At 33.8% G+C, this 132,301-nt stretch overlaps 13 protein-coding genes, 2 long non-coding RNA genes, 1 other non-coding gene and 1 pseudogene across 32 annotated transcripts; 7 read left to right on the top strand and 10 right to left on the bottom strand.

Moving 5' to 3' along the window:
* Nucleotides 1-11,756: 11,756 nt before the first annotated feature.
* On the top strand, nt 11,757-15,646 carry LOC102617033 (uncharacterized). The gene is made up of 3 exons (XM_052437064.1): nt 11,757-12,927; nt 13,540-14,087; nt 14,912-15,646. Exons 1-3 carry the CDS (start codon nt 11,856-11,858, stop codon nt 15,464-15,466), a joined length of 2,175 nt encoding a protein of 724 aa, XP_052293024.1. The 5' UTR covers nt 11,757-11,855; the 3' UTR covers nt 15,467-15,646.
* Nucleotides 15,647-15,652: 6 nt separating this feature from the next.
* LOC102610469 (uncharacterized) lies at nt 15,653-17,893 on the bottom strand. Its single transcript, XR_008053122.1, has 2 exons — nt 17,601-17,893; nt 15,653-16,265 (listed from the first exon to the last, which is right to left on the bottom strand). It is a non-coding gene; the product is annotated as an uncharacterized LOC102610469 (long non-coding RNA).
* Nucleotides 17,894-22,204: 4,311 nt separating this feature from the next.
* Nucleotides 22,205-27,677, top strand: LOC102617331 (CRM-domain containing factor CFM3A, chloroplastic/mitochondrial-like). Its single transcript, XM_006489455.4, has 9 exons — nt 22,205-23,351; nt 23,830-24,376; nt 24,455-24,585; nt 25,053-25,403; nt 25,804-25,960; nt 26,046-26,338; nt 26,796-26,855; nt 26,980-27,069; nt 27,165-27,677. Exons 1-9 carry the CDS (start codon nt 22,398-22,400, stop codon nt 27,390-27,392), a joined length of 2,811 nt encoding a protein of 936 aa, XP_006489518.2. The 5' UTR covers nt 22,205-22,397; the 3' UTR covers nt 27,393-27,677.
* A 1,120-nt stretch (nt 27,678-28,797) lies between these two features.
* Nucleotides 28,798-30,029, top strand: LOC102617626 (transcription factor bHLH92). The gene is made up of 3 exons (XM_006489456.4): nt 28,798-29,187; nt 29,392-29,670; nt 29,760-30,029. The coding sequence occupies exons 1-3, from the start codon at nt 28,852-28,854 to the stop codon at nt 29,847-29,849; spliced, it is 705 nt and encodes a 234-aa protein (XP_006489519.2). The 5' UTR covers nt 28,798-28,851; the 3' UTR covers nt 29,850-30,029.
* A 2,212-nt stretch (nt 30,030-32,241) lies between these two features.
* LOC102617909 (40S ribosomal protein S15-4) lies at nt 32,242-34,529 on the bottom strand. The gene is made up of 4 exons (XM_006489457.3): nt 34,362-34,529; nt 34,112-34,269; nt 33,957-34,014; nt 32,242-32,718 (listed from the first exon to the last, which is right to left on the bottom strand). The coding sequence occupies exons 1-4, from the start codon at nt 34,362-34,364 to the stop codon at nt 32,470-32,472; spliced, it is 468 nt and encodes a 155-aa protein (XP_006489520.1). The 5' UTR covers nt 34,365-34,529; the 3' UTR covers nt 32,242-32,469.
* Nucleotides 34,530-38,197: 3,668 nt separating this feature from the next.
* Nucleotides 38,198-39,263, top strand: LOC102618662 (histone H1-like). Its single transcript, XM_006489460.4, has 2 exons — nt 38,198-38,526; nt 38,616-39,263. The coding sequence occupies exons 1-2, from the start codon at nt 38,428-38,430 to the stop codon at nt 39,114-39,116; spliced, it is 600 nt and encodes a 199-aa protein (XP_006489523.2). The 5' UTR covers nt 38,198-38,427; the 3' UTR covers nt 39,117-39,263.
* Nucleotides 39,264-39,306: 43 nt separating this feature from the next.
* LOC102618188 (calmodulin calcium-dependent NAD kinase) lies at nt 39,307-44,160 on the bottom strand. Of its 2 annotated transcripts, XM_006489458.4 has the most exons (9): nt 43,916-44,160; nt 43,636-43,827; nt 43,265-43,488; nt 43,081-43,142; nt 41,096-41,311; nt 40,350-40,479; nt 39,934-40,271; nt 39,706-39,850; nt 39,307-39,608 (listed from the first exon to the last, which is right to left on the bottom strand). In XM_006489458.4, exons 1-9 carry the CDS (start codon nt 43,923-43,925, stop codon nt 39,375-39,377), a joined length of 1,551 nt encoding a protein of 516 aa, XP_006489521.2. In that variant the 5' UTR covers nt 43,926-44,160; the 3' UTR covers nt 39,307-39,374. The 2 variants fall into 2 exon arrangements, with proteins under 2 accessions (XP_006489521.2, XP_006489522.2); XM_006489459.4 differs by lacking the exon at nt 43,916-44,160 and having other exon boundaries at nt 43,640-43,788.
* LOC127902118 (uncharacterized) lies at nt 42,620-44,209 on the top strand. The gene is made up of 2 exons (XR_008054635.1): nt 42,620-43,172; nt 43,253-44,209. It is a non-coding gene; the product is annotated as an uncharacterized LOC127902118 (long non-coding RNA).
* A 2,555-nt stretch (nt 44,210-46,764) lies between these two features.
* Nucleotides 46,765-53,576, bottom strand: LOC102619163 (uncharacterized). 12 transcript variants are annotated; one of them, XM_052435912.1, is made up of 8 exons: nt 53,322-53,573; nt 53,148-53,225; nt 51,393-51,883; nt 51,102-51,269; nt 48,445-50,746; nt 47,706-47,821; nt 47,457-47,572; nt 46,765-47,118 (listed from the first exon to the last, which is right to left on the bottom strand). In XM_052435912.1, the coding sequence occupies exons 3-8, from the start codon at nt 51,862-51,864 to the stop codon at nt 47,011-47,013; spliced, it is 3,282 nt and encodes a 1,093-aa protein (XP_052291872.1). In that variant the 5' UTR covers nt 51,865-51,883; nt 53,148-53,225; nt 53,322-53,573; the 3' UTR covers nt 46,765-47,010. The 12 variants fall into 12 exon arrangements, with proteins under 12 accessions (XP_052291872.1, XP_052291889.1, XP_006489526.2 ...); XM_052435929.1 differs by having other exon boundaries at nt 51,393-51,602; nt 51,756-51,885; nt 53,149-53,572; XM_006489463.4 differs by having other exon boundaries at nt 51,960-53,573.
* Nucleotides 53,577-55,456: 1,880 nt separating this feature from the next.
* On the bottom strand, nt 55,457-59,104 carry LOC102620401 (uncharacterized). Its single transcript, XM_006489467.3, has 6 exons — nt 58,517-59,104; nt 57,795-57,960; nt 57,153-57,329; nt 56,962-57,045; nt 56,466-56,547; nt 55,457-56,357 (listed from the first exon to the last, which is right to left on the bottom strand). Exons 1-6 carry the CDS (start codon nt 58,876-58,878, stop codon nt 55,924-55,926), a joined length of 1,305 nt encoding a protein of 434 aa, XP_006489530.2. The 5' UTR covers nt 58,879-59,104; the 3' UTR covers nt 55,457-55,923.
* A 3,205-nt stretch (nt 59,105-62,309) lies between these two features.
* On the bottom strand, nt 62,310-62,441 carry MIR166G (microRNA MIR166g). The gene is given in 1 exon segment (NR_161496.1): nt 62,310-62,441. It is a non-coding gene; the product is annotated as a microRNA MIR166g (primary transcript).
* Nucleotides 62,442-63,994: 1,553 nt separating this feature from the next.
* Nucleotides 63,995-68,330, bottom strand: LOC102620677 (protein WVD2-like 3). 2 transcript variants are annotated; one of them, XM_025102854.2, is made up of 7 exons: nt 68,198-68,330; nt 65,670-66,258; nt 65,410-65,492; nt 65,190-65,283; nt 65,026-65,097; nt 64,741-64,851; nt 63,995-64,523 (listed from the first exon to the last, which is right to left on the bottom strand). In XM_025102854.2, the coding sequence occupies exons 2-7, from the start codon at nt 66,252-66,254 to the stop codon at nt 64,224-64,226; spliced, it is 1,245 nt and encodes a 414-aa protein (XP_024958622.2). In that variant the 5' UTR covers nt 66,255-66,258; nt 68,198-68,330; the 3' UTR covers nt 63,995-64,223. The 2 variants fall into 2 exon arrangements, with proteins under 2 accessions (XP_024958622.2, XP_006489531.2); XM_006489468.4 differs by having other exon boundaries at nt 65,718-66,258.
* Nucleotides 68,331-71,904: 3,574 nt separating this feature from the next.
* LOC112495621 (uncharacterized protein At2g34160-like) lies at nt 71,905-74,733 on the top strand. Its single transcript, XM_025092265.2, has 5 exons — nt 71,905-72,415; nt 73,327-73,375; nt 73,907-73,969; nt 74,055-74,119; nt 74,230-74,733. Exons 1-5 carry the CDS (start codon nt 72,140-72,142, stop codon nt 74,323-74,325), a joined length of 549 nt encoding a protein of 182 aa, XP_024948033.2. The 5' UTR covers nt 71,905-72,139; the 3' UTR covers nt 74,326-74,733.
* A 19,848-nt stretch (nt 74,734-94,581) lies between these two features.
* Nucleotides 94,582-97,511, bottom strand: LOC107178425 (uncharacterized). 3 transcript variants are annotated; one of them, XM_052433013.1, is made up of 4 exons: nt 96,298-97,511; nt 95,484-96,007; nt 95,104-95,341; nt 94,582-94,851 (listed from the first exon to the last, which is right to left on the bottom strand). In XM_052433013.1, the coding sequence occupies exons 1-4, from the start codon at nt 97,052-97,054 to the stop codon at nt 94,637-94,639; spliced, it is 1,734 nt and encodes a 577-aa protein (XP_052288973.1). In that variant the 5' UTR covers nt 97,055-97,511; the 3' UTR covers nt 94,582-94,636. The 3 variants fall into 3 exon arrangements, with proteins under 3 accessions (XP_052288973.1, XP_052288918.1, XP_052288954.1); XM_052432994.1 differs by having other exon boundaries at nt 94,619-94,851; nt 94,934-95,341; XM_052432958.1 differs by having other exon boundaries at nt 94,582-95,341; nt 96,298-97,510.
* A 13,370-nt stretch (nt 97,512-110,881) lies between these two features.
* Nucleotides 110,882-113,916, bottom strand: LOC102621437 (F-box/LRR-repeat protein At3g26922-like). Of its 2 annotated transcripts, none has more exons than XM_052443267.1 (4): nt 113,608-113,916; nt 112,108-113,311; nt 111,789-111,983; nt 110,882-111,333 (listed from the first exon to the last, which is right to left on the bottom strand). In XM_052443267.1, exons 1-4 carry the CDS (start codon nt 113,634-113,636, stop codon nt 111,097-111,099), a joined length of 1,665 nt encoding a protein of 554 aa, XP_052299227.1. In that variant the 5' UTR covers nt 113,637-113,916; the 3' UTR covers nt 110,882-111,096. The 2 variants fall into 2 exon arrangements, with proteins under 2 accessions (XP_052299227.1, XP_052299228.1); XM_052443268.1 differs by having other exon boundaries at nt 113,629-113,913.
* Nucleotides 113,917-121,510: 7,594 nt separating this feature from the next.
* On the bottom strand, nt 121,511-124,178 carry LOC127898945 (DNA repair protein XRCC4-like; annotated as a pseudogene).
* A 1,850-nt stretch (nt 124,179-126,028) lies between these two features.
* Nucleotides 126,029-131,480, top strand: LOC102621156 (ureidoglycolate hydrolase). Its single transcript, XM_052443234.1, is given in 12 exon segments — nt 126,029-126,238; nt 126,355-126,440; nt 127,066-127,164; nt 127,714-127,842; nt 128,426-128,512; nt 128,784-128,986; nt 129,069-129,171; nt 129,302-129,393; nt 129,540-129,602; nt 129,835-130,072; nt 130,605-130,648; nt 131,068-131,480. Coding segments are annotated over 12 exon segments (1,341 nt in total). The 5' UTR covers nt 126,029-126,139; the 3' UTR covers nt 131,166-131,480.
* The last annotated feature ends 821 nt before the right edge of the window (nt 131,481-132,301 follow it).

Genomic DNA, 132,301 nt, shown 5'->3' with positions numbered 1-132,301 from the left:
TGTAGTATTTTTTATAATGGAGTAAACTAAGGGTATACAAATGATAATTTCCCTAAAATTTATTTATTTAAAATCAATTCTTACAACGTTCTAAAATGTCAAATTATTAAATAAAATTCTATTCTACTATTGCTAATCTATGAAATTTTAATTCAATTATATTATTTTCGCTTATTGCTTCTTTACTCAAATTACATCTTTTTTACCACTCTTTTTTTAGATTAAACTAATTTTCCTATTTTCTATTTTTTAAAGTTTTTCGACACAGTTTTATTTCAAAATGGATAAAATAAGCACACAAATAATAATAATAATAATAATAATAATAATAGTAGATGAACAAAAGAATAAATTAAAAAGAAATAAGAACAATTAAATAACACAACTAATTAAGAGAAAAATAAAAAGATAAAATCTGAAATTTGTGATGAAATCATAAACTAACTTTATCTTTAATTGTTTGAGAATTTAAGCAATGAGTAGTATTAGGGGTGTTCAGAATCCAATCCGATCCATTAAATCCATATGGTCCGCAGAAATCCGATCTCTGGATTGGTGGATTAGATTAGATTTGAAAATTTGAAAATCCACAGTCATTATATTGGATATGGATTTACTTCTGTGAATTCGCAAAAATCTACGAATCCGCAAAAAAATAAAAAATATTTATTTAATAAAAAATTAAACTTTTAAATATGGAATTATACTTACTAATAAATAAATAAGTTAAAATATACATTAACACCATATTATGTCTTATCCGATAGTAATATAAAATAAAAATAATTAAATAAAAAAACATAGTTTCCTAAGTAATTAATTTTCATGTATTGATCTAAACAAATGAGTTTTTTTTTCTTTTTGGTGTGTTATATTTTGAAACTTTGAATGTATTTTCTAACTTTATTTAAACAATTAATTAATTTAAATATTATTTAATTTTAAATTTAATCGGTATTAAAATTATTTTTATATTAATTTTTTTACTTAAAGTTTGAAACATTCAATCAAAATCTCTTTTCTCTCCCTTTTCTTTTTAGCGGGTTTAAAAATCAGTATTATCGCAATGTGGGCACATTCAGTTCTTGGATCAACTAATGAGATACAACCTAAATAGAAAATAGGCAACGCTCTTAGTTATTACGTACAGAAGGTAACAAAATTCTCCTCTGCCACTCCCTCCTGCCTTCGACAGTGGCTTCTCAACGATCTTTTGTTATAGGCGTTGGCACAAATAAAGGACGTTGATAATTTAGGGAAAAAATTAAATAAATAAATAAAAAGGACGGTTGATTAATGCCGTCGGTAATAAAATAGTGTTGGATGGGTAGACTTGCGCGCTGACGCAAAATACGGGAAAAGACAAGAGACTAAAGAAGAAAGAACAAGCGAACCTGTAATTCTTGATATCTATGATGGAGGTGTTGTGATTTTTCTGGTACCGTGGCTGTTGTAAAAGAAAAAATATATAATTATAAAATAAAAATTAATAGTATGTAATAAATATAATTTTTAAATAATAATTTTAAAAAAATTAAAAATATATAATAAATTTTTATTATATAAGTATAAAATTAATTTAATTTAATTTTTAAATTATAATAATTAATATTTATTAAATATTTTAATATTTTAATATTATAATTTTTATGTTACAATTATTCGACCTCAATTTCGAACAGCACTTTAATCGAATTAGTTGGCATCGAGATTCTTCTCCAACTAGAGAGGAACGTCATAAAAAATAATTGTGAGAATATCAATGGGGTTCAATTGTTCAAACAAGTCCACGCACTTTTTCTCATTTGTTTGTCTTTTTTATACGTGACAATTTCGTATTTAGTTTGTCAACATTTATATATACACTTATCATAGAGTTTATATTTATATTAATGCATGTGTTACTATTCATTAATAAAAATATGCTTAAAAATGATAAACACCAAGGTTAATATCTTTGACGAATTCATAAATTATTTAATAAGTATCATAATTTATTATTATATTATTATATTTTTAAAAAAATTCATTTTACTACATTTCACTTAATACTGTTGGTCCTTTACTGTTACTAATTGTAAGGTGACGGCTAATGAAGCCAATCCTAACAGAAAGTCGTTCAACGTCGATGTCATACCAACATTGAAGGGATAAAAATGAGTTCACATATAAAACCAAGATCAAATCCTGTAAGCTATTATCGTTAATTATTGAATAAATCAAACATGCTAATCCAATTTGGTGGTGTACACTTGCGAACATAGAGAAGGTTGAAAATATTAAGATGTGGTCCAATTTTAAATTATAACTCCGAATTTCAAACGTTGATAATATTCACAACAGGAAAAATTTTTTAAATATATTGGAGGTAATACAATCAACTAATATATATATGACATGTGTATTTAGATTTAATATAACCACACTTGAATGATAATATTTAAAAATAAATGCACACATGTTATAATATGATTTATTTATTATAGATTGATATAATATCTCTAATGTATTTTAAAATTTCTCAACGACAGGAGATTTTGCTGAATTTTGAAATATTAAGAGGTTTTCGCTATATTTTAATAAATAAGAAGGAGATTTTACTCATTTCCTTTAAATTAATTTTGTAAACTAAGGTCCATTATATCCATATTACTTTTGCAACAAGCCCGCTTACCACATCGCCCTTAGTTGATAGCTATTTACTGTTTAGAGCATTTGCCTGATGGTTAATAATCTTTTTCCTTTATAGATAGAATGACTTTAAATTTTATTAGAAACCTCATATATTTTATTAATATATTTATGTAAGTGTGAAGTGCACTTGTATCGGGTGCTCCGATAGTAATCTAAATGAGAGTAAACTCTAATTTAAATTATGGAAAAAATTTTGTATTATTTAATTATCAAATGTTTAGGGCTAGGAGAAGGTGTTCTTTTTTTTTTTAATACAAGAATTCTCAATAAATAAGTAAATAACATCTCAAAAATAACAAGTTAAGTGTTGTGAAAAATCTTCCATCCTTAAAAAAAAAAATTACGAGAATGAATTGCAAATTTAGCTAAAACATATACAGATTTATTATAATTAGTTTAGGAGAAAATCTTACAAGTAGATCCTACTTTAGAATTTATAAATTCTAATATTTAAAAAATAAATGTTATGCTAAACGACATCATAATTTAAGTCGTTGGTCCCACCTTCAGCTGAGGTGATAGGGCGGCCGATAGAATTTTCTCCCATAAGTAACGACATAATATCTTAGATTCGAAATCTTTAAAGACAAAATTAGAAAGTGGTGTAATTATAATGTTTGGCACAAATGTGGCAAAGTATAATGGGATAAGTCCAAAATTGGAAAGTGGTTATCTCGTGAACAACGCTTGATCTGTTATTATGTATTGTCGTGGAAAATGAGAAGTGTCTAGTTGTAAAGCGAAGTCCGACGGTGAACGTCTGAAGGAAAGGACCATTGTTGATTGACGATATCGGTAATAAAATAATCCTGGATGGCTAGACTTGGGCGTTGACGCCGATTACAATGAAAAGAGAGAAAAGATTGAAAACGAAGGTAAAATATCTTTAAATAAGTTTAATCTCTATCTCAATCTCAATGATAACAAGTTTAAGTGATGTTAAAAATCTCCCGTTATCACAAAACAATTACGAAGATGAAGTACAAACTTAGATAAAGTATCTATAATATTATTATAAATGGCTTAAGAGAAGATCTTAAACCTTAAAAGAGCATTATAATTATTAAATAAAACAAATAAACAAACCAAAAAAATAAAATGGAGACGGAGAATCTTTGAATACATGATTAATTAAGTAAGCGCTGTGTGTGGTAGTCCACCACAACTACACCGATATGATGAGATCGGCAAAACAACGGCATAAAATGAGTTGTCAATCCTTTCATTGACCAAGATGGCGGTAGGCTGGTCCATAGAATTGTTTTTGAATTGTCTATTAGATTAGAATTCTTTAACAGTGATATAATTACATTACTCAATAATGGGATCAAAAGTAACGGAGTTATTTCATTGTCAAATGGAGATAAACAAAGAATCTCTGTATATGTTATTTAAACAATTATTAGAGACATACAACGCACCATGTGATCCGCAATTATTGAACATCATCATTTCCTATTTAAATGATGAATTTTAAGTGGTACCATACAAAATTTATATTTCAACTTTATAAAAATATCACCACTTAATTTGTTTTTATGTAGAGCTAACAAAATGAATAATCGGATCGTATTCGTATCGTGTTAAATTTAGATCGACTCAAATACGTTTAATTAAAAATCGTGTTAAAATATTAAAATCCAAATTCAATATGAAAAATAAACAGATTATCTAATAACTCACTTAATAGTTATATGTTTAATAAAATTTATATTAAATATTTACTTTCATATATACACACACACACACCAAAAATATTATACATTTTCAATTTTGAAGTTTTAATTATATATATGTAAATAATATTATATATCATTATTATTAAATATGCAAATCTACCAATATTTTTCACATTTACACTATTAAAGTTTTAAATTAATATAAAATTTTATAAATGAAACATTATGTATATATCTATCCTTTCAAAAAAAAAGAATAAAAAAAGAGAATTACGTTCAATATTTTAGTTTTAATGGAAAAAACTTAGAAATTAATTTAAAATAAAAATATATAATTATATTATTAGTTGGATAAATGCGTTAAGAACTTTAATCTTAATCCGACAAAGAAAAAAGCATGTTGACTTAGACTTAATTCATTTGATAACCGTGTCAAATTTAATAATTTATATACATTTATTCATGTCAAATAATCGAGTCCTGTATCAAATTTTGCCAGCCTTACTTTAATATAATTGTAAAAATACTCTAGGTCAAACTTATCAGCTAGCTGAGTAATACACCGTACAATAAAATGAACTGACAAATAAAATTCTTTAAGAATAGACTCAAAAGAGAGAGTTATAGGGGGATCGGACATCAAAACAAATTTGTGAACCTATTGTGCCAGTTTGGATCTTTTTATTTAGCTGGAAAAGAAAAAGGAAATTAATAATGGAACAAAAGTATGATAAAATCATGACAGAAATGTTTTTTTAATGAATTTTTTAATTTTTCTTTCGTAATTTAACATTTTTCTTTTTAAAAATTTCTCAAAATTAATTAAATTATAAAAGTTTTTATCATTATTTCGTCATACTTTTATTCATCTAGAATTGCTGAAGGTAAAAAATGATTGACGCTATCGATAATAATATAAAATAATATTGAATGCCTAGACTTGGCCGTTGACGTCTTGGCGCCGAAGACGAAAAAAGAAGAAAATCATTGGTAAGGATACAACAAGCGAAAAGTCACAGAAAAATAATAATTACAGTTTTATACGAGACATTATTGACTAGCGGGGTTCAAATAAACCTTTCCCCACTCATTTTTTAAATAAAATTTTATAATATGTAATAAATATAAATTTTAAATAATAATTTTTAAAAAATATAATTAATTTAATTTTATACTACAACAATTAATTTTTATTAATTATTTTAATATTATAATTTTTAAGTTACAATTTACAACTGTTGGACCTTAATTCTAAATATAGTCGTACTCGAATTAGTTGGCATCCATACTCTTCACCAACCATAGAGAAAAGTAAAAAAAAATAATTGCGAGAATATCATGGGATCCAATTTCCAAACAATACTACTAGTCCACGCACTTTTTCTTGCTTTCACATTTGCTTGTCTTTATGGACGTGAGCATTTCGTATTTTCGCGTTTATTTTGTCATCACTTTTTTTATATGTATACTTATCATACAGTTTATATCCATATTAATACGCGTGTCACTGTACATTAATTAAAATATGCTTTAAAAAATAATAAACAATAAGGTTATTGTCGTTTGACTAATTCATAAATTATTTAATAAGTATGTTAATTTATTAATTTATTATTATATTAAAAAGAAATTTCCATTTTACTACATTTTGTTTGATGTCCTTTATTGTTACTAATTGAAGGGGTAAAGATGAGATCACATACAAGACCAATACCAAATTCTATAAGCTACTCTATCGTTAATTATTGAATAAATCAAATGTGTTAATCCAATTTAGAGGTGTACACGTGACAGCATAGAGGAGGTTGAAGATATTGAGATGTGGGCCCATTTTAAATTATAACTATGAATTCCAAACATTAATAATACTCACGATGGAGACAAATTTTAGAATACATAAAAGATAATATAATTAATTAATAATGTATGATTTATGTGTTTAGATTTGATATAACCTTACTTGAATGATGATTTTTTAAAATAAATACATATATATTATAATATAATTGACTTATTAGTTATTATATGACTGATATGGTACTTTTGATGTACTTTAAAAATTAAAGGTTTTGTTGAATTTTGAAATATTAGGCAGTTTTCGCTGTATTTACCAAATAAAAAAGTGGTTTTATTCATTTCCCTTAGATTAATTTTGTAACTAAGGTCCATTAGATTCACATTTCTTTTCCAACAAGCCACTTACCACATTGCCCTTATCTAATAGCTATTTACTAGTTAGACCATTTGCCTGATGGTTAATAATCTTCTTTCTTCATGGATTTAATTACTTTGAACTTTATTAGAAACCTCATATATTTTGTTAAGAGTAATGATATAGCTACAAACTCTTGTATAAATCTATTTTGTACAAACTGATGTGGCATGATAAAATTGGTTGAATTAAATATCTCTTCGCCCATATGATTTATTTTTATTATTTTGTATTTTCATTCAACCAATGAATTAATGCCGCATCAGTTTGTACAAATTTATTTTGTACAAGAGTTTGTGGCTGTATCATCATTCATTTTGTTAATACATTTTTGTAAGTGTCAAGTGCAACTGTATTGGGTGCTCCGATAGTAATTTAAATGAGAGTGACTGTAATATAGATTTAAAAAAAAAGAACGTTTGTATTATTTAATTATCAAATGGTTAGGCTTATGAGAAGGTCTTTTTTTTAATAAAAGAATTCTCAATAAATAAATAAATAACATCTAAAAAATAACAAGTTAAGAGTTGTGAACAATCTTCCATCCTTATAAAAGAGCTATGAGAATAAATTGCAAATTCACCCTTAGCTAAAACACATGCAGCTTTATTACAATTAGCTTAGGAGACAATCTTATAAGTAGATAGTATTTTAAAATTTATAAATTTTAATATTAAAAAATAAAAGAAATTGTTATGTTATATAATTATGTAACTTACATAATTATGTAACAGCCGATGAATGAAAATCTATCAATTATAAAAATATAAAATAATATTATTTCATGGATAAAAAATCAACTATTACTATATAATCATATATGTTATATGATTACGCAATAGAACAAAAGCAAAAAATAAATGCTATAGCAAACTTAATAATTTAAGCCGTCGGTCCTACCTTCTGCTGAGGTGACAGGGCAGCCGACAGAATTTTTTGCCACAAGTAACCACCCTCTTAGATTAGAAATCTTTGAAGATAAAATTAGAAATTGACGTAACGTGGCAAAGTATAGTGGGATAAGTCCATTGAAGTCAAGTTATCTCGTGAAAAACGTGTGATCTATTATTGTGTATTATAATATAGTTATTTGATAAAATTATAGAAATATAAAATAATAAAATAATATTATTTTTAAAGTAATATAATTACGTGACATAATAAAAGTCAAAAATAAATCCTATAGCAAACATAATAATTTAAGCCGTCGCTCCCACCTTCCGTTGAGGTGACAGGACAGCCAACAGAATTTTTTCCCACAAGTAGCCATTCTCTTAGATTAGAAATCTTTGAAGATAAAATTAGAAAGTGATGTAATGTGGCAAAGTATAGTGGGATAAGTCCATTGAAGTCAAGTTATCTCGTGAAAAACGTATGATCTATTATTGTGTCTTGTAATATACATGATTACATAGTAGTTGGATTAAAATTTAACAGTTGTAGAAAAATATAAAATAATAAAATCATATTATTTCTATAATTCTTAGATAAAAATTCAATTATTACTACATAATTATATATGTTACATTATTATGGAACATAACAAAAGCCAAAAATAAATGTTATAGCAAACATAATAATTTGGAAAATGCTAAGTATCAAGAAGGACGAGAGAATGAAGCATGTGGTGGGAGGAGAGAGAGAAAAAAAAAAACTGACAACAGAGAGAGAAGAGACAATTCTCTCGTCCTTCTCTTAGTGTTCTTGATATTTAGCGGTACTCTAATAATTTAAACCGTCGGTCCCATCTTCCGTTGAGGGGACAGGGCAGCCAATAGAATCTTTTCCCACAAGTAACCACCCTCTTAGATTAGAAATCTTTGAAGATAAAATTAGAAAGTGATGTAACGTGGCAAAGTATAGTGGGATAAGTCCATTGAAGTCAAGTTATCTCGTGAAAAACGTATGATCTATTATTGTGGTGGAAAAAGAGTACTATGTAGTTGGAAAGCGAAGTCCGATGGTGAAAGTCTGAAGAAAAGGGCCATTGTTGATTGACGTTATCAGTAATGAAAATATCTCGGATGGCTAGACTTGGGCATTGACGCCGAATACAACAAAGAGAGAGGAAAGATTGAAAACGAAAGTGAAAGCAAACCTGTGTGTTTTGATATCTTTAACTTACTTTTAATTTCCATCTCAATGATAACAAGTTGAGTGATGTCAAAAATCTTCCATCGTAACAAAACAACTACGAAAATGAAATACAAATTTTCGATAAAGCATCTATAATATTATAGATAACTGGCTTAAAAGAAATCTTAAACCTTAAAGAGTGTAATAATTATCAAATAAAATAAAGAGACCCCCAAAAAAAAAAAAACAAAATAGAGAATGCATGATTAATTAAATATGAGAAAGCCATGTGTATGGTAGTCCACCACAAATATATTGATATGATGAGATCGACAGAATAACGTTAACTGCACAGCATAAGTCATCGATCCTACCAACGGCTGAGGTGGGAGGTTGTTCCATTGAATTGTTTTTCGGAATGAATTATCTGTTGGATTAAAATTCTTTAAAGATAGAATAATAAGTGATATAATTAGATTATTCGGCAATAGAATCAAAAGTTAACGTACGTAATTATTTAATAATCAAATGGAGATAAACAAAGAATCTCCGTGTATATTATTTAATCAATAATTATAGGCGTACATTGCACCATGCAATACGTAGTTGTTGATCGTCATCATTTCCTATTTAAATGATAAATTTTAATTGGTACCAAATGGTCTGGGCCAAGCTTATCATTTAGCTGAGTGGTCTACCGTAAAACTCATTTAAAGACCCTCTGTAAAGACAGACTCAAAAAGAGGGAGCTTGCATAGCCAATAGGAATCTTCCACGGGTGTTGGCGATGATGCAACCGAGGCGAGGGAACTGTTGATGCAAGGTTAAAATGCCGAGGCTGTTAGTTGCAGCTTCTGCAACTTAGCCGTGTCTTATGTGGTAGAAAATGTGGCCATGCACACGGATAAAATTGTGAGGTCTATGGATTGTCGTAGAGCAGTCTATATAAATGCAAGGACGAGAGTAGCATTGTTGTTGTAAAGCGAAGCCCTGCCAATGAAAGAAAATGTATTCAAAAAGCTCCACCTGCTATGTAAAATCTCAGTTAGCTACTTTTTCGTCACTGCCCTCCGGTTTTAGCTAAATTGGGTGAAAATAATTTGTTTTGCATTTCGTTTTTCCCTTTACATACTTTATTCATCCCACCGTAACGATTTGAACTAGAGCGTATTTTTGACTCTGCATAAAAAATTAATTTCGTAAAAAAAAAATTTGAAGAGGAGAAGTCATGAAAGCCAAATTTGATTAAAAAATTATGAAGAGCTTTTTGAATACTTAACCAACGATCATAACTTATACGAGGCTATCCTATTTCAATTGTTACGAATGTTGTTGTATCTTAATTAAAGGTTCGGACATGTATGAAATAATTATAAATAAAGCCGCAATAATATGTTATTTTTCAATAAAAGCAGGATAAAATTTTTATAAATTCACATGACGTTGATTTAATTTTTTTTTAATAGGAGTTATTCATTAACGGTAAAACTGATATTTTAAAATTCAACTATGGTTTAGCTACCGTAACGAGAAAAATATAACAAACGATAATTTAAAAAAGTTCAGTAATAAAAGTTATTTTTTAATCATTGATATAATAATTTATTATTTTGTAATGCTTGAGGTACTAAAAGAGAATAATAACTTTTGTTAATCAAATTAAAAATCACTCTGATGTTTTCATATATGCAAATGTCTATTGAACCCGCAGACCCCACAGAGCATGTTTAGGCACAAAGCTACGCGTGGAAAACGAAGTCCCAGCCTCCCAGGTCATATTTGGTGAAAAATAAGCTAAACCAAAATTAATTAACTGAATGAATATTAATTAATTAACATTGTTCTCCTCTCTAGTAATCTCACTGAATGGTTCCGCAGTGCTCGAGCAGTTTAATAAAAGGTTCACAAAGAAATAAATTGATTGAGTATTATAAATAAAACCGAGGCAAACAGTCTCTATACATATTATTTAATCGTTAATTGAATGGTCAAGATACTTACTATTTAATTGCTTAAAAAAAAAAGCCACTTTGATGCTTTTCCTGCTAAACAAGATGTATAAATCTTTACTAGATTATGGCACAATGAAATAAGTAATTGCACATCATTAAAATTTTTATCATTCAATGGGAGAATGATATATACTTCACTTACGATAAAAATCTTGCGTGTTGTAACTTAAGAAGAACTGATTTAAGAACGAGAAAGATTAAGAGGGGATGATTGATCACTTTCCTTTTTTGGGGAACAATGAAATTCTCAGAACTCATAGCATGCTCCCCTGTTAATTTACAGGGATCATAGTTCAATTGGTTAACCGAATGAAAATGGTAGTGGCCTTTGTGCATGGATATGCAATAATACATTATGGCCAAAATTAGTTTGTTATCTCCGAGTATTATGCAATACCAATAACAAGAGCATAGCTAAAAACGAAGCCAAGGGTGCTAAACAAAGTCCTTTGCAAGTCATATTTAGTTATAAAAAAAAAAGACGGTGCACACAAAATTAATTAACTGAATGAATAAACGTTAATGTCCTATTTAGTAACCTCAATAACAGGCTGGATCGAATGAATAAATGAGAGATTCATAAATAGAGGTAAAGATTCTCAATACATATTATTCAATGGTTGGAGAGTAACCCAAAGTATTGCTTTACTCACTTTAAATAATTCTCAAAAAATTATCTTCCGATGAGAATGTTAAAAGTGCACTTAACACCACAAATTTTTGATAATATTTCAGAACCATTTCAAATTTTTATTTCATATCAATTAGTTTCTTTTCCCTTAATTACGTAACCAATGTTGAAAAATATAAAATAAAATATTATTTTATTCTTGAATTTATTTAAAGAAATAAAATAAAATATTATTTTATCTTCAATTATTTAATAGTGGCTAATGGAGTTAATAAAAACCTGTCTAGTTGATATAAAACAAAAAAATAAGGGGTTTTAAGAAAAATAAATGAAGCTGGATTTAATTGACTAATTTTGCAAAATCTTTCATTATGTAAGATTTTAAAACATAATATGAACTTTTTATAATAATTTTCTTAAAATGGGGTGGGTTTATAAAATTTATTGGGCAGAAATATCAAGCGGCAAACTGCAGTATTTAACGATCCAGGATTAATAATTTGGCATGCATCCTACACAAAACTCAAATATCATTGCATTCACAAGTTGACATGGATCGTAAATTGTATGAGGCTGCAGCTAAGGGTGACATTGAACCCTTCAGGGAAATAGCAAGAGATGAACTAGAAAGCATAGTAACTGATGTCATGAAAAATACAGTCTTGCATGTGAACATAATGCGATCCCATCTGACCCTGCAGACTGAAGAAGGAGAAATTAGTAGTGAATCAACCGAGTTCGTGGAACAGATACTTGATTTGTGTCCATCGTTACTATTTCAAGCTAATGCCAAAGGTGATTCTCCACTCCACCTTGCGGCCAAAAAGGGGCATACTGCTATTGTGGAATTTCTGATTGTATTCGCGAATAGACAGCCTATAGACCTAGAACGCGGTGTCGAAAGCGCAGCGAGGCAGATACTAAAGATGACAAATGAGGAGCAGAACACACCGTTGCACGAGGCAGTGCGACTTCGTAGCGTCGATGTTGTGAAAATTTTAATCAAAGCAGACCCTCATGTTTCGTATTCTGCTAATCGCAACAGTGAAACTCTACTTTATATGGCTGTGGCGAATGGATCTGCCGAGATAGTAGCTGAAATTTTACAAAACTGCCCCCAAAGCGCAGCGAGGCAGATGCTAGAGAAGACAAATGAGGAGCAGAACACACCGTTGCACGAGGCAGTGCGACTTCGTAGAGTCGATGTTGTGAAAATTTTAATCAAAGCAGACCCTCATGTTCCGTATTCTGCTAATCGCAACAGTGAAACTCCACTTTATATGGCTGTGGCGAATGGATCTGCCGAGATAGTAGCTGAAATTTTACAAAACTGCCCCGAAAGCGCAGCGAGGCAGATGCTAGAGAAGACAAATGAGGAGCAGAACACACCGTTGCACGAGGCAGTGCGACTTCGTAGCGTCTATGTTGCGAAAATTTTAATCGAAGCAGACCCTCATGTTCCGTATTCTGCTAATCGCAACAGCGAAACTCCACTTTATATGGCTGCGGCGAATGGATCTGTCAAGATAGTAGCTAAAATTTTACAAAAATGCCCATCACCTGCTCATGAAGGTCCCGATGGGAAGACTGCCTTGCATGCTGCAGTCTACACATATCCCACAGGTACGCTTAAACGACTATTTTTTTTAATTTTTTTTTTTGTCTTAATCACGAGATATCTTAGAGAGGGTTCTAATTGTAAGAGGCACCTTTAAATCCGTACCACAACTTAGATTAGAAATTTCTGCTCTAACTGAGAAGCACAGGTTCTCCCAACAAAGGCGACTTCCCTGCTACTCGAACTGGGAAGCAAACTCAGTCAAATCACTTAAGGAGACTCTATTATCAATGGAGCCAACACTTTGTTGATTGGCTTAAACGACTATATATATATATATATATATGCACACACATGCACATACACAGTTATACTCAAAGTGTGGATATCCGCTCGAAATTTGGTGGACATAAAAATAAAATGAGATAGAATTCGATATTCAGTTGGATTTGTGATGATCAGCGAATCAACGGTGAAATTTGTTTAATATGTGTCCAAGTTGGGTTCCAAGAAATTGTCAGCTAAATTTGTCTGTCCGTATGATGATCTGTATTTGTTGAGTTGTCATCCACCAAAATTAAAAAAAAAAAAAATCATTATTTTCACCTTCAAGAAAATTAAAGCTTTTGCTTTATAAATTTAATTTGTTTAGTTCGTTATTTATTATCTTCTTTCAGAAGTGATAAAGCGATTACTTTTACATGAGGAAAAGAGGAGTTTGACAGCAGTACAAGACAAATACGGTTGGACTCCACTCCATCATGCTGCATATAGTGGTCGCGAATTGACCTCAAAACTGTTATTAGAACGTGATACATCAGCTGCATTCATCGGTGACAAAGATCGAAATATGACAGCTCTTCATTTAGCAGCCGCCAGAGGGCATATAGGGATAGTAAATGAAATTATTTCCTCTTGTCCATATCGTCTTCTAGTAAAGGTCGATGACAGACGCTGGAATTTTCTTCACTTTGCTATGGTCAGTTTAGATATCTTCCAATTGAGCCGTCTCCTAATAAAACGTCCGATCGTCAGAAGCAGCTGTTTGTTAAGTAAGGACGTAGATGGAAACACTCCTCTCCACGTGGTTGCTGCTGTCTGTCGACTTTCACCCCGTGTGGCTGTCCTTCCGTTCCTTCTCAAAGTTGTAGGCGGTAATGATGCCGTCAACAATCATGGTATTAGTGTTCAAGATGTAAAAGGTCGTGGATTTCCTGAGCTCGAGGTAAATTCTTTTTTACTGTTTACTCATTGCTACCTTTTTTTTTTAATTTATTGCTACCTGCTCCTCACGGCTACTAATTGTTTATGCGGGCGCAGCTATTCCAAGTAATGTTAATCAATTCATACTTCGTTTTTATTTTTCTTAAATGGGAACAACTTTTTCATCGCATTGCACTGCAATATCGAACATTTGTGAGTAAAAATTAACAATGTTGTTATGAGTTTAACCCAAAAAAAAAAAGTTTAAAAAGAGCATGTTATATGTGGTCCTATATCACTAATTCCTAGAGTCACACGCATAAGCACGTCATAACATTAATATAGAGGAAAATGCTATTTGTACAAATATTTTATACATATATTTCTTGTGTTTTGTGCTTCTCACGAACTGCATATGGCATATCGGATCATACAGTTTTTTTTTTTTTGGTGGGTCACTTAACTCATTTTATATTTACAAAGTCTAAATTAGTTTAATGTGAAGAATGGGTTTCATCGGTCTTGAATGTGCTACACACGATATAATATTATCATAAATTATTATGTGTGCTAAATGATTACTTACATTATCATCTTAATTGTTTTATAGTGAATGGGGTGAGGTATTCGTGTGTATGCCACGTTATTTGTATCAAATGTTAGTGAAGCATACCACACCCCCTCTCCCTCTCTCTATATATACATACTGTATTGTATATAACTAAATCTTATAAAAAAAGGTATCTTTTGTCCTGGCCTTGAAATTGGTCCTCTTTTTTAAAAAATTGTTTCATAAATTTTCTTAGATCAATATTTAATTTACCTAATATGATCAACATATCGCAGCAAGAAATCCAAGAGTTGTCCAAAAATGTTGGCCGTGGACAATATCCAAATGGTATTCTCCGGGTGCAAACAGAAAAAGAGCCAATCGATGAAGAAGCATTAAAAGAAATGCAATCGCTACATACGGTAGTGGCTGCACTTATTGCAACAGTTACCTTCGCTGCAGGGTTCACATTACCGGGTGGTTACTGGGGTAAAGAAGGCCCAATTCCCGGCACTCCAATCCTCATAAAAAATGCAGGTTTCCGAGCATTTGTTGTATCTGATGTCATAGCCATGGTCCTCTCCGTTTCAGCTATCTTTATTTATTTCCTTACTCCAGCTAAGACCCTTCGGCAAACCAAGTTTCTTTCAGAAATGCCCCATAATTTCATCATGGTTTCCTTGTTAGCAATGGTGGTTGCATTTATTGCAGGCACATACGCAGTGTTGGCACCTTCTGCTGGGCTTTCCGTTGCTACTTGTGTCCTTGGCTCGAGCTTCTTTCTCTTTGCCTTTGCCAACACGTTCATGCTAGTTCGTGGACTCCACCAAAGAATGTTCGGCAATAACTAAAAGTATTTGTATATGTACCCCTTTTTCATGATTTAATTAGAAAAAAATATCTCTATGTTGGAGAAATTAGCATGATTCTGTGTAGTTGTCCTGGAATGTTGAGCTATTACTTACTTGTGTCCTTGGCTCGAGCTATTTTATACATATGTTGGAAAAATAAATCTCTATACATTACTTCAACTGGGATTGTACTCGATTGTGCTGAGCTATTATCATCAAAAGAGGATTACGTACAAATACAAGGTCAACGGGAAATTGAAAGTAGCATATTAGCATTCCAACATTTCTAACTAACAAATTCTACCTACAACAGGGTCATGTATAGGTGCTTTTCAAGTGCTGAAGAAAACATAGAGGTTAGTGCACAGCAGCTTCACGAAGAAAATCACCCTTTAAACTGACTAACGCATGAAATTCCCTTTCAACCTCTACCCACAACATCTTTCTCAATCTTCAAGTTCTTGTCACCCAGGAAGACCGGATTCTCAGCTAGCACATAACGGTAAATAGGCATTTTCGTGCAAGTAAGACATATCGATTGACACACAGTTGAAAAGAACCCCATGCTTCAGCATCTTGTGTACAATCCCCTGAAAAATCTTGCCAATGAAAACAACAGGAAAGAGCATCTCCCCTGCGTTCTCTCTAACTTTTCCCTCCCCTGTGCTCTCCAGAGTTGTGACAGCAAGATAGCATCCAAGATCTTTGGTGGACTTTCTGCCAGCAAAGTCATCCAACAAACAGATAACAATAGTGACCAGATTTTCAGCAGGGTCTACAACATTCCAGGGCAACTTCACTTTGACAAACATTGGGTTCCACATGTAATCATAAACCAAATACCAATGAGTGAGATAAATAATAATCTATTCCAAGTTTCGATTCCTAAAGTTTTCACAGACTCTGTCTTTCCATGTCTGATGAAATCATCAATATTTGTTGACACTTGACAGGATTTGGCAGATTTGTTCGAAAGAAAACCACAAAATATATAATTGAAAATGAGAAATTTGTTTTCTTTAAGCAACAGAGCACATAGGGAAACAAGTTGGCAGTGGCGGTGAGTAGCAGGCAGCGAAAACCAATAGCATAACATTTAGATAGTGGAACTCAAATGCGCAATCATAATTCAGAGTGCTGCCATCATTAAGCGACAATTTGTAGAATGCAGTCCACAAGCCAAGGTTGCACTTATTTGAATTGCAACTAAATAGCTTGAAAAAGATGAAGAAAACAAACTAATTGATGCAAATATGCACATCAAATAAAGAACATATGACTCTATTAAAATGGAATGTTCTATAAAAGAAAGTTCTAAAGCAAGAAAACAACCTTCTCCAGGTGAGCCTCTCTTGTTGCATGAAAAGATCTTAGATAGTTTCTAAATATGCGTCAAGTGGGAACTGTAAAAAGTTCCAGGCTGGGATACCAAACACAACCCTTCACACCACCAGGCTAAATTGTTTAAAGCATAAATTTTTCCAAATCTACGAAAAACAATGAATTTGACATAATTTTTATTAACATTGCTCCATTCTCAAGAGTGTAAAAAAGCATAAGAGTAAAAAATCTGAAATTTTGCACCTCATAATCTCACCATCGAAAATCAAAAGCTACTTAAGGCCTAAACAAGGATCACCATGATCCGTATCCAGCATTTCACTAAACAAGGAGATTTCTATCTAGCATTTCATTCATACACTATAATCTGTACATCCATTTTGCCACATGAAAACCCAATTTCTATAACTAGCACATTGTCTCTGAAAGCCATACATTTTTAGCATCTGAAAGTCATACATTTTTAGCTTTTTTTTCCCTGGATGTCCCTTTATCTTCAAACTAATTCAAAGCAAACCATATCAAAAAATCAAAATCACCAAACCCCTCCAAAAAAATAAAAATAAAAGAGAGATATATAAAAGACTCGACGTATTACCAAGAAATGAAATACATTTTAAATGCTAAATGTACAAAACAAACAGTCAATAACAATCATTTCATTCGATCATCAAAGTGTCCCAACAAGAAAATTTCAGGAAAAAAAAAAACAAAGCATTTGGGTATCTAGGAAAGATTTTTTTTAAAAAAATAAAATGAAATGACAATTAGAGCTTAATGATTAAAACCTTACCCAGCAGTAAAAGTGATGAAGCACTTTCTGACTCACCGAGTCTGTAACTCGTTCTCTCGTGATCCTTCAACTTACGTTCTCTGTCGGAGTGGAGCTCTCACAGGCACAGCTGTGGTCAAAATGGCTAAACTGAGGTCAATAGTTGCCAGCCGCGTCAAAAATAAGGTGGTGAATTTCCAATGATTTTTATGAACCCACCCCTCTCCCAAAAACTAATTGCCATAAACCCACATTATTTTTTAAAAAATATAAATAAAGAAGAAATGTTGGAGATTTAATGGAATAAAATTGAATAACTAATTATTAAATATAAGAGCACATGTTTCTTGAAGTTATTTTGTTATTTTATATTATCAGGACAAAATAAATAAATAAAACTTATCTTAAAACAATATTAATAGTTAAAGATATATAAATATAAAAAAAAAGAATTATAAGAATGACTTAATTGATTAATTGTCAAAATTTTTGTTGATTTATATATTTTAAAAATTGCATAAACTTATTACAATTATTTTCTAAAAACGAGATAGATTTATGAAACTAGTGGAGTGGAAATATTCCCACCCCAAAAAAAGAAAAAAAAATTGTAAGAGATAATAACATGTGGGTCTCCTTTTTTGTATTTCCTCAAATAAGGACATAGTTTGTACATTCAGTATCAAAAAGTCATTAACCAATACGAAACGACTAAAATGTTGGTGAAAACTCTGAAATGTAAGGGTAATATAATCAATTTTATCAAGTGTTAGGAGCTTATTTTATACAAATTAACAAATAATATGAGAAGTAAAGGTATTCAGTAAGTCTAATGTTATTATGTTCTCATAAACTTTTCCTTCTCCAATTCCACTTGTTGGATTCTTGAACTTGGGCAGGCTTACATTATATCAAAACGGAATAAACATACTAATATAGACTCAATTACAAGCCTCAAATCATTTCTTTTTCTAATTTTTTTATCACAAAAATTGTGTTAAAAAAATAAAGCTTATATAAAATAATGATACATTTTCATTGTATTTTGATACAAATTGTTTTTTAACAAAATGGTTGAGAAAATATATAAGAAACAATAATGAAATGTACAATTTTCAGATTTGGGAACTATAAATTGCAATGCTGAGACAGTAGAATAGCTTGTGCAAATTAATATGCCCCAAAACAGAAGAAAGCATCAATCATTTCTAATTCTAGTGTGCTGAGAAACAAGCCTTCTAGGCTTCTATGTAAGTAGCAGCTACATATCCATAAGTTCTTTTCTTTTCTTTTCTTTTTCTCTTTTTCAAGTAATTCGCATAAACCTCCTCTTGTTTATACTGCAAGGAAATGCAGGTCTGTTCATTATTCCTGCATAATATGTACAAGCATTTACAAGTCAATATCACCAAGACCAGTCCCACCAGATAATAAAATTGGTCCAATTGATTCACCTTCTACTCTGCCAAATACCAAGTACTTCCATTTTAGATTTCTCCCTTGGCTTCCCTGATCCATCGCACTGCAATCACTAAGAATTGGACCACCACGCCATTCCCTATCTTTGGTTGTTGGTCGTATGAGAAGAATGGCTTTTTCCTGGAAACATGGCGGTAAGTTGGCACCCGTCGAGGTGACATTAAAGTATATTTCACAGGACCATACCACAATATGACTCAAAGCTAAATGTTGCATAAAAAACTCCATGCAAGACTTCTCCCTTGACGGGCAAGAAAGTGCGACACATAAATGCTAACGGAAGTACACAACCCCTGACCATTCACAGAGGGCCCCTCTTTGCCAATGCTCTTCAAGTTGGTTACTGAAAGAAAGTAACCATGACCCTTGCAAGCCTTCTCATTTATCAAGCCCTTCAAGTTGGTTACAAACTTAAAATATATCGCTGAGGAACCCGCAGCCCGTTTGGTGTCCAAACTTTTTAGCAGGCACCGCTACATCCCTGAGCAATTCCAATTTGAAAAACATTTGTCATCCATATAAAAACAACTAAAATAAGTAGGATTATTACACAATTAATCAACCAAAAATCTTCCAGATTCTATGCAGCCGTACAACATTTATTATTGCAAATCTTCCCAAATACAATACTTGTGAAATGTTGTATCGTTAGCCATTGCAGTATAATGCTGCTAAGAAATCTAATAGAAAAAATGAACAAGAATACAATGATGCTGATACCACTGTATGCAACCCTAACTACGCCATGACTTGGAGGTTAATTTGAAAACTAATCAAAATTTTAAAATTAGTATTGTATCCATAGTACAATCCACAAAAATCGAAGAACAAACTAATAAAAAGGTTGTACCAAAATGAGATCAATGACTAAAGGAGCATTTTCAGATACATTTTGAAAACAATAATTTGTTCCTATGAACACATCAGTGTTTCGGATCATTACTCATCAGTAATCTATTTGGTTGTATATATACCTTCTCTTGCGTACTAACTCATGTTAAATATCTAAAGTAATTTATGCTACCTAGCTCTTCACTAACACCAAAGCAGCAAAAAGCACTAATACTCTCTCCAGTTAACATGAAAAAAGAACTCAACATCACCAGCTAAAATTTCAAAATTTGGATGGGGTATAAACAAGTGTACGAGGCTTGTTGGCGAATCAAACTCGTCAGGCTTAAGCGGCAACGTTTTGGTGTGTTACAAGCATTAAGAAGTCACGAGGAAAAGCACGTGTTTTCACTTAATATCCCTTAAGCTTCAAAACGGCAGTGACTTTGTGTCGTTTTAGTGACACACGTGATGGTCATGTGAGTTTGCTTAAGCCGGTTCAGTAAAGCCGTTATCCCACATGTCAACGAGCTGCACATTCTCGGTTTGCCGGTTTGTTGCTGGTATAACAGTTTTGATTCATCCTTGTAAACAATATAGAGGGAGAGAGAATAGAGAGTGTGGTTAATCTTTTTCTTTGTAACCTCTTGTGCAAGCTGTGTAAAAGATCCTCCATTGTTATTCAATAAAACTCCCCAGAAAGCTTCTCCTGTAGACGGTTGTGCCATTCTTGGTACAGCCGAACCACGTAATTGTTCTGTGTTGGCTGTGATGGTTTCTGTTTTTAGTTTCTTGATTCATTGATCTAGTAGAGAGTTCTTGCATTAAACTAATTCTTTCTGGATTTAATCTTCTCATTGTGCAATTTGAATAAATCCGATTAAAGATCCAGGGAAGTGGTTGAGTCTTGCAAAGGTTACAAGCAGATTCAATCACCACAAAGTGTAACAACCATTTAAAGATCTCATTTTGCAACATTCACTATAAAGGCCATAGTCCTAATATCCAATACAAAAACAAACAGAGAATATTCATGCAATGAGCAAAGAACTTAAATAACCTTCAGGGTTTAAAGAGAAATTAGAACATGCAAATGCACACAGAAGTAGAATTGAACTGAGATGAAGAGATCAAGTGATGGGGTTGGTTTAAATAGAAAAAAAAAACAGAATGTTCTGACATCAGATGATGATATAATGGTATCTTCACATTATATATAGCGTGTTAGTTAGTCCGGATTCGAATTGTAATGATGAAAAACTTGACCTGTGTTTCTTCTTCGTTGACTTTGAGCGGGACAAAGTTAATATGTTGGAAACACTCTGCAAACGCACTCATGTTTACCGTTTTGGAGGCAATGATATGCTATCTGTATTTTTCATGTTGTCATATCCCTCAAGTCCTGCAGAGTTTTTACGTTAACATTTTAATGTCTTAGTATTAATTCACTTGCAAAAATATATTAAGATCTAGAGCCCCACATGGAAAGTGGATTTTTAAATTAATTGAGTTTTACCCATATTTTCACGAATAATTAGTGTCAGAATGTGATTTCACATGAAGTAATATGCGGCTTCATGACTGTTGTTGTCTTATTCAGAACTGAACAACTTTGGGGAGTTTAGGATTTTACTCGTGGTAATTTTCAAATTGCAGTGTTTATAACATAAAACTAAAAACTTGTTTTTTAAAAAAGGAGAAATTTTAGAATACATCTGAGATACCATATCGGTCATATAATAAATAAATAATATCATGATATGTGTGTATTTATTTTAAAAAATTATCATGCAAGTGGTAGTTATATTAAATTCAACTACATATGTCATTTATGCATCAATTAATTGTAATACATCTGAGTTATTCTAAAATTTCTCTTAAAAAGGTGAAATGAAGAAGAAAAAAAAAGACCTTTGTTACATAAATAAAGAATTTCCATTCCATAGAACGAATAATATAATTTTATATTAGAATAGAAGGACGCCTTTACTTGGTGCAGCTCCAAGTAGTTTTTAAAATTCATACTTTAATTAATATTAGTAAGAAATATAGGATTTTTACATGTAATATTTTTGTTAGTTTAGGAGTAATTAATATTAGTAAGTAATAGGGTTGGACAAGTCTTGTGTTAATATTTTACTTTTAAAAGATTTTCCAATCATATTAATATCTTCAAAATGTAGATATTTATTTTGATTTCTATTTTCTTTTCAGTTAAGAAGCAGATAATATTTATATATCTAATTTCTCTGTTTTTTATAATTTTATTTTTTTATTTCATATTATTTTTTATAATCCAAATATTATTACCTTAGATATTTTTCCTCGCCGCAGCGCAGATAACATAGCGATGGCAAAATGCAGTCTCGAGAAATATGTCAGCGTCTAATTGCTGCCGAGCTTCCAAAACCCAAAACCTCAAATTTGTAGCCTCAAAACAGTTGCAATCGATGCTTGCTTTTCACTAAATTTAGTTTATGCGCTGAAAATCTTTAGCTAATCAATGATATGGCTCTAGTCCCTAGTCGCCAGTTCTGCCCAGCAACAGCCATTTTCGATTCGTTTCAATCATCCTTTTCAAAGTTCCACGGTACCCATTTTCATTTCTTCAGGTGCGGTCACTCAATTCCTCTTAAAAATCGCTTCTTTTATCAAAATTTCTCTTCAAATTCTGCCCATGAAAAAAACCCTCCAAGAAAAACTTGTTCTTTTTCCACAAATAATTTTTTTTCTCAACATGATAAAGATGATAATGCAAACTTATGTTCTAGTAGCAGTTGGTTAGTTAAATGGAACAAACCCAATAAATATAACCGCCTGAAACCGCCTCAGGCAAGCGTGAATTACAGAAAAAATAATGTGGATTTGTCAGCTCTAGGTTTTGCTAGGACTGACAGTGATGGTAATGGTGTTGGTGGTGTTGATGATGGTGGTAGTACAATGGGGAAGATTGTGGAGAAACTGAAGAAATTTGGTTACGTTGGTGATGGTGATGGTGATGGTGATGGTGATAATGATGAGAGGAGAGGGCAAGGAAAAGAGAGAGTGATTGAAAAAGGGTCTATAGAGGATATATTTTATGTGGAAGAAGGATTATTGCCGAATGCACGAGGAGGGTTTTCAAAAGAATCGCCGTTGGGGCTAGGAGAGGAGGTAGGGAGTGATGGAGAAGTGAAGTTTCCATGGGAGAAACGGAAGGAGGAGGTAGCGGAGGGGAGGTGGTTGGTGAAGAGGAGGAGTAGTAGGACTTCACTGGCAGAGTTGACTCTACCGGAGTCCGAGTTGAGGAGGTTGAGGAATTTGACATTTCAGACTAAGAGCAAGACAAGGATTAAGGGTGCCGGTCTTACTCAAGCTGTAGTGGACATAATTCATGAGAAGTGGAAGACGTCGGAGATTGTTAGGTTGAAGATTGAAGGAGCCCCAGCGCTCAATATGAAGAGGATGCATGAGATATTGGAGGTTCGCTTCTTGTGAACTTCTGTTACTTTGATTTTGTGTTGTTGTTTTGGTTTCTCTAAAAATTTATATTTCTTTGTTTATGATTGGTGATTAAATTTCATAATTAATTAGAAGTAATGGACTATGAATGAAACCACTTCAATGCACTAAAGTGTAAACTGAAACATGTCAGTTGGATTTCATACCTTTGTAATGGAAGGATGTTGAAGGCCTTTGTCAAGATTTCTTCAAAATTAACCTCTTCTTTTGGGAGTAAATTTTTAATCCATATTCATGTTTAGCACAAGCGGTATTCATATATGCATGATTCTCAGTGCTACGCTGCAGTTCATGCAATAATATTGCATCCATCTTTCAATTGTCATCCATACAGAGAAAAACACTAACACATGTGCTTCAAGTTAAATAATTTCTGACATTTTTCATTGTAATCAATCAATTGATTGAACTTCCTCCTTTGTTTGTCTTCATTCTTTAGAGAAAAACTGGTGGATTGGTGATTTGGAGATCTGGCACTGCTGTTTCTTTGTATAGAGGTGTGAGTTATGAGGTTCCGTCAGTGCAACTGAACAAACGGATATATAAGAGAAATGAGCTACCTGCAAGCTCGGTATCTCATGCTACTGATAAGCAGATACACAAGCAAATTAGCATGTCTGGTAATTCCTTATCAGCAGCTGCAGATAAAACTGCTCAGGATCCTTCCAATTTTGATTCTTATAATAATGTGCATGCCACTCAAGTAAACTTGGAAACTGCCTCCGAGGAGCAAGAAACAGATTTTGTGCGAGAAGTAAAGTACGAAGATGAAGTGGAGAAGCTTTTAGATGGTCTGGGTCCTAGGTATACTGATTGGCCAGGATGTGATCCTTTACCTGTAGATGCAGATATGCTTCCTGGGATAGTTCCTGGTTACCAACCTCCTTTCAGAGTACTTCCTTATGGAGTCAGATCTACTCTTGCACGAAAGGAGGCAACAAATTTACAAAGGCTTGCTCGTGTTCTTCCTCCACACTTTGCCTTAGGTATGGCACATTATCCAGGGTAAATCCATATGTTATCGAAAATGGTCTTCCAAATAACTGTAAATATTCTGTCTCCAGGTCGAAGTAGGCAGCTCCAAGGTTTGGCTGTGGCCATGATTAAATTATGGGAAAAGAGTTCAATTGCTAAAATTGCACTTAAACGAGGTGTACAGCTGACTACTAGTGAGAGAATGGTTGAAGATATCAAGGTAATAGAACTAATCAGCTAATCTGTTCTGACTCACTAGAGTTGTAATCATATCAACATGCATCCAATTATCCCTTATCTTAAGGCTGTCATTTATGTTCTTCAACCTTTATATGTGCTTATTAAAAATTATTTTTCGTGATGCAAAAAATAATAAATCAATATGCAGATTATGATGTTTCACTGCATGCAGACTTTAGAATATTTAGGCAATAAGTCTTTACTCTGAGTGATCTCTGTAGACAAGATATCTCTATAGAATATTTTTACTTTTTCAACAATAATTATATCTAATAGCAATGTAATAGGTATTGTACACGAGTCATATCTTTTTGGAGCAAATAAAATTGGATGGCTTGATCATGTAGATGTCACCGGTCAGTTTATTAGTTTACTTTTCATCAATGCATGGAAGTCTCATTCAGCAATTCAAAGATGCTGGAATTAACCTTGGACATTTGGATGCAGAAATTGACAGGAGGCACGCTGCTTTCAAGAAACAAGGATTTTTTGGTATTCTATAGGGGAAAGAACTTTTTATCACCAGATGTCACTGAAGCATTACAGGAAAGGGAGAGATTGGCAAAGTCCCTTCAAGATGAAGAGGAGCAGGCTCGGTTGAGAGCCTCAGCCTTTGTCTTACCAAGCATTGAAACGATTGAGAAATCTGGAACTGCTGGGACCCTAAAGGAAACTTTGGATGCAAATTCTAGGTGGGGAAAGAGGCTGGACGACAGTCATAAGGAAAATCTGGTGAGAGAAGCTGAAGTACGGAGGCATGCCTACCTTGTTCAAAAACTGGAAAAGAAACTTGCTCGTGTGAGTTCATCTAAACTTGGGATCTTCCTGCTCTGATGATTTCATGCTGTATTTTTCAGTTACTACTTCTCTATTGCTCATTTTAACCAGAAACAATTCTAGGATGTGTAAGGCCTACTTTGTTGCTCAAGTTATGCCTGTTCTTATGATATAAGTGCTCTATCTCATATCAAAAGATTATATTCAATTGTTGGTAATTAGCATGATGCATCACAAAGGCATGAGTATCATAAGTGAAGTGAAGTCTCCCTAATTTCAGCCTTTTAACTTTAGCTCTAGTGGCAAAAAGGTGGCCGAGGTTGGGATATGTTTTAGTTTAAAATCTTACCCATCTTAAAAGGAAACTTAAAAGGAAAAAGGAAGCTGTGCATGGTTTGAACTTGGGATTTTTTCCTGTCAGGCTGAAAGGAAGTTGTTGAGAGCTGAACGAGCCTTATCAAAAGTAGAGGAATCTTTGAAACCAGCAGAAAGGCAAGCAGACCCAGAGAGCATAACCGACGAGGAGAGATTTATGTTTCGCAAGCTTGGTCTGAGGATGAAGGCTTTCTTACTTCTGGGTAAATAAATCTGATTAACTACCAAAGTTGTAATGGCTTTCATTTCTGGATATGAGATCTTATGGGAGTGTAATTCCTTTTTCAGGTAGGCGTGGAGTTTTTGATGGTACTGTGGAGAACATGCACTTGCACTGGAAGTACCGGGAATTGGTTAAGATAATTGTGAAAGTTAAAACTTTTGACCAGGCCAAAAAAATAGCATTAGCACTTGAAGCTGAAAGTGGAGGTGTGTTGGTTTCAGTAGACAAAATCTCCAAAGGCTATGCTATGGTTGTATACAGGGGAAAGGACTACCAGCGACCTTCCACATTGAGGCCAAAGAATCTTTTGACTAAGAGGAAGGCTTTGGCGCGTTCTATTGAACTTCAAAGACAAGAGGTATTGCTCAAAATTGTTATAGAAAGCTATTGTATTTGTATGGGATAGCGGGCTTTCGTATCTGAAGCTACTGATTTGTAAATCTATAATTAGATAAACTGTCCCATTTGCATCTAAGAATACACTTCATTAGTAGAAGCTCCACAAAGTATACCAGTGAAAAAAAATGTTGAGCTGCCCGGTAGGATCAGATTTATGCTATGAAAGGGGGCAAATTTTGCCACCACTTTCTACTTTGATTTCGGGGCACCCTAGCTAAACTTTCATAGGAACTGCTGAACTGGACTGGCCCTACCAACTAACCATTCCTATGTATGGTGGAGGCGGTGGCAGTGAATTCAGCATGTGTTGCCCACAATAATCAGTCCTCACCAGAACACGGGATTTTATTTTCACTGCTACCTCTACTTTAAGCACCTCTAATCTTGTCTGGTTGTCTAATTAATTTTTTCGACAGGCTCTCCTAAAGCACGTTGCAACTCTGGAGAGTAACGCGGGGAGACTAAGATCTGAAATTGTAAGGCCTTCTTTTGAATTTTAGCTTTCGCTATGCATAGCCTAGCTGTTGTGGATATGAATGAGAAAAATAATATTATTCTCGCTTCTCAAGCTAGTTTCTGGTTCTTGCTTGACATTGACAGGAACAAATGAACAGCGTGAAGGGCACTGGAGATGAGCAGTTGTACGACAAACTAGATTCTGCTTATGCCACAGAAGATGATGACTCTGAGGTCTGATATGGTTAACTGTCTGGATCAGCTCTTTCTGGCAGTTAAATCATCCGTGTACCAACTTCTCATTTGACTCCTGTCTTCTGCATTTACAGGATGAAGGAGATGAAGCATATCTTGAGATGTATGCGGGTGGAAATGACAATGAAGATGAAATTGATAACTCAACTCACAATCTCGAAATGGAATCAGATTTTCCTTACCATGCCCAAGATCAGGAGTCTGAAACAGAACTTATGGATTCTGAATCAGAAGCATACACGGTTCACAGTACCTATTGCGCAAGTACAGACATTGTAGAAGAAGATAACAATTTCTATTAATCTGAGATGGTGAAAAGTAACAGCACGTCTGTCATTGGCTGGATTAGACTGGCAAATCATCAAGCGGCCTACGTTTAAAAGTTGTCACACCACATAAAGAATGTACATTGTATAGATAAATTTGCATCTCTTGCCATTGTTTAGAAAAGAATCTGCTGCCATTTCTCATTCTGGCAGATAAAATTATGTTAATTCAGGAAAGTGAGGTTTTCTAAGCTCAAAATGGTTCAATGTTTTGCAAATGTAAGTCATTAACTCAATGCGCATGCATGCCTTTTACCTCAACCTTTTTCACAAGCCCTCTGCTGCATAATTCTAAAGTCTCTACGTTATGAAAGTAATATTAGAATGAAATAATATTATTATAACATAATACCTCTTGATTCTGATAAGAGCAATGATGATACATGGAATCAAGTGGAAAAAACTGTGGGCGAAGTGCCAACAGAAAATGTGGAAAAAAGAAAGAAAGAAAATTCAATTGTTTAATTAATTTGTCATACGAACTGTCTTTATTTTATTGGCTTGTCATTATAGGGTCCGGCTACGGTGAAACGGTGGTACCGTGCTACCGTTGCATTCAGTCGTTGGATCCACTTAAATAAGTGGATCCATTGAGATCCAATGGCTGGGTGTATGGTGGCACGGTACTACCGTTGCACCATAATTTTCTCTGTCATTATATACGAAAATTTTATAAAAATAACAGGATAAAACTATATTGCAACTGTGGTATGGTACCACAGTTACAATCAGCCATTGGATCCACAATTGCACAGTTGCATTGACTGGATTCAATGGCTGAAAGCAACTGTGGTACCTTACCATAGTTGCAATATAGCTGGAACCAAAACAACAATACAAGAAAGAAATTCAGCTTGACAACTATTTTTTAGTTTTTATTTCATTAATATGTTGGGGTTTGAAATTTCGAATCGCTCCACCTTATGTGGGTGGTAGGACGATTTTTTTTTCCTAAAGTTATGATTAATTTTTTTAGTTCTTATTTTCTTTTAAATTTGAATTCAAATGATTAGGTAAATAAAATTATTTCAATTATTCAGCCAGACCCCGGAGGCATTGTCAGCTTGTATAGGAAAGTTCTAACACATAATGCGTCTAGTCTTCATAATGAAAGAGTGACATCAACCGTCGAAATTGTATCAAACGGACAGAATAGAGGCCCCTTTTTGATAGGACTGATTGAATTTTCTCAGGACTATTCTTACACGGCCGGGCCCTGTCCATACCAAAGCCCTTGACATAACTCAAAAGTAAGCTTTGACCCTAGAGCCGAGTAAATAAAAAGTTGACCACGTGCTAGAAATGCCTTAATTAAACAATTTAAAAAAAGAAAAGGAAAGAAAAAAAAAATCACACGCTCTGAAAGAGGACCGTTATATAACCGTCGTAACCAAAATTTGAAACTCCCCCGAACAGGCGAACACAAAGACAATAGATGGATGAGTTCTTGGGAGATCAATTTCATGGCGAGGGCGATATCTTCTTCTGGCTTGACAACGAAGCACTTCCTGTGAATCAAAGCGCTTTTGTGGCATATGCAAACAGACCCAGAACTGAATTCGTGTCGCAGAATGCTGGTAACGGGTCTAATTCTTTAAGCGCGAACAAGAGAATGATTCAATTCTTGAGGAAGATTCAGCCTGCAAAAATGGAACACCCAGAACTTGACAGCGAGCGCGGTCACAGGCACGTGATTAACGAGCGAATGAGGAGAGAAAGGGAGAGGCAAAATTACTTAGCTCTGCATTCCATTTTGCCTCCTGGCACCAAGGTTTGTTAGCTGACATGCAGTTAACTAGTTTGTTATTATTTTACTTCTCCTTAATTTTTAAAGCACGGCACTTTCTTTACTTGATCACCTCCAATAATTTCATTTTATAATAATTGTGAACTAAAGCTCGCAGCATCTCAATTTCAAACACGCCCATGATTTGATGGGCACTTTCTTTTTTTCTTCTTTTTCTTTTCCCTGCAGAATGATAAGAATTCGATTGTTAAAACAGCTGCGAACATGATTCATGAGCTGCGATGCTGTAAGCAAGAATTGGAGAGGAAGAATTATGAGCTGGAATCGAATTTGGGTCTGAAGAATGGGGGAACAAAGATTAGAGTAAATGTAGATAATCCAACATCTGGGGTTGATTCAATGCTGGAGGTTCTGAAATGCTTGAAGGATTTGGGCTCGAGCACGAGAAGTATCCAAGCAGAGTTTTCTGATCAGAAGCTGACAGCAGTACTGGATATTGAAACTCAGGTAACATAATCATTAATTAATAGCTAGCCGCCGCGGCCTGTTTAATTTTTATTCCCGTAAATGTGATTTTGAAGTTGTAACGCCGACAGATGGGAGCTGGCGCGGTGGAAAAAGATGTGCAGAGAGCACTGCAAAAGGTGGAAGACAAGCTTCTTTTTCGTCACTACCAGGAAGGCTAGAATATTTGCGGATGAGCACGTGGCAATTGGACGTCACCTAGGTTACAATTTTGACCGTATTATATGTATACTTTGCAGTGCATGTGGCTATGTTTGGGGGCATGGATTAATTATTAGGATTGGATAAAATTTTGAGACTACAAATTTTGATTTAAAATGGAACGCCATCGTTGAAGTGAATTCAAAACGTGCTCACAACAATTACCCTTCAAATTGACTCTGATAAAATATTAATTAAAAGGACTAGCAAGCATGTGGTGATTATTCAGTATACGAGGAAGTTTCCTTTTTATGTGAGCAACCTGCTTGCACCGAGTATTAAGCTAGCACATAAAATAAAATTTAAAGAACCTTCGACGAATATCGTATATTAATGTAGTGAATATTAGTCATCTATTCTCTTGGATGATATATTTGGTTTGAAGAAAGGTGAAAGGAGAAGAGAGTGAAACACTTTTTTAATGTTTGGTTCGTTATAAAATTAAATAAAGAAAGCAAATTTTTAATTTAAATAATTTAGATCATTTTAGCATTAAGTGTTAAACTTTTAATATCTATCATAAATATAAATTTGAAAATTGTAAATTTATTTAATATATTTACATAAATAACTAACAAAAAATATTTTAAAGAACATACTTTTATTTATAATTAAATTTTATTAACATGATTTTATTTTATTATTAATTTAACTAATTATATTTAATTTAATTTATTTCTAAATAAATTATAATATGATAAAAATAATTTCTTAATCAACATATTATAATTTTAAATTTTTGTTTAAAAACCAAAAATAGAAAAAGAAAAAAAAAAAACGAAGCCGCCGCCCTCGCCGCCGCAGCATCATCTTATAAAAGCTCGTGAATGGTATGAAAATGATCAGAGATTCACGATCTCTATAATGGATCAACCTATTTAGTCAAAAAAATTGATTTTTTATCTGGATCTGTGGGAAGTTAAAAAAGTTTATAAACATTTTGAACCAGATTTGAACAACATACAACCATTTTTTTTTTTTTAATCTTAATGACAACATAGTAACGTTGATTGTTAGCCGGCGAGTTGAATGGTATTGGCGGTGAGATGGCACAAGCTAGTGACAAAGGTAGCGACAGCAACGTTCCAACGTCCGGCAATTGTCAAATTAATATTTCTATGTTTTCAAATTAATTAATTAAATAATTTTATTTTATAAACTTGTTTAATCATTATTTAAATTTAATTAATAAAAATTATCTATGATGGTAAATTGATAAAATAGAATTTTCAATGATAGTCATTTGATTACATTAAACAAGTTAGAATTTTCAAGGAACAAGTTAGATAGTTTCCAACACAAGGGAATTTTGAATTCTTCACACTTTTGTGCAAAAATTCAAACTCTATATTATAATGAATATTAAATTTTAATATTAATTAAATTTATATGTTATGTCAAATCAAACAATAAAAAAAAAAATCAAATTAATTTCCTCTCCTCCACCGTCTCTTTCCAACCATACACAACCTTAAGGCCATTACACCCGTGGCAATTAGTTTCATCATCATCATCATAATAACAACAACAACAATAATAATAAATAAAGAGTGGCAACTTACGGTGGGTGGTCTTTGGCAAAGCCAAAAAGTGATTAATGAAGAGGGTCCAAAACACACAGCGCAATTCTTATCATTTAATCTTCTTTTATTAAGGAATTGCAAAGAAAATAAGATGAGAGAGCGCTAAAGAGGAACTGTGCTTTTTGGGGCTTCCAAAGTTTAAACAAAAGTCGCCAAGTGAAAGTAGTCAGTCGAATGATGATCTATAGCTTAGCAATTGCGCAGTCAAAGTATAGTTTGCCAAAGTGTAGTCACTAAACCAAGAGTGAACCCACGGACGTATAACATTTCAAACTAATTTGTACGATGACAACATTACTACAAACATGTGAAACAAATAACCAACCTCCCAGAGAGCTTCTTACCTCATAATGGGAATCGTCACTCTGGGTTAATTCAAGCAACTCACATTTCCAAATTGCTTCATTTCTTCTCCAAAACCATATATTTCTTGTTATCATCATAACTTTCAGTTAACATGGCTGTGGACCTGTGGTAAAAGATTGAACATACAGACCAACTATGTGGTCCACCCAGGTTGTAAGAATTGGGGTTGGATTCACCACATTCAAATCCCAGTCAGGTGGGTCCAACATAAGAAAATAACCAGCTACTGATTCCCATGATTTCGCCTGATTTTGCCAGAACTAACTAGCTATGTCATTAATGAAACTGATATTAATAACTGCGTTATCAACTCTCCACTCAGGATGCAATATTACACGCCAATAGACAAAAAGTAGATATGACATTCTAAGCTAATCAAAATTTGAAATAATAGGCAGTGCGGTAAGGAAACAAACACAACAGCTTTTGACTGACATAAAAATAAACTCATATCCAAGCCACATAACACCTCTTTAAACTACACATTAGTTCCATTATCTAGATTAACAACTGAAACGCTAGTATTTAGTCCAACAACAAAAAAAAAAAAAGTAACCACAAAAAATTTGATCAACTTCGATGTTTTCTGAAAATAACAATAAGCTAAATATCCAGATATCCAGCATACATCTCACTTAAGAGGAATGAACCTTGAGGAATGGGTAGCACCAATACCAGGTCTACCATGCTTCACAGGCTTGTATGAGATAGAGAACTCAGCCAGGTAATGCCCAATCATTTCCGGCTTGATTTCAACCTGATTAAAGGTCTTGCCATTGTACACTCCAATAATGCTTCCAATCATTTCAGGAACAATGATCATGTTTCGCAAATGGGTGCGAACTGGTTCGGGCTTCTCACCAGGTGGAGCCTCCCTTTTCTGATCCAAAACATTTAAAATAAATTCTTTGTCAGAACTGAAATAAGCCAATTGGAAATAAACATTCAAGAGACCTATAATCTCTATATCGGACCTGCTTAGAAACATTAGAAAATCTAGAAGAAAAAAGTCTAAAACAAATTTGAAAAAAAAAAATTGTTCCCCAAGGAAATAAAAACCCAAGAAAAAAAAACTACACTAGATACCAAAGCACATGGAGGAAGATTACGGAACATATTGCTTCTACAAAACCGAACACAAGTCTATATAATTAAAATAATCTAAATTGACAATGTAAAACTACTGATTCTTTGCCTACATTGACTCAATCATTCTGTGCAGATACAAGTTTAATTCAATAGACATCAGATTGCAGTTTGTATTCAAGTAGTGACATTATATGGTATCCATGTAAATGTGCAAAACCTCAGTCTGATATCCTATTATTTAATGAAAATTTTCTTTACATCCAGAACTACCTTTCCATAAACAAAATAATAAGAAGTTTCAGCACTCATCTTAAATATCCTTTACACAGTGAAACCTCTTATCACCTAAGACAAGCATAGAATTAGAAAAATCTTTGCCCTCCAACCATTCTGCCATGTCCAGAACTCCAAATACTGAGACTAACACCCTACTGTTCACATGTGGAACAATTAATGTTCACTCCACAGTGAACACACTCTCATTGAAATTGAAAATCACAAATGGACTCATCAATTAGATAAAATGTAAATCACCCACACAGTCCAGAACTCCAAATACTGAGACTAACACCCTACTGTTCACATGCGGAACAATTAATGTTCACTCCACAGTGAACACACTCTCATTGAAATTGAAAATCACAAATGGACTCATCAATTAGATAAAATGTAAATCACCCACACAGTTCAAACTAAAAACTAGTATACATCAATTAACTGAATATAATCTAGCATTGTAAGTTTTATTCACTGGCGCCACAAAACAATTAACTGAAGACAGCTAAATGATATCTTGAACAATTACCATCACTCTCAGCATGCAGCTACCAGTTCCCAATTGACCCCAATCTACTACAGTAGAATGAGCATTCAATTGAATTAAACATAGAATAAAAATTCGCAAGCAAATAATGGTAATATACCAATTTCAAATAGTCACTATTTGCATCTTCGCATTAATCGAAATTAGCAACCAGATCCAAACACAATAGAAAAACAACAATTATCAGAGATTCAAGAAATTATTACCGCCTTGCGAAGCTTCTTGATCAAAGCCATGGGCTTCCTCTTTAAACCCCTCTGAAACCTAACCAACAACATAAAATAATAATAAAAATATTAAGACTCATTTGATCGAGAATACATGTACACGCAAACAGAAATGAGTCATAAGGACATTATACCTTCTGCGCGCACGTGCACTGAAGAGCTTGACGAGCTCATCATTGGACATATCAAGAAGAGCGTCCAAATCCACGCCTCTGAAACTGAACTTCTTGAACGTTCTCTTCTTCGGCAGTCCTGCCGCCGCCGCCACCGCAACATCAGCATCGCCATCCGCCTGTTAACATCCACAAAAAAACACGCCGTTAAGACGACGTCAATTTCTATAAGAAAAACGGAAGAGTTAAAGAGTGCGGGAGGGAGAGTTACCATGGTTAGAGCTGGGACTGGTGAGATAAACAACTGCGAGTGTGAAGAGAGGCTCCCGCTGGATCTGATGCCGCTAGGGTTTTTTTTCCAAGGTGAAGAAGAGAAGGGGTTTATAAGATGCGATTTTATATAGTTGCTTTAAGTTGCAGCCCTAGATTGGAATTGTAAGCTGTTTGCAAATAAGGACCTGTAATATTCTTTTATTATAAATTGATCCCGCATGTGGAAGAAACCTTGCACACGGTAGTGATATTAGAAGTATTGTGTTATTGTGTCCTGTAGGTGCCTCGTTTCTAGATGGCTCACACCAGTCCACTTGCCTCCTAAAATTCTATGATCGGATAAAAAATAATCTAGAAAATAGAAATAAAACATTCAGAACCTACATTATGTAACAAATTAAAGAAAAAATAGATAGTAGGCACGATTTTTAAAATTACTGCTTATTTAGTAAAGACAGACAACATTAACAAAACAGTTAATGGTAATTTAGTGATGTCAATATGATAAGATATTGAACAGATTTAATCTCATATAATCAAAGGTGTACATATACATAAAGGAGATTAACTGAAAAGAGGATATAAATATAAATATCAATATCAATAACGGATCTATTAAGTTTTCATAAAATCTTATGTAATTTAAAGAGTTCATGTATAGTTTACTTTATTTGACATTCTTTTATATGATGAATGGTCACCTTGGTATTGCAAGCACATTCACACTTCCTTTGTCCAATATCATCCAAAGCAATAAAAATCTTTTTAAAAAGCACATTAGATACATATAACTTAGAGATTATTATTGAATAGCGATTAAGTATCTTTTTGTCTTATTTTAAAAATTAAATGGGCTAGAATTAGATAATCTCTAATTGGGAATTACAAGCATTTCTAATGAGAAAATTCATAATTTTCTTTTATATACTTTGAATGAGGCTAACTTAAAAGAAACTCTTTCCCACATATGCACACGTGGATTTAAACCCGTACTTATATGTGTAAAAAAAGAAAAGAAAAAATTGGGTGACCACCGAGCTAAGGAGGATTTGATTAGCATATCAGTTTCACTTGCGCACAACTGGTGCCAAACAGAGTTGCACTTCTACTCTGAATACACCCTTTTTTTTAATAAGGTACAATTAGGAATGTCAATTTTTCCCGATGGGATGGGATCCTGCAGGATCCCATCCCATTTGGGACGGGATTGAGACATTTTTTTATCCCAATTACATATGCGGGACGGGAGTGGAATTGACAAATTCCATCCCATCCCGTCTCATTACCGATTAAGAATGAAAAATTTTCCAATTGGGATGGGATCCCGCAGGATCCCATCTCTTTTGGGACGGGATTGGGACATATTTTTGTCCCAAAAAAAATATAAGGACGGGATTATGACATTTTTTCATCTCATTTACATATACAGGATGGGACTGGGATTGGTAAATCTCATCTCATTTCGTCCCATTGCCAACCCTAGGTACAATCATTTTATTGCACGAGAATAGGTGTAAGATGCATTCAAATGCAACTCCAGGTTGTAAAGAAAGAAATTTTAGCCCAAGCCAAGTATAGTCACAAGAGTGAAGCGAGCTGCAATGCACCCTACAAATTTCTCAAAACACCCAAAAACCAGTCCATTTATTTAGAAATGAATTGTAATCAGAACGGAGATGCCATCCAAGCCATTCTATCCACATCGTCAACAACTTGGAGCCGCTTGATATTTGACTTTTTTTCATCACTCATTTTTCATTTTATAAGAATAGAAAATGAAAAAAAAAGTGTTTGGAAGGACTTTAGTGACAATGACATTTTTCATTTTTAGTGAAACAAATCATACTCGTTTTAGAATGTTAACCAAAAAAAAAAAAAAAAGGAAAAAATGTGAAAACATAAAATATTTGTTCTTCACTTTTTTTTTAAGAAACCCACTACTACTTCCATGATATAATCAAATATATATTTCTATTAAAATTCTTTTCTGATCTGATATTTTAATAATTTTATTACCATGTGCAATTTAATACTACTGTATAGATAAAATTTAACCTCATTATTTTTTTAATTTATTAATTACTAATCAATATGTGAAGTTATGTTCAAGAAAAGTTCATATCAAAAGAGGATTTTAATCCCATTCTTGTGGATCTATCAGTATTATTAATGTTCTTTTACCTTTGTCTTTCATTTATTTCTTCAATTTTATGTATAAATATAACTGCTGGTGGGTCCATTAGAATTACATAATATTATTTTTTCACTATCGTTTAATACTCGTTAATTTTTAAATAAAGAAACAAACATATTTTTATTTAATAATTTTTAAATACTTTTTAAACTCATTTTCAAATTCACTATAAGCACTAATCATATCGATATTATCAAACAAATGCAAAAGCCTGATTTAAAATATATTACCAAATACAGCTTTAACTTTTAGCCCAAAACCGCCATTGCCTCAAGGGTAGCGTTTCATTGGTGCAACTTCAATTTTTTTTTAAAAAAAATATTCCATACAGACCTATTAATATTCAATTAAAAAACTGTGAGGATTAGTCTTGATCGACTAGTATAATTAAAAAAATCAATGTCAAAATTAGAGGGAACTACTGCAAATAGTGGAGAAATACACCCACATTTTACTGCCAATATAAAATTGATCCTTCGCTCTTAAAGTTGGATAAAGTAAGAACCATACAACCAAAGAAGAGTAGACATAACGCCAATATGATGATAGAAATTTCACTCTTATTAGTCATAGATTTTCAAGCTAATAGTTGGGAGATCCCCATGTTATAAATGTGTGTGTGTATATATTCAATAGTACTCATATTATAATATGTAAATAAATAATAACAAATTGAAGAAAAAAAAAAGCACAAATCTGCTCTGTCAAGTTATGCGTTCTTAAAACCACTTAGGCTTAGCTCAAGTGGTTAGAACCACTCCCTCACAAATGTGAGGGAAGTGGTTCGAGACTCCGCAGACGCATTGTAGGAGTTTAATTTAAATGTTCTTTCTTGGAGCCCCATAGCTTGAGTGAAGGCAGTTTTTCTCACATGTTGGGAGTTGACGTCTCTCGAATATTTGAGATGGTGAAAAATCTGAGCGGTGTCATATCAGTATTGATGTCAACAAATCTCAGTATATATATATATATATATATATATGATTGTACATATCAGTTATACTCTCATATAATATGAGTTATAATTTGAACAATAGTCTCATGTCATCAAAAAAAAAAAAAATTATGCGTTCTTAAAGCTTGTTAACATTTTGTTTCCTTTCTCTCTCTACCCCTCCATCCCTCCCTTCAAACAAAGATCAACTGTCCCCTTTTAACGGTGCTGGAAGGGAGCTCTTCAGAGCTCTTTTTTATGGCAACACTGTACTTTAAGATTTTTTGTTTTTATTTTTTTATCATTTTATTTCCTTCCACTTCATATGTGAAGGTCGATCTCTTCTTACTCTATGTCTGAAGGTAGATTCTTTTATTTTTGTCGATTCGGAGGCTTTTACTCTATCCAAATCTTATATTATACTTTTATTTCTTTTATTTTTGTAGATTCTTTTATTCTTAAACTTTAATTTAATAAGCAGACATAATGAAACTAATTTCAAATCTTATATTATACTCTCTAAGAATAAAATTCTGAGACATTTACCCATCAAGCAAATATTATACTCGTTAGAAACATCAACTCACAACCTTCAGCACCAACGAAATCTCGTCAAAATCTGTTGACCGCTTAAAAAATTTCATTCATTCGAACTCAAGTTTAAAAACACAATTTATTTGACCAAAAAGAAAGTTCCAAAACACAAATTCAACAAACGGCAACATTTATTCTCAATTCATCTCCACCGTCCATAACACCCATTCAGACGGCCCACATTCAACCAAACGCTACCACGATTACGATCCGCGTGACTCCCATTTTCACCAATCAAATCGCTTCTTTCAACCTATAACTAACCGTCAACAGACATTGCTTCCCTCCCATCGCCATTCAAAATATTAATAAAAAAATTCTTTGATCTCTGCTCATCCTGCAATGGCTCCCGTGGCCGCGAAGACTCCTAAGGAAGGAAAATCAAAGAATGCAGCCTCAGCGGCAACGAAGAAACCGAGGGCCCACCCTCCTTACTCTGAGGTAATTTTTCATTTCGTTTTCAGTTTGATTGATTGTTGGTTTGTCCGCCGTCTGATCTGTTTCTGACGTGTGTGATTTTGGAATCGTAGATGATAAACGAAGCGATAACTGCGTTGAAGGAGAGGACCGGCTCGAGTCAATTTGCGATCGCGAAGTTTATCGAGGAGAAACAGAAGGCTAATCTCCCTAACAATTTCAAGAAACTGTTGCTCGTTCAATTGAAGAAGCTTGTTGCCAACGGAAAGCTGGTCAAAGTCAAGAACTCCTTCAAGCTCCCTCCTAAATCGTCCTCTTCTACTGCTGCCGCTGCCGCTGCCGCTAAGAAGCCGAAGCCTTCCTCTACAGCCGCCACTGCCGCCAAGAAGCCGAAACCTTCCTCTGCCGCCACCGCCGCGAAGAAGCCTAAAGCTAGCTCCACTGACGCTGCGGCTAAGCAGACGAAGACGAAGTCCAAGCCAAAAGCAAAAGAAGCGGCGGTGAAGTCGATCAAGTCTCCTGCGAAGAAGGCGGTGGCTGCGGCCAAAGTGAAGAAGCTGAAGAGCATAAGGTCGCCGGTTAAGAAGGCTTCGGCCAAGAAGGGAAAGAAATGAATCGAATGCATGGCTCTGTTTGATTTAGGGTTTAGAGTTTGTAAATTTGGGGATGATTTTAGGTTTGTCTTTGATTTGGATTTGTGATTCTGTTTGAACAGTTGTGGACAGAAAATTTTAGTTTAATCAAAAGTCTGATTCTGATCATGTTAAAATAATTCTTTTGAAATTTACAGTTACCAACTAGAAGTGAATCACTCCGAAAAGTTATCTCGATTCAAATCAGAGAAAATTTTTTTTTAAAAAAAAACCACAATCTCAATAATTCTCGATTTTCTTGATTGAAGTTCTTAACTCCAGTTGAAGGCCGGCCCTCGAAGGACACAAAACGATATCGTTCCAGACTGAGCCGGGCTCGAATATCGGGTTCGGCTCCGAGTGAAGTTCGTATACAGAATCTGCGTCTGCGTTTAAACTTCCCACTCTCGTCAAACACTTGATTTCATCCGAATCAACGAGCAAATTGCTGTCTCCATCTTTCCACGCTATCAGCTGTATTTTCAATTCAGTTGAATTCAATTAAAACGATTCCATTTGTAAATAAGTAATTAACAAATCAAATGACTTGTGCAATTCTTGAATTGTTTACCCTCGGTGGCCCGCCTACAGCGTTGGTGCAATAGAGCCTGGCATTGTCGACGAGTTCACAGTAATTCCGAAACGCATTGGCAAATCTCTTGTGAGATTTCAACTGTGAATTCACCCTGACTGCCCTTTTCACCATTATTGCTCTCCTGTTCAAAAAAGCATTTTTCCCTGTAAGCTTTGTTTTGATTTGTCAAGTTATTAACGTTGCTTATGATACTGATATGCATACCTGATGCCTCTTACAACAGCCAGATAGGCGTCACAAACAACGCCAACTAGCTCTATCCTGTATGGTTTTCTAGAAAAAACTTGTCCATTTTCCTTCTGTTGATAATCTTCTTCGCCTTCTTTAACCTGTTCCCAGTAATTCTCAGTGACGGTGCCGTCTTCGTTTACTTTGTAGCCGACCCCCATTCTGTAGCGAGATTTATGAACGTTTCGTGCCATGGCTATTGTTTGCTCAACGAAAGGCACCCATGATAAGGTGCCGTCCATAATCACATCTCTTCCTTCGTTGAGTGCTGTCACTAGGAGTGATGATGCTGCATCGGTAGAAGATTGATGCACCTGAATCAAGGGCCAATTGTTATCAAATCAATTGATAAATGTGAAGACTAGAACAAAACCCAGGTTTTAAGTATGTACCAGTTCTGCTGTTTGGAGCATGTCTTCATGATGGCCTTTAGAGCTAAGGGCCCTGTAAATAACATCTGTTTCTTTGAATGCATCTGCCTCCACTACCACTGCATTTGTTGCTGCTCCTGACCAGAAGGACCTGTCAAATTTCCACACACCTCTCCCATTCAATATTCACCTTTGTAGTTTTCGCTTTCCTTGTAAATAATAAGGGTAATGTACATAAAATTTTTGCATGTCAAGAAAAAAAAAATTATTGTATTTAATAAAAATGACATTTAAATAATAATTTTGATAAAAATTTTAAGTATTCTGAGTTTTCCATCAAACTAGATAGACTGAAACAAGTCTAAATCATGCATGCTACTTTCTAACTTTTGATTAATTCATGTCAACAGAATCTACCCCACCACCTCTTCAAAATTCTCTAGCCACCACTAATGCTTGAAGTGACAAAGAATGTGGGAATAAATATTTGTGCCTTTAGACACAATGGCCTACTTAAAAGTTTAAAAATCATGGATAGGGAGAATTTCTCTTTGCTTTTTTGCAAGTTACAATTAACTATTCCAACAATTGGCATATTATCATTCAATAAAGTACAAATTTCAAATTCTATCTTAAATTCATAATTTATGATTTGATCTTGAATCCAATCTAAGAGTTTCCAGCTTTTGGTTTTCCTCTTTATTATTTTGGTTCAGAGAAATTCGTGATAGTACATGTAGAGAGAGAGAGAGAGATGGTATTGTTACTCTTTCATAATGTTTTTGAGGACAGTGCTCTTTCCAGCTCCCATACCACCACCCATGAGTAGCAGCACCGGACTTCTTTCACTAAGGGCTGCCGGCACCATCACGTCCGTACAATGCGATTCGCCTTCACGTCGTATCGCTTTCATCTCCTCCACTAGTGTAGAGAAAACCCTTTTCATCTTCAAATCTTTAGTCACCTTCTCAAATCTCTGTTTCCTATCAAACCAGTACAAATTCAAAATAGATATTACTAAAAATGAATCGAGATATAGAAGCAAGAACAAGTTAACTCCAGCCATCATTATCCATAACCCCAAATTAAATGTGGATGGTCATTACTGAGCTTGCCCTTGCTACACAAATTAAACATGTTGCTGTGCAAAACTAAAAATTCCATAATTGTATCAGAAAATCAGAATTCATCTGGGGTTTAGTATTCCCAAATTTAACCACTCTGATTTTAATTTTATAGTAAAATGTTAAAATTTATTTATAAAAAAAGTGAAAGTTTCTAAATTACCTAAAACCAACAAAACTGGAATTGATTTCTTATCTTGTGTTTTTTTTTTAATGTTGTAATTAGTGATTATTAAATAAAAATATATATGTAATAAAATCTTAACAATATGTTATTGTAAATGCACATCACGAATATAATAAGAATCATCACTGAATTTAGTATGTATGTAAAGGGACAGGATACCAAGCTAATTATCATTTATTTCATTTAAAAATATTACGAATAATTTGTATAAGAAAATTTTCTTATTAAGGAGGATTCCTATTAATAATAATTTATATAAAAAAATGAATACTTCTCTTATAAAAAATAATAATTATATATAATGATGTTGGATTCACTTGTTAACAAAGAATTCTGTTGAATACTAGAATGATTGTAATAATTTTCACTTGTAACCCGAAGCAATCTTGATTTTCTCTAGTATAGGAGTTTTATAGGTAAACTCTTATGTTGTGCGATTAATTTTATTCTTTATTTATATATTTTATTATTTATTTGATATTTTTATTTATAGATCTTGGATGAAATTAAAAATTCCTAACAAAAAGGTGTTGCATGCATTTTAATTTATGAACATGTATTGCCTAACTTGCAAGTATAAGAATTCAACCATCAAGCTGTTTGTGAATGCGAAATTTTGAATATAGAATACATAATATATTAATTTAACTAAATAAACCCTAAATAATTCTACTTATTTAATAGCCACTTGCAATAATTTGACTTCCGATCCAAAGGTCAAAATCAAAGCCGATAGAATGGACCATTCACTATAATTTATTATATATATATAGACTCACTAAACCATGTATCATTGTATTGTATCAATAGTATTATATCTTGTTCCAAATTGTGAACAAGATAGATAATGGAGTGGTAAAAAATGGTGTCCGTTACCTAATTATTCAAGGCAGCGTTGAAAGTGGATTAACCTGTGTGGTAGAAAAAGGAGGTTGGTAAAAATTATGGTTAAAAAAAAAAATTGTACGATAGCGTCGGTGCCGGCGGCCTATAAATACATGGCCACGTCTTGGTTTGAAAAATCGACCTAAAATATACAGGTAATATTTTTGCAAAAATATAATTGAGGTATATAATGTACAAAAATGCTTATTTAATATAAAAGTTTTTTTTGTTGTAATTTCTATTTTGTCCGATTGTATTTTAGTAATGGTTTTAAAGGTGAAATAAATTATTTTATCTTTATTTTTCCAGTTCAAAATTTAGATTTTTAAGAATAAAAATGGTAGAATTCTTTTTAAAAAATTAAAATTATTTAAAATATTTTTTTTCATATGTGTCACTACCTCGTTTCATTATTTAACTTTAAAATACTTATCTGTATAAATAGTTTTATAATTTTTAATAAAATCTCTAATCAAGAACCAAATAACTAATGTTTTTGTGACAAAAGTTCTATTTATATTAGTTTTACTAATAAAATGGAAAAAGTAAAAGTCACCTTGTCGCCGCCATGATGAAGTCCTTCAGCTTTGTTTTCTTCTCCGATTCAACGCTCAGAACCTGCCATACAACCCAGAAAGAAATGAAAAGGTCAGTAAATATATTTAAGCAATAAATTAATAAATAACAAGAAGATATCTAATTTCTTTCTTTATTTTTTTTTTTTTCAGAAATTTGATTACCTGACTGATCATAAGAGAAGCATGGCTCCAGTGAAAAGTAAAGTAACTGAGGATGCATCTATCAAACTCTTCTACCAGCTTCACATACAGAGATTCAGGCTCAGCTTCTTTAGAAAAATATTCATAAATATTATCTTCACACCCTTTTGATTTCTTCAAATATTCATATGCTAACTTGCACAACTGGGGACACTCATTTGTATCGTCAAATCCCATTTGCCTTGCTGCATCTCAGCATCACCCCAAATAAATAAACAAATAAACAAAAAGGAAACAAAAAAAAAAAAAGTACCGAAAACATCAAAAGATCAAAAGGACAAGCGTCTTTTTTTTAAAAAATCGTAAATAAATAAATAATTTTAATTAACTACCAACATAATGGGAGAATCTCTCAAGATTTCCGACTCGGCCAGATTCCGTTCTGTCTAGCAGCGGAATGATATCTTGATTTCCCACGTGGTATTTGTACTTTTGCCGGCGGTAATGGCTGGCGGCGGCGGCAAAGGCTCCGACGAAAGAAGCAGCGGCGATGTGTGAGATGATGGCTTTGCCATGTCCGCTGTCTGAAGAAACACAAGTTTATCAACAATGAGTGGAGTGGGGAGCTTCTTTTTGAGTCATAAAGAGAAAATGGGTTGATTTTTTACTTACCCAGATGCATATTCTTGAAAATTTCTGAGAGCTTTTGCGAAAATGGAATTGAAGTTTCTTGAGGTTTTACCTGTCGAGTGATGATTTGGTAGCCCAGTTGGTGGCCGCGTTGATTGATTTCTCTGTGTCGATGCTCCCACGGTTGAAGGTGACTTTGCGGGTCGCTGTTTATTTAAGAATACTTCTGGAAAGGAACTAATAATAAACAAATGAGTCAACTTTCCGCAGGATAAATGATGAATATAAACTTATTTTAATCGATTTGTCATTTAAATGCAAAGCCAATTTTGGTTACATATGTACATACGTGGGGCATGGCCGGATGAACCTCGCCAACGATGTGACTTGTAAATCGCGCTGCTTCAATAATTTCATTAAGTCCTCGGACACCCTTTTTGATATACAGGTATCGTACAGTCATCACGTGTTAAAGTTAAGGCAATTGCTGCCACGTAGGTTTTGTAAGGTAGAAAATAAATTAAAAACAACGTATGTATAAAGTGATAAATAATAAAAAATGTATTATAATTTTAATTATTATGGTCAGAAACACCTAAATTTAGATTATATTATGGATCATATTAAAAAATAAATAAATAATTTCAAAGTTGGAATAAGATAATTACTTAAGAACTATTGTTATGTTAGATTAATTTGTACAAAAAATTTGTAGTTCCAACATAACTTGAGCATAATTTTAATTTTATATGTCTATCAAACGCTAAATATTTGCATTAAACTTAAGCTATGCTTAAGATTGTTGTAGCAATTGTAACTTTCCAATCACAAACGAAAATATTTGGAAAGCGCTCGTAAATGTAGTCAGATGATCTTATTATGTTTTAACCGCCCTTATTATTTTGTCAAAATGATGAATTTGTAAATATTTATCACTAACATCAATATTTATTCTATAATTAAGATTTATTATGCAAATCATGGATGGATGAGGGCAGTTACACGAGCTGAAAGGGTGAAGCAAAACCGAACGAGAGAGAGAAAGCCAATCGCGAACAATTCCAATCAAAAACCAATAATGCAGCAGCCAAAATTCCTGATACACACCAAATCCAACAAAACCCGATTACTCAAACCGGGTCATATCCAAACCAGTCAGAGCACGCCGGGAAATGAGAATTGGAGGGAAAATGCAATCCTTAGGGAACGGTGAATTGTTGAGGAGTGTAGAGAACACAAAAAAGAATGATAATGAAGAGGCCAAATCGGATGAAGAGGTCCAACAAAGCTAAAGGGGAGCCTCGAGGAAAATGAAGTGGAAATTGCAAGCGAGAAGCACAAAAGCTGGAAAAGTTGGTGTCAATGGACCAGTGAATGTTAAAAAAAAAAAGTACTAATCATATTAATTATAGATTTTTTTGTTAAACGCTCTACTTACAAAGTTATATTAATTATAGATTTACACAAATTTAAAAAAGTTATAACTTGCGCATAATTTTAATTTTATATGTCTATCAAACGCTAAATATTGCATTAAACTTAAGCTATGCTTAAAATTGTTGTAGCAATTGTAACTTTTCAATCACAAATGAAAATATTTAGAAAGCACTTATAAACGTAGTTAGATGATCTTATTATGTTTTAACCGTCCTTATTATTTTGTCAAAATTATGAATTTTTAAATATTTATGTTTTAACGGGTTTAGTTTTATCGTCGATGCATGATATCTATTAATATTTGTATTAATGTCCAAAAAAATTACTAATCATATTGAAAAATAAATAAATTAGTTTAAAGATGGAATAAGATAATTATTTAAGAACTATTGTTATGTTAAATTAATTTGTACAAAATATTTGTAGTTCCAACATAACTTGAGCATAATTTTAATTTTATATGTCTATTGTTGATACGGGATTTCGAGTCTGCTTGTGCACGACCAGGATTTCTCCTCAACGATTGAATTTGTGGTTGATTGGAGATGATTTCGCCCTGTTCCTTCTAGATGTACCAGACGAGAAAGCTTGCAGCTTCTCCTCTTTTAGTTCCTGCACACACAAAACCAATCAGAGCATGCCAGGGGTTTTCCCGACGTAAACCCTCCCGACGCTCAAGTCAATAATCCGGATTTACTGTGGAAATATACATGTCTATCAAACGCTAAATATTGGCATTAAACTTAAGCTATGCTTAAGATTGTTGTAGCAATTGTAACTTTCCAATTACAAATGTAAATGTAGTCTTTTAATGAAAATGTTTTAATGGCCCTTATTATTCTGTCAAAATCATGAATTTTTAAATATTTATCACTAACATCAATATTTAATCCATAATTAAGATTTTTTTTTCGAAGCAGCCAGTACAATATCAAACAGGAACTTAACCAATAGCCAATTTATACCCACATTTCTTAATTATTATTAGATGGAAAATTTTTAACGAAACAAATCAAAACTCTGTCAAGAAATTCTAACAAAATAAAAGAAAACATTAACAAAGTAAATCCAATCAAGATTAATAGAAAAGCACAAACTGATCCTTATCCTGTTCTCAGTCCAGACAAGTGTTAAAAGGAAGATAGTACAGTAGGTTGGTTGTGGTTGTTCGACTTGTAATTTTAAATTCCATCTTTATCAAGTGGATGGGGCCATGTGCGCAAACCATTCGGGTACTTTTCATATTAAATAATAATAATAACAATAATAATAATACTAATAATAATAATAATTTAAATGAAAGTGGAAATTCTATCTTCATCATCTGCAATGATGTAAAAATTAACAATTTCAGAATTTTGTGGACAGAAACTCTACGTCCCAACTTGGTAATGGTGGCATCACTTCATTCGAACTGACTTTATAACTTTTCAAATAAATATAAAGATCGGATATTGAATCAATGTATACTCAACTTCATTCAATCACGATGGAAGTTGAACAGAAACTTTCAAGAAATACAAAATCAGCCGTAGCCTGTAAGCTAAAATATGATACCATTGCAAGTATACAAACCAAAAAAAGTAAATCAAAATTTTTTATACACACGAGGATACAGCTTCCTTTTAAAATCTAAATGCATACCCGAAAAAAAGAAACTACTCTACTGGCTAGTTTACAGTACCTGGGGTAGGTTATATCTACAAACCTAACATTTTCCTTTCTTTTATTTTCGGTATCAAATCTTCTTCAGATGGAATCTTGCTGCCGCTCTTTACGGTCGCAGACCACCATGCCATAAGCTCGTCCTGCAAAATGCAGAGCAAAGGTAGAAGTTTAAATGTGGATAACAAGCCAATATCCAGAATACTGACGAGTTTCTCTTGCAATACGACTGCCAAATGATCCAAAAATATAGGTTTGTTTCTGCATTTTTATAAATTAACTGCTCCTGTGTGTCACCTTGTCCACAGCCATTAGGCCCATTGTGCTTATATTACATGGCGACTCTGTATAAATAGATATGTCCCTCATGTTTGAATAAGCAAAAAATGAATGAATAAGCCAGTTGTCACATGCTTGATTCTCTTTGAAAAGAATGGCAAGCAGTCAAAACAAGAAAATAATAAATCAAACTGCATTTTACCTCAAGGAAATCGTGGTTGGAGATATATTGACTCTCAACCAAGCAGTTGATGCCTCCCACATTCACAGAAATCAAATTTTTGGAGCCCGCTGGTGAGCTTATCTCTCTTTGCGCCCCTGAGCACTCAACAGAAAAGAGAAAGAAACAGGCAAAAGTTAGTAATCAATGAAAGCAATGAAACAGACGGTTCTTTTCTTCTATCAACAAATTTATAAAGAATAAACAGGCAGGATAAGACTTTATTTATACCAGTTATGCAAGCCACATAGTATCCAGTTCCCCCAAGTCCTTCATCCCATTTCCCAAGCCGCAAGCGCAGGAAGAATCCTTTAAGATGGGCAAGTGACATATGGGAGTTCATACATCTGTTGTTAATGTAAAATAGAAAAATCAGTATCGGACCAGAACAGTTAAAAATAGAGATAACAGGTTCAATAAGACAGACAAAAACAGATTTACGATCTTACCAAAAACCTTTAGGATGAAACCAAAGTATTTTTACAATCTTTTGAAAATTTATAACCATGAACTATCAATATAGAGTCAGATCACTAGAGGCTTGTGGTCAGATCAACATTGACCTGATATAAAGATGAAGGTATCCATCTCATTAAAACCTTTTGGCTGCTTTATCTATAAAAAGTGGACAATATGGATCCATGGTTATGCTAATACATCCAATGCAAATACAGTATATCTATAATCACATTATAAGGGTTTTTCTTCTCATTTGGACATTGACCTGATATAAAGACAAAGCCATAAAGGTATTCATCTCATTTCCTGCGATGATCCACGAACAGATTATTTTCCCAGCTATAAGCCTTCTATAGAGTGCAATTTGAACTAGTTGTCAATGCAAGCAAGTACAGATTATTTTCCCAGCTATAAGCCTTCTATAGAGTGCAATTTGAACTAGCTGTCAATGCAAGCAAGTAAATGCAGTAATTAAAAGGCTTAACTAATGACAGACAATTAATTCACTTACTTGAGGATATCTGTTCGAGATAAACGGATTCTTTTTATAAAATCAAAGATCCCCTTTGGTACCTCTGATATATGCCTATTAACAACGTTCTTTTCTCCAGAACCTGAAGCATTGCAATCTTTTATTAAGTATGCATTAGGTATCATTCGGTCAGAAGTCACTACTTCAGGCAGTTTCCGGATAAATTTGGGATCTGCCTCTCTTTGAGGATCATCTCGATCATAAATAGTATGTGAACCAGTAGCTTGATAAAGGCAGTTGTTACCATACAACAGATTTTTACTTTCATCATTTCTTTTATTCAGCTGAAATTCATTTGGACCACAGTTACAACCCTCCAATAGACTTTGACTTCTTGAGGTTGCATTGGGACATGAAACAGCCCAATGATCAAGCTCAAAACATCGAATGCATAAGCAATGCAACTCTTCTGCTCCATTATATGAATTGATATTCCTCGTAAGATCTTTGAGCTCGCCATCTGAAATCTCCGAACAATCTCGTAAAGGGTGACCTTTCCTGCCACAATAGAAACAGGTGATGGCTGTACAAGCTGCATTATCTGTAACAGCAGATGGTGTGATGTGTCGCAGTGCATCCAGCCTCCTTGCAAACACAGAAGCCATTGCCGAGTTTTGAAATCTTGGAGAAGGGATAATAGGATTCAGTTTACACTTGGACTTTTGATCATCATGACCTTTTATTCTATTAAACCCACTAGAAGTCTCAGCTTCCGCAGCACAATTCTCTATCTCTTTACCCACAGCAGCAGGTGCATCATCAGTGAAGTGTTGCCTAGCCTCCACAATATTATGGTCATTGGAAGAACAATATGGATTCTGGGAGCAAGGAGTGAGTCTGTGGCAACTAGTGGAGCATTCAAGGGCTCCACCTCCACCTTTACTTTGGTTTTGACTATCAAGGTTGGATAAGGGGAGTGAAGTTTTTGGAGCAAACCTAGTTATCCACAAGCTTCCCAGAGGATCACTTCCACGAACAAAATCATGTGTTTTCTTCACTTTGGAAGGCGGTTCTGAATCAATGTTCTCGGTACTGCTCACCTTATGTTTATCCAGAGAGGAATTAGAGTCTGTTCCTCCTTCCCCCTGATCAGCTGCCAGCGCCACATTGCATGAATTTTTGTTCTCTGAAGAGTTAGCCTTGCAGTTTTCCTGACTGGAACCAAAATTGGCAGATGAAATCTTAGGCTGGGTTGCTGTACCTGCTCCATCTCCTGATGTCGACTCGTTGAATTTCTCATTTGATAGAAGAAATTGTTTGTGAAAGTTAGCACTGTCAGCATGACAAGCCAGTGGAGTAGCACTAATGTCACATAGTCCATTAAACACCTCAAGTTCTGATTGATAATTATCATCAGATATTCTTTCCTGACCCTTCATCTTCGGACGATATAAGGACTGGAAAATAGATTGAAACCCGACATTTCTGCACTCAGAATCTTGGTTTTTTTTATATGTGATAAATTTCTGATCAGAACATTTATGTCCATAATTTGTACACGCAAGGGTGAGATCAACTGAAGGTGAATTGTCTAGATTTGATTTTGGAAACCCCTTCATCATGTTCAATATCCAATTCATGAAGGAGCTATCTTGTTTGACACATGATGCAGAACCAGTAGTCTCCCGGATTTGCTTTTTAACTTTTTTACTTCCAACGATCAACTGCTGCTCAAAGCTCCATCTCTTTTTGCATGTTGAAAATAATCCAGTGCTGTTACAACTTTCAACACTCTCATGGCTGTCATCGTTGTCTTTTGACATTCTTTCATTCACATCTCCATCGGATAAAGCCTTTTCCTTGCCTTTTCTTCGATACCTCCGTATTCTGCTGGTAGTCGGAGAATGCTCACCTGAAACAGCCTCGTCTCTGGGAAATGTCTCCTCTTCAGGCTGAGAGCTATTTTTAACTTCTTGGGCCGATTCTGACAGTACAGCCTTACTAGCAGCACCACTAACATTTTTACTAAGAAGATTTTGTAAGTCATTCTCAGATGTTGATTCCAATTTCTCTAAAGGATGAACACTAACAGAATTTGTCCTTGCAATCTTATTCTTTCTCTCTTTTTCCAGGAAGGAAGCAGATTTCTCGTGTCTTTTCCCTGGGGATTTCAAGGTCCGCACTAAAGTGTCATTTGCTTCAGATTCTTTTGTGTGGTGGACTTTGGAGGCCAAAACAATTTCCATTCTGGATGTCTGATTCCCACTAGCAATATCTTTGCCACCACCAGTAGGATCCCCAGATAGAGGTTCATTTAGTGCTAAATCAGGTCTGAGATCAGCTGTAAGGATCGATAAAAGACACGTTGGTGTTAACCAGATTTAAAAGTAAAACGACCGCATAATGGTTAATGTACATAACATATAAAAAGCCTTTGTTTCATGTAAAGGCGAATGTTCTTTGAGGAAAATGCTTCAGGAACTTGAATCACTCTTGCCTCTATGGCAAAACAGAAACTACCCAAAAAGTGTTCACATCACTAGCTGAAATTATAGGATGCAATTTTTCATTCATATCTAAATAATGAATTTTTTTTTCCCCAGCTGCAACCCTATGGTGACTTTCTAGAATGATCTTCCAAATTTACCATGCCAGGGGCACCAAAATGGAAAATGAAAATGTAACATATCAAGCACCTGAAAATTTTGAAGATAACTTATCCTTGGTTTCGGATATCTCAGCCACTTGTATATTGCTAGGACCAGCTATACAATCCTCTTTCAAATTCTTAAAATTTTCGTTCACATTAATTTGTCCAGCTACTCCCATCTCACCTTTTGTTTCTTCCAAGTAAAGTCCAATTCCTGCCAAACAAGAGGTTATTGACAATTGAAAATATATTTTTGGGATGAAAGATGAATGAAATTTATTTGATTGACATTTATCACATATGCAGACAATGTGTAACTAAGATAATTTATCCTCACCTGTCTTATCTTCATGACCTGCTCCACTGTGAGGCATGACGGCAACATCAATTCCAGGATTCCAGCCCGAAATATTCCTACCAGCAGTTTCATTGATCAGATAAAATGCATCTTGTGACATTATGAAGTTTTCTTCATTTACAGGTTTGTCATTGCTAGACCTCCCAGCGCAAACCTCTTGAGATGGTGAAAGAACCACATTGCTCGGTCCTGCACCCAAAATAAGATATGATTTTTTGTCGACAAAGCTAGAATCAGCACATTTTAGACTCAGACCATTCCGTGAAGACCAAACTAGTTCAGACAGGGGGTTGGTGGCCACAAATTTCATGTCTATCCTTGAGCCTGCATTTGCACCTGCACCTGAATCACTGTTCAATCTCCTCTGAACGCATTGGCTAGAATAACCTAGTGCAAGTCCCAAATCAGTCACTGGCTCTATGTTCTCATTCTCTACATTCATCTTCAGCATGAGGCACTCCTAGTCAATCCTGAAAAGACAATATGGTAAAGCAACAGAAGAGAAATTTGCAAAATTTGAAACAGAGATGTGATAATATATCATACTTCTAGGTATCATAATAGAAGATACAGTTTTCCTCAAAGGACTAAAAGTTCTACGAACACTGTGTCCCAAAAACTTCAGCTAGTAGAAAAGGGCCTGAACAAAAATACCAGCCCCCCTAACGTTCAAGACTGGCACCAAAGGGCTGGTCATGTGCAAACCAGAAAAGACAGAAATTATTCCAAAACAAAGAGAGAATAGAGAAATATAGACAAAAGCTGAAAATAGTACACAAGATCCCAGAAAATAGTATTAAGCTCGAACAACGACAAAGCTACCGACATTATATGTTTTACAAACATTAGGCAGATGTATACAAAGACACTTTGCAAATGGTCACAACCATCAAGATCATATTTGGCTTACAGTTAAGGAATAAGTTTGATGTAAGAATAAGAAAATTGCATGTAGAATTACAAGGCAATATCAAGTATATTGAAGCATGCTGTGTTGTGTGAAAACCCAATTAATGTTGATCAGTTGCATTTGAGCAGCACTAGCTAATGACTATGCTCACAATTTCAACACTAAACCTCTACTAAACAAGAAATTATTCTGTACTTCGGAGGTATTAAAACCAGTTAGTAATAAACAGGCGTAATTCTGTTCAAGGTAATCACCCATTTGATTGGTAATGGTTTCAAATAAATGCACACATGAGAGGATGCTATTGACTTGTTATGCATTGGACAAAGTACATCCGAGGTGCAGAAGATTTTCTCGAAACAGGAAACACATTTTGCAGATGTATTGAGCATAGAATCAGAATATATATCTTTAACATAACATAAGATATGAAAAGACAAATGAAGGAACCCAGATATGGCAAATACAGATCTGAATTCTTGGAGGTACCTATCCTTGCATGGCTAACAAAGAATATGATAATCGTCAAAACATTCAGATAAACCACCTTAGAAAACAAAACAATCAAACTTTCTTCGGAATTGACCATATTTCATGCACCATATAAAAGAAGTACACAATTATCAAAAATTATCTCCAAAGGATAATCCAGTACTAAAAGCTATGACTAATAATAAATAGGATAGGAATTGGAAAGCAATAATATTATCTATAAACACATGCGAACCACTGTAGCGGCAGCCTAATGTTGAAAGCAATAAAGGTAGAGCAAAAACATCGAAGGTAAGAGATGCCCATTTCAGTAAAGCATGATCTAAGCATACTCATTCTTCACAAAATCCTCATACAAACTTCCCCTTCACCTTTCAATCCAAAGCACTTCAAAAGAACCAAAGTAAAAACTGAAACAAGAAAGCATTACAATTTAAGAAACAGAGAGGGTTTCAAGTTAAAGGCCAAAATTGATGACAAGAGGCACGGGCCTTGTCAGCTCTTACGCGAGGGCTGAAGCTTCTCCTTCTCTCTCCAAGTCCCAGTAGCTTTTCCGGAGATTCTAAAGTTATGAGGTTTAGAACATGCAACGTGGACACATCCCACGCCAATAATATTAAAGACGGTGGGTTCCGTATTGCATTATATCTGTTTATGGCAAATTTATTTACATACTACAACGTAAATATTGTACAAGTTACAGCACAGCAGCTGCTGCCTCAAAACTCAAATCTTTGTTTTATTATTATGTCTCAGCCGAAAAACAATTGTCGGTCTCTGAAAATGGAAGCCCCAAATGTGCAGGTACTTTTCAACTTAGACCTGTAAGTACACCCAAAAAAGAGAGATTAAGCTTTTGTCTAAATCTAATGATTATTTGTCCAGTTCACTTAATTAAGAAAATTATAAACATACCCAAATTTTATAATAGGTCGTTGTGAAGCGGTTATTCTTAGAAAAAGGTTATTCTTTTTTCACGTGGTACTTTAGACATTTTGCGTTCTGGATTCATTGGGTCCCGCGCATCTGTAACTTAACGTTCTTGGTTGAAATTTGTTTTTGGAATCATTTTAATATTTTACCAAAGGGGATTTGACATGGTGAACTCCTTGGACGTTCCCAAAAGTTTGGCTTTGTATAGTAATGAAAGTGCCGAGGTGAAAGATTCAATCTGAAATAAACGTACGTTTAATTTTAAAATGGGATATTACATTTATTACTAAATATTTTAATTAGATTGAATTGAACTTCAATAGATTTGATAACAATGGACAAAGGTCATTAAAATTCTCTTGAGCTTCTTTCGTCCATCAATTAAGAAGGGAGATCACTTCTTCAAAATTCTCTTGATCATAATCAATTTGCAAACACACCATTAATGTTAGGATGAAATGATGATGTTGATCCTCAGATATGTGCCAAGTTGGGGACCTCATTTTCACAATAAATCCACTTGCTTATTAATGTTAGGATTAGGGTTTTGGCTGTGTTGTATCAAGTATCAACCACCATCTTAAGGTCTGGGCCAAGTTGCACCACTGGAGCTCCTTATCAATTATCACGCACTATCTAACAAAGTGGGTTAGATCTCTATCACTCTCAAGAATGATAGAGAAACTAACAGATGAGGTAATTTATAAACCATCCATGCAGTGTTTTGTAACACTAACATCATCCAATTTTAATAAAGACGTTGAAAAGAAGATATTCACCTCAACTTCATCATAAAGGTTTTGTTAATTAATATTGGAATTTGTCAATTCCTGGAAGTTGTCAGGAAAATATTTGAGGGGGGGACTAACAATTGGGATATGTATTTCATGTTTCACGAAATTATTCTACAAATATTGGAGTCTTCAAAAGTAGGCGATTTACAAAATGAATTAAGATCTTATTTTGATATGAGTTCTCATGTTAATAATTTTACTCAAGAGCTCAAATTAGGAGTACGTAATTCATGAGTCTAGAAAAACTTATGAAAAATAGTGACAATTGTCTTTGGCGGCGATATGTGATCTTAGATAAAGGGAAGTATTTTGAAGGTGCAAATTCAGAGATTACATGTATGTCACCGAATAAAAATTAGTGAGGGTTGATGGGTGGTCACAATCAGCATATTTAACAGACACGAAGATAGAGTGAATATTGATATTTGTACCAACAGCATCACATGATTGCCTTCTGAGGTTGTAGGGAGGCCAATGAAGGACTATCTCTACAGCGATATCATAGCATAAAACCACAAGGGAAAAAGAGACATTCTAGGAGACAACGTTATATTCTCCAGACGGGTCTTCATCTTGATCTAGTGAAAATTGTTACTCCTGGACAATAAATGTCAAAGCTTGAGATAAATGCGGCTCTACATGTTCCCTTTGCTTGCCACAGAAGCAACAAACATGGTTGACAAATTTTACGCTCGCACGAGCCTCCAACGCATGCACATCACCTGAGGCAGGTTAATGCGGGGGTATTATCTTTGGAATATTTGAAATAAATTTTGCCCTGTTTAGTATTGAGATTGAGATGTTGTAATTTTTAAGTCATTTCTGTTGTTAAAAAAATATTAACTATAAAACAAAAATAGAAATTAGGAATGTGTAATAAATATAACTTTTAAATGATAATTTTCACAAAAATATTGAAGAAAATAAGTTTCTCATTATACAAATACAAGTGTAACAACAAATCAACTTACCTTTTGAAACTTCATCAATAAGTGTTTACCAAATATTTTAATTAAAAACTCTGGAGGCAACCAACCAGCCTCTGAGTAGTTTAACTACAAAGCACACATGAACCACCAAATAACCTAATCCTTAACTGGTGATCATAAAAGTTAACCGGTGTGGGCTAAAACAAAAATATATCTTGTTTTCAGACGTAAAATTATATAGCTCTCCACATTCACTATGCAATGAAGAATACAGAAAGTTTTGAAGGAGGAAAAGAAAGGCCTAAGTTCGACACTTGACACCTCTATTTAAAAAATATTGATATATATCAAATCATCGATCGAGTAATTGATTGATGTGCGCTGTTTTGTGAAAATTTTAAAGATTCCCGAAAGTGAAAAAGACAAATAAGACACATTTTATCTCAAAAATCTCACCGCCTGGCAATTCTCCGCCCAGCTCCAAGCAACAATGCCTTCCCAATTGCACCTGAATGAAGTGCACAAACTACAGCAACAGTTCCACCAATAACTATCCATTTCCAGTCTATGCCATGATCTTTCTGATATTTAGGGTTGGCCACTTGCCCTTTTTCTTCTTCACTAGAAACTGGATCCAGAGATTCCATGCTTTCATTGACAGAAATTTTTGTTGTGATGCTTGCCATCAGTGCCCTTCCAGGTGATGATGAATCTGATTTCCTAGCATTCTGATATGCTTTCATGCCGGAGTTTAATTTCTTGACACCGCCCCACATACCATGCCGGATGGCCAACTTCGCAACATCTTTTGGGATCCCCATTTCTTCGTAATGGATAAGATTAACCTCACATGCAGAAAGCTGCCCATCTCCTTTAAGGGATTCCACTGCATTCATGTTTCATACAAAGGCAACGAAGGGGCATCAGCAAATCAAAATTTAAATATTTTTCTGCTGCAATTTAGTGAAACTCAATTGGATAACCGAATACTCACCAGCCCTGATAACCCAACTTGAAAAATAGTGCTCCACACGTCTTGGCTTGTCACGCTTAGGCAAAGCCGGATATGGCACACCCTGCAGTATTATATAACTCAAAACAACAATATTCATGGTCAACGTGATGAAATGCAATGAAATACTGATTACTAACAATATAAAGATCCTATTGAGTCTTCCATACTACAACATGGATTGATGCAAACAAAATGTGCAACAACACCTTGTTGTTAACAATAGAATAATGTAAATTCCAGTGAAATAATGAATGCAGACAGGAGCATAGGGGGTCTTGCAAACATTTTAAGCAAAACCAATTACCAGAATGCAAATTTAATTTTCACAATCAGTTTCAGAAAGAACAGCACATGAACAATTAAGATTCTGATAATAATTTATCGAACAAGGAATCCAAAAATAATAACAATCAACTGCACTTATGTACTGGGTCTCAAAGACAAGAAGTTGGATTTCTAAGCTCTAAACCTGTACCTTTGTCACACAATAATAATTCTTTCCTGCCTCCCATATTCTTCGACCAATAATATACTCTCGATCGCTGCAGAAGAAAGGAAACTGCAAATACGAAGAAATAAAGGCATCAATCAATCTGGTAGTTGAACAAGAAAGCAGCATTACAAAACTCAGACATCAGACAAACAAGAAATTTTTTTTCCACAAACCTTTTTTATCCACTGAACAATCATTGTCCCAGTATGAGGACACTCCTCCAACGTTTTAACATATGCAAGCATATGATCCCATTTTCGTCGAAACTCATCATCCCAGAAAAAATCTCTAACCAATTCTGGAGTTGCACCCTCAAACACAGTTCTAGTTCGATAAACAGCAGGCCCTGTCTGATAGACAAAATCATTATCAACTACTAGCGCACAATACTTGAGATCACCATCAAGTAGTTATACATGATTGTTAAAAAACTGAGTGAATAAGATGCACAATCACGTGCACAAAATATATCTCCACTGAAAGAGAAAGGAATGCAGGCCCATTATACGATGGCTTTGAATCCAACAATTAAATAGCTGAAACTAATTCTAATAGCAATAACATTTGTTTTTCCTGTGAACTAAGTTCCAAAACGTGATCACAAACCCAATTGGGAAAATGGTTATGTAATTATTCCAAGTATTTAGGATATCTAATCTAGCATTAATCACACCTCACCAAATATGCTCATTTATGGATAAACAATGACACTAATTTGTCCAGAAGATACATTGTTTAGCAGTAATTCTAAAAAGCATTTTTTCAGCAGATGCAGCAGATGAACGGCAGAAAGTATTAAGCAAATGACAACCTACCTCGGGCTCAGAGCGCCAAGCCTGGTAAGTCATGTTTGGGGTGGACTTCTCCATCAAAGTTTGCCATTCAATCTCTCCATCCTTCCTTTCAAGCAGCTGCAATAGGTGCTCTAAATCATTCTCAGTGACAACATGCTGCTCTTTCTCTGCAGTTCTGGCACCAGGGCTGCAAAAAAGAGAACTCTCATAACTTAATTCATCCATGAACAGAGATGACATAATCTAGCGGTAATGAAACAATGTAGTCATGTTTACAGCAACATGATAATAACAAGGATGATAAAATGTCTGAAACACAAGTAGCTGCAACCCGAACATATCTTGTACACAAGACATGAGCAACATTATTCTCATTCCTCCATTCAAATTGCATGAATATTTATCCCAAAATCCCATAGTCCCCATAATAATAAACAAACCTGCTGGTGGGCGCACGTGTAACTAGTCTGCAATCCTACTTACATTTTGAGAAATGGGAACTCTGTTATCGTAATCAAGAGTACCCAGCACATGTTTCATCCCTACTAGTTTCCTATATCTAAAATTACACAAAAATAACAGCTGCCAGCATTAACATTCATATGATTTTCATGAACATTATTAGGTCACAAATTTTAACCCCACAAAATAATAACAACAACAATAATAATAATTAAATTTTCATTAACTAATCAAACCTCAACTAAATCCAAAAATATAAAAACTATAAACTCAACACTCACCTAGCATCACCATCGACTCCTTCACCAGCAGCAGCCGCTGAAGCGGCATCCGATTTCGCGCCTTTTCCTTTGAAATTGTTCCAAAGCACGCGGCAAGCCGAGAAAGCCGACAGAGCCGTGAAAGCGAGCCAGAGCCGCCGAGCGCCGAAGCCAGGCGGCGCGGCGGTCCATATAAATCTGAACTTGCTCCGGAGGCCAAGGAAGACCAATCCGGTCCATCTCGGCCGCCACGACCAGCCGATCACGAGACCGATCATCACGGCCAGCCAAATCGGAACTGCACATAGCAAAATGTCGACTAATGTTTCGGTAATCGAAGGTCTCTTCAAAAACTCCATCATCTCGAATAAAACCTCGTCCATTTTGAAATTTTCTTTCTCCAGAAAATTTCAAATTTTCCTTCTCCAGAAAATTTCAAATTTTCCGAGAAAGTGTTAGATTTTCCGACACAAGGTGCTCACATTGACTTTTCGCCTCGGCAGATCTACAGAGAGAGAGAGATCAAAGTGGGAGGTATGTAGAGAGAGAAAGTTGCTAGCTGTTGATTTTGACATTACAAATTATGACGTGGCAGTGTCGAGACCACTGATGGTGGTTGGGTTCGGCGTGCGGAGTTTAGGCAACGTGGGGAATAGACTAAGGAGAGGAGAAAAACTGTGTCGTTTGGCTAGGAGGTGTATTGCACGCGAGAAGGGAGCGTGAAGATACGGTTTTTAATGATTTGTCAAGTAAAGAAGTTCAGGATGATGCTGAGTGCTGTAACAGACATTCGGCCCCTGGTCGGATGGGACCCGACACGCTGCAGCTGGAGTTGGTTTAGTAATTGAATTTCCAATCATATTCTGCCACGTACACTTTTATACTAATGGTTCAAGTCGACAATGATTTTGTAACAATCTTTCTTAGATTGGGCTTAAGCCCATGGGTTTTTTTAATTTCAACCAAAATTTAAAAGTGTAGCTAAACGCTAGTGAGGACTTGTCATCATATAATATCTAATTATTTAACGAGACTACAAATTAAATATAAAGATGTCTAACTATTATCTGGCCTATCTTCAAAAAGAAAATTATTATTTGATCTCTACCCAGTATTATAATCAATTTATCATGAATTTTATTTTCCTTTTTATGTCTATACCACAATCAATTTATCGTAGTTTGAAGGTTTACGTGATATGAAAAGTTTATTTAAGCTGAAGACCCACACCCACCATTTTTCAGTTAAGTGGCTGATTCTTTTTCTTCTTTTATATTCTTAAAGATTTGAGGTAGAAATATTGGGTCCTCTATATATATCGTATATGTTGATCTTCATTCAAATATTTGAAACTTGAAAGTATTTCTAATCTAATCCATATTGTACTATCAATCATTTTACCAATTTGTGATTAGATTGTAAAATAATTGAAAAATGAAGTCCTGGTTCAAGTTTCTCTCAAATACTCTCCGTATATACACATTCATTCATTCAACAGATTCTTATAATAGGTAATTATCAACTAATCATGTGAACTAAATACACGCATAACAAGAATTTAGTCAATGAAAATAAGTGTCCATTTATTTTTTCAAAATTAGATATACCCTACACCTTGATATTAACATTAGTATCATACAATAAAAAATATTGTTGTTGTTGTTGTTGTTATTTTGAGAAGACATTATTGCTATTATTATTTCAAGAAATGAAAGAAATGTTTTGGGGGTGTTACACATGACCCCTTTCTCTCTTTTAAAAGTGTTCTTTTTTTTCCAGGCAAATTTTTAAATCTGCAGTGTTGAATGCTTTTTAGAATTTTCAAATGGTCAAGTCTCAAAAAAGCACCTTGAAAAAGCATTGGAGAGCCAATGCACATTCTCTCGACTAACTATTTTGGAGAAAATTTCAAGACGACTCTTTATCGAGCATAGGAATTACTTTTTTGTCATACGTACTCAAGATGTCTCTCTTCTCTTTTGACCCATCCGGCGATCTAGGCATGGCAAGTACATGACACACGAATTTATATTGATGCAATAATTTACGTAAATTATGATCTCATTGCCTATGATTAACGTACGGATAAATCATGGTCACTAAAAGGCTAAAGGTAGATTCGTCTAAGTTGCCTCGTTGTTATTTGCAACAAAATTTGTAGCACCCAGATTCCCTTGAATTGTGATGATGTAGGATCCTAACTTTGATTGTTGTGATGTCATAAATTAGAATAAGCAAATTACAAATATTTTATGCTTTTGGTCAAACGATGTCACATGCAAAAACTAACTAAAGTCTCAAAGCAAAAGAAAGAAAAATAAATAAAAATGATTATATATCTATGTGTTTGTGTGTGTATATGCACTATACCGGCACATGCATAGAAACAAAAATGATCCTTTCATCAATGCAAGAAGTTCCAAGAACATGCATGAACAATACATATCAAGCAAGACTCCAGCTGGAGGCATTGAAATTGGCTGCCTCTCTTTGTAAATTTCCATTGCTTTAATTCTCCATCTTTCCATTAGTATTTGATTTGGTTTTGTGGTTGCAACGAGCTATATATGCTCATTTTTCAATGGCTGTTGACTCCTAACAATGTATTTTTACTTATTTCAAACTTTGCGCTTCTAAGTTCTGAATTCTAATAATAGAAATATAGATTTTATGTCCATTTGATGGTGTTCAAAATAAGCATGGGATACTTGAATATTGTTAGATGATCAAATTTTCTTGATTTTGCTATTTGCTTTTTATTATTTGTTATTTATATGTTAAAAAATTTTAGTTGAAATGTTTGTTGTTCGAAGTAGTGTCGGCTTTTAATTTCAGGCACATATTAATTTGTGACCCACGTTAGGTAGAATATGACCCACATTTGCGACCTACATGTTTCTTAAAAAGTGAAGAATTGGCAAAGAATAAGGGGCTCTGGTCATGATGGCAGTCTTATGGAGACAAATAAAAGGAGTGAATTCAAAGCTCAATTTAATTTGATGGGGTACTACTGCTGCTGCTTCTCTCATCTCATGTAACAACTAAAGTGAAAGTTCTCAGCTTATATTCTTTGCAACTCCCCACAAGCAAAGCTAATTTGGCTAAAATTTCAACTGCAAAAAGATTGACAAAACTTTATTTTTTGTCATTTTTTTCTCCTTTTGGTCAGATTTTCACGCGAAAACCTCATTTCTCGTCATCACCGAATTTGGTTTAACCACCCAAAAAAGAAAAAAAATCAAGCACGAATAAACCCAGGTAGTGCCATACTCCAAGATCAAAATGTTCTGCAATGGGTTATTTCTAAGTTTCAATATTTCTTCTTAAATCCTACGAGTAGAAATATCATACTTGTAGCAATGCCAATCCGTACTTCTCAGGATAATTAGGTAGATTGAAGAATCTTTTGCAGGCGATTTAATTTCTTGGAAACTTAGCATGTAATTTTACTTCCATTATGACTTGCTTAATATTCATATACATATATATTAGGATTCTGTTCATATGAAGGCGATATCGCCTTATTTGCAACATGCTTGATGTGATCAGAGAACCAAAATGCAGATTATGGACAACAAGAAAAAGTCATTTTGCTATGAATCTGCTCGAAGTAGAGATCAAATATAACATATATCATACATTGTACCTGCTTGGATTGTCATCGGCGTCTCCCAAGAAATGCCATTTCCTCTATTTGGCATATACGTATCCATATGCGATCTTCCAGGAGTGCTCTCACGCAGCTGCATATAAAAGAAAACACAGTTAGCTAAGTTGACCTGAGAAAGAAGATGACTGATTGTTGTGTTCATGCAATTGAATGGTAAAACACACCTTGTTGGGGGGAATGAAGCCTGGTCCGAGATCATTCAGATGATTTTCTATTCTTCAAATGAAAGGTCTCGAACCAGACAGCATTCCCCTCAACTATGAGAGAAAGAAAGATTTATACAACTGCTTTGGTATCATTGATTTGCCAATGCATTGTTTTTGAATGGCCCTTTATATGTGTGAATGTGAGAGGATGAGTTAAGAGTATCATTTTGTGGGTCACATGACATATTGCCCCACTTTCTACATCTTGCTTTACACAAGCAAGACTTCAAACCAATTTAGCCTTGGATTTGCATGACTGTATGTGTGCATATATACTTGCCATAATCCAATACGGGATGGGGGTCATAATAATGCAACAAGAATCTAATTTTCTTTTGTTTGTTGCATCCAGATCGATGCCATCACAACCTTAGTGCTAAAAGAAAAAATGATTTGAAAACTTGTAGTTTGGTGGAGGAAGTCTAGACAACAAATGGGTTGAAATTAGATATGAGAAGTTTGGGTGCAATTCTGGGAGGAAAAAGCAAGAGCTTCATTTAGCAATCAAAGGAGGACACGTGGCATTGTATTGCCCGTCTGATGAAGTAATCTTTATGAAGATTTATAAAATTATTTGTTTACTTGATTATCAGTAAACAGTGATTTAAAGAAATGGAATACCTCTATTCCATGATGATATTGTTTAAAGGATGTCTCTTTTTGTTTCCCACTTAAGGAAAAAGGTTAGATTAGAGGTTAGACAAAGCTCATCAATGAGGCCATACCACAAATGCTCTGATTCTTGGCTTAAATGGAAAGATATACAGCTTGGCCTGTTACTGCTTTTTCAAGATCAAGATTGAGTTAAAGCAATGGCAATTTGGCACAGCCAAGATTATATGTGGTATTTGAAATTTTTGACTTACTGCTAAAGCAATTTACTCAAGACTTCTGCCAGAGGCAGTTAGCTATGTAAAAGTGCTTTTAATAAAAAGACTTTTAATAAACGGACGCTTTAGCTTCATTAGGTATTATGGTAATGTAATTTTTAGACCACAACACTTCCGAAATAACAATACAATAGAGTTAATATCACCTAAATTTTCAGAATACAATTGCTAGACAACAATATCAAACATAGCATTAATTTATCCAAGTATGGAAAGAACTGTGTGAAAATAGAAAATCAGGATTCGACACGCACTGAAAATTCAAGAGCTTAAATTGGAACCAATACAAAGCCAGAGCGCTTTTGACTAAGCAATCTTGTTTCCACAAATGGGGCATATCCTGCTAAAAAAGTCATCTTTTGTTTAACCACAAACAATTCAGCCATTAAGTTCTTTACCCTCTACTTACTTTTTTCTTTTGCTTTAAGAGCTTTTCATTATGAAGCTAAACATAACTCCTCAAAACAGTGATTTCCAGTCCTGTAAAAAGTCCTATAAAGCACAATCTCCACCAAAATCATCAACAATTACTGGGTCCATTTTGCCTCTAACTTTAATCTCTCTTTGTGGATAAAGGAAGCAACCATCACTTCTCACACACTACCATAAAGGCAAACTATTAAGAACACAATCTTCATTGAATTCAAACATTTCAGTACTAACATTACAAGTTCTTTTTTGTACAAAATGCTGCAAATGTAGTTCAGTAGATCATTTGAAGATGAGCAAAAGATAAACAAACTTCCATCTGAATTAAACAAATGAACAAAGGTTATTACAAAATGGGGACATTTATATAAGTTACAGAAAATTTACACTTCATAATTACACAAACATTGCAACAAGTCCTTGCAAATTTAAAACAACAAAATGCACATTATTCAGAACAGTCACAGGAAAACAAGAGAAATGAACACCTTTTCCTCTTTAAATTAATAAATTAGAGTGCTGCTCACCAGAAATCAGGGTTGGAAGACAACACCAATTTCTGAATTACTATGAACATTTACCTTGGGGGCCATTATATCTTCTGCTAGTTTAGGATTGTCTTGGAGTTTGCAAATGACATGACCATTTGGGATGTTGCTTGGATCCTTTTTGTCAGTGGAAAAAAGGGTGGTGTCTTCTCTGTAATTACCTAGACTTTGACGATTTCCCGTGCGAGAAGTTCCCTTCACTTGGTCTCCTTGATTCAAACTGGCTGCATCACTACAGCTCTTCCTTCGGCCCAGCTTTGGTGATTTTGCACGAGTGGGTGGCATCTGGTATCCATTAAAAGCAACAAAATCTAAGCAGATAAATTTGAAAGAAATTTCTAACAGGCGAACCATACACTACTCTTTTTCTATTTCCTTCAATACAAAATTAAACACAATTTTTTGGCAATTTTGAGGACACAGCAGTTTCATAGCACCTCAATATTGCGAAGTTCAAACATGATGGAAATTGGAAAAGGAATAAATCAAATCCATGCCGTACCTTTTTGAGTTCAACTTTTGGTGGTGGTCCGTCATGGTAGAAGCTTGGCATTGGGCTCGCCTTAAATGTTAAACTCTTTCTCAATTGCTTGATAGCTGCTTCTGTCTCTTCCTAGAATATTAAGATTTATGAGGACAAAACAACAACATGGGTTAGAGAATTATCTGACACAACAGACAAATATGAACTGAATAAGACTAATCTAAAACATGATTAATTTCCATCGACAATCATGACAAAGAGATATTTGTAATTATCCTTGGGTGTCTACATTGAGAGCTATACCTTAGTCCTGGCTTCACTTTGGCTCTTCTCAGCTTCCAGAGCTTGGTGTTTCTCCTCTAGTTTTGAATAAAACTAAAAGTGGTAACATAATAGGTACAGAGATTCAGACCAAATTACATATGAAAAATCAAAAAATAATTCAGATGAAATAGATTGATGAGTACCTCCTTCCGTTTCTCTGCACGTTCAGTGCATCTAAATGTAGGAGCTGCTGCAACAATGATCCTGGACTTCACAGTCCGCACTGATGCGGCAGTGCTAGGGATGGTCAAGAGATAACATCAATTTTGAACAGAGAGAGTGAGGTGGCAACAATAAATAAATAAATAAGAAAGCATAGGGAAATGACAAATCAAGCTAAAGTTGCTGGGGGCAAGAGGATACGAGGAAGCAACAGAACAAGAGTCTTCCTCATCAGGAAGCTTCTTGTTATTGGGTTGCAATGGCTTCCTTGGAACCAGAGGTGGCTGCAACCAATCAGACAGAAGTTCATAGGTCAGCTAAGAAAATTCCTCATCCTGAATTTCAATATTATGATTTCCAAATAGAGTATCACATTCCAACCTAAAGATAACTTTTTTTATAATTCAAGCTACTCACTATGCTACTATGACATTCACCTTTTTGCAACATTCTAAATTTACCTTAACTGGGAAAAATATTGGGAATCTAGATTCAGTTGCTGAAGCTACCTGATTCTGCTTTTTACTGTTCAGATGTCGCAGACTATTTGTATTAGATGATTTATTCACACTCTTCAGCTCAGCTGCAGTAGGTCGGGTTCCATTTGAAGCACGCTTTTCAGTTGCTAGGGAAAATGGCTGTGGAATGGTGTGTTTTGTTCGAACATTTCCAGCAGTGGCTTTTGACGCATGCTTCACAACTAAATGTGACTTATTATTTTCCTTTGTTTTTACATCTTCTGGTTTGGTCTTCTCTGCAGGCAAGCCAGCCTCAGGCATTGAACTTACTACATTCTGTTCTTCCTTACCCTTCTCGACCTCAATTGAGGTCTCTGAGGTACACTCCTTCACTTCATATTCTTTTACTTCAGTGCTTTCTACCAAACTTTGGAGTTGAGGATCCCCATCAAAATGTTCAAATGGCCCCGCAACATCATGATGATTGGGAATTGTTTCATGATCAGAATCATGGGAGACACCATTTGAATAAACTATGACACAATCGGCTTCTTTATCCATACAAACATCAGTAACTTCTATCCCCATTTCACTGCAACAGAGAAATATGAATATCAAAATCACACTATCTTTTGATATTCATCAGGTGCGACAAATAATCTATGCACAAATGTATAGTAACATTCTCTCTAGTCATGGCATTGTTCGGTGGCCAAAATCATGCAAACACAAGACAAACTCTTCTTTGGAGGCAAAATAGCGAAACTGAAATTTTCTCTCAATCATTATTACAACAATGCAGCCTTTGATAAAATCCTAAACTACTTTAGATTGTAGAATCAAATGCACAAAGCAAGAGTGAACCAGATGCTATACCGGAAGATAAGCAAATAATTGGAGTACACTTCATTACATTTCAGTTTATGCAAAAGAAGAAGAACCCTTAATAACGGAGTCTATCCTAAGGGCTCAATTAAGCCCTTTTACAACCTGCACACACCTAAAATGAACAAGAACCAGGAATCCACATCGCTCATTTCAGAAATCCAATTACTAAACATACAGACAGAGCATGCTTGTTATAAGATAGTAAGGTAAGATTCAGCACAATCAATAAATAGTACATCCGTTAAGAATGGAAAATAATCAAGATTATGAGTTTAATATGCTTGCTTAAATTTTGTATTCATGTAAGGGTTCAAAAACTCAATAAATCAACAAATTACAAAACCTAAAACTAAGGGAGAACCAATGAGGTTTTCTTAGCACCGTGATTACTAAAATGAAGCCTGAAGCAGCATGTGTTCTCAACCAAGTTTTATGAGTGGGTCTGTCAGCAACTAATATCCTATGTCATCCGCTAAATACTTTCTCTTTTCCAGGACAACACTCGATAACAACATTTACATGACCAATAAGCAAATAAAACTCATTTTAAGGACAACTAGACATATGTATGATTTTTCTGAATAAATAGAGACCAGTTGCACTGATGAAATATTAAAGATTGAGTGGGATAAAGAAATCAGGAGAAGAGAAAATATTTAAAAGAAGCAACCGCCTTGGCTTTGTCAAACAGTTTGTTTATTGTGTAAGAAAAAGTAGCACCAAACAGAATCATTTGCCTTCCAACCACTGGATGGTCAAGACACCTAAAAGGAGAATTAGAACTAAAGAATGCTAAGAGAAGTGGGTGTGCTTAGTATGAAAATTATGACAAAAGTCCACCTAAACAACACAATTATACTCAATAAAGCATTAACCAAACTACGTGGGGACATAGAGAGACTAAGTCAAAATAATAAGAGCACAATTTTAAGTTCAGCTAAGAAAATAAAAAACACAACTAAAATGAAAGTATAAGAAAAACAACTTTCCAATTTCCAAACATGGGTAATTTGGCATAAGAAATGAAAACAACATTCCTGCAGATATTTCTATCAATTACAGAATGGATTCTAATTAAAACCAAATATCTCTAGTCAATTACTGAGGAATCATAAATGCATTGTCTGTTCAAACCTCATTAAATTATTCATACATAAGATTAAATTTAAAAAAGGAAGGACATTAATGTCAGCTAACGAAATAGTCAATCCAGCTGAGACCCAGGAAATATTTACTCACAGAAATGAAGAAAACAATTGAAAAACCAAAACTTGAACCTTACCATTTTGTTTTCATTTCAATACAAACAAAAATCTATTGTCAAACTTAAACTTGACCTCAACTAAGCTAAAACACTTAAAAAGTTTTAACTTTTTTTTTTTCAATTTCTTCACATTTCTTAAAAAAAAAAAAAAGACAAACACACATTATAAAGTGAAAAATGAATCACAAAACAAATCCAAGAAGCCAGCAAGCACTAAACAAGAAGCAAAAAACAACATTTACAGATCGGATGACAAACTAATAACGAATGCAGTATCAAAATTCAAAGCTACATTACATGTGCATGCATGCAAAAGTGATAAACAGATCGAGAGGCAAAGCAAGAACAAAGAGAGTGGCAAAAATAGAAAATTACTCACAGTTATGGTCCGATCTGTGAAGAACCGGAAGTGGGTTTTTATGTGTTTGTGTTCGAGCGTTTGTTTTAGTTTGCTGTTTCTTCTGTTGCTTGCTCTATAATTTTATACAAGTGTGTGTGTGTCGTCGGTGATAACGGCGTTAACTAACGCAATTATTTGAGATTTTGAAAATTGGAAAATTTTTTAATCTTACCATAAGATTTTCTTTGCTTTTTTCCTTAAACCCACCAAATTTGGTTTTCTGCTCAATTAAGGTGGCCAATGTGATACACCTTTTATTTTCAATATTTGGCAAGAAATTAAGAACCATACTTTATTTTTAAAAATTGCTATCATCATAAATGCCCTTACCACTCATCTGTATACGGATTTGAATATTCAGACCATTTCACTCAAAATTAGAAATAAATACATATGAAATGCACCGATTGTTTAAACCATGTTATAATTAGACTAATTCAAAGGAAATTTATTAAAACTTGAGTTTTAAAGTTCTTTTATACGAATCCTAGATGATGACAATTTACTAAAATAAATAGATCCAAATTATTATTACATAATAAAATTCTACTCATTGAAATAAAGTAAAAAAAAAAAACAGCAGCCAACACTTAGACAAATGTTTAAAAAATAAAAATCATGGAAACAGTACAAAAAATAAGAAATAATTTAAACTTACAAAATGGCTACCAAAGAAATAGAGTTTTCTACTTAACGTTTGAACCACATAGTTAGTATAGCTATACTGTATAAGATTAGATTCATTTTATTGCAAGTTTGGAAATTGTATATTATATGTCTTAAAAGAGCGCAGGTAACTCAACCTATAACTCAACATACGACTCCTAAAATGTACCTATCCTACATAACAATCTTCCATCATGAAGCATAAACTTCAATTAATTCTTGAAGACGTATACACATTAATTGACTTACATAAATTTTATTTAAAAGAAAAAAAACCCACAATTGGGACATGTTATTGAGTATTCGAATTAACTGTAATTTGTTTTAAGAAACTTGTAATTAAACATGAATAATTAGATAATTAATTTTTTAGGAGACCCTTGAGTTTTGGATAAGCCCGTGTAATCTTACATCATCATTGTTCTTGAAAATTTTGCTCTAACATATACAAAATTTTTGCTATGGCTACAAACTCATGTTCGGCTTGAAATAGGCAAACAAAATGTGATTGATAAGGTTTTATCATATGTCATGTCCTAATCTCACTTTGTCCCTAGAAGTAAACAATTGCTCCATCAAATTATTTTAATCAACTTTATTTTTTTCTTTAAAAAAGAATTATGAACATAATTTTGGAGATTAGTTGTGATGTTAAAGCATTATAATAGGAAAGTGTCAATTTATTTTAGAAGATTAAATATTCATGTCGTAACCAAAAAGCAAAAAAGTAAATAAAGAGAGAAGATGTCCCATCTTTGATTATTCCGGCTTAACCCTTTTGATAAAGCCCTAACACCCTCTCATTTGAAATTTAAAACATACTGCCCCCTTTTTCCCAATATATATTTTAATTACCCAATTATACCCAAGCCTATTTTCTTAATTGACATCATGTGCCCTCACCTAAATAAAGTTTGGTGAGTTGAGTTCTAGCTAGCTAGAATTTGACAACCAAAAGTTGTCTTGTCCCATTTGAACTAGTTCTTGTTATAACAACTACATCTCCTTGTTTTCATTTGCATGGTTTAGTTGTTGCAATTTTTATCCATTATTCAATGCAACTAATCCATGATCAAAGTGACCAAATTGGTGGAGATTCCCATTGCGAGGAACAATCTCTCTTTTCTTATTTTATCGACTTCTATCAAAACTCTTGTATGTGTTCATTTTTTCTATAAAGTTTCCATTGCTAACCAATCTCTTTGTCACAATGATATTATTTCGTTCTCACCAATTGCTAAATGATCAATTAACATGATTTGAATACTCCTCATGTATACTGAAACCACTGCAAATTGTCATAAAATAGCCACCAATTTAAAGCATCTTCATTACTATGGTGAATAAGTAGAAGTTTCTTGTAAACTAATTTAAGGGCAAATTCAGATAGAGATTAATTAATAGATAAAGATTGACAAAGACAAAGTAAGTCCGTAGGTTTATTATTCTGTAATGTACAATTAGGTTATATAAAAATGAATATGAGCTAAGAGTTGTAAGGTGGAGAGTCGTGAGTGGAGTAAAAGGAAAGGTACCATTTAGGGCATAAATTAAAATGAATTTCAATATTCATAAATATTATATATATAGAGAGAGTCATTTTCTAATACGGTCACTTTCGTATATATATTTTTATTCATGCAAATAAGTTTTTAAGCCATACAACTTAACAAAATTAATTTTTAATATTATTAAATCATAAGATTTTATAATACATTAAAAATTAATTTTACTAAACGACATGATTTAGCAATATATTCGTATAAAAAAAAAAGTACCACCAGGCACACTTGAGATATGAGAATGATATATTGAACCTGCATCTCTCTCTATAGCCACCCGAATCACAGCCTTTTAATCTTCAATTTCAAGCGCATGATTTTAGTGATTTGATCATCCAATGGGTCCCTTATCCAAATTGGTACCTGCCAACGGGCAACGGACATGATTGGTCACCACCATCATAATCATTATCTCTTTCTTCTTTGCTTCATTAGACCCACAAATTAATAATTTAAACGAAGCGTGATTAACACTGTTAATATGGTAGCAAGCAAGCACATCAACCTCACACGTGTACCTTTGTCTTTATCTCCCACCAATCATTGGATTGGGTGGAAGTGGAATGCTAACTCATCCGTGCATTAAAATTTTTGAGAAGAATCAACGGTCGGTGTATGCCCTTTTTTGGTGACGAAATGGGCCCCGCTTTGTAAAAGAGAATCTATAGCGACCAGAGCGAACTATGAAAAAATAATACAATAAAATTATTATTTTTTTCTCCGTTTGGTCAAGAAAAAAAATGTGGAAAATTCCTTATACTAGATGATGGTGAATTTAATACTGGATCAAGATTTATTCTTGTTCACCTAATAAATCATTTCTACCCATGCTTCCTACAAACAACAACAATAATTATTTCCCAATTAAAGAAAATTCTTGATCCACATCTTTAAGCCCAAAAAACCTTTGGGCTTCTTTAACAATATGGCTCAATGAAATCCAAATGAGTAGAGCTTGCAACACCCCTCTAAAATCTTTATATCACCCTTTTTGAATTCATTTTCTAAAACACCCTCAGTAAAATTAATAAAATATAAATCATATATTAAAATTAACAATATTCTCATAAAATTTTGCCAAAAAAATTTCATTTAAATTGCATATAGTTCTTAAAATATTAAATTTATATTAAATTTTTTATTATATAATTTCTATTTTTATAACTCAAAAATCTTAAAATTTTCTAATGTTTAAATTAAAATTTAAAATATAAGTATAAATATAAATTATGAAATGAGGTGGGGGTAGAAAAATTTATATAAGTGTTTAATTGAATTTTTATTCAAAATAAAAAATTAGTTTATATTGGACTATTTAAGTAATTATAATTAAAAAATAGTTTTACGGGAAATTTTGAAGGGTGCCAAAGGTGCTACCCAAGCCAAAATTTGTGTAAAGCGATGGCAAAGTCGTAATTAAAAAAAAAGCTATTTACAGTTTCGCTAACAAGCCACTGGGTTCCGCCAAAAATAACTAACAGGATTTCGCATCCAACAAAAACCCACCACGTGTCAATCCGTTACGGAATCAGCACTTCCATATAAAACCGCGACTCCAGTCACAGCCCACACTCGCACGCAAGATCTCAACAAAATTTTCCCGCCATTTGCACACATTCTTTAGAGGGAGAAAGAGAGACCAGGCATCAATTCTAGAGAGAGAGAGAGAGAGAGAATTCTGATTCGTGCAACAATGGAGTCAAGCGTGACTGTTGCAAAGAGTTCTGAGTTCATCAAGGCAGAGGAATCCAAGAAAGAAAACAAAAACAGCGGCAGCAAAAACAAGAAAGTGGCAACTGTTGCAGCCGCGGTTGTTGATTCCGGCGATGGCAAGAATGCTACCACTACTGGTGGTGCTGGTGCCGAGTCTTCGTCTGTGATTAAGAAGACGAAGAAGAAGAAGGACAGCAACCGAATTCTTGTGTCTCACACAAAGAAACCCTTTGTTTTCTACCTCAATCTTGCTAAGGTAAAACTTTTTACTTTTCCTAGTTATTTGGTTATCTTGTTGAATATTAGGGATTAGTTTCTTTGTTTTGTTGGTTTCTTGCATGTGTTCTGTAATGGGTTTGATTCTTTTTTGTTGCTTATCAATTTTGCTTCGCAGAATGATAATGGTCTGTTTGGTTGCCCAGATAATTGAAGGGAAACGAATTGGGGTTTCTTATTGGATCTGTTATTTTTGTCTCCCTCTAGATTTGTTGGTTCAATTTTGATTTTTTTTTTCCTTTTAACTTATATCATAAATTTGATTTCTTGGATTCTATGGAGCCTTATTGGTCTTATACTTCCTTCATTGTTTCTTTGCTGGATCTTAGAATTTATTCTCACTGAATCTTGCTTTATGGTTTCTTTTGAATATTTTTCTTTGTATGTTGCTGATTCAAGTGATATTGGACTTCGAATCTGTTCAATTAAAAGTTCTTGTTCATTAATGGCTTAAAATCTTGAATTGGTTGGGTTCATAAGAGGGAAGTTTAGTGCATAATCTTTTCCTTAATTACTGTTTAATTTGCTGTGATACTCTACTTCAAATATATGGCCTTACTCAATGGTTCAAAATCCTCGTGATAAATCGTATTTGGTATCAACAGTTTCTTAACTCTGCATTTTATTTCATGGTTAAGAGTTTTATTCGGAACTAGCAAAGATAATCTGGTGCGTTAATGGTTTGGAGTCGGATTTTAAAACCTGATTTAGCATAGCTTCTGATTCAGCTAAATGAAAATGGTGGATATTAGAGGCATTGATTGATTACATGAATCTTTTGTGAACCCATTAATCCATATTCTTTAAATTTCATAATACTATGGCTCGTTATTCATCTGATGTTGCATTTTCTTTCTGAGATTTTTCGTAATCTTTTTAATGCCATTGCAGAGGTACATAAAGCAGTACAATGACATTGAGCTCACTGCCTTGGGAATGGGTACAACTTCTTATATCCATTTGCTCAGTTTTGCTTATTTCCTTTTCTGTTATTCTTCTTCTTTTGGTGCACATGATTTTCAATTCCTACTTCAAATTGTATCTAGTGGATAATTTATCTCATTGGTTTTTTGAATTATATTTTCAAACCATAGCTTGTGGGCAGAAAAAGAAATTGTTCTTTCAAATACTAGTATGATTTTGGTGATTATGACCTACACCATGCAATGATGATTTGATTTCACTAGAGTGTAAGTAATAACTAGAAATAAACTAGTTCGATTGATTGCATTGTTCATTTTGGAGATTATGACTGATTTTCGAATGAAAAATTAAGATCAGTGAGGTTAGCACAAGAAGCCTTATCTGTCAGCAACTTCTGTACAAGATAATAAATGTATCCTCCTTAAACTTGAAATGCAGACTCATGCTATTAGAGCACACCCAAAAGACAGTTCATTGCTATTATATCCTTCACCTTGGAACATATTGTATAACAATATGTGCTGACTTCTACAATTGCTTAATGCAGCTATTCCTACTGTTGTCACTATTGCTGAGGCTCTGAAACGTGATGGACTGGCAAGTAATAAAGGTAAGAGGTTAAAGCCATTTTATGTTAACATCTTTTATTGTTAGCGAATTAATTAGAATTACATATCTTTTGAAAAATGCAACAGAGGTAAAGATTTCTACTGTGAACTCCAAGAAGGACGATGAAGGCCGCTTCTTTCAGAAAGCTAAGGTTGGATTGTTTGCATTGGCAGCTGGCCTTTGTCGTTTTACTACTCACAATTTTAGTTACCTTTTACCAGAAACAGTGTCTTCTTATCTAACTTTTACACTGTCTCTCAGATTCAAATTGTGCTGGGAAAGGCTGAAAAACTTGAGAAAGCCGTTGTTGCCACCACTGCTCCAAAGGAGACTTCTGATACTGATATGAAGGCCTGAAGGGCAGTTAGATAAGAGCTTAATTTCCATAGTTTGCTGTTGCATATGTTTTTTCCTTAGTCTTACATTTGTCAATGAAAATATTTTTGAGATTAGAGGTAGTAGTTGTTTTTCCAGTTGATGTTGGAGCTGCTGCTAACATGACCATGTAATAAGGTTGGAGTAAAGACTTGTTTTGTAAGGGCAGATCTAGTGATACCTGGGCATCTTCCTGTATATGTCCTTTTTTCCTTTTTTTTTTGTTTTTCCATTTCTAGTGCACCTGAGATCAAAATGTTTTAGCAAAGTGCTTCTGTCCATGTTAAATGTTGTAACGTTTCAAATTGCTGCTGGGTTGAGAGAAATACAAATTCATTTTTCCCCTCTTCCTCTCTGTCTCAGCACATAAATCACCTCCACTTTAGGTCAGTTGATTTTGCAAATATAAATGTTCAAATTGCATCTTTAGCTGCAAGTGATGGCATCAATAAAACATATGTTTTGTTAGTATGCTAGAAGGAAAATGAAAAAGGCTGTTTGTTTTGCAAAAGCTTTTTCAGTGATATCAATATTAGCTCTGCCTATGCAGACATGTTCAAGAAGTTTGTGACAGACTGCAAGTTGAGAGAAGATTTCTTATCTGTTTGCCAATAGTTATCACTATGCTGTTTAATATTTATCATTCCATGTCAAGAGAAGCTTGAATTTTCCAAGATGAATAATTTCAATTAAGTATCACTTATTTTGATATTCACTCATCAATTTAATGAATGGATCTCCCTATCAAGTCTTATCCGAAATGAAATGCATAAAGTGAGTGCAATGGCACGAGAAAAGAAGAATGTACACTATATTTAAGTAGCTGTAGAGATGGCAAAACCCCGGGCCGGGTCCGGGTATTGCCATGACCGGACCCTGCCCGGATGCAACCGGTCCGGGTCCGGGTCCGGGCCGGGTTTTAATCCGGGTACCCGGATTTTATATTTTTTAATATTTTATGTGTATATATTTTTTATTTTTTGATAATTTTATAAGTTTTAAATTTATTTCAATAAAATTTGACATGAAAATATAAACTTTAAGTGTTTAAAACTTTATATATGTATAATAAATAAGTCAAATAAATATAAAATATTTAAAATAATATATATTTTATAATTTTTTTTAATAAAATCCGGGTTCCGGGTTTATCAAGTGATGTCCAAGACCGACCCGGCTTCATACCCGGGCCGGGTATTACCCGGCCCGCAACACCCGGGTACAGTCCGGGTCTGGACCGGGCGGGTATTTTTGCCACCTCTAAGTAGCTGGTTACAAAAATTACAAACAAATGATCAGCACAGGGATTAGAGGCATGTTTCTCTGCCTATGGCTGTACCCGAAAATGCTGCAGAGTCAGGAAATGCTACAAAGAAAGAGATATTTATAGTACAAATAAAGGAGAACAGTGAAGGTCACTTTGTTAAGAAAGCTGAGGTTAGATTGCTTGCATTTTGTAGAGTTCTCGTTTGTTTTACTTGTTGCAGATTTAGCTGATCAATTTCACTATTAACAGTTTCATCTTTCACTGCTTCTTAGATTGGAACTGCGACGATAATGGCTGAGAAACTCAACAAGATCACTGCTGTTTCTACAGCACCAAAGAAGGCTGCTGATAAGGCGGCCTGAAGACATAGGAGTTTAATTTCTATGGTCCAAAAATGTAATAATTATTTTCCAGACTTTAAGAAGGTTTCAGTAGAGAGATAATCGGATGAAGATTATCAGAGTGCTACTTTCTAGCTACTGCTAGCATGACCATGCATCAGAGTTGGAGGAGAGCCAGTTTGGTGGGAGCAGATCTGATTGTGTCTGGCACCAATGTGTCTTCCTTTGTTCACTTTAAAATTCTGAATGTCGTTTTGATCAAACTTATGGTACTGCTTTTCATGTTAGATACAGGGGTACTTCATTTTCCAGGAGAGTAATAGGAACAGACATACAAAGTATCATATGTCTTTCTTGTGCTCTCTCTCTCTCTCTCTCTCACACACACACACACACACACACACAAATACATGCATATACATATGCAGCACACACAATGTTAGCAAATTGAGTGCACCCTGAGATCGGCTAGTCTTATCAATGCTTGAGTTTATCTCTAGTTGCAAGTTGTGATAAAAGCCAGATGAATTTGTTAGCATGATAATGAATGATTTATAGCCTTTTTAATTTTCTGTGATCTTAAGTACTATTGTCATCGAACCAGTAGTTGAAGGTTTTAGATGAGAGGAACGGTGGTTTACCTATTGTAACATGGAATGAACATGTAACACCCCAGTTCGAATTCTGAGGATAAATCTGACCGCAACTCACATATGAATTTAAATAACTCTTTACAACTAATAATAATTCAAGCCTAAAATATAAAAGCCAGAGGAATAATTTAAGAACTTAGCCAAACCATCTATCATTCTCAATTCAAATCCATCTTCTCACTCATCATGAATCAATCTTGACTTCTGAAAATAAAATCACAATAAACTATAATGAGTACAAAACTCAGTAAGCAAACTAGTTTTTTTTTATACCAAAATACATACATACTTATACATAATGCAATGGATGATATGTCATGATCTTTTGGAAATACTGTAAAACAAATTCATCAAAATCTCTTTATGTCGCTTTCAAACTTTCACATTTTCTTTCAACAAAATACATATCTTGCAATGTGGCACTTTGCGCTGTGCATGATACTTTACACCATGCGTGGCACTTCGCGGCACGTTAGCCCTCGAGAGGTGGCCCCCACACAACTTTAAGAGGTGACCCCAATGCAAAATCTCATAAAGTATAAATTCCATTTATTAAAATCCACTTTCTCATTCATAGAAAACTTAATGTATTTTTGTGCTTATGCCAATGAAATTTCACACATACTTATGCCCATGTACATAATCACACTCAACACATAACACACATCACACAAACACATGGGTAGAGGCACATATAAATCTATATTCGTACATATATATTAAAGATAGGTTTTTCACACAAGTCAAACATATATATATTGTTTATTGTGATTAATTTAAAATTCTAGTTTACTTACCTCTTGGCATCATCATGTAACAAATGCGTACTAATATCATCGACCTAAAATCATCAATAAAATTCTCATAAGATATAATCAAGTCTTAATCATAAACTCTAATGTCCTTAATATTCGGCCCTCAAAACAGAATAATTCATATTCTCTAGTTTTTAATAAATTATCCCCATATTATAAAAATCTCAAATTTTACAGACCATATGCTAACATGCATATTAAAAATTCATTGATAAAAATTTCATAATTTAATTCCTTCAAAAACTATTGAAAATAATTTACGTTTCGAACATCATCAATGCTGTCAAACAGTTTTCCATTGTGAACATACTTGCTTTAAAAATACAAAATAATTTATTAGTTTATCATACAATCATGAAAATTTATAGAATCACACTAGACATATATAAAAATTATTTATCCAAATTTCATAAATTTTAAAGAAGTCTAGCTATGGTAAAAATAATTTCGTAATTTATGTTCTTCACTGAAATTAGAAATTTCCAAGTTTTCAGACTTGATTTTGAAAAATTGTAATTAATTGAAATCTTATTAGATTAACTTGAAACAAGTTTCAAAACATTCTAGACGATGTCTAGTTTAACCTATCAAAAAATCAGAATCAAAATCAATTTGTACAAATTACTATGATTTTCGTAATAATACGCTAACAACATATTTTCTGTAAAATCTTAGGTTTCTACTTCTATTGCAAATAAAGAAAATGAAGAATTAAAATTTACCTCCAAAACTTCTCCCAACAATATCTAATTCAAACAATACAACTTGATCCCATGTGTTGCCTACGACAGAACTAAGAAGAAGAAGACTTTCTTCTTTTCTTTTCTCTCTTTTCTCTCCATCTCTCTCTCTTTTTGTCATTTTCTTTTTTCAATCGATCTCTCGCTCCCTCTCTCTCTCTTAATGGGAAAGACATATTATTCTATTTATACTAGGGTAAAAAAGATTACTAAAAACTAAAAAGACTTAAATACCCTTAGGAGAATTGAGGTATTACACTCATGCCCATTAGAGATACCCTGCAGTGCAAGGATGTGAAAATGTATTTATTAGAATTTAGGAGCAATTTACTGCTAAGAAAAATACTAAGAGCAGTAAATATGTCTTCATCATTTTTATTTACATCATAACAAAATATTGTGTGTAGTAAGGATTGAATGAGCTAATGAATCGAAAAGCATACAGATAAGCATCCATCTTTATGTGCGAGTGTGTTGCTCTGTAGATTTTATGTAAAGGCTAGGGAGTTTGAAGAAACAGGGGTACCGCTGGATAGTTAACATAAATTAATTACAAACAATGATCAGTATAGGGATCAGAGGCATATTTCTCTATCAAATTTCTCCTCTAAATTAATTGTATCCCATTGACGTGCATAAAACCCATCCAAATTCCTCTCCTCTGCAGTATGCAGTAGGAAGTGCTCTTCCCGGCCCGGAAAAAGTCATTGATGTTGGTTAAAAATTAGTTTTTCTCATAAAAACTTTTAGGATCGATCTCATACAATATATAAGAATTCGTAATCTAGAAAGTCATATCTTAATAATCCGAGAAGATGAACAATCGAAATTAATCTAGGCTACTAGATCACGATCCGTCACCACTACTCTTGTTAGATCACGATCCGTCACCACCACGCTTGTTGGATCACGATCCGTCACCAATGATCTTCCAGGTTATGACTCAAGTTTCATCTGTACTTGACGTGTCGACGCCTTTATCACCACTAAAAGCAACAAGTAAGAGAAAATATTCATTTCAAAATTAGAGACAAAAACTCTTTTTCTTTGGTCTGTATATTGTGGCTCTTTATTTTGTTTTAGAGAAAATAAGCCTTTTTATATCTCTCTTTGATGGAAACCCTAGGCCCCATATTTATATATTTTTTAATTTTATTAAATCAAATTTTATTTAAATTAAAAAATAATAAACCAAAAGTGGCATTACTTGTTTTTGTTATAGGGGCTCACCGTGTAAAATAGCACAAGGCCCCTTACATACAAGCATATTAGATGAAGCCTCCCACTAAATAATATATTTAAGATTTCAACCCAAATAACTAGTTATCTTGGTTATTGATCCAGTAGCGAAGTGTTAAGTGCTAGAAATTGTATATTTAAAAAGGAGAAAATCGTCATTTTAAACTCCAAGTCTCACTAACATTATTACTTTTATGTATTTAAGTCCCTTATGATTTAATTATGTGTGTTTTATTATAATGAAGTATTTTATGTATTTTAGGAGCATCATGGTCATTTCACAATAAACGAGAGATCAGATAGCAAAACAGACAGCTATTTTGGACTTAGGATAGTCGAAAACCTTAGGAGAAACATAAAAGGATAAACGACATTGTTCACATGTACGGTACTGTTTATGGTATTGTTCACGACACTGTTCACATATATGGTACGATGATGTTGCATTGACCGATGATGTGACATAATTCGATTGGACGAATGATGTGGCATTGACTGCTTATGTGGCGTTGACGGATGATGTGACATTGACCGATGATGTGTCATGCTCCTATTGGACTAAAATGCTAATGTGGCGTTGACTGATGACGCGGCAGTATGTTAGTGGACCGAAAAACATGCATACGGTACATGCATATATATGGAATGATAGCTTTGACGATGTGTTCTATCTAATCAGAACTTGCCACGTATCGCAATCCTGAGCTTCTAAATTATTTTAATCTGATAGTCATGATTTACACATTGTATTTATAAATAGGGGGCTCCCCCTAATTTGGCAACACTGAATTCATTTTTGAGCTGTATTTTCTATAATTCATTCCTTATCTTGTATTTTTCACGTATTTTAATAAATTTCTATTTTACCCCTGGTTCAATTATGAATAACTAATTTTCTTTCAAGTTTGGGTTGAAGATGAAGTCTCAACATGTTTCATGGGCTAAATTTGGTAAATTTACTTTCTCTTTCCCTCTGATTTATGTGGATGTTTTGACTTTTTGTTGACAGATAGTAATAATCTTGTCTATATATTGCACTGGTATAATTGTCTCCCTAGTGCAAGGTTATTACTATTTGGCACGATAAGCACTTACCACCATATTTATTTGAGTGAGGTTCGCGAGGAGTGGAAATTCCCCTCATGATTTAATTGAAACTAATAAGTAATATTAAGCCCATGGTGCATGTTGAGTGTAGATTTAGAGACCAAAGCGCTTCATTTTAATAATTTTCACTTTAATTTATTCTCGCCATTCTAATTTAAATTCTAAGATAATTTAAATCACTTACATAAAAATTTCAACCACCTCCTTGTGGGATCGACACTTATCATCGTTGATTTATTCTGCAATAGACTCGTGCACTTGTGAGTTCAATAAAATTTACACAACAAGTTTTTGGCGCCGTTGCTGGGGGGTAAGTTATTTTAATTAGTAGAATTAATTTTTGTAAATAATTTATTATTTTTAATTGTTTTCTTGTAATTTTTTTTCTTATTGAAAAAGAAGAAGAAGAAGAAAGTAAACATGTATTTTGAGGTAAGTATTTCTTTAAATTTCTATAATTTAATTTTCATATTATTTTTCTTTGTAATTTTTCATTTATCTTGTTAATTTGGCCGGTTCAACCACCTATTAATTTATTTTTATGTTAGTTAATTTATTTCACGTATTTTTTTTTACCCTTGAGTGTATTTTCATCGTGAGATTGTAACAGCGTGATAAGGTTAGTACGTAATCTCTCATTCTTCTTTATTTTTATTAGTTTTGTTCTCATATTTTTTGTGCTCTTTACATGCGTGGTCGAAAGTAATAATTACCTAATCTTGAACCTATAGACTTTAAACTGAAAAAAAAATACTTCGCACAGACAAACACGTTGCAATTAGAGTTAAAATTGAAATGGATTTGCAACAACAACAACCAGCACCACATGAGAGACCATTTAAGGACTACTTCAGTGCCTTAACTAACTTGAGCATATCATACATAAGATACCCAAATGTATCTGTTAGGAGTTTTGAGTTACAACCAGTGTGCTAACTTGTCTCCTAACATTCTATGGCCTAAAAAATGAAGACCCCTATAATTATCTAAATGATTTTTATGCTGTTTGTGAAACTTTTAAATATGAGAATTTTTTAGATGATGTTAAACTTAGAGTATTCCCATTTTTTTTAAAGGATAGAGCTCGTTCAATACATTGCCTGCTAATAGCATTACATAATAGGAATAAATGGTAACAAAATTTTTGAATAAATACTTCCCAGTGCATAAAACTAATGATATTCACAGGAAAATTTCAGAGTTTACCCAGAGAGAAGACAAACATTTTTTTCGAAGCATATGGGCAATTTAATGGGCTATTCTTGAAGTGTCCACATCATGGGTACGAGAAATGATACCAATGCCAATACTTTTTGGAGGGATTATTACCGCATGTGCCAAAATAGCTAATGGCAACAAATAGAGGAGAGCTAATGTCAAAAAGTACATAAGAGATTTGAGATTTCTTCCAGCGATGAGCGGATAATTTCCAACAACGGAGTCGATCACTCGGGAATATTAAAAGAATTAAAGAAGTGAATGAGATTCACATTGGTGAGTCAAGTTTGGAAATTAAAGAGTCATATGACCATGGCTCATACCCAGATCATGCCAATGCCATTAGTGTAATGAGAAAGCCATCAAACTACAACCCTTACTCCAACACATATAATCCTAAATGGATAGACCATCTTAATTTTTCATGGTCTCAAGGGTTCCAATAAAATGGACCAGTAGCTCCAGCTCGACCAATACAATCAATTCCTCAAGTTCCTTAAGCCTCTCAGGCATTATTTAAACCATACAATCAGAACCCGAACTACTCTCAACCCAGACCATGGGAGGATACATTCTAGAATTTCAAGAATCTTACTCACTCCACGATCGAGCAAACAAAACCACATCATTGATAAACTACGAAATGAGATGAGAGCAGACTTCAACTCACAAACCCAATCAGTTTCAAACCTTGAAAAGATGGTGGGATAACTTGCCTCTTCAGTTCAAACCTTGGCAATGACTGTTGAGAAAGACAAATTCCCAAGTCAACTAATGCCCAATCCTAAAGAAGTGCATGAAACAAGTACCAGTTTACCTCAGCAGTATAGAGAGGTCAAAGCCGTCACGACCTTACGAAAAGAAAAATAAGTCAACAACAAAGTGGAGATGCCAGGGACAAAAACAACCCAAATTGTACCTATAAATGCTGAGGACTCATCTTCAGAGGAGAAAGAAGAAATCAACCCATGAGAATACGTCCCTAAAGCTCAATTTCCCCAGAGGTTAACTAAGGCAAAGAAGGAAAAATCCATAAGTGAGATTTTTAAAATATTTAAATAGGTAAGTGTTAACATCCATTTGCTCGATACTATAAAACAATTGCCATTTTATGCCAAGTTTCTTAAAGACTTTTGTACTAAAAAGAGAAGCATTCACGTTCAAAAGAAGACTTTTTTTTTTTAACAGATAATGTTAGTTTTATACTCGAACACAAAATTCCTATAAAATACAAAGATATAGGCTTCCATACTATCTCATGTAGTATAGGTAACCACACAATTGAGAATGCTTTGTTGGGCTTAGGAGCTAGTGTAAATTTATTGCCTTACTTTGTTTTTGTGAAACTTGAACTGAGAGAATTACACCCAACTTTAGTGGTGTTACAGCTTGCAGATCGGTTCATAAAAATACCTCGTGATATTGTGGAGGACGTGCTTATCCAGGTAGATAAGTTTTATTTTCCTATTGATTTCATTGTAATTGACATTCAACCAATCCAAAATTCAAGAAAGCATATCCCTATTATCCTAGGCCGACATTTCTTGGCAACTGTCGATGTTCACATTCAATGCAGGACTGGAAATATGCAGTTGTCTTTTGGCAAATGACTATGGAGCTAAATATCTTCAACATTGCCAAATAACCTTACAATGCAGATGATGGAATTGTTAATGTAGATTTAATAGAAGAATTAGTTTATAATATTTTTCTTTCAAACTTTAGTGATGACCATTTACAAACATGTTTAACTCACTTTGATTTAAATTTTGATATTGACAGATCAGTCGATGAGATCAACGTCTTACTTGATTCAGTACCATCCATAGACACTAATAAATGGAAGTCAAGAGTTAAACAACTAGCTGAAATATGAGTGTGCAACCCAAGAGGGGGGGTGAATTGGAAATTTAAAAATTATCCTAGGTAAACCACACAACAATTTAATCTAATGCCTTAATAAATTCAAAAACAATAAATTCAATAAAAGCACAATAATAAATGAGTAAGAGAAGAGAAAACGAACACAAGGATTTTTACGTGGTTCGGCTATCCCCGCCTACGTCCATGCCTCCAAGCACACCGGGCTTGAGGATTTCACTAAGCTAGCCTCCCAAGGCTTCAAACGCTTACAATTGACTTCCAAGGTGTCAATGGACCTTTACAACAAGAGATTATCCCCAATCTCTTAACCCAAGTGTATCCCAACACTTACAACCTCTCAAGGATAAATATTACAAATGAATTTTCTCTCACACAATGTGTTTGATTACAAGTGAAAGCTCAATGTGTGAATGAATGAGATAAATACAAGGATTTAAAGCTCAATTATTCTCAATATTTTGCTCAATGATGATCGTTGGAATTCCTCTTGTTTGAATTGGATTGAGCTTATTTATAGTTGGAGCTAAAAACTAGCTGTTATTGACTTTCTGCACACTGTCGGATCGCCGTTAATTAGATGTCGGATCGCCGTTTGACTGGTCAATATGACCGTTGGGCTGATTTTTCAAATTGTCGGATCGCCGTTATCTAGATGTCGGATCGCCGTTTAGGTCCAGAGGCTAATCTTCAATTCTGTTAGATGTCGGCGAGCCGTTTATTAAAATTGTCGGATCGCCGTTTAAGTCCAGAGGCTAATCTTCAATTCTGTTCGATGTCGGCGAGCCGTTATCAATATGTCGGATCGCCGTTTTCTACAGTAACTGCTACAGTGAACTATTTTGTAAAATAACAGTTTGACCCTAAAACTTTGTATAACTGTACTATGACCTAAAGTATTATAAAACTTTACAAATAGGTCCAATTTCAGAATTTTAGAATAATACTTTGTCAATCCCACAACTTTTTGAAATTATGACTTCGCCCAAACTTTTTGAAATAACAGAATGACCCAAAAACATTTAAATAGTTTCAAATAGGTCCAAAACCAAAATTTCAAGCAATACTTGTTTATTTCAAAGTTTTCAAAATTCTTTCAATTAAACCATAAACTTTGAAAAACAACCAATTTCATAAAATCATTTTTCCATTAAATATGAAACATTTATAATGTGAAAGTAATGATTTATTTAAAAAGAATAAAAACAATTAGTTTTATAAAATCATTTTTCCATTAAATATAAAACATTTATAATGTGAAAATAATGATTTACTTAAAAAGAATATTAAATAATTTGAGCTTAAAAGATCAATCATTCTTAATCTTATTTGTTATCATCAAAATCAACATTATGGAAACATATATGTTAACACTAGCACCATTAGAGAAGAAACTCAGTCCATCATCAGAATCACCGCCAAAACTTGAGCTTAAATCATTACCCAACACTTTAGAATATGCATTCTTTGGAGAAGAAAGTACTCTGCTAGTAATCATTTCATTATCCCTAAATAACAAATAAAAAGATAAGTTGTTGGAAGTTTTAAAAGAGCACAAATGAGCATTTAGATGGACCATAGCCGACATAAAATTATAAACTCAGGAGACTTCATGCATTACATTCACATTGACATTCATCTTGATGAAAATGCTAAACCTACCATGGAAATGCAACGTCGGTTGAACCCTAACATGAAAGAAGTTGTTAGAACTGAAGTCCTTAAACTGTAAGACGCATGTATCATTTACCTTATTTCTGATAGTTCATGCGCCAGTCCTGTGCAAGTTGTCCCCAAAAAGTCAGGAGTCACAGTAGGTACCAGTGCTGATAATGAATTGATACCCACTAGAGTGACTACAGGGTGACGCGTATGCATTGATTATAGAAAGTTGAATTCTGTCTCACGTAAATGCCATTTTGTTTTATCATTTTTATCAATAAAATGCTTGATAGATTAGTGGGTCATGAATTTTATTGCTTTCTAGATGACTACTCAGGATATAATCATATTCCCATAGCACCAAAAGGTCAATTTCACTTGTCCTTTTGGCACTTTTGCATATAGAAGGATGTCATTTGGATTATGTAATGCACCTTCTACATTTTAACGATGTATGTTAAACATTTTTTCTAATATGGTTGAACGATTCTTCGAAGTCTTTATGAATGACTTTTTTATCTTTGGTGATTCATTCGATCAATATTGACATCATCTAACACTAGTTCTGCAGAGATGTATAGAGAAGAATTTGGTCTTAAATTAGGAGAAGTGTTATTTTATGGTAAAATAAGATATTTTTTTCGGTCACATCATTTCGAGCAAAGGTATTAAGGTTGATAAAGTCAATGTGGATCTCATTTCCAATCTTCCTCCACCTAAAATAGTCAGAGAAATAAGATCTTTACTTAGGCATATTGATTTTTATAGACGTTTCATTAAAGATTTTAGCAAAGTTTCTAGATCTTTATGTAATCTACTTGCTAAGGATGTAATTTTGTCTTTGATGATTCATATCTTGTGATATTTGAAAAACTAAAGCAGTTGTTGACATCACCACTCATCATTCTGCCCCCAAACTGGAACTTACCATTTGAGCTCATGTGATATGCATCTGATTATACAGTAGGAACAATATTAGAACAAAGAGCTGATCGAATTCCCCATGTCATTTACTATGCTAGTATGACATTTAATGATGCACAATTAAACTATTCAACCACTGAAAAAGAAATACTAATAGTAGTGTTTGCATTAGAGAAATTTCGATCTTATCTTATTGGTTTAAAATGTGTTCACAGATCATGCTGCTCTGAAATATATTCTCACAAAGAAAGATATAAAATCTAGACTAATTCGTTGGGTGTTATTTTTGCAGAAATTTGACTTTGAATTCAAAGTTAAGAAAGACACAAAAAATGTTGTGGCATACCATCTCTCTTGTCTCAATTTTGACACAATTATAAAACTATTACCATGGAATGAATAATTTTCAGATGAACAATTGATGAGTGTAGAAGTATTTCTATAGTATGCTGATATAGTTCACTATCTTGTTACAGGTCAACTTCCAGAACATTGGACAAAGCGAGACAAAACCATTTTTTTTTTGTGAAAATAAAGAATTTCTTTTGAGATGACTTCCATATGTTCAAGTATTGTGCAGATCAAATTGTTATACGATGTATCCTAGAAAGTGAATTTCAAAATATTCTTTCATTCTGTCATGAACAAGCTTGTAGAGGCCATTTCAGCTCTAAGAAACAATTACTAAAGTTTTAAAATGTAGTTTCTATTGGCCAATTGTGTTTCGAGATGCTTACATTTTTTGCTCTTCATGTGATAGGTGTCAACGGATAAAGAACGTTACAAGAAGGAATATAGTGGTTGATATTTTTTATATATGTGGTATCGACTTTATGGGACCCTTTCCCCATTCTTTTGGGTATCAATACATATTGTTTGTTGTTGACTATTTATTGAAATGAGTAGAAGTAATTTCATGTAGAACCAATGATCACAAGGTGGTGATATGATATTTGAAAAGCAACATTGTTTTACGCTTTGGATTCTTTCGAGTAATAATTAGTAATGATGGTGCCCACTTTTGTAACAAATCATTCAAAACTCTTTTGACAAAGTATTCCATCACTCACAAAGTGGCAATCCCATATCATTCATAAACTAGTGGCCAAGTTGAGATCTCTAATCGAGAAATAAAGCACATTTTAGAAAAGACGGTGAGACGAAACAGAAACGATTGGTCATTGAGACTCGATGATACATTATGGGCATATAAAACGACTTTCAAGACCCTGATTGGGATGTCACCCTATAGGCTAATGTATGGAAAAGCTTGCCACCTATGTGTGGGACTCAGGCATTGTGCGTATTGGGCCATCAAGAAATTCATCTGTGACATGCAGCAAGCTAGCTCAGAAAGAAGATTACAGCTAACAGAACTTGAAGAAATTCGCAATAATGCATACAAAAATGCCAAGATTTACAAGCAGCGAATGAAAGTCTTTCATGACAAGTAAATTATGAGAAAATATTTCACCCCAGGTCAGAAAATATTTTTATTCAATTCTCGCTTACACCTATTCCCAAGTAACTTATACTCTCGATGGTCTGACCCTTTATTGTTCACACTATTTTTCCACATGGAGTAGTTGAATTTAAGAATCCAAAGAACGGTGTCACCTTTAAAGTTAATGGTCAAAGATTAAAGCCATATCTAAAGTACCAATCACATGGAGAGGACATCGAAATAGATTTGAGTGACCCAACAAATTTGAACTAAGATTTTTTTCTTTCTTTTCGGTGATTTAATTTTTTCTTTTCTGTTTTTTTACTATTCTTTTGCTGATTGAAATTATTTTTGCTTAAGTGTGTTTGTTTAACCATTAAGTTTTCTTTTATCACTTTTAATCCTGCGTATTTCAACTAGACAGATCCTCTTGGACCTTCTTAGACAATTTCAACGTGTATAATCTCATCTAAGAGGCCAGATACGATTTTGTAAAACACATCATATTTGGGATCTACGACCACCGAAGTTAGTATCCCATGTTGAGCCTTTCGAAAGACGACTCAGAGAAATTGAGGGAGGTATCCACGACATCCAATTTGAACTTGAGGTAAATTCAATAAGAGGACGATTGTGAAATTAATTTTCTTTGTGTGCTTTAGTTTGTCACCCTGGTTAAGTGGCGGGTAACGGTACTCCGTGATAATCAAAGTCGGTTACTTCAATTTTCTATAATAACTGATATTCTGAGACGAAGGTATAGAAAAAAACGCGATTTTAGCAAAGCTTCACAATCGATTTTCTTCACATTCTAAGAATGCCCTCCTTATAATCGATTTCTTTCACAACTACCTATAAATATCCTTTTATTTCACTGTTGTTTTATCATTTGCATTCTTGTCTCTAATAATCTTATTTTATCATTGTTTTCTTTTTCTTTTTATTATTTCCTTTTTCACTCTTGAGTCATTTGCTTTACGCGTTAATTGACACAGACATGCTACCTCATACACAGCTGTGAACCATTGTCACCAAGATTCTTAAATATGATTTTTTAAGTATTTATAAATTTTTTTTTGAGAAGTATCCCAATGGCAATTACTTGCAATAAATAATTCAAGAACATCTGTGTGCTCTCTGGGTTTAACTACGACAAATATAAAGAGTTCGTTAAGGCAGTCATAGATCTTGGTTGAAGTATAGCAGAAAGAAAATTACATTTGGTATATGGAGGAGGTGACCGAGAGTTATCAAAACTGGTTTTAGAAGCTGTTTATATAAGAGGGAGTCAAGTGTTAGGCATTATTCCAAGAACCCTAAAACCTTTGGGCTGTTAGTCTGACTCACCAACTGGAGAAGAGTTAGTTATCTTAGGTATGTAAGAAAGAATAACTGAAATACTAAATCATGCTAATGCTTTTATTTTCTTACCAGGAGATCTTGCAACTCTAAAGGCACTAATCACATTAGCATCTTGGGCACATTTGAACATTCATCAGAAACTCATCGATTTGTTAAATGTCAATAACGTTTATGATGACTTTATCAGATTTCTTAACCATGCAATAAAAAACAATTTCATTCTTTTCACAGTGAAATTTTTTTTATTTGTGCTCGAACTGCTAATGAGCTACTTGATCTGTTATAAGCTTATAGACCAAAGCCAGATCCCAGGACTTTTGTATTGGAGTGGCCAACTAATGATGGTAGTAGTAGCCGCAGTAAGAAGTGTGTTGTGATTTTTCTAATTTAATTGTTATTGGTGTCAATGTGCAAGTGTATACAATAAGTAATATAATAATGAGTATTTAAGATCGTCTTTACAGAGATTGGAGTTATAGGAATTGTTATAGCAATCTCAACAATACAACCTATGTGCTAAGTTAAAATAAAATAATTACTATAGATTAATAATTAAAGAATAAGAAAATGCAAATAACAAAGGTTCAATAAATAAAATGCTCACTTCAATCACAAGGAAAAAGTCTATATGAGATAGAGTAGTTGAATGATCAAACTCACTTAATGGTATTGACTATTTTTCTCATGTTAAGGTCAGTTGCTGCAATATTTTCTATAGCACTGGGCAGAAACCTTATTTATCCTCAGTTGTCGTATGTTGGATATCTTATATCTTTATGCAACCTAACAATAACCAATTATTATGCCAACATAAGATATAACATTACACATCTAGGTTCTCTTTATCCTGCAAGGTGAATTCCTATCTTTAGTTCATCACCAATTTTAAATCAAGCCAAGCATGACCCTTTTTAGATTTAAGTTAACTTAACCAGGAAACTCAATTTAAGACCAACTATTGCTCTAATATGTTCTATTAAGAGAGGCCATTTCGTGGCTCTTTTTTAACTTGTATCATAAAATGAGTGGTCAGCCAAAATAATGGTTATGAATAAATACTATCAAAGCAAAATGCTATAGCAAACATGTAGCAACATATATAATCAGTCAAGGAACCATTAAGTTTATTTGTCACTCAACTACAAGTGAAATCAGTTCATAACTTGCGAAAGAAAGATAAACAATAACGTCTTAACCATCAAGTACATCTTCATGCTTAAAGAACAAGTAAGAAACAAGACAAGAATGAGACAAGTTGACTCCCAATTACTATCTGCAGAATTGTCACTAGAGCCAGCCTGCTTCTTTCTTTTGAATTCCGTTTTTTTCTTACTTTTCTTTCAGTTTTTACTTTCTAATAACGGCTCTCTTTCTTTTGCATGTGTGCTTTTTTTATAATCACAAATTCAAGTAAATGAAAGCTTAGAGGGCGTATTTTTTTCCAGATTAGGAAACTGCAGATTCACAATCTGTTAAGTGGCTCGCGCAAAATCGTTTCTATAAATGCTCTAGGATTGCTATAGTAATGGTTGCTACAGCATCTGCATTATTTCAGATTTACTTCAAGTCTTCTACAACCATGTTCTTTTGTCCTTTTTGTCAGCCCATTGCCACAACATCTTTTCGATGAAGTTCAGGTTTCCACTTATCTATAATTAAGCACATGCTTTAAGCACACAATTATTCGAAATCAAACAAATTTTATTTAAAATTAAACTAAGATAGATGTTGATGCAAACCATCATTAAAATGCACTAAAACACATTATTTACTCTATAAATAATCTTGATTTAAGCCTAAACGTGCAATGATAACTTTCATTGCTTAGAGTTATCAAAGTGCAAATTAGATTTAACTCTCCACTTGTAAATATTTTCTTCTGTGTTGCAGCACCCAGATGATGCCTTCTAAACTCTACTTAATTCCTTTAAAACATTAAGGATAATATTTCATTTTGGTTAGGGGAGGGAATAATTGACAATTGTGGAATGTCTCAATCATGATGAAGTTTTTATTGATTTTTGTTGTAGCGACTAATCGTGGCTAAATGTTTTAGTCGAAGATGACTGAATATAAAGTGTAGTGACTATACAAATGCATCTTCTTAGTTTGAAAGTTAAAAAAAAAATTTGTATGATCTTTTAACATTGGATGACATGATGACTTTCAAATTTTAGTATTTGTGTTATCTTTGGTCTTGAGTTATGTTACATCATGTTTGCTACTCTACATGTTGATGTCGAAGACAAATATGAGTTGCTTGAAGGAATGCACATGTTAGAATAAATTCCAAGTGAGTTTTTTAGCCTGTCATTTTTCTTGAAGAGTAACCATTTTTGCCCATTTTTCATACAACATAGCAGTTTATTATTTTATACATGATCTCTAGATTTCCTGTGAGTCAACCCTCTAAAAAAAATGTGTGTTGCTACATCTGAAGGTCCATTTAACTAGTAAATATGGAAGGTTATTTAGAGCCTCAAAAGACGGTGGAAAGACTATCTTTGACCTGTTTGAGCCTTTCTGGCTATCCCTTTTGTGAAATATCTATAATTAACGCTTTTGAGCCTTTTATATATATAAAAAATAATATACTTTTCCTTGTCAACTTATCATCTTAACCCACTCCGATTTGGAATATTACCCAATGTCATACAAGTTCCATAACCTATTTATGTTTGAAAAAAATATAAATAGTTATTTTGTTCAGTAAAATTGTGCCATACCAAAAAAAAATTAGTTAAAAAATCATAATAATAAATAAGCAAAATGTACCTTGTAGTATCCAAAAGATCTCTACTTTTTCTCAAACATATATTTTGTTTTCCCTATTTTTCCTCCTTTGTTAACCATGTCCCTAGCCTACGTTACATCCTAATAAAAGTCATTCTTAATTTTAGAGAACTATAGTCTGAAGTAAAAACTAGTTATATGAGCTAAATAGATGTAATGGTGCATAAAAAATGAATACATTAGTTTGACCAACATTTTGTTTGACTCAAGATTGTATTATTTCTAAATTGTGGGCATATTTATTTTATTTTGGTGAGAGTGTGTGATATTATTTCTTTATTATTTTCTCTCAATTTACAATTCATTTGAGTGACTATTTTTATTGGGTTTAATTTCTTTGTGAGAGTGTCACTACTACCGGTGAGATTTTGGATTTTGACATGTCATTCTTGAAAGTGGCTTGATTATTGTAGTTGTAACAAAGTCTACTAGACTGATTCATGTGGAAGGTTGATGTAAGGGTGATATTTCTTTAGGTTAGAGATAATGCTTATACTTTTATTAGATTGCTATTATTAGTTTGATTGAATAAACACGACTGTTTAAAAAAAATTCATTTTGGGTTTAAATTTTGTTTTCACTCAATTAAGTAGGGACTAGCAACAAGCTGGTTGGGAGGTGTATTGAGTGTTAGAAAGTGTATATTTATAAAGGAGAAAATCATCATTTTACACTCCAACTCTTACTAACATTCTTACTTTTATGTATTGAAGTCATTTGTGATTTAATTATGTGTGTTTTTATTATAATTAAGTATTTTATGTATTTCAGGGGCATCATAGTCATTTCACAATGAACGAGATATTAGATAGCAAAACGGACATCAATTTTGGACTTAGGACAATCGAAAACTTAGGAGGAGCATAAAAGGATAAACGACATTGTTCACATGTACGGACCGATGATGTGACATTGACTGATGATGTGGCACTGACCGATGACATGGCAGCATTCGATTGGATGAATGATGTGGCATAGATTGCTTATGTGGCATTGACCGATGATGTGTCACGATCCTATTAGACTAAAATGCTGATGTGGCGTTGACCGGTGACGTGGCAGTATGCTAGTGGACTGAAAAATGTGCGTACGATACATGCATATACACAGAATGATAGCCCTGATGATGTATTCTATTCAATCATAACTTGCCACGTGTCACAATCCTGAGTGTCCAAATTGTTTTAATTCGATGGGCATAATTTACACATTGTATCTATAAATAGGGGGCTCCCCTCCCCTAATTTGGCAATCCTGAATTGATTTTTGAGCTCTATTTTCTGTAGTTCATTGTCTATCTTATATTTTCTACGTATTTTAATAAATTTTCATTTTACCCCTAGTTCAATTATGAGTAGCTAATTTTCTTTCAAGCTTGGGTTGAAGGTGAAGTCTCAATATGTTCTATGGGCTTAATTTGGTAAATTTACTTTCTCTTCCGCTCTGATTTATGTAGATGTTTTGACTTTTCATTGACAGATGGTAATAATCTTGTCTACATATTGCGCTAGTATCACTGTCTCTCTAGTGTAAGGTTATTATCATTTGGCATGATAAGTATTTAGCACCATATTTATTTGAGTGAGGTTTGCGAGGAGTGGAAACCTCACTCATGATTTAATTGACACTAATAAGGAATATTAAGCTTATGGTGCATGTTGAGTGTAGATCTCGAGACACAAGTGCTTCATTTTAATAGTTTTCACTTTAATTTTTTTTCCGCCATTCTAATTTAAATTCTAAGATAATTTAGATCACTTACACCAAAAATTCAACCATTCACTTAGAAAATTAACTCTACACGCAATTAAAATTCACCTCCTCGTGGGATCGACACTCGTCATCATTGATATATTCTATAATAGATTCGTGCACTTGCGAGTTCATTAAAATTTGCACAACACGGCGCAGTAAATTAAATGAGCTAACTCGGGGATCATATGGGTACATACAATAGTGACAACAATAATTAGGCATGTAATTAAACTAGCCAAATTATTTAATTTCAAATCTAATCAACTAAAAGATTGGAATCGACCTCCATAATTGCATGCTATCTAGGATAGTGTTCTCGAATAATAATTTGACCCATGCCACATTGATTTCTTTACTGTATAATCCTTTATACCACATCGTTAATTAAATCGATATCTCAACTGTTCAATCAATTTAATTACATCTTATTCTTTGATACTTACTAGTTTTCTCTAATGATCATTTTCAACATACTAAAGATGTTGACACACTTTGCCCAGAGAATTCTATGATCAAGTGGCGAAAACCCATCAAGAGATGTGTTGTATAAATTCTATATTGTTAATCTATAACTTCAATGCTCATAATTGCTCCCACCAAGATATTGGGTAATCTTGACTACAAGTGTGTGTCGTGCCCATTAGTAACTCAAATGGAATAATAATTACAATTATGAAATTATAACTAACTCAAGATTAAGATTACAATAATATCAATGCCTATGATATTTAATACGTCTGACAGTTATTACAAAGTTAATTAAATCTCATATGTCATCTTGTTCAATGTAGTCGTACTACATCAATAAATTCATACATGATTAAGATAAATCATTCAATGAATTTATTACAGTCTATACTTAAATAAAGTGTCCAACTTTATTTATCAACTGCGAACTTAATTTATTTAATCATAAGATAACTTGTATTTATGTCTTCTATGAATCCACATGGTAATCACATAAATATATATAATATGATTAAATGAATTTTACTCAAAATATTAATACAACTAAGATACTTGAATAAAATACCTCACTTATTTTATTAATAAAAAAAAATATTGATTACAATTAAATAAATACATATACTTTTAAAAATCATATTTTCCCAACAATTCAAATATATGAATGGAAATTCGTTGAAACTCCTCCCTAATTTCTTGTAGCCTGCGGACCAGGAATCTCATCACTGCCCTTATTAATGACAAAGGTATGGTATAATGGTAGCTGCAGAAGACGGAGCCGCCAGTGATGATGGAAACGATAACTGCAAGTACTTTGGCACTATGAAGCACTGAATATGTGCCTGTAAGAAAAGCGAAAACCATAAAAAACAAGGCTAACTGAGTCATTCCTCGGCTAATTTTCCATAGAATAAAGTCCAAAACCTTGTCCTCTAGCAATGACAGGTCAAGGTGGATGAAAACGGCAATTGTGGACAAAATCATGGCTACCGAATTGAATATAACAAACGCTTGGAAAGAACTGCTTTTTGTTAGAACTGCGGCACCCTGATCTGGACCAATTTCATTAATGTAACCACCAGGCATGGTAATACCTGCTGTGAATGTAACAGTTGCTATAAGTGCTGCCACTACTAGCTGGGATTCCTTGGCTTTGTTGACATATTGCGCCAACTCCTCGTATATTGATGATGACTTTTCTTTTCTGTCATTGTTCTTCTTGTCTTCAATGCTAGTATTACTAAATTGTTCCTTTCTTTCCCCATTTCCAAAGACTATATGTCGCCGGCACCGGAAACGGTTAAGTCTATTCAAGCACCACATAAACAGCCTCTGCAACAATATATGTTGTACATTTTGAAACAATTGTTATGAACAGTAAACAATCAATTTCCTAATTCTGGAGTCGGTGAGTAAAAATAACTAATAAGGACACAAAAATTAAAAATATAGATTATTATGTTGTCTGTCTTACCTCGTTCGGCCCAAAAAGCAACTTGTCTGAACAGATTATGTCTTCAGCGCTACAGTTGTGATGATTGAATGCGAGCCTGTCCACTTTCGGGTGACAAACGAAAGACTGTATAAAAGAACCAGAAACAGCGTGTTCTAGGAGAGGTGTGTTTCCGTCATCATTTTTCTCGTTTACAAGGTTTCCAAGCGACGGGCTTTTTAAAAGCAATTCGACTGTCCTTCTACTTCCGCTATGCAGGGCAAAGTGAAAAACATTCCACCCTCTGTCATCGACCAGTTCACAAGAACTTGGACAACTCCGTATTAGCTCTTGCATTGTATTTAGTCTGCCCATAAGGGCTGCAAGATGAAGAGGTATCTTTCCCTTATTATTAGCTTTGTAGGCTGCTGATTTATCGGCCTTCAGTAATTCCTTCACCACGTAATGTTTTCCCAAGTATGCAGCCAAGTGAAGTGGAAGCCACCCGTGCTGATCCGGTTTGCTGGTCAGAGTTCCTTTACTAGATAGTAACACTTTTGTCATTTCTACATAAAAGAAAACAAACAAAAATTAAATTGAAAAATGATACAGAGTGACCAAATCTTTGTTCAAAATAATTTTGCATAATAGATTTGGTTGAATTAGAATACCACAGTAAAATTTTTCAATCGGAATTAAGGTGTAGAATAAGTTTACAACGTTGAAAACTGCTCCCAGATTTTAATCCGGCACCTAAAGTTGACAAGCATAATTTATTTTGATTCTTGTATGTTCAAAATGAGAAATGTTTAAAGCAGAAAAGGTTGACAATTAATCAAATAACAGCAGCTTTTACCCGTATCTTCGCAAAATGCTGCTGCGTGCGAAGCCGTTCTTCCCATTGGTCCATGGTCAGCTGGTGATTTGCAAGTCGATATAATATCTTCCACAACATTTATGTAACCCCTCTCCGCAGCCAGGTACAGTGGGGTCTCCCCGGCATTATTGGCATCATATGGTAAACTAGGGTCTTCTTTGGTCAACATCTTCACCACATCAACTTGATTGTAACGCACCGCCTCGTGCAAGGCTGTGTCTTTGGCTTCATTCGTCGTCCCCAGCATCAGCCTCGCGGCTTCAACACCTTTCTCGGGGTCGTTCTGGTGGGGTTTTTTGCACTCGGCAATCAGATCCTTCACTATATCAGCATGCCCGTGCCTGGCCGCGATGTGCAGCAGAGTTTCCCCTTTGGTGTTGGCCTTCAGTAATAGACCGGGACACATTTCTAAAATACCTCTCACAAAATGTTCTGATGATGATGATTGCTTTTTTAAAGTACTCATCATCATCCAAAGGCTGCTTTTTAGCTCGTTATTAGGCCTCATTGTTTGATCAGGTCGGGCTGTGATGTGGACGTGGAGGATTGTGTTCTCGTTCGGAGTCAATATTTGGTCAAGCATCTGTGCGTGTGCTCTGAATTGATCGGTATGGCCTTCTACGGCAGCCTTGTAAAGAGAATCCATCAACTCGAAATTCTTTTCTCGGACACTTGGTAGTCCTGCCCGGCGTGTCTCAGCATTCTGGTTATCAGAACCTGAAAGTGACGACGACATTTTGCTGGTGATGTGATGTGGTCCCCCAAATAGAAATGGGAAGGAAGTGTTTGTGAAAGATAGGATTTTCTTTTTTTTTTTCTGTTTCCAAAATGGAGATGGCTATTGGCTACGGTGCTGCTAAGTGCGCTTACCAATTTATAGATAAAAATGGGTTACATGCGCGTACGAGTCCGGTCCTACAGGGAAATTCATCCTCGTCCAGTAGATTAAATATTAGGCTATACTAATCACTGTTTTCTGAAGACCTGCAAAATGTATGGGAACTTTCCTGTTTTCTGAAGACCTGCAGTTAATATGACCGAACAAATGCGTAGGCACTTTCGTTGAAAGAGCAATTAAAGGAAAATTCATCCTCGTCCAGTAAATTAAAGATTATGTTATACTAATCAGCTCTTTTCTAAGGAGCTGGCTACGTTACAGAAACTGTATGTAACAGAAACTGAAATGACAAGCGAATAAATTAGATGCTGCCATGTGTCGGAACGCGTGGCAAATTGACCGGTAATTATCCGGCTAAAAGAAAACCTGCGAACTTCTATTGCTTGGGTAAGGATTAATTTCATACTTACCCCATTATTATTATTAATCGTTAGCACACACTAAGTTTGATGTAAGCCATCAACCCCACCCCAAAATAGTCAAATTGTTGTCCGACGCGGTTAAGTTCAATTACTGGCCATTTCTAACTAGCACAAAGACATTGTTGCCCTTCATTAAACATTAGGTCAATGTAAAAAAATAAACATAAATTTATTTTTATAAAAACTAAGATTTATGTAAATAGATAGAAATTTATTTTTTAAAAATAAAATTTAGAAAATCAATATTGTAATTAATGAATAAAATTATATTTTATGTCATATGAATATACGGGTAAATTCATGCTCAAATATACTGGCAAAGCATCTTTTTATTTTTATTCTTCTTTTTATGGTCAAAGGATGTTTTAGAGAAAAAAATATGTTGACTAAAGATAAACTTTAGTTGGTTAGTAAACAAGTTCATTTTTTTAAATAGTAAATGAGTCAAATTTGATTTTAGAACTTTTTTGTTAAAAAAAATCTGACTACTAAATAAACATAAATTTGATTTCACTAAATAAAAAAATTTAATTACTGAATAAAAAATAAATTTGATTACTAAATAAAAAAAATCTAATTACTAAATAAAAATAAATTTGATTTTACTAAATATTCGTATATTACTATAAAAATTGACAAGTTATAAGAGATATTTTACCTAATCAATTTAATTCAATTAAGGCATGATAGTTTTTTAATTCAATAGTAGAAAAGTTAACGGATTGAGTGTGTGGTTTTACCTAAAAACTTAATGGGTGCATATTAATATTTGTCAAAACATTTGGGTGTGCTATGTACATGGAAATAAACCTTTATAAATGTTAAAAACGGTTGCCCATGATTAATTTCTATTCTGACCTTTAATCCCAACCATCCAATTACAGTTTCTAGATCCAGCGAATAAAAAATGCATGGCCGTTGCGTACAGTTTCTGTAACGGGAATCGACTAGCTTACAGAATCTGCAAGCTACAGACTGCAGCATCAGCCGTTGGATGTGGTTGGATGTGGAGTGAGAAATTAAACAAATAAAAAATGGGATGGTGGGATGATGGGAGATGTTAGGTATAGAATCTGTACCATAGGCAGGTCCGTTTTCTAAAGTCTGTTCTGCCATTTTATAAGCAAAATAGTTTATTTATCATTTTTTTCTTTTTTAATTAACTCGCATATTTATTGAAGTTTGAAACTTAAGGTATAACAAAGTCCATTTTTTATCAATAGAGATAGACCTTGACTTCAAGAACATGTCCACAATAAAATTACTTCATTAATTTTTTTAATTAATTAACACCTTTAACCATGGGCGGATCTAGAAATTAATTCACACGGGACGACATCATAATAAAAAATAATTTATAAAATTGAAACCAATATTAAATTTTATTTATAAAATTACCCCACCCAAAGATAAGTTTCCCAAAAATTAATAGGAAATTTATTTTTGAGTGGGCCATTAGCCCCACACCCTTGATCGGCTCCTACATTTATTCCCTTACCACACTTGAATTTAAAATCAAATGATTTGTCAAAATAAAGTTACTTGAAATCATTCAACCATGCTTCATTAATTAAAAGTAACTTCATTAGTTAAGAATATTACCTATACCTTAAGCGTGTGCTTAATGATATGCAAGATTCAATAAATGATTCTGGTTCTTACTCATTTTTTTAGGGTTATTATTATTTAATTACTTTAGATTATAAAATATCAAATGACTGTAAGAAGTGTTGGTGTCTATCATTTTATATCAAATTTACAATATCTTTTGTAAAATCTTTATTTTATTATATTTTTATTTTCTGCTATTAGTTGACCAATATTGACTAACAAAATATTAATATGCCCTTACTTTAAAAAATTAATTAAATAAAAAACAAAAATAAAGAATCAAACCCAACTGAAGAATGCGTGCCTTCACTTCCAAAACTTGTTATGCTCCAATTGGGAAAAAGAAGGAAAAAAAAAATGCTTGTGATTAAGTATCCTCCTTTTGTGCTAAATTGCTAATCTTGATATCAAATTGAAACCGCCAGTACTAAAACTTGAAGATGGCAAATTGAAACTGCCATTAAAGCTTGAAGATCAATATGCTTTCCGTCAATCTTAATTTCTATTTCGTCACAATCCTTCAAACTCATAATAATAAATCCATCATTCCATAACCAAATCAAACTCAGCAACTGGAAAAAAAAAATCTCAAAGAAATATTATATAAAATCCACTTCCAAATATATCACTTATCCGTGAGATAAGTTATAAAAACCTAATAAATTTTCCTCACCCACGGCTGCTATCAAAATCCCTCCGATTCTTCCTTTAGATGACACCCATCAATGCCAATGCATGGCCTGTACCCATTCAAAAATTCCAATAATTATTCAAAGATGGTGGGTCACTATTTGAGGAAAAAAATGAAGAAGAAGAAGGAGATGATGATGTTAGATATTCGGGATTCAAGATTTTTTTTTCTTTCATTTGTTTTTTAACGATAATGACTACACCGCCTTTGTAATATAAAATTATAATACAATTTATCTTAGTTTTGAATGTAAAGACATTTTGACCCCTTTAATGTGAACATGACTTTCAACTCACGACAAAAATAAACAAAAATAATTTTTTTAAAAAATATAATAATAAAATGATGAGCATGACTACATCTTATAATAATTTCATATTTTATAATTTTAAAAGTAGTCCAAATATAATAATTCTTTTTCTTAATATCTTAAAAAGCTTAATCGATTTTTAATCTTTAATTTTTTAAAAAATTTAAATTAGATAACTAGTTAAATAAACTTTTTGAAAATCATAGGAATAGGGCCAATAGGCTGAGGTCATTCCTTTCACGTGCTTGAGAAAATTGTACTCTTTTCACATGCTCTGAAAAGCACTTGAGAAGATAGGACCTTGCTACGTTACAGATTCTGTATGTAACGCAGCAAATGAGGAGCATCCACGCGTTGCAGGAGAGAGGAAAAGTTGTTGGAACTTAGCTGATACAAGACTAATTTCCATTGAGCTGTTACATACAGAGTCTGTAACGTAGTTTTGTCCGAGAAGATATATTGGTACCCAAAGAACAACTAGGAAAGGCCACAGATAGTGACCGAAGAGGTGAAGAGTGCAGTGTGAAAGATGGATAATTTTCCTAATTCATAGCCACCGTCGGGTAAATTAGTCAACTATTTTATTTTATTTCTTGGTTGTTTTTGTTTTTGCTTTGCAAGGCCTTGGAATAGAGAATGATTCACTTACATATGACAGAGAAATTGCTAAGCACTTTCCTAGCATAGAGAAAATTAAGGAAGTTTCACAATCAAATGGTTTGGTTAATATCCTAACCCTATGATATTATCATTTTTACTAATAATCCATAAACTCTTTTGTTGGAAAATATATAGTTTTGGGTCTTGCTACGGTGCGTCAACTGCACCGTGCAGCCGTAACAATTTTTTCATTGTCTGTCGTTACATTTAACAAGTTTCCTATCATAAGTAGTAATATATATATATATATATATATTCGTTACCAAGTATGAACTAATTGTTAGTGTTTGTTATGGTGCAGCTGATATCTTATAGTCGCACTCTATAGTTTCACATTGTATGTTTTGATCAATATCACTAACCAACCTTGTATGTTTCGATCAATATCACTAACCTTATAAGTTTTATATTAAATTTTGATGTATTATTTATTAAGTTGATTTTTTTTTTCAAATATCAAGCGAATTAGTTGTATTATTTTAGAATCTACTTTGACGAATACCACAACATTTAAGATAAAATTTTAACAGATCTAACACTACTTTTAATTTAATTAAAAAAATTTTTACATCCACTTGTGAGAGTTTGTTAATAGTTAATATTGCAAATTACCTTGAAACACAGACAACAAAATTAATTTTAGGATAAAATTTTAAGATTTTGAACTAGCACTACTTCTAAAATTATATAGGTAAAAGGAAAATAAAAAATATTATGGTTAATAAGAATTAAAAAAATGTAGGCCACGTGGCAAACATATAAAAGTAGTTTATAGAGAATGTAATTTGTACGTGGTAATTAAGGTGTACGCAAACTTTTGCACAACCTTGATTTCCTCTAGTCCCGTAAATTGAAAATCTCCAATACATCTAAAGCTGTTGGATTTTTATGGGAATATTTCCATTTTTCTCTCTTCAAGATCACTTATGCTGCTGCTCTTTTAGACATGTGATGTTTAATTTTACATAAGATGAACAAATTTATAAAGCTCTCTCTCTCTCACTCCTTCTCGTCCACCACACACTCACAAGCACATATATAGGCAGTACACACATAGCTTAAGCAAATAGACTGCACCTTGAGATAAGCTAATATTGCAAGCATCGCCGTTTGAGTTGTACTTTCAACTACGTGTTCAACAACCATCACCAAAATAAGAGGGGGGCGGGGCAAGGGTGGTTTCAACTGTTAATGTAATTCATAGAGGAGAATTATAAAGTTAGTGATTATGATACTAGTTCTTTCCAGAAAACAGAATATCATGGAAGATTGCCAGCGAGTGTTGGATTTATCATCTGTTTGTCAACAACTATCACTACATCTGAGAAAATTCTGCTCTAAGATAAAATAAAGGTGATATTTCATCATTATTATCCCTCGACAAGAGAAATATGAGATATTCAACACGACTATCAGAATTTACAGTCTCGTATTCAACAAGACTTTCTGAATCTACAGTCTCATATCTAAATAACTCATAAGTCAACAATCAAAGTTGGAGTTTTATATCAAGTTATTTACTAAAATAAGCATAAAGTAACTCCAACTGCACTTAGGGTGAAAGAAAGAAGAATGTATGCCCCTGAATGAAATATTGAGTAGTTGGTTGATTAAAATTAAATGCAGTGATCATTTTAGGGACAAGTTGGCAAGTGTCAATGCTAATACATTTACCTATTTATTATGTCTTGGCCAGAGGCATATCCCTCAGGCTTGTCGCTATAACCAGCAAAATCGGATGTATGAAAATATGTGTTTAGCTTGGTTCTACACTTTAATTCCCTCATAAAGTAAGAAGATGTTAGATAGATTACAAATGTTAGAGGTTCTCTTTTTGGCAAATTGCAGTCCACTGCTGAGTTGAAACCATTCATGAGAGGGTATGCACCCTACTACTTGTACATGCTTACATTTTCTAATTCATGTCATGGGATTTTAATGCGTTTCCGCACAAGATTTGTTCCATTTGCACACAATTTAGAAAGAAAAAAGAGCACCATCCCAAAGCAAATGCTTTTGGTGGGAGCCAAGATGCTACCTATATATATTTGATGAAATCCAACTAGTTAATCAACTTCACTATTAACAATTTCATCTTTCACTGCTTTTTAGATTCGAACTACGATGGGAATGGATGAGAACAAGATCACTATTGTTGCTACAGCACCAAAGAATGATGCTGATAAGGCAGCTTTAAGACGTAAGAGCTTCATTTCTATGGTCCAAAAATATAATAATTATTTTCCAGACTTTAAGAAGATTTCAGTAGAGAGATGATCGGATGAAGATAATTAGAATGCTAGCTACTTCCACTGAGAGCTGCTGCTAGCATGACCACGCAACAGAGTTAGAAAAGAGACAGCTTGGTGGGAGCAGATCTGGTTGTGTCTGGCACCAATGTGTCATTCTTTGTTCACTTCAAAATTATGAATGTTGTTTATATCAAACTTATGCTACTGTTTTTCATGATAGATATAGGGGTATTTCATTTTCCAGGAGAATAAGAGGAATAGACATACAAAGTATCATTTGTCTCTCTTGTGCTCTCTCTCTCTCTCTCTCACAAAAAAAAATACATGCGTATACATATGCAGTCCACACAAAGTTAGCAAATTGACTGCACCCTGCGATTGGCTAGTCTTGCTGACATCAATGCTTGAGTTCATCTTTTGTTGCAAGTCGTGATATAAACCAGATGAATTTGTTAGCATGATAGTGAATGATTTATAATCTATTTAATTTTCTGTAGTCTTAAGTACTATTGTAATCGAAACAGTGGTTGAAGACAAGCTAGTTGGTTGATTGATGTAACTCGTGCACTCAAAAAACAATGGTTCAGTTAAAAGATCCTCTGTTTGACAAGATATATGTCCCGCAAGAGTTAACAGTACTATTTGGGAATAAGTAATGTGAAAGGTTCTGCACGACTATATGAGAAATATGAGATATTCAACACGACTACAGAATCTGCAGTCCCATGTTCAACAAGACTATTTGAATTGATAGTCTCGTATTCAACAAGACTTTCTGAATCTACAGTCTCATATCTAAATAACTCATAAGTCAACAATCAAAGTTAGAGCTTTATATCAAGTCATTTGCTAAAGGAAAATGATGTTCTCACAAACCTCAGCACAAAGCTTTGCACAAAACGGTTCCTTTTGTGCAAAGTATAAAAGCCATTCACACGTGCAAGCAACAACGCCACGCACGCACACAACAAATCCTGCAGCAACGTTCCTCCCATCTCTCTCTCCCGTCTCCCTCTTTTCTCCCCCACCACACAGTAACATTCTTCTCTCTCTCCCGTGTACACACAAGCTCGATATCATCTCTGTTCTCCCTCATGACGCAGCAGCAGTGACAGCTCTCTCGTCTCTCGCTTAAAGCATCTAGCTGGCTCCCTGGGCTCCGATCTCCCTCACTCTCTCAGCTCCGGTCTCCCTCATTCTTTCTGCTTCGATCTTCCTCACTCTCTCGGCTCCGTTGTCCCTCATTCTCTCGATCTCAACTGCATCGCTCTCTATCCCCCAACACAATCGGCTTAATTGATTTTGTAATTAAAGATGCAGACTGCTTAATTGTTAAAGATTAATTAATATGTTTTTGAGGCCTCATAAATTTTGAATGATTATTGTTCTTGTTAAGGATATCGTGGTCTTCAAATTATTTTACAGACCATCTATTAATTTGGTGATTAATGGTTATTGTTCTTGAATTTTGTTCTTACATGAGGGACCTTCTTAGTTTGGTTTGATTGGGTTCTTCAAAATTGCTTATGATTGCCAAGGACTGCAGCAATTGTTCCTCTGAATGGGAAGTTTTGTATCATTCGTAACATCATAAGCATTAGTATAGTTGCTGCACTGTTGTGTGGTGCGGGATAAAAGAGGGAGAATGAGAGAGAGAGACGGGAGAAACGTTGTTGCACGGCTAGGGGATTTGTTCAGTGATTTGGTGTTGTTGCTTGCAAGTGTAAATGTCTTTTATACTTTGCACAAAACGAACCATTTTGTGCAAAGCTTTGTGCTTAGCTTTGTGTGAATATCGGTGCTCACCATCACCAAAGCAAATGCTTTTGGTGGGAGCCAAGATGCTACCTATATATATATATATATATTTGATGAAATCCAACCAGTTAATCAATTTCACTATTAACAATTTCATCCTTCACTGCTTTTTAGATTCGAACTGCGATAGGAATGGATGAGAACAAGATCATTATTATTGCTACAGCACCAAAGAAGGCTGCTGATAAGGCGGCTTGAAGACGTAAGAGCTTCATTTCTATGGTCCAAAAATGTAATAATTATTTTCCAGACGAACATAGCACTTGTGGACAAAGTCATGGCCATCAAATTGAGCGTAACAAATGCTAGCTTGGAAAGCACTGCTTGACTCTTCTGGTTAGAACTGCGGCACCCCTAGTTTGGACTCTGGACCCATTTCATTAATGTAGTCAGCAGGCGTAGTAATACTTGCGGTGAAAGTAACAGTTGCTACAAGTGCATCCACTTCTATACGGGAATCCTTTACTTCCTTGACATGTCGCTCTAAGATCTTGTCTAACTTTTCTTCTCCATGATTCCTCTACTTCTTCTCTTTTGTATTTCTATTACCTTGATCATTTCTTTCCCCATCTCCACGGACTACATGTCGCCGGCACGAGATCCAATTTACTCTAACCAAGCGCCGTAGAAATAATCTCAGCTGCAACAATATGCCTATGTGGTACATTTTGAGAGAATTATGAACATTAACAATTAATTGATTTCCCAAATTTTAGATATATTTGAACTTGTAATAGGTTATAACGAGTAGTAGAGACCAATGAAAATCAAACCATGGTATGAAACAAGAAATCCACATTTTTCATATGGTTAATAATTTTTTCCACAAATTTCTTCAAGTTTGCTTATGGAAAAACAAAAAAAGGCTGAAGATGAAGAGGAAGACTTATAGAAATTCAGACTATATAAATTCTCACACATAGAACAACCCCAACTTACAAAATACACGCAACAGTAAAAGGTATAAATGATTCTCTGAATTAATTAATTGTATCCTATTCAAATTTAAGAGCAAAAAACCTAAAGCGCTATATCCTTTGTTTTGTTGTTGTACCCGATAAAAGGCTCAATATCCCCTGTTCTATTGTTGTACACAACAAAGGGCTCTTCCCCGAAAAAGTCAATGAACTCTAGGAAAGCAAATTCCTTGGAGCTCCTCTAAAAATCTAATTAACATCTCGTCACAATGTTTTCACCATTCTTGTTAAACAATAAAGAGGTCTAAATAAATTGTAGATAAAGAAGAAGCAACTTTGGTGATATTCAACACTGAATATATGCCTGTTAGAAATGCCAACACCATTGCAAGCACGGCAAAAATTATCATTACTTGGCTCATTTTCTATAGTAAAAATTTCATACTCTTGTTTGGCAACTGTGATAGATAATTGTGGATGAAGATGACACCTATAGACAAAATCATGGCTACCGAATTAAATATAACAAATGCTTAGAAACCTCTGCTTTTGATTAGAACTATTGTACCCCGGTTTGGACCATAGCCAGCATTTTTGTTGCTACAAACAGATGCTTAGCAAAGAAGAGATGGAAATGGAATCTTCCCATATCCATGCTTGACAAAATACTCCTCAATTTCATCAGTTCAAAAACTTTATTTTTAATACTAATTAGATTGATTAGAAGAATAGTAAAGACACTTCCCCCAAGTTGGTGCAATATTGTTGGTTCTTTCTACTCAATTGCTATTGATGTCAATGTGCAAGTGTACACAACAAGTAATAAAGTGACGAATATTCAAGATCGTCTCCACATGACTGATGTTACTAGAAATGCTACAGCAATCACGATAGTGCAATCTTCCTTTATTTCAAGAGGAACCTAGTTAAAGTTGATTACTATAGAAATTAATAATTGTACAAAAATAAAACAAATAAATGCAATAATGAAGTAAATTAGATGAATTGCGTAAAAAGCATTTAATGAGAATGAAGTAGCTGAATGATCAAACTCTCTTCATGGGTTGACTGTTTTTGTTCAAATTAACACCAATTGCTACAACAATTCCTACAGCACTGGGCAGAATTACTTTGCATTCTCAGCTGTCGCTTGTTAGACTTCTCATACCCTTAAGTACCCTAACAATGACCAGTTGCTATTCCACCTAAGGTATGACATTATGAACATACACTCTCTCTACCCTACAAGGTGAATTTCTATTTCTAGTTTTTTCACAAATCTTAACTCAAGTATGACCCTTTTGGAACTCACGAAAACTCAATCTAGGAAACTTAAATTAAGATCAAATATTACTCTAATAATTTCCACTAAGACAGACCCTTTTGCGGCTCTCTCTTAACTTGAACCATTAAATGGAAAGTCAACCGAAATAATGATTGTAATAAAAGCTATCAAAGGAAAATGTTACAGTAATCTTGCAGCAACTCATAAGAACAGTAAAAAACTCATTGAGATTGTTTGTCACTAAACTACAATTAAATTTAGTTCATACTTTGAAAAAGAAAAACAAACAGCAAAGTATCAGCCATGAAATACATCGGTTCAATCAAAGAGTAAGAAAAGGAACAAGTAAATAACGATGAAAATTAAATCCAAAATAGCTCTGCTGATTTCTTCACTGGTGCAGAATTGTTTTCCTTTGAACTTTGATTTTTTCCTTCTTTTCATCTTGATTCCTTTGATGTTAATTCACCGCCCCCTTTTTCATATAATGCGTGCTCTTTTTATAACTGAAAACTAGGGTAAACAGAAGCTTAGGGCGCACATAAGTCAGATTAGGAAACTGCAGATCGTGATTCTACATATATCCCGCGCTAAATTTTTGCGGTCGTTGTTCTAGGATTGCTACAACAATGGTTACTCCAGCAACAACTACAATACTACATTGTTCCAGATTGTGTTTCAATTCTTATGTAACCATGTTCTTCCTTATTTTTGCAAGCCTATTGCATCAGCATTCCTTCTGTGCAAAATAAGCTTTTGGACACTTATAATTATGCACACAATTTGAGCACAAATTACTCTAAATCATGCAAAATTTATTAAGACTAAACTAAAATGAATGTTTATGCAAAATATAATAAAAATGCAATAGAAACACATCATTTACTCTCTAAGTAATCTTGATTTAAGTCTAGAATTGCCATAATAACTCTCATTTCATAGAGTTATCACACCCCCAAACTTAAATCATTACTTGTCCTCGAGTAATGACAACATGCTAACACTTCAATCACACAATCATACAACAAATAACTTAGCTCTGTCATCAAATTTCCAAGAATTCTTTCACCCTCAGATCACACTCTTAATCACTCAAAATAGCCTTAGCAGTTTAGTTCTAGACTTAGGCTTCATTATGTCCAAAGTATGTGTGTGCCACTTTGATCAAATTCCAGAGGTGCTACAATATTACACAAACATTGCATATGATTCAGAGGTAGAACACAAATATATTTACATATGGTGGAGCAAAAATCACAAATATATTCAAACTGTGCTATAACAATATATATATATATACTTAAACCCTCTTCAATATAACGTTGATTTTTCATGTGAATATCGATCACTTGTAATGATAACACCCAATTATTCAACCAATGCACAGATCAGAGTTGTTGTAACAATACTCATAACATAGTCTTTTCTAAAGATATCTTTAACTCAAGGCTGAACATGAGGCTCATGAACAGACCTGGCTATTCAATATTCTAGACAGAGGGCTTTTTTTTTATAACAATAGATACTACAGCAATGCCCATAACTCTTGTTGCCTTTGGACTCAAGTCTGCATATAGGGTACATACTCAACCCTGGTTACTCAGCAACTTAAGCCATTGGAACAAAATTTATTTCATAACAAGCACAGTTCAACAAAAATTTTCCCCTAAACTTGAGATATTTTCTACTCTTTTTGGTTTTCTTGGCTCTGCTACAACATTCTCATAAAACTCAACCAAAGTCTAAGTGTCAGGACAGAATTTCAACCTTCATCTATAACTATCTCTACTTGGCATTCTCATAAATACTGAATAACACTCAATTTATCTTCATTAGGTTTTCAAATTCATACACAAATATTAGATAACAGAGCTTCCCACAACACACAACACAAGTATAAACACATGCACTCAGAAACACAACCCCCCCAAACTTAAGAGGTGTTGTATCCTCACAAACACACAAGATAAAACCCCATAAATTAAACATGTATACACTAAATAAAAAGACATGCAGAATGAATCAAAAAATTAAAATTAAACGCAAGAAAAGTTTTTCAGAAAGAAATAAAATAAACTAGTAGGTAGGGGGTACTCCCATGTTGCTTGGGCATTGCTGCAACATGGTGCAATGACTCCAGCGCTTTTTTGATGCGCTTCGCATCTTATTCTGTCAATATTATAGAATATACATGTTTACTAATATTTTACACATTTACATTATTAAAGTTCTAAATATATATAAAATTTTATAAATGAAACAGCATATATGTTTATCCTTTCAAAAAAATAAAAAAAGATAATCATGTCTAATATTTGAGTTTTGATGACAATAACCTACAAATTAATTTGGAATAGGAAATATAATCATGTCATTGTTTAGGTAAATGTGTTAAAAATCTTAATCCTAATCCGATACAAAAAAAAATCGTGTCGACCTGGATCTGGTCCATTTAATAATCATGTCAAATTTGACGATCCTTACCCATTTATTTGTATCGTGTTTGAGTCGAATAATCGGATCGTGTTAAATTTTGTCAGCCATACTTATGTCTAAATGTATAGGCTAGTAATATTTGCTAATTTAGAATCCAACTCTTACTGGTGACGCAAATATAGCATATTTGCTTCCGTATATAGAAATATTACACTGATGATTATTATCCATTGCAGGAGTCTCATATTTTGTTAGGCTTCTTACGCAGATCTTGGTTATAATACTTATGAGTGATTGTTCAAATATAGCATATTGTTATACTTGATACTGATTTGATAATTTAATGATTAAGGTTTCTTCGTTGGATCAGGATCCTCTCCTCATCTAAGCACTCTTCATCTTTTACAGATCTTGTGCCACCTGTGTTTTAGTGTTAATGGATTATTAGGATTTAACTACTTTTTTTAATTTATTAACTACCAATTATATTAACAGAATTTACTCAAATGAAGACCAGATTAGAAGAGGATCATGATCCTTCTTCGTTCATATAGATACTATTTTATCGGATAAAGATGATGATAGGGATGGAAAAGATGAGGTTGAGGCAACCGTTTTAGAGAATAAGAAGTTTTAGAGGAAGATACTTGTAAAATTTTAAGATATGAGATTTGGTGGGTGTGATTTTTATGAAAATTTTAAATTAATTAAGCTACATCTAATGTATTTTGTGAATTACAGTTACTATTCTGTTGACTATGTTGCATTGTTAATACAAATACTTTAAAAAAAATCTTATGAATTAATAATGTTAAATAAATTAAATGGGTCAGTGATGAAAAAAAGAATTATATTTTCGATGTGTATCTCGTATTTTCAAGGGTAAATTACTGTTGGGATAGTAATATTTTCCAGGGTAGCTAACGTCACTTCTAAGGGCAAATGTAGCTGGAAATATGTAATCATTTGGTTTGGCGGAGATTATTTCTAAGGGCATGTTTTTTTAACGACATTGCCATCGAAAACAATTTTTTTCCCGATGATCCATCTGAAATTGTATTTTTCCGATGCAACTTAATGTTACAACAGTCGACGACATGACTTTCTTGAAATTGAATTTCTTTCAAGGACATTTGTATATTTCCGGTCCGAGGGTATTTGCCCTCAAATAACCCTTTGTCATGACAAATATGCATGGCAGACATTTGGACAAGCCGGTCGTAAATTTTACTTTCTAAGAATGTCTAAAATAATATATATATATATATAGATATATATATGATTATTCAATTAAGAAATACAATAAACACATTCTCCACTAATATTCATCCCTGGCCTTATTAATCCATCCAAAAAGAAAATGAAATTAATAGAATAAATAAAACATACAACAGAACCACCCCATGGCCAGAAATGAGAGTAATAGACACCGTCCAGACTTTGACTTAGCTGGACTCAATCGTCGAATCATTAAAACTTCAAAAATCCCAGTCAAGAATTTCTTGTGTCTGCAGATCTATGAGGCAATCCATCTTGTCCCAAATGTCTTCACCCTTAAAAATGTGCCTTTCGGCATAGTTTCCTGCCTTACCAGTATATGTATACTCGATCACAACTTCCTCTATGCACTGCCACCAACACGAGATGGGACGGGATTTGCAGCATTGAGCAATCCTGCCTTCATAAACTGCCTGCCTCCTATAAGAAAACTGCAACTGAAAATACATAAAACAAAGCAAAATAAGCAATAATTATTGTAAGCACTAGTTAGCATTTGAATGATAATTTCAACTATCAAAAGGAAAGGAAAGGAAAGGAAAATTAATCTTCAATGATACAGAATATTAAAATTACAGACACAGCAAACAATTTCCTCACTGGCAAAATCTTTCAATAATAATACGAGGTTTCTGTTGTATGACTCATAACCAGTTCCAGTGCTAGTGTTAACTGTTAAGTCAACCAAACATTTTAGGCAAAACTGCAGGTGTACAAGACAACAATCTAAATCCGGAAAGCTGATTCAGTTATTAAAAAAGAGTATGACATCCTTTTATAAGAACATAGTAAACCAAATGATCGGGAAAGCAGACTAAAGTAGTCGCACTACATTGCATCCTCACTGCAGGATCAAGTACTGAATTCAAACAAATGAACAAAAATGCAGTACCTTAAGAGAAGACATTGGGGGATAACCTAATCTTATTGAAAGAGTCCTTGAATGAGGTGAAATCCAGAGAAAACCATCAACAGCACTTTTTATTGCAAAGCGCCATTTGAATGCTTCTACTGTACAGTCCAGATGGTCGACATTACCCAATGGGGAAGGTTGGATTCTCCTCAAGTCTTCCGGAACAATCACATTCTTCACGAAATAAATTAATAAGAAACTAACTACAGCTAGAGAATGTAAAATAAGAAACAGCTAGGTTGTAAGTTAGACATAGGATTTCTAAACAAAAAAAAAAATTTTGCAAGAAAAGACATACCTCCCCTTCCTGGCTTCGCAAAATCACCACCTTGGAAACACTATAGAACATTGCAAGAAGTTTAAAATGCTCAGCGTACCATTCACTGCTGCTATTTTCAGTTTGGAAAAGGAGATGAGATTTGGAAAAAGTTATAGCACCTAATTGGAAGGTTATTACATCACCACTGTATTTGAATATACTTAAACTAGGAGCTACAATCTTGACTTCAACCAACCTTAAACAATCATAAATTTCCAATAACTTAAGACTGCGGCTAGAGATGTTAATGCTCTTCAAGTCGTCACAACCAGCTATCAATAAGCTCTCGAGAAGCGGAAATTTAGAAATTTGGTTGCAAAGCCACTCATCCTTTATATGAGTAAGGGCAAACCTCAAGTATTTGAGAAACTTACATGAGGCTAAGTTGAACTTGCATTGAAATGGTAGTGGCCCTTGAATTGAAACTTCTTGGACATTCTGTGCTATGATACAAAGCCGTTGAAGTTCCTCAGCATCACAAACTTCGAATTTATTGAGTTTGGTAAGACCAGATAACTCTAGATTTTTAAGCCCTGGGCATAATTGCAGACTTAGATACTCGATCAAAGGACACCCAATAAGTAGACTCTGAAGTACTAGATCGGTTGCATCAACCCTCATTAGAAACAATTTTGTCAACGAAGATAACTTCACACTTCTTGGAGACTCCAACTTAAGGCCTGCTAATGTTAGTATCTCTATTGAATTTGAACATAGGATAATTTCAGGCAAATTGAATCTAGGATTGCCCAAAAGCTCAAGACTCAGCTCTTTGACATTACATCCTAAAGCATAGAAAATGCATTGGTCTATGTACGGAAGACATATTTCCAGTGAGTCTCCAGGCACAAAAAGTGAGAAATTCATTAACCTTATCATCTCATTGTGGCGTATGCGCAGAGTTTCCTTTATATAATTGAATATCTCCCTTAACTTTTGTTTTCCAGCTTCACTGCCATCATTGCTATCCTCCAGAAAAACTTGATGAAAGAAATCAGAATCAAATTTCAAAACTGAGAATGTATGCCATGCTCGTTTCCATGTTCGAGACAATACACGTGTTTGAACCGTTTGTGTGAATGGCAAGAATGACAAAATGTGATGTAGTATTGGTTCCGGCAAATTAGATATCCGGTCTATGTGACTGAGGCTCTCCATAATAATATTATCATCACCAGATTCCCTGAACAATTAATTAGCAACTGATTAATATGGTTGGATTATGTGGAGTTGAGCATCTTAAAATAAATAAATAAATCAATAAATCATCTTAACAAAAACTGTTCTGAATTAAGCATGTTTATTTATTTATTGAAGGAAAAAACCGAAACTTGAAAAAACAAACAAACACGAAAAATTTGAAAGTATCACCAAAAAAATTAAAAAATTAATCCATGATGTTTATGTGTGTGTGTGTATTCATTGTCACTGAAAGACAAATAACAAAACAGCAAAAACAGAGGGAAAAAATGAAAATACAAAAGTAACGTCAATGAGGACCTATCCATCTGATGGATCTTGCGAGCCCAACAGCAGCGGCAGTTGAATTATCAAAGCGTTGATCTGCTTATTGTATATAGCGATTCTTTCGAGGATTCCTAATCCAAAACAGACGAATCAGAAAAGATAGTTGCAGCGGTGGAATTATGGTCTGCTTTATATATAAGTATTTTTAAGGATTACAAATCCCAGTAGGACACGTCCTAAGGATTCCCTAATTCGTATAACATGAAACAACAGCCCGCAGTGGGTTCTGTTTCTTTTAAAACTAGTCAGTGAGAAACCCTTTTTGAGTTTAACGAACCGTAATAAGGGACTGAGTAATTCTGAATTACCTAGGTTTATCCGCTGCAGGCACCCTCACCCTAATGTATGAACCATCTAATGCTCCTAAGCAGTTCTATCATCAATGTAGGAAAAAATAATAGTAATTAGTGACCACCAAATTTTTGATATAGTTCCAGCATATAATCATAATAAATATATGGCTAGGAGAAGTACCTTAAACCATTTCCATCTCTCATCAGTGGAGTTTTCAGGAACTGGATCAGGTTGTTTCAATAACTCTCCATGAAGCCGTAGGACAGAATACAAAACATCGTGAAAGTACTTGCTAACGGACTGTCCCGACCTCATAAATTTAAATGTAATTACTCTATTTTTTACATGATGTGCTATTATGTGTAAAAACATAACCACTTTTTCATCTACTAATAAGTGTCTTGAAGGTTTTAACCCACCAACTGTTTCAAGCCTTCTGCATAAATATGCAAAAGCACACCTATCCTTTCTAAGTTGCGCTATGCAAGTTGCATCACTCTCATAAGCTAATCGATGGACAATTTTCCTATTTACGAAAAAGTCAAGCACATACATTTCACGTCTTAAAGATTTTTTCTCATTTTGTTTCTTCATAAGCTTCAAGAAATAAAAACAGAATTACATGGTATATAAGCAACGGATAAAGAGCCCAACCAATTTCTTCTTTCTCATATTAACTGTTTCAGCTAAGCCTAAGTCGTCCATGACTGCACAAAGAATTATCCATGTCTTAAATAAAAATATATATTTATAAATATGTACTCAACAAGGCTAATAAGATTAAAAGTTGCAGGATATGCAAAATAATTGCAAAAGTTTACTTTAACAGGGGCAAAACGATTAAAAAGACAGAGGAACAGTACCAATTAATGACATCTATTTTACTATAAATGGTCAAATCTCTACATTTCAAATATAAACTCATTTTTGAAATTAAATAAAGAGTGGAAGGTAATGAACAGTTTGGATATGTGGGGCATGAACTAGAAAGTAATAGCCACAAATTGGCAGGGTTTACTATGTCCACCCTTAATTATATTTTGATCCCATAAAATATTCAATATATTTATTTTTTAATGTAAAATTTTATTATTAAATTATAGGTTGTGTCATATATTATTAAGTACAACATAAGAAAGTAAAAAATATATATATTTTTTTTACTCCTGCACTTGTTTCATAGATATAATTACTTTAACACATTTTTTCTATCTTGTGTCAATTATCAACAACTTATTTTTTCATAGAAATTGGGGATTTTTAATAAATATTTTATTATTTTTCCACTGAGTTCTATCTGTAAAAACAAACCCAAAGCAAATTGCAATCAGGGCTACATCTAAACTTGATTGATCAAGTCTCTATAATTTATTATTATTATTTTTTTACCAATTTGACTGGTGAAAATTAAATTGAGAGAGAGAGAGTTTTGCATTTTTGAGAGAGGGAGTTTTGCATTTTTGAGAGAGAAGTTTTGGAGAGCGACAACTTTATTTCTAATAGGAAAAAAGTCTTTTTTACCCCTAAGGCTTGATATAATAATCTATTTCATCATTGTCTTTTAAATAATAGCTCTTTTCATTCCTATTTTTCAAACAATAACCCAAAATACTCTTCTATGAATTTACAATTAATTTACTCTATAATTCATTGAGGGTAAAATAAGATTTTTAGTTAATTAAATACAAACTGTTTTAAAACAAAAATCTCAATAACAATCAAATAACATATGGTTGTTTGCATAAATTTAAAATTTATGAATAATTTAATAAAACAAAAATAACACTAAAGAAAATGCAATATATATATACACATGTATATGTGTTCATTAAATTTTTTTAATAAAGAATAAGAAGAAGGCAGATTTTTTTAATTGTGTTTGAGAGTTTTATTTCAAAATAATTTGTATAGCCTTATTTAAAAATTCTATTTTGCCCTCAATGAATCATACAATATACTAACGGTAAATTAATAAAAATGTATTTTGGGCTGTTATTTAAAAAGTAGAGATGAAATGAACTATTATTTCAATAATAACAATTAAATGGGCTATTACATTAAATCTTAGGGGCGAAAAGGGCATTTTCCCTTTCTAATATTTCTTTCACTTCTATAATTTGCTGTAATTTTTTAGGCCATTTTTATTTCACATTTGAATCAATTTTTATTTGATTGCTAAAATAATAATCATAAAAATCAAGCTAAGTTTATTCAACTGGTCGTAAATAAAATTTCAATTTCATGTTTTGTGATTAATGAGTTTTTCAATCTCATGTTTTCGATTAACGGGTACAGTGAGTTTAATTAAACATTATGATTAACATAAGAAATTAGTTCTAAAAGCTTAGTTTTCGTATTTAGGTGGGTGTGTAGAGTATAAATTTCATTATTAATTTTTAATAATGGGTATAATAAGTAATTAGTTCTCCCAAATGTTCTTCAGGGGAACTCTTTTACTGTAAATTCTGTACAATGATATGGGGCAAATGACGGAGAGAGATAGCAATAATCGGTAACTTTACTTTCATGTGTGAGAATTGAGATAATAAAAAATATGTCCATTTTTTCCCCTAAATGTAATAGTATTCAAATTTGCACGTTCAAGATGTAATAGTTTTCAGATTTGCACGTTCAAGCATTTTGTCATATTCATGTTGTTGCAATTGGATATTTGTTTTATTACACATGATACAGTTGTTCAAGATTGTGTACATTTGCAGTTTCCTTTTCCTACTTCAATTCTAAGTGTGAGTGAATGATAAATAATCATCACATCATATATTATTACTTTTATCTTGGTGAATTCTAATGTGCCAAGAGTTTGCCCATGCTGCCGTGTCCCCTTCACTTCTTCCTTATCAGCTTTGTCGCCCTTGTATTGAGTTTTGTCTGCAAGGTTCTGATTTCGGAAAGTTGTATAAAATTGTCTGCCTACAGTGCCTGTTCTTTTGCCCTTGCAAACAAGTTAAATGACTAGAACCCTATGTGGTATCTGAATTAAAGAGCGCTAAAAGAACTTTTCTTTTAGATTTTCTCTCTCTTCTTCTCTCTGAACCTCCAGAAGCATTTCAACTTCTTCTTTCGCCGGAAAATAGAGCGGCAGAAAGCCTTTCTTTAGTTTTCTCATGAAATCTTTTGGGGACAATGTCCTCTCTTATACAATTCAAATCGGCACCAGTGTCGAAAAGGGCAATGGCATCAATTGCAAAATCATCTGAAAAAATTAGGGTAATTTTAATTAAATATTTTCTCATAGTGATTTGTTTTAAAACAAATAGAAAATCATTAGGTACAGACTCAATGTTTTCTAGATTTTGATCATTTTTATCATCGTTATCAGAATTGGATTCATTATCCGAATTGTCTTGTAATTGCTTTTGTAAGAGAAGTTGGATGGTTTGAGAATCATTCTTTTGCTTTTCTTTTAACTCTCTTATCTCAAGTTTGATGTCTTTGATTTCTTTCTGAAGGTCTTGGATATTGGGGATTGTCTTTTTTGTTTTCTTTTTATCCAAAATTTCAGTAAGATCATAAGAACTTTTTTTAACAATTGGAATTTTGGAAGTCTCTGTCTTATTAAAATCCAGAGTTTTCAAAAGCTTATCAAGATACTCTTTTTGAAAATTGGATCAGAAATATGCTTTACGAGTCCAAGAAAGGTTTCTTGGTCTTTAGTCAAAACATTGATTTTCTTTAAATAAGAATCTGTTTCAGAATCACTACTGCTAGATGCAGAGGTATCTGAGTCAAAAAGCTCATCGACTTGAAAGGGGTCACTATCTCCCGACATGGAAGACTCAGAGTCAGAGGACTCTATTAGAAGGGAGGCAACTTTGGAGAGAGTTTCTTCATCAAGGCCAAGTTCATGAAGCTTTCGATTCATTCTGCAATACTTTGCAGTATGGCCTTTTATTCCGCACTTATGGCATATGGCTTCTTTGTAGTTGAAAGGGGCTTTGTGTTTAGGTTTAAATTCTTTTTTCTTAGAGAAGTTGGGCTTCTTATAGGGCCTCTGGGGTTTCTTATAAGAAGATTCTCTAAACTTCTGGAATGGCTTTCTATAGCTCTTGGATTTGTAATGTCTCTTGTGAGGTTTGGAAGAACAGTCACCATTACAACCTTTGGAAATGGAAGTTTTAAAGTGGTCATAATTGAATTGTTTACAGAAACTTCCTAATTCTTGCTTAGATTTCCTAAGCTCCCATTTAAGTCGTTTCTGTAATTTCAAATCTTGACAGATCTTTAAACCTTCTTTGTTGACAAAACTGACTAACTCACCATAAGTAAGTTCGTCATAGGGAATGCGATTGTCATAAAGGGCCTTTATGGAATTCCTAACCTTTTCACCTAGAAGAGTAGGCAATCTTGCTAAAAACTCCTCTTTCCAAGTTATATGATTTGCATCATCTCTGAGAAAGAGTCTGGTGAAGAAGATGGTTTTGTAATCTTGAAATTCACTAAGTTTCCTACATCTCAAATTATGTAGTAACTCAGCATTTTTATCTCTAAGGTGAGAAGGGTCACTTATGAAATGGAGGGATATGGTTAGGATCAGGGTGGCTACGGCATCCTGAATTGGGTTATTAAACTCGTCAAGAATGGGGGCTCCATTCTCATCTATTTGGATTGCATTTAGGATATCTGACTGTTGCTGCTTAGTGAGAAGGTGATCCCACCAACCTTTGAGTTGACCAGTAAAACCTGCAATGAGAATTTCTGCAATGGCTTTGTCAGAAGTTCCTGATTGGGTTTTATAGGCATTGGCTGCCATGGTCATCTGTTGCAACAATCCTAGGATGTTATACTCGGACATTCCATCTATATTCCACTCATAGACAGAGGATGCATTATATCGAGACTGATTTAATGCACTAAACCTGTTGTCTATGGTCAAATCAGGTGGAGACTTGACAGTGGGAAGGGCTAGTTCCCAATGGATCTTATTAGCTTTAGGAATAGGTTCTTCTTTGAAGGCTTCCATATCAGAAGAGGCTATAGACATTTGGTCATGCTCTAATACTCCAATATTGCTAGATTGGGGAGTATCTGGAGCAATTTGAATTTTGCTAGATGAGGAAGAAGTAGCTTCTATCCTATCTAGTTGTTCTCTAATGGCTTTAGCAAAATCAGACTTTGACTCATGGACAAGCTTTTGACTAGTTTTCGAAACCTGAAAATGTTTGAAAATAGGTTCTTTAAGCTTTTTGTCAGAATCCGATTTTGATAGAACAGGAGTGGATGAAACAGTTATGGTTGACTTTTGGAAATGATTCTCTATCCTAGTCAACCGTTTTCCGATCATATTTAAGTTAGTATTACAGAAATTATTCTGTTGGATAATATTATTTAAATTCGCATAAGAATCATTTGGTTTTGGGATTTTATAAGGTGATGCTCTAATTTAAATAGGAGGTTCACCATGATTTATGGCTATACTCCTAAGGGGTTGATGCTCAGACTCGATGGATCTATCACTATCAGCAAGATTCCATTCAGAAATTTTCTTTCTAACAGTAATATGGTTTGACTCTTTGAAGGGATAAGAGATGTTGTTCTCAGAAGAATATATTTCAAACCAATCAAAAAACAATATATGAACTTGATGTAAATTTACAAATTCATAATAGATTCGTTGGATTTCTTTCCTTTGATTCAGAAAATGCTTGAAAAACCAAAATCTTTTTTCTTTATTTGTTTCAGAATAAAAATCATCATGAAGAAGATTTTTGTCAAGCTCAAAATTCTTTTCAATAACATTTATAACATTTTCTGTGACCGCAGAAAAAGTAGGGGAAGTTGGAGGAGAAGGATCCTTCTCTTCCTATTTTTGTTCATGTTGACTGCTGGTATAGATTGGGTGTGGAACTTTTGTAGTGTAGTCAACAGAATGCATGGAGGGACTAGGTATATCCGAAGTGGAAAACCTAGGTTGACTTTGAAAAGGAAGATTTATGACAGAATGAATTTTTGTGAATTTCCTTTCTAATGAAGGAATGCTTGAGCACGACTCTTTATCAGAAAATCTTGTTGAGTTAGACCTTCTGAAAGATAGTTTAACTTTACTATCAAAATACTGAGTTACATTTTGTAACTCTGTATTTGGCTCAAGTTGTTTTGGAATCGCTGGTGGAGCGGCTCCTTCAAAAATCCATTCTTCTGGAAGATGGACATCTTTCCATTGGATTGGTTTAGGAATAACAGTGTTGGCTTTAGACAAATCAGTCTGCAAGAGAAGGGTCTCATATCTTTTTGACTGGAATTTTTCGTTGGAAATCTTCTTTTTTGAAAGAAGATGACTTCTTTTTTGAAAGAAGATGACTTCTTTTTTGTAAAGGCTACTGGAACAGAACCTTTAATCATATTATAATTGTGGGTTTTAATTTGTAAAATCATGCTTTTCAAAATATTTTTGTCTTTAAGGGAAATTGTTATGTTTGGATAACAATCAAAAGAAATGGGGCCTTTACAAAGACTGGATTCGATGTAGCTGATTTTTCGGTGAAACCTTCTTTTTTTCATTTGTTTTATTTTCTTCGCTTATTTTCTCCACTCAGATCCTTAGATCTGTGGTGGTTTTGTTATTTCACTCAGATTTTTAAATCTGTGGTGGTATGTTCTTCCACTCAGATCTAGAGATTTGTGGTGGTTTGTTATTGTTTCTCTATCTAGCTTTACAAATATGGGGTTGTTCATTTTATTTTGCTTGATTTTGTGTTTGATGATGCAGATTTTTGACAAGAAAAGTTTCTACTTTGAGGAAAGTGTTGCAAAGGCAGAACTGATGGATGCCATTAAGAGACTTAAGAAATCTGGATAAAGTTTTGCAGTGAAAAAAACTATCTAAGATGTATCAAAAGTGGAGTCCCCTCCCTGCTCATGTTGTCAAGGCTCAAGTAGATGCAGCCATTAGATGTAATGAGAATATAGCAGATTTGGGAGCTGTAGTCAGGGACTCAGACAACAAGATCATAGTTGCTGCAATTCAACAAATTCAAGTTGGTGGAGATGTTAAATATTCGGCAGTGGAAGCTATAAAACGGGGTTTTCAGACGGCCATAAATACAGAGTTTCAATCTAAAGCCGTAGAAACTAACTGTCAGAATGTTTCAAGCTTAGTAAACAACAAACAGGGTAGAAAATAAAAAATTTTATGGATAATTTCAGAAATTCAAAGTAACAACAAAGATTTTCAACATGTAAAATATCAGTGCATCTTTGAATTCTGTATTGTTTATGCCCACTCTTTAGCTAAATTTGCTTCAGGACACAATAGTCTTGTTGTATGGCTGGACTCTACCAGCAAAAATCAAATGTTTTTAGTTTTCATTGATGTGAATTAATGAAAGGCTTACTTTATAAAAAAAAAAACAAGTTAAATGACTCAATCCTAAGCTTGCTCACGCATCTTATTAGTCTGAGTGATTCCACTAGTTGAAGTCAATGCTTCACTGGAAGTAGGTATTCCAAATTTCTAATTTTGAGTATACAACTCACTGAATAATTGAAGACAGACAAAAGTTGAGCAATTATATGCCGTAGATCTGCTTTCTAAGCACCAAGCTGAAAAAGGGACTTAAAGTCCTTTTGCTGCATTTACTTATTGGGAATGAAGAAAAATCTGTATCCCTCTACACAACTCAGCACATTCATTACATGACTTACATTATAAGTAAGAAAAAGGAGAGGTTAGCATTCACTGCTCAAATCTAAATTTAATTACTTGGATGCTATTTGCGTGAAATCCTCTTTCTACCACGAGCCCTACTAGCTGGAACACCTATTGAAGTGCTTGTAATATCCTTTGCAGGTTCTTCCTCACTCTTGTCATCATCAGTGCCTTCATCAAAACTCTCAGTTTCGTCTGTAGACTCTTCCTCTTCTTGTTGCAAATCCCCCATGACTGCCTGTTTTGAAAGCTTGTCTTGAAGCTCTCTGAGTTTTGATTTCTTTGAATTCAACACACCAAGGAACTAGAAGCAGGAAAAAACTTGAAGTCAGTCTTACATACCAAAAGAGTAGAAATTTGATGATCCCCAGATCCTATTCATCCTTTAATAACTTGCATGCCCAGAGTTCAAAAGATCATGAAATTACAACTATGACTAAATGGATCTTCTGGAAACATCAACTATGGGAAATCTCAACCATACATATAAGAATTCAGCATTCATACATTTTCATTGGGAAAACTGAATTCGAAAGAGCAGCTTCATCAGAAACATCTGATGACGTCCCTAGTTTTAAAGTTTTATTCTTTTGGTCTTTGTCTTGGATCTCCTGTTACAGAGCAATATTACCAGTGTTATTTATTCACGCACCTTTGCATAGATTGCTGATTCAAACTCCAGTTTCTCATTCTTAAATCTCTCACTTTGTGCTAAACATTTCTCAGCCTCCACTTTCAGTCACTCAAATGATTGAGTTTTTGTGACAACTTCATCCTATAAGCAAAAGTGATAAAACATGAAGGTGTTATAAGCTGACAGACAATTTGATTGCCAAACTAATTGATATAGGCATTTCATCTGCATCTATCAATCCAAAGAAACAACAAGGATAATAGAACAAAATGTTCAATGTCATTTACAGCCAAACATTTATACCATGTGTATATAATTTAGTGGTGAAAGGCTTCTTCACCTAATCCAATATAGCTCATTGGTACAGAAAATTCTATAAAGAAAATGAACAAGCCTGGCAGGACCATTTCATTTGAGTTATAAAGAATGGAGCCGAAGCAGCCAGGCTAGGGCTTCTTCAAACTTGGCCATTAGTATTGCAGCTGATTTAAAATTTTCCAGAATAAGACATGTTGCTACAATCACTTAGCTAAAAGTATAAAATAAGATTCCTCAAGTAGCCAAAACCGATTCAAACTCACATACTGTGTATGTGAAAATTGAAAAATGTCTCAGCTTAATCCATAATGAATAAAAATCATTATAGATGATTCTAACAACCACTAGGACAGCCAACAGACTACGAAGCAGCAATTCGTTGCTGATAAGAAACAAAAGTTGAAGTTAATCAACATGTTTGAATTACATTCCTTGTAACCACTACTCGCTCTTCCAACCTAAAGTCCAGACCACCTACAGAGAAAGTGAACTTCTAAGGATGTAAATGTCTATCACGGAAACTATATTTAGCATTGTCCTCATGAAACAAAATACAAAGAACCTCAGGTCAATGTACAACCATTGATAGTTTTGAATCAAACATCAAGAGACATAAATCCATTCTATTGAATATAAAAGAACCCAGTATAGGCAGATCCCAAGCCTTTTCTTTCATTGCCCTTTAAACATTACTTACAACACGTACCAAGTCATTGAAATCTAACGAACATTACATGCACATCTAATAAAGTAAAATTGTTTCAACTAACAATCTTCAAAATTTCAGCCAACAAAAAAGGCAAAAGAATCTTACACTGAGCCTAATGTTTGCATCCATAAGAAAGTCCAAAATTCCTGCAGGAACCTTCTTGCTATTAGGTGCCGGTCCGCATTTCCACCGCCATTCAAGCTTAGTCCCTTCCTTCTCAAATGTCCATGACAGCTGCAATACATCACAATCACATACATACCCACATAATTTTAAATTTCACCTTTTTTCCAATTTAAATTTCGATAAACTAACTTAAATTTTAAAAAATAATAACAAAAACTTACTCTTTTACATCCATCAGCAGCATCAGTAAAACCGTAAACACAACCAGGCTGCTGAAACCCTAAATAGCGCTCGGCCAATTTGATGTATTCGGTCACCGGCTGGTCCCACAGCGCCGCCCTATCTTTCACCTGCTCCTCAGACGCTGTCGAAAAGACGAAAACACTGTTACTTTGAGACACACCCAAAAAAGAAAAAAAGAAGAAGACAAATTTGAATTAAAATTTGTTACAGGTTTTAATTTATAATACCGTTGCAGAGCCAAGCGTTGAGACCGTCGGTGATGGAGAGATCGAAGTGGCTCTGAAACCACGTTCCTTTGACGAAAATGGGGTCGGTGGCGTGGGGAATCTCCAGCTTTAGACATGTTTGTCTAGTCTCCATTTTTTCGGAGCTCCTTCCTCGAGAAGCCCCAGGTGCAAGTGCAGAAATCTTCCCGCCTTTTCAAGTTGCGTGTCTAGGACTTTTTGCACGCATTTTTATAGATCCTATGAATAAATATTAGGATATGACCATGCCTATGAAAATTGAAAATGAATAATTATTGACATTTTATTAATTAAACACATTGGCGTATCACGCAATATTCAAAATCAAGACCTAAAATTTGTGAAGGCTGTCCGCTAATTAACGGGATTAAGTAATGGTTATTAAATATTTTTTTTTTAATCGAATCAAATTACACCACCTATTCTATAAAGATTGAATTATTTTTAACACAACCATCATATTATTTTAAAAAATAAAATAAATATAATGAGGAGTCACTTACTTTGTTGGAGGGCATTATATTTAAAAAAAAGAAAAAGACTAATATTTAAAAAATATATAAAATTTTGTTAAATTATCGATCTATTTTAATCTTAGGTTGAATTTTAATGTGATTTTCTTTTTACTGTAGAAAGAAAATAAAAATGGGAATGAAAATTATATCCGAATGAAATAGCCTAGTTGGTTATAAATCAATCAAGATATTTTTTGTTTTAATTCATGTTTGTGCTGGGGTGAATTTTTTTTTTTTGGAAAGATTTATTATTCAATTCATTAAATAATTAAGGAAAATTATCAGTCATATATCCTTAAATGATACCAGTATCAAACGTGATACAACACTTTTCAAATGTATCACTCGTATACTCTAAGTTGACAAAACACTTATGCCGTCCACCAATCTATTAACTTCCGTTAGAAAGTTAACAGAATTGTGGCAAATTAACTATTTCGCCATTGAAACTCAAAATGAGGCAAAAAGATAAATTTATCCAAAAAATTAACGTAAATTTTCAATACATAATTTTTTTATTAACAATACATTTTTTATTAAAAATATGAATTATTAATGGTACATATTATTAACAATTATCCATAAAAAATATCTATATTATACCATAAAAGATTATTAACAACATATTATTTATAATTATACATATTATACCATAAAAAATTTCAGTTGGAGTTTGGAGGAGTAGATCTTAAAAAATTTAGGTTAAATTTTGAAGGAGTAGATTCGGTTGTAAAGTAGTTTTTTTTAAAATTTTTTAGTAATTATTAACAATTACCCTATAAATGGGATGACACGTTATTTGTATCAATATATATCATATGACATGTCATTTTTCACTAGGTAAATGAGATGACATATCTTTTTTTAAAAAAACTAAATTACCTTTATAATGTCAACGCTTGCAAACGGCAATTAACGGATTGATGGACGGTAGAAATATTTTGTCAACTTAAGATGTACGAGTAATATACTTAAAAAGTGTTGTAGGACGTTTGATACTGATGTCATTTAAGGATATATGGCTGATAATTTTTCAATAATTAAAGAAACCTGAAATATGATATCACACAAAAGTGGAAAAGAAAAAAACACAAGTGTCATCCCAGTTTGAAAGCCATGTGTAGCACCAACTAGCATGATAACATTAACATAGTAGCAGCACTAAGCCATCATAGCATTAGGATGACATGTTATTTGTATTAATATATATCATATGACATGTCATTTTTCACTAGGTAAATGAGATGACATATCTTTTTTTTAAAAAAATTAAATTACCTTTATAATGTCAACGCTTGCAAACGGTAATTAACGGATTGGTGGACGGTAGAAATATTTTGTCAACTTAAGATATACGAGTGATATACTTAAAAAGTATTGTAGGACGTTTGATACTGATATCATTTAAAGGTATATGGCTGATAATTTTTCAATAATTAAAGAAACCTTAAATATGATATCCCACAATAGTGAAAAAAAAAAACACACGTGTCATCCCAGTTTGAAAGCGACGTGTAGCACCAACTAGCATGATAACATTAACATAGTAGCAGTACCAAGCTATCATAGCATTATCATCAACAAGAAGAAGCCCAGCCAAAAAAAAAAAAATGTCTTTGAGGACTGAGGTTCTGCAACTCTCACTCACTGTATCATCTTCTTCTGGTTCCCGTAATATTCTGTTCCATTTCTGCAATCTACGCTAAAGCAAATGAAGACACAACAATCAGAACTATGGAGGCTTTCTCAGGGTACCCAATTCATGAATCAAACTCATTTGTTACAAACTTGGTTTCTTCACTCTCAGTTGATACTGAAACTCTCCAAAAACAGGTACTGAGAAAATCTATAGCATCATGGAGGAGTAAAATAATATGGATATTTTGTTTTCTTATTAAAATATTTTATTTTCTTTTAATGCGTGTGGTTTTGCCTTTTTTTTTGGCTAGATCGATGAACTGTCAACTTTCTCGGACACTCCTGCCCCATCAGTTACTAGGGTCTTGCACACTGAGAATGATGTATTGGCACGCAGGTAACTATTTAAGAAGTTACAGTTCTTGTGCATGTTCTAATTATCTGCAAATCTTAATAGAAAGTTACAGTTTTTATATTGTTTTTTCATTAATTATCCATATATCGAATCCTTTATAATATGTCATCTGATGGAGCTGTTTCTTGTAGTCCTTAAAGGTAATCATTTATGTTACGCCATGAATAGGCCCAATTTACTGAGTTATCGGTGATTTCCAATGAATCACTCAGGTTAGGACTTGGAGAATTCTGTATGTGATGCTTTATCTGATTGTTTGTCAAGAGATATTTGTTCCCTTTGTATGCTTTATCAGTGGCCCCTTCAAGTCTAGAAGGATATATACAGGACATTACTCTTGCTTCTAATCCAGCAGCAGTTGCTAATATTTCCGGCCATTCTAAGTAGTTATTAACTTACAATGCTATTTAAGCTCTCAAGTGTTGAGAACATACTACTAAAGCCTTACGGTATATACTCAAATCATATTTGAAAATTTTATTATGTGTAGAGGATTATCAAGTTAACTCTTTATATGCCAGTGCTTTCCGAACTTTTTTTTTTTTTTAAGTCAGTTGCCCACATAAATTAAGGATTTATGCTGTCTATTTGCAATACTTTAATGCAGCTACATCAAGAACTTGATGGGGATCTCAGGTCTCTCTGTTAGGGAGGATGCAGTTGGTAACATATATGGTGAGATTTCATCTTCCTCCAGAGGAGTTTGGTTATCATGAATTTTTTGCCATACTCATGCTCTCTAAATGAACCCAATTGAACTCAGATTGCCCTAATCTGTGTTACTTCTCCCGGATGGAAGCTCTTGGTTTCATTTATTCTCACTTAGGAGCTTCAGTTCCGGTAACTGTGTTCAGATTGACATGTTATCAGAATTGAAAAAGAAAATCATATTACGAGTATAGAGCGTGGTGTACTGCATTTTCTGAGAAAGTGCCATAATTCTTACAGCAACTTGAAGTGCACTCTCTAGATGGTATTGTTTTCTTCACAAAGGGTAATCTAGTTGACAATTGTTGTTCTCTTTTCCTGTCCCTTTCCAAACTGTTCTTTTTGTTGCAGTAATGAAGTTTCTATCATGGATGTCTGTATTCATTGAAGGGAATTTTTTTTTTTTTTTTGGCAGTACTAGTTTGGAGTATCAAAGCTCACAATACCATCTTTTTTCTTCATTTCTTTGAGACAAATGTTTCACAATTTCTGTCTTGTATCCTCAACTATCTTTGACCATGCTCCCACCCCTGTTTCCTTTATGCAGGATTGGCAATGAAGCAGAGCTTGCTTCAGTTGCAACAGGTTCTCACATTGATGCCATTCCATACTCTGGAAAGTATGATGGTGTTACTGGTGTGCTAGGTGCATTAGAAGCCATTAATGTGCTAAAAAGGTATGGAACACTTGATTGATTTTATTGGTAGGCTCTGATGAATCTGAAATATGTGGTTATAAATTGCCACTTATATTTGCTTTGTGGGTTGATTAGCATTCTAGTTTAGCACTGAAAAATTCTCTTTTTGCAAATTGATGGCAATAAGTGCAATCGACATAACTTTATTCATGAATAGACAAACTTTTAGATGTTGAGTGCCTTTAGTTAGATCACCTGTGCTGTAGTCAGATAATGTCAAAATTGAGTCAGGGGATACTCAGATATTCCTTGCTTAGGCTACCAACGAAGAGATTTGAAACATTTATCTCAAATTATATCCAAAAACACCCTCTTAAAGCCATGTCTTGGAGATTTAGATATAATAAATATTGTTGTGTATTTGTGTTCTCTCAGTTTTCCAGTCTAGGGTATTGTTTATGCTTTTGGTTTCCAGCTAATAAGATTGTTTTGAACTGAATAGCATGGATGCAATTTCTTTTTCATTATGTCTTAGTTATTTTTTTTTTTTTTTTTTGGGATAAAGTTATTGTGTAGTAGCCACAGTTTTTGGTCTATGCTATGTTGACTGTGTCTTTAACAGATCTGGATTCAAGCCTAGAAGGTCACTGGAGGTTATCATGTTCACCTCAGAAGAGCCCACACGCTATGGGATCAGTTGTTTGGGAAGGTTAGCCACTTGTAAATAGTTAAAACCTCATAACTCAATATATGCACTTGGGTTTGTCTGGTTGCTATCCTTTCTTAATTCTAGTCCATACAAAAGGAAGAAAAGATACTTTTCTTCTGAAGCTTCCTTTCACTTATCTCTGCAAACTTTATAGCTACCACTTCCACTGTAATTAAACTTCAACATGTTATGTCTTGGCATGGTGGATGGTATATGGGTTTGGAAATCTTATACTATAGTATGAGTTCATATGTTTATTTTTGTTGTGCAGTCGCTTATTGGCAGGAATTGAGTCACTGGCAAAAGATCTGACATCAATAGTTGATGGTAAAAATATATCCTTTTTAGATGCTGCAAGATCTGCTGGATATGCAAAAGAGCATAATGACTTATCAAGTGTATTTTTGAAGAAAGGAAGTTACTTTGCTTTTGTTGAATTGCATATAGAGCAGGGACCTATTCTGGAGAAGGAAGGTTTGTCCTTTTTACTGCTTATTTTATCCTTATGATTTCTATTTATTGATGGCGATTAATCCACTTTTATATTTCAACTCAGGTACATCAATTGGTATAGTGACTGCCATTGCAGCTCCTGCAAGTATAAAAGCAGATTTTGAAGGCACTGGAGGGCATGCGGGTGCTGTCTTGATGCCAAATAGGTAACTGATGTCTGCCTGTATGCAGCTACATTCACATATCTTTCATCAATTTGGTATATTCATCATTATGATTCTTTTACTATGCTTATTTAGTCAACAAGATTCATAATGTTTTACATGTTATGAGCAGAAACGATGCCGGTCTGGCTGCTGCAGAATTAGCGCTAGCTGTCGAGAAACATGTTCTAGAATCTGGATCCATTGATACCGTTGGTACAGTTGGTAAGTCATCTTCATGAATGCCTAAACGTAGAATTTTTGGGTACTTGTTGTTTAAATCCATCTTGCATTAGGATACATCTAACTTTGATTTGGCCATCTTTCTTTCTTAGAACTTTGGTATAACTTAATATATCCTGTTTCCTAAGGCATTCTGGAGCTGCATCCTGGTGCAATCAACAGCATACCAATCAAATCACAGTTAGAAATTGGTATGTTTCAGATCAATTGTTCAAGTCTTATTGGAAAACATGCTGACAATCTTATAACATAAATACTTTCCATGAGATGAGTATTAAGTTCCTGAAGTTTGTTTAAAATCATGTTAAAAATCTTGGCATTCTTCTTTTGCCAAAGTTTGAGTTACATATGATTTAGTTCCAGTTGATTTCTGAAAATTTTCTTTGTTATTTATTGAGTTTTCAATTATCCATGTTTCGGCAGACACATGAGACATTGATGAAAAGCGAAGAAATGCTGTGATTGAAAAAATCCATCAATCTGCAATTACAATTGCAAAAAATCGTGGGGTCACTCTATCTGAACTCAAAATCGTAAATCAGGATCCACCAGCTCTTTCTGAGAAATCAATAATTGAGGCAGCAGAAGCAGTGTCAAAAGAACTTAATTTAACACATAAGTTTATGATAAGCAGAGCTTACCATGATTCACTCTTTATGGCCAGATATAGACAGAGAGAAAGAGTTAATATTCGTACCTTTTTCAGTACCATGCTATATGTCCCACTATTTGGGGTTCCAAGTACCATGTTTCTTAATATGAAGATTTTACTCTTTTCTTCCCCCGTTCTTTTCTTTGAAAGAGGAGGAAAATCTAATGATTCAAAACACCAAAACTTGGGAATTCAGGTTAAGAAAATTTTCCAAGGTGACAACTGGGGGTGGGTACTTTTTAGCAGTAATTTACTGCTGAGAAGTTGCTGAAATTCCCATGATTGAACGACTGATACCTGAATCCAAAAGTTTCACAGCCAATCTGTTTCTCGCTACTCCCAAGTTTCTTCACAAACAATACACAGCACCAAACTCTCAGATAAATATGAAGTGTATCCTTATTGAGATGCTTTACCATGAATTACCTATCTTATTATTACTGTTCACTTCACCAGCTTAACGATGTTTCAGATGATGAATACATATTTACTCTTATTGTTTTTCTTGCTAGCAACTTCTAATTTAAGGTTCACATCCTTGCAGGGTATCTCCAATGGGCATGATATTCATTGCATGTTACAAAGGTATGAACACCTTTCTTTTCTTCTGTATCTATAAATCTAAAACCTTAATCTCTTATTATTAAGTTGAATGTCGAAATATTTGGAGTGACTAAAATTAACTAGTTGGATTTTATCAATAAAAATTTTTAGCTACCGCTTTGGTGCTGGTGCTTCTTTTGCTTTTTGAATTGTGTGCACGTGAAACATATCTTTTGTGGAGGCACACTAAAATCGCATGATGTGAATTAGGAAATGTACCCTTGTACAAGTAGTAGGGGCATGTACCCATTCATGGATGGTGTCAACTCAGTAGGGGACTGTAGCTAGTCAAAATGAGGACCTCTAGCATTTGTAATCTATCTAATCATCTTCTTATTTTATGAGGGAACTAGGGTGTAAAACCAAACTAAATACATATTTTCATACATTTGATTTTGCAGGTTATAGCCACAAGCCTGAGGAATATGCCTCTTGCGAAGACATGGAAAATGGGGTAAAGGTATTAGCATTGACCCTTGCCAAGTTGTCCCTGCAATGATCACTGCACTTAATTTTTGTCAACTAGCCACTTAAGATTTCATAGAGGGTTATACATTCTCCTTTCTGTTACCCTTTGTGCAGTCAGGAGTTACTTTATGCTTATTTTCAATAGATGACTTGATATAGAGCTCCAACTTTGATCAATGACTTATGAGTTATTCAGATATGAGACTCTGAATTCAGATAGTCTTGTTGAATACGAGACTGTAAATTCAAATAGTGAACATGGTACTGTAGATTCTGATAGTCATGTTGAATATCACATAATTCTCTTGACGAGGAATCACAGATACGACACCTTTAATTTAGCTTAGAGCAGAGTTTTCTCAAGATGTAGTGATAATTGTTGTCAATCAGATGGTAAATCTAACACTTACTAACAGTTCAACAATCCACTTCTGTTTTCTTGTAAGAACTAGTATCATAATCACTAACCTAATAATTCTCCTCTGAGTTAGATCAACAGTTGAAGCCGCCCCAGCCCCCACCCTGCCTCCCTCTTTTATTTTGGTGATGGTTAATGAACACATACTTGAAAGTACAACTCAATCAGTGATGCTTGCAATATTAGCTGAGCTCAGGGTGCAGTCTGTTTGCATAAATTATGTGTGTGCTGCATATGTATGTGTTTGTGAGTGTTCGGCGCACGAGAGGGAGTGTGAGAAGAGAACTTTATAAATCTGTTCATCTGATGTAAAATGAAACTTCACGTCTGAAAGAAGCACTTCCTTAATTTTCTCTCTGTTATTCTCTACCTAATACCAATACTGTAAAACCTCGGTAAATTAATAACGTCATTATCATATAAAATCTAATAATTGAAAGAAGAATTAATTAATTATTAACTTATAAATTGTATATACAATTCAATGAACATTCATTTAATCAACAAAAAATTATTGTATTTAACCAATCTAATTCATTAAAAATGAACAAATCCACTAAATATAAATTAGGTTAGCCAAAATAATTGAAAATTCTTGCAATTTGAGAATTGAACCCCACACCAGAACATAAATAAGCAAATTAGAGATGAGATTTAACTAGATTTAAACTTAAAAAAAAAAATAACGGGTCATATCTTTTATAATAAAACATCACAACTATGAGTGATGACACAACCATAAATTTTTG

The sequence above is a fragment of the Citrus sinensis genome, chromosome 1 (genome assembly GCF_022201045.2).
Source record: "Citrus sinensis cultivar Valencia sweet orange chromosome 1, DVS_A1.0, whole genome shotgun sequence".
NCBI lineage: Eukaryota > Viridiplantae > Streptophyta > Magnoliopsida > Sapindales > Rutaceae > Citrus > Citrus sinensis.
The sequence above is the reverse complement of the archived record's forward strand: the minus strand, read 5'-3'. Positions and strand labels throughout refer to the sequence as shown.

What these genes read in the sequence shown, in the direction of transcription:
- LOC102617033 (XM_052437064.1), top strand. Translation starts at nt 11,856, where the DNA reads ATGGATCGTAAATTGTATGAGGCTGCAGCTAAGGGTGACATTGAACCC. An exon ending in AGTCTACACATATCCCACAG is followed by an intron (nt 12,928 to 13,539) that starts GTACGCTTAAAC and finishes ATCTTCTTTCAG; the next exon opens with AAGTGATAAAGCGATTACTT. An exon ending in GTGGATTTCCTGAGCTCGAG is followed by an intron (nt 14,088 to 14,911) that starts GTAAATTCTTTT and finishes AACATATCGCAG; the next exon opens with CAAGAAATCCAAGAGTTGTC.
- LOC102617331 (XM_006489455.4), top strand. Translation starts at nt 22,398, where the DNA reads ATGGCTCTAGTCCCTAGTCGCCAGTTCTGCCCAGCAACAGCCATTTTC. An exon ending in GGAGACTAAGATCTGAAATT is followed by an intron (nt 26,856 to 26,979) that starts GTAAGGCCTTCT and finishes TGACATTGACAG; the next exon opens with GAACAAATGAACAGCGTGAA. An exon ending in CAGAAGATGATGACTCTGAG is followed by an intron (nt 27,070 to 27,164) that starts GTCTGATATGGT and finishes CTGCATTTACAG; the next exon opens with GATGAAGGAGATGAAGCATA.
- LOC102617626 (XM_006489456.4), top strand. Translation starts at nt 28,852, where the DNA reads ATGGATGAGTTCTTGGGAGATCAATTTCATGGCGAGGGCGATATCTTC. An exon ending in TTTTGCCTCCTGGCACCAAG is followed by an intron (nt 29,188 to 29,391) that starts GTTTGTTAGCTG and finishes TTTTCCCTGCAG; the next exon opens with AATGATAAGAATTCGATTGT. An exon ending in TACTGGATATTGAAACTCAG is followed by an intron (nt 29,671 to 29,759) that starts GTAACATAATCA and finishes TAACGCCGACAG; the next exon opens with ATGGGAGCTGGCGCGGTGGA.
- LOC102617909 (XM_006489457.3), bottom strand. An exon ending in AGTGCACGTGCGCGCAGAAG is followed by an intron (nt 34,015 to 34,111) that starts GTATAATGTCCT and finishes GTTGTTGGTTAG; the next exon opens with GTTTCAGAGGGGTTTAAAGA. An exon ending in TCAAGAAGCTTCGCAAGGCG is followed by an intron (nt 32,719 to 33,956) that starts GTAATAATTTCT and finishes GTTTTGGATCAG; the next exon opens with AAAAGGGAGGCTCCACCTGG.
- LOC102618662 (XM_006489460.4), top strand. Translation starts at nt 38,428, where the DNA reads ATGGCTCCCGTGGCCGCGAAGACTCCTAAGGAAGGAAAATCAAAGAAT. An exon ending in CCCACCCTCCTTACTCTGAG is followed by an intron (nt 38,527 to 38,615) that starts GTAATTTTTCAT and finishes TTGGAATCGTAG; the next exon opens with ATGATAAACGAAGCGATAAC.
- LOC102618188 (XM_006489458.4), bottom strand. An exon ending in CTTCTCTTATGATCAGTCAG is followed by an intron (nt 43,143 to 43,264) that starts GTAATCAAATTT and finishes GTTGTATGGCAG; the next exon opens with GTTCTGAGCGTTGAATCGGA. An exon ending in TTCATCATGGCGGCGACAAG is followed by an intron (nt 41,312 to 43,080) that starts GTGACTTTTACT and finishes CTGGTTTGATAG; the next exon opens with GAAACAGAGATTTGAGAAGG.
- LOC102619163 (XM_052435887.1), bottom strand. Translation starts at nt 51,864, where the DNA reads ATGCTGAAGATGAATGTAGAGAATGAGAACATAGAGCCAGTGACTGAT. An exon ending in AGGTCATGAAGATAAGACAG is followed by an intron (nt 51,270 to 51,392) that starts GTGAGGATAAAT and finishes CTTGTTTGGCAG; the next exon opens with GAATTGGACTTTACTTGGAA. An exon ending in CTATGTGGCTTGCATAACTG is followed by an intron (nt 47,573 to 47,705) that starts GTATAAATAAAG and finishes TTGAGTGCTCAG; the next exon opens with GGGCGCAAAGAGAGATAAGC.
- LOC102620401 (XM_006489467.3), bottom strand. Translation starts at nt 58,878, where the DNA reads ATGGACGAGGTTTTATTCGAGATGATGGAGTTTTTGAAGAGACCTTCG. An exon ending in ATTATTATTGTGTGACAAAG is followed by an intron (nt 56,548 to 56,961) that starts GTACAGGTTTAG and finishes ATAATACTGCAG; the next exon opens with GGTGTGCCATATCCGGCTTT. An exon ending in AAGTTGGGTTATCAGGGCTG is followed by an intron (nt 56,358 to 56,465) that starts GTGAGTATTCGG and finishes ACATGAATGCAG; the next exon opens with TGGAATCCCTTAAAGGAGAT.
- LOC102620677 (XM_025102854.2), bottom strand. Translation starts at nt 66,254, where the DNA reads ATGGGGATAGAAGTTACTGATGTTTGTATGGATAAAGAAGCCGATTGT. An exon ending in AAAGTGAAGCCAGGACTAAG is followed by an intron (nt 64,852 to 65,025) that starts GTATAGCTCTCA and finishes TTAATATTCTAG; the next exon opens with GAAGAGACAGAAGCAGCTAT. An exon ending in CAAAAGTTGAACTCAAAAAG is followed by an intron (nt 64,524 to 64,740) that starts GTACGGCATGGA and finishes AATGGATACCAG; the next exon opens with ATGCCACCCACTCGTGCAAA.
- LOC112495621 (XM_025092265.2), top strand. Translation starts at nt 72,140, where the DNA reads ATGGAGTCAAGCGTGACTGTTGCAAAGAGTTCTGAGTTCATCAAGGCA. An exon ending in TGGACTGGCAAGTAATAAAG is followed by an intron (nt 73,970 to 74,054) that starts GTAAGAGGTTAA and finishes AAAATGCAACAG; the next exon opens with AGGTAAAGATTTCTACTGTG. An exon ending in GCTTCTTTCAGAAAGCTAAG is followed by an intron (nt 74,120 to 74,229) that starts GTTGGATTGTTT and finishes ACTGTCTCTCAG; the next exon opens with ATTCAAATTGTGCTGGGAAA.
- LOC107178425 (XM_052432958.1), bottom strand. Translation starts at nt 97,054, where the DNA reads ATGTCGTCGTCACTTTCAGGTTCTGATAACCAGAATGCTGAGACACGC. An exon ending in AGCATTTTGCGAAGATACGG is followed by an intron (nt 96,008 to 96,297) that starts GTAAAAGCTGCT and finishes TCTTTTATGTAG; the next exon opens with AAATGACAAAAGTGTTACTA. An exon ending in TGCTTTTTGGGCCGAACGAG is followed by an intron (nt 95,342 to 95,483) that starts GTAAGACAGACA and finishes ATATTGTTGCAG; the next exon opens with AGGCTGTTTATGTGGTGCTT.
- LOC102621437 (XM_052443267.1), bottom strand. Translation starts at nt 113,636, where the DNA reads ATGGATAGGTCCTCATTGACGTTACTTTT. An exon ending in TCCTCATTGACGTTACTTTT is followed by an intron (nt 113,312 to 113,607) that starts GTATTTTCATTT and finishes TTAATTGTTCAG; the next exon opens with GGAATCTGGTGATGATAATA. An exon ending in CCCCAATGTCTTCTCTTAAG is followed by an intron (nt 111,334 to 111,788) that starts GTACTGCATTTT and finishes ATGTATTTTCAG; the next exon opens with TTGCAGTTTTCTTATAGGAG.